General features: G+C 48.7%; 4 protein-coding genes across 5 annotated transcripts; 2 read left to right on the forward strand and 2 right to left on the reverse strand.

The window, feature by feature from the left end:
* The first annotated feature begins 35531 nt into the window (after window positions 1-35531).
* BMP8B (bone morphogenetic protein 8b) lies at window positions 35532-64852 on the forward strand. The gene is made up of 7 exons (XM_030868247.2): window positions 35532-35868; window positions 50856-51045; window positions 51485-51633; window positions 59015-59209; window positions 59996-60075; window positions 60633-60743; window positions 62579-64852. The coding sequence occupies exons 1-7, from the start codon at window positions 35532-35534 to the stop codon at window positions 62726-62728; spliced, it is 1212 nt and encodes a 403-aa protein (XP_030724107.1). The 3' UTR covers window positions 62729-64852.
* On the forward strand, window positions 53291-55231 carry OXCT2 (3-oxoacid CoA-transferase 2). The gene is given in 1 exon segment (XM_030882621.2): window positions 53291-55231. A coding segment is annotated over 1 exon segment (1584 nt). The 3' UTR covers window positions 54875-55231.
* Window positions 64853-69123: 4271 nt separating the features above from the next.
* On the reverse strand, window positions 69124-84375 carry PPIE (peptidylprolyl isomerase E). Of its 2 annotated transcripts, none has more exons than XM_030868261.2 (10): window positions 84315-84375; window positions 83171-83269; window positions 81398-81441; window positions 80682-80708; window positions 79150-79231; window positions 78522-78622; window positions 76179-76302; window positions 70870-71055; window positions 69684-69826; window positions 69124-69473 (listed from the first exon to the last, which is right to left on the reverse strand). In XM_030868261.2, the coding sequence occupies exons 1-10, from the start codon at window positions 84343-84345 to the stop codon at window positions 69405-69407; spliced, it is 906 nt and encodes a 301-aa protein (XP_030724121.1). In that variant the 5' UTR covers window positions 84346-84375; the 3' UTR covers window positions 69124-69404. The 2 variants fall into 2 exon arrangements, with proteins under 2 accessions (XP_030724121.1, XP_060163434.1); XM_060307451.2 differs by lacking the exon at window positions 84315-84375 and adding an exon at window positions 84088-84256.
* A 3836-nt stretch (window positions 84376-88211) lies between these two features.
* Window positions 88212-110040, reverse strand: LOC115857898 (polyadenylate-binding protein 4). The gene is given in 4 exon segments (XM_030865351.2): window positions 88212-88301; window positions 88565-88695; window positions 88809-88902; window positions 110011-110040. Coding segments are annotated over 4 exon segments (345 nt in total).
* Window positions 110041-110438: the final 398 nt, after the last annotated feature.

The raw sequence follows: 110438 nt of genomic DNA on the forward strand, positions 1-110438 counted from the left end.
TGTGGTGTCAGTTCCCAGAAGTTATCAGGGCAAGCTCTGACTCAAAACTGACTGGTTTGGTGGTCCACAGGGCTACTGGCTAAAAATGGGGCTACTGGCTAAAAATTGGGCCTCAGGCTTTATCTGTCATCCAACCAGGCTTCAGCTGTTAGTCGTTACTGTTGTTTTTTTTTTGTTTTTTGTTTTTTGTTTTTTTGGCGGTACGCGGGCCTCTCACTGTTGTGGCCTCTCCCGTTGCGGAGCACAGGCTCCGGACGCGCAGGCTCAGCGGCCATGGCTCACGGGCCCAGCCGCTCCGCGGCATGTGGGATCTTCCCGGACCGGCGCACGAACCCGTGTCCCCTGCATCGGCAGGCGGACTCTCAACCACTGTGCCACCAGGGAAGCCCTGTTGTTGTTTTTTAATGCATATGATTTCTTCATGAGTTAGCTCATTTGCTCAAACAGTCTCATTCACCTGAAATGCCCTTTCCCCTACTCTTCACTTAGTGAACTCTTGCGTATCCTTCAAGGCCCAGATCTGATGTCCTCTCCTTAGACAAAGCTTCCTTGGCTCCTTAGGGAGGTTTAGTTTTTCCTTCCTACGTGTTCCCATAGCAGTTTACTACATAATAGTAGCATATGGTACTACATGCCAGGCATGTTCTAAGTAGTTTACATATAATTCATTTAGTCCTTACATCATCATTGTTGTTATTAGCTCTGTTTTTCGGTTGAAGAAACCGAGTAGAAGAGTTAAGTGATTTTCTGGAGGGCAAGCTGAGGTTTGAAACCAGGTGGGTGGCTCCAAAGTCTGTGTTCTTAGCCACCATATTCTTTTCCCTCCTCATTACTCTGCTACAGCACATATCACCTGTAACTATCTCATGCTCTCGTTGGAGAGTAAGTCCTGCCATGACGTGAGTCCTATCTTAAGGCAAATGTGAGGCACACAGTGGGTACCCAATAGATGCTAAGGCTGGTTTAGACAGGACATGACTCCATGTCTAAATGTAAACATGGCTACTCTTCATTGGGTGTTTTGCTGTGTGTCAGGCATTTTGTGTTAAGTACATGCATACCTTATAATGATTTCTTTAAACGGACAAGGAAATTTATTATTCCCATTTTATAAACAGGCATATATATACAGAGAGCTTAATGATGGTTGGCACAGAGTAGACATGCAAATATTTGCTGAGGACTAGAGAGAAAGTCCTGTGAGGACAGGAATTTTTGTCCACTGTTAACTGCTTTATCCCTGGCACCTACAAGGGGCCTGCTGCTTGAAAGGCACTCGGTAAACATTTCTTTCTTTTTTTTTTTTTCCCAATATTTATTTATTTATGTGTTTATCTGTTTAGGCTATGCTGGGTCTCAGTTGCGGCACACGGGATCTTAGTTGGGGCATGCATGCAGGATCTAGTTCCCTGACCAGGGATCGAACCCGGGCCCCCTGCATTGGGAGCACAGAGTCTTACCCACTGGACCACCAGGGAAGTCCCTAAACATTCCTTGAGGGGGGATATGAAGCCAGTTTGGGCTGCCTTAAAACCTGTGCTGTAACCATTAAGCTGTACTTCTCTAAAGGCATTCCTTTAGGGGTTTTCAGATGTACAAATTATTTATATCCCATCTATGTATAAGAAGGAATCAAGACAAGAAAAAGCAAAAAAAGATTCCTGAAGAAGTAACCCTTCTACTAAGATGTTTCTGTTAGGTAAGACCTACGGTTACAAATGAAACAAGCCAGGTTCAAATGACCTTAAGCAAAAAGGTGATCTTATGATAGGGTTATTGAGGTGCCTCATCAGATTCAAGCACAGGAAAGGATCAAGGCCCCAGGTACAACCAGTACCACCTACCCTGGTGCTGTGGAGTCTCCCTCTCTTGTTTCTGTCACTGCAAACAGGCTTTCTCTTTGGTGGGAGACAGGACTGCCCACAGCACCTAAGCTTTACCTCTTCCAGCTTTTACATCTGAGAGAGATTGTGCTGATGCTTTCTCTGGTTCTAAGTTCAAAAGTGCCGGGATATCTCACACCCATTAGGACGGATTCTATTTAAAAACAAAAAAACCCAAGTGTTGATGAGGATATGGAGAGATTGGACCCTTGTGTTGGTGGGAGTGTAAAATGGTACAGCTGCTATGGATAACAGTCTGGTGGTTCCTAAAAAACTGAAAAATAAAATTGCCATAGGATCCAGTAATTCCATTTCTGGATATATACCCAAAAGAACTGAAAGCAGGGTCTTGAAGAGATTTTTGTACACCCACTTTCATAGCATTATTCACAGTAGTCCAGAAGGTTGAAATAACCTCCAAGTGTCCATCGACAGGTGAATGGATAAACAAAATGTGGTAGATACATACAGTGGAACATTATTCAGCCTTAAGAAGGAAATTGTGACACATGCTGCAACATGGATAGACCTTGAGGATACTATGTTAGATGAAATAAACCATTCAAAAAAAGAGCAAATATTGGGGCTTCCCTGGTGGCGCAGTGGTTAAGAATCCGCCTGCCAATGCAGGGGACACGGGTTTGAGCCCTGGTCCGGGAAGATCCCACATGCCGCGGAGTAACTAAGCCCGTGCGCCACAACTACTGAACCTGCATTCTAGAGCCCGTGAGCCACAACAAGAGAAGCCACCGCGATGAGAAGCCCGCACACCGCAACGAAGAGTTGCCCCCGCAACTAGAGAAAGCCCGCGCGCAGCAACAAAGACCCAGTGCAGCCAAAAATAAATGTTTTAAAAAATAAAAACAACAACAACAACAACAACAAATACTGTATGTTTCCACTTATATGAAGTATCTAAAGTAGTCAAATTCATAGAGACAGAATGTGGAATGGAGGTTGCCAGGCCTGGAGCAAGGAAATGGGGAGTTGTTTAATGGGTATAGAGTTTCAGTTTTGCAAGATGGAAAAGCTCTAGAGGTTGGTTGCACAACAATATGAAGTGCTTAACACTACTGAACTGTTCACTTAAAAATGGTTAAGATCGTATATTTTACGTTACATGTATTTTACCACAATTGAAAAAAAAAAAAAAAAAAAGAGTCCCAGGAAAGGGATTCATTAGCTTAGCTTGGGTCTGGCGCTTCCCCTGAGGCCCATCAACCAGACTGGGATGGAGTCTTGAAAGGATAGGGCAGTTCCCATGGAAACCAAGTGGATGGAATGGAAGTGGAGTGATTTCCAGAGGTAGGGTGTGTGGGTTGCTGGGAGGGAGGGTAACTGGACAGACAAGCAGTGGGTATCCACTGTGGAGTAACTGCCTTCTGGTCAGCAAGACACTTGTTTTTTTTTTTTGTTTTTTTTGCGGTACGCGGGCCTCTCACTGCTGTGGCCTCTCCTATTGCGGAGCACAGGCTCCAGACGCGCAGGCCCAGTGGCCACGGCTCACGGGCCCAGCCGCTCCACAGCATGTGGGATCCTCCCGGACCTGGGCACGAACCCATGTTCCCTGCATCGGCAGGCGGACTCTCAACCACTGCGCCACCAGGGAAGCCCAAGACACTTGCTCTTGTAGCAGCAGGGGTGGTCTTATGCTATGTCCAAACCACTGGGCTAGCACTTGCATTTATCTTCAGCATTAGACATCAGTCGTAGTCACTCCTTACATAGTTATAGCTCAGTATGGTTTTAACAGAGTTACATATCTCATTAGTCTTTGCCAAAAATCTTTGAAGTAGTTTCTACAAATGAAGAAACAGACTGATACTATTTAAGTGACTTAATGTAGGGTTGGTATCAGTTGTTAAGGGACTAAAATCCAATTTGAACTAATTTAGGTATAAAGAAGGATTTATTGGCTCATGGAACCTATGGACGAGTTGAACAACCAAGCCCCTCCTGAAGGGCAGGTCAGGTGCCTCTGGGCATCAGGAACAACTGCCACCAGGGACTCGCACCACCAACACTATCTGCCCCTCCTTTCTCTTCTCTGTATGCTGACTTCACTCTTTCCTCCACACCAACCAGTTGATCGCTGGAAGCTTCCACGCCTCATGTCAGAAGTGGACCCGAGTCCAAAATTTAGAAATCCCAAGGAAGGACTCTGAGTAGAGCTGAATTCTGTTGTCCACCCCCTACCCCAGATTAATCAAGAGAACCAGTCACCCGAGAACTTGGCAACTCACTCTAGAACCATAGGATTAGAATGGGGCTGGGGGAAGAAAACAGTTTTCAGAAAGAAGGAGGGGATGGGATTGATGCTGAGTAGAGCAAACCGTACGTGTCCACAACAGTGACACAGAGCAAGTAAGTGGCAGATGAGGAGAGAAGCCCAAGTCTTCTGACTGCAGTCCTCAGTGGCACACACACACTAACTGCTGAGTACTTTTCATGCAAAAGGAAGGCCCCCTCTGTGCAAGGCCCCCAGGACAGTGCATCTCACCTGTGAGGCTGGGGTCAGCCTTTGAGTCACCAGATTTGGAGTGATGAGCCATCTGAAAGCAAGACTTGAACGAGAACCATTTAGGCCTGTATCTTTTCGGTCTGAACTTCCTGGTTATTATCAAGGGGATTGAGGGATAAAGATGATTATATAGATGTTATTTGTGGATTCAAAAATGTCTCTGGGCTTCCCTGGTGGCGCAGTGGTTGAGAGAACGCCTGCCGATGCAGGGGACACGGGTTTGTACTCCGGTCTGGGAAGATCCCACATCCCGCGGAGCGGCTGGGCCCGTGAGCCGTGGCCGCTGAGCCTGTGCGTCTGGAGCCTGTGCTCCACAACGGGAGAGGCCACAACAGTGAGAGGCCCACGTACCGCAAAAAAAAAAAAAAAAAAAAAAGTCTCTGCATCCTACTAGACCTGCATAATGAGGTGAAGTTGCATGACAACCAGTGAGTTCTTAATGGCAGACGGAAGTGCCAGCCCACCTCTTCAGATGCTCACAGAGTCCTCACGTGCTTTTTAGACATTACCTTCTTGATAATGACACTCCTGCCTTTCATTTGTTTTAAATGTCAGCATGTAAAGAGAGCGGGGAATTCAGTGATCATATGGTTCAGTTTTCAAACTTGCTTTCGCTGTGGATCCTTTCTTTTCGTTCTCTAAGGAAAACCTCACCTGAATTCCAATATACAATATAGATAGGAGCAGAGTGGCTTGGGGTCTTGGTGGTCACGGGCCTCTGGACCCTCCGATTCAGTCTCCTCCCCTGTGGAACACACTTTGAAAATCACTGATCTAGAGTAGCCATTTTATTTCGCAGATGGAGAAGTTGAAGCTCAGAGAGGCTAAGTGGTCACCCACAACAGCACAAAGAGCAGCAGAGCTGTGATTGGAGCCCGGGTCTCCTGGCTTAGGAGTTGTGTTCTTTCCACTGTGTGATGCTGCTTCTGGCTATTTTGAATGAGCACTCCAAAAGAGTAGTTGTTTTTTCTTCAGGCTCACGGTAACTTGAACTGGACTGACACGAAGGCACGTCGAGAACTTTGGGAGCCTAATCCAATAAACAGATAAGAGCTTTATGATGAGGAATGTCTGTTTAAATTGTTCGACAGACTTAATACTTGCTCTTCACCATTTTAGGTGCTAGAGGTATATCAGTGAACAAGACAGTTCCTGTCTTCAAAGAAGTTCAAGTCTCTCAGGCTATTTCAGTGGGTGTGATAAATGCTATAATAGAGATGTCCAGGGAATACTCATGATTGTACCTGACCCAGTTCAGAGGAGTCTGGGAAGACTTTCTGAGGAAATGACATCTAAGAAAACACCAGAAAAAGTGACAGGAGTGAGTCAGGTAGGGAAGTGTTAGGAGAAAGTCTGGAGAGGTCTGTAGGAACCAGGTCATAAAGGGCCCTGTAAACCATTAACCCCAAGAGAGCAACCTCAGACGTGTTTACTGGAGAAATCACTCTAATAGGCTGGAGACAGCCTGGAGACAATAGAGGCTGGGGGGGATGGTTCTAGTATTTACCAGGTAGAATTGACAGGATTTGATGATTGTGAGGAGGAGAAGGAGTCAAGAATTGAGCAGTCGATTGATGGTGGGTCCTTTGGCCAAGATGGAGAGCACTGGAGGAAGAGAATGTCTGAGGATTGGCCTGAGGCAATCAGATGAGTTCAGTTGAGGACTTGTTGAGATTGAAGTGTCTGCAGAGAATCCTAATGGGAGGTACAGTAAGGAACTGGATATTCAGGTTGAGCCCGGAGAGAATTCTGGGAGATAGGGATCTCTAAGTCATCAGCACTCGTGGTATTTGAAGCTGTGCGAGATGAGGTCACTGGAGCAGGGGGTGTAGTGAGAAGAGAAAAGGTCCAGAACAGAACTTGAGGAACATCGACAATTGCATAAGAGGAGCTTGCGCCGGAAACTGAGGAGTAGTGAGAGGGGAGAAACCAGGAGGCTGGGGTCACTGAAAGAGTTTGAGAAGGGAGTGGGCAGCAGGGGAGAACGTGTAGAGAGGCCACATACGATAAGGAATGAGAAAAATTTCAGTGGATTTTAGTGACAACATCAGTGATAACCTTGGCAAGGGAAGTTTCATTGGGTGGTTAGAAAGTGGAAGCCATATCTCAGAAGTTTGAGGAATAAACAGGAGGAGAGAGAGTGGCCATAGTGAGTGTGGTCTGATCTTTAAGTTACCAAAGGAGAGAGAGAGCCAGTGGGAGGCTTGGAGTTGATGGTGTTTTCCTTTATTTCCGAGACACTGTCACATGTTTAAATGCTGCTTGGAAGGGCTAGTAGTTCTAAGTACTAGAAAATGGTTTCCTCCTTTTGTGAAAGATTTGGAGGAGCGTCGGTACCAATGTGACAGAGCACCTCCTTGACGCCGTCTACAGCTGGAGGTAGAGTGGCCAACTCGTCCTGTTTAGTCTGGGACTTCCCTGGTGTTGGCACGAAAAAATGACATGTCCTGGGAAACCCCTCGGTCCGGGCAGACTAGGATGGTTGGTTACCCTGGATACAGACTTCCCTCCGTAAGGCTAAGTAAGAAATATTCTGCAGCTGCAAAGAGGGTGGTTTATCACTTCTCTGAAGATTCAGAGGAGCTGCCTACCTCAGAAAAAGACCTGTCGCAAGGAACAGAAGAAAATGTAGGCAATGCCTGATGGATGTTTCAATAGGCTTCAGAAAGATGTACATAAGTAATGCAGAGCTAGCAATCCAACAAATGAATCATTTGTTGGAAGGAGAAGGAAGGATTAGGGGGGAGATTAAAAATGTGGCTGTTGAATTAAAAACTGCATAGAAGCAGTGACGGCCAGGTTGAACACCGTCGGTTGATTTAGTACGGAAAACCAACTTCAGATGGTCTCCCAGAACCCAGAGGACGCCCGATAAAGCTATGAAAAGAAGATAAAATTGGAGATATGGAGGGCGGAACAATGAAAGGTGAATTTTAAGAATTCAAAAATGAATGGACTAGTGATTAATAATGAATAGTAAGTGAAAACACGTTGAGGCCTTACTCTGTGGCAAGCACTTTGTAAACCCTTTTTTACATGTGTGAACTCATTCAGTCCTCAAACGATACCATGGGAGCGGTACTGTTATCCTCCCCATTTTACATATGATAAGTCCAGCAACTTGTGCAAGTTTACACAGGAAGCGCGGGGGCGGGGGTGGGGGGATGGGGTGGGGTGGGGGTGGGGGACTGGTGAGCCAGGCGGCCAGCTCCAAAGCCTTAGCTGCGGAGTGCCGTGCCTGGTGGTCCCACACTGAAACCAAGTTACTCAGGCCTTCCTTCCGTGTTATGTGGTGTCTCCTATGTACCAGACTCAGTTCTGCTGCTGGGAAAATATCTAGGTCCCTGCTCGAATAGAGCTTTACATTCTAATGCGGAGAGAAAGAAAATATACTAGTAAACAAACAAGGGAAGTTCAACAGGTATTAAGTCCTATGAAGAAAAAACTAAAAAACAGGTTAGAGGGTAACTGGAGTTATGTGTGTTGAGGTAGGTGTTACTAGTTTAGATGGGACAGTTGGGGAAGAGCCTCTGAAGTGGTGGTGTCACCTGAGTCTGGAATGATACGGAGTCAGCTGTGCGAAAATGGGGAGGGAGGAGCAAATGCAAAGGCCCTAAGATGGGAATGAATTTGGCTTATTCGAGGACAAGCAAGGTCAGAGGTGTTACAGCAGAGTGAAGGAGGGGGAGATTTATAAGAGATAAAGTCAGGGAGGTAACGGGGTGGAGGGGAGGTGCTAAATTAAAATTAGAGTGATGATAAGTAAGGATGTTATCCTAATTGCCACTGGAAGGAGTTGGAGAGGGTTTTTTTTTGGTTTGTTTTGTCTGTTTGATTTTAGCAGTGGAAGAATATAGTCTGATCTGCATGTTAAAAGATAAATCTAGGGCTTCCCTGGTGGCACAGTGGTTGAGAGTCCGCCTGCCAATGCAGGGGACACGGGTTCGTGCCTCGGTCCGGGAAGATCCCACATGCCGCGGAGCGGCTGGGCCCGTGAGCCATGGCCGCTGAGCCTGCGCGTCCGGAGCCTGTGCGTCCGGAGCCTGTGCTCTGCAACGGGAGAGGCCACAACAGTGAGGCCCGCGTACCGAAAAAAAAAAAAAAAAAAGATAAATCTAGCTGCTATGTGGAGAATGGACTGTAAGGATTTGGAATGTGGAAGCAGGAAAAAGATGTTCTGGCCGGAAGCAGGGCCTGGAGTTCAGAAGTTCTAGGTGGGTTAATGGTTAATGTTAGCTGTCTCTCTGCTTTGGGACATCCCCTCCCCAGTTTATCTAATCACATCTACTAATTTACATGGAGGTCTTCCTGTGGAAAAAGGAATCAGAGATTTCCAACCCACTTGGAGATAAGAAATACCCTGCCCCGCTGGGTTCTAGCTGATTAGAGCAGTGCAGGACCCGAGGCTGAGCCAATCAGACCCCTCCTCCCGAGAATTTCAAATCACGACTCAGTCTTTGCTGGGTACACTTGAATGCAGAAATGTAATGTTTGGGCATATACGTAAAATAAATATTTGTTGTGTGAATGGGTGCATGGCAAAAAGATCTGCAGAGAAGGAGAGAAGGAGCAGATGTGCAAAGGAGTCCCAGATGAGGAGGAGAGAGAGGTTCCTACTGGCTTCCCAGTTCCTGGTTTCTGACCCCGCCCAGGCCCCAGGTGCTTCCTTGGGTTTCTGGATACCTCCGCTTCCTTATTAAAACCCCAGTTTTGCTTAAATGGATTTCTTTTCTGTGCAACTTAAGGACCCCTGTTCCAGGGTATGCACGCTATTATAGCTGCTGTCCAGATGGCCACGCTGCTCTCACCTGTGGCTGGTGGTGCCCTTGTTTCCCACAGCCTCACCAACTTGGGGCTTCGTTACCTATCTTTGTTTTTTTCTAGTTTTATGGGCCTATAATGTTGTCTTAAGGCAACTGGATTTGCAGTTATTTTATTCACCGGTAAGACCATCATTTTCCTGAGATCACTTTATATTCATCTTGTTTATAGTTTAAGCCCTTTCGGAGTAGAATCCAGTGTCACACCTACATGCTTAATTCAATTATTTGGAAAATAAATGTACATTTGGTTTTTGTGGTGGTGTTTTTATCGGTACACATGTTTCCCCACATACTCTTTCTTTCCTTTTTATATTCTACAGAAGATAAAATACAAATGAATCCAGTCATCGAGCATCTGTTGACTTCCCACTGGATGTCAGCCCTGGGGATATAAGCTGAGGATGTCAGGGTTCCCCCCCACCGTCTTCTTTTGCCCACCCTCTGGAAGTTGGGTTCCCTGGCCCTCTTCTCCTCTTGGGCCACAAGCCCTCCCTGAATGATCTCAATGATCTCATCTGCTCTCAGGCCTCAGCTCCCACTTGTTTTGCAGGATGAGCAGGCTTTGGTTTTCTGTTTATTTTGTTTTTTTAACCATATGTGACTTTCACCCTATGCACTTTGTATTCAGAGTCTGAATGTTCAGTTTGACCCATGGGAAACTCCACTGAGATGTTTTTGTCCCTGTCAGAGACACCTTGGTGCTGTCCCCAGGTACACCTGAGGTAAACTGGCTCATGCACTACACTGCGTCTTCCAGTGAGCCAGTGGGATCCCATAGAGCTCACCCAGAGGTGGCTCAACAGAGCTCATCTACTTGGACCTTTGCCCTGTGGGTGAAGGTCACACCCCCTGCAAGGCCCTGGCAGGTGTGAGGCTTCTGTGCCACCAAAGGTGATACTGGGCACCTCTTTGGAAGAGTCAAGTTTGTTTGCCATCTGGACTAAGTCTGCCACCCAGTCCAAAGAGGGGTATGAGGAGGGTGCTAGGACGGGACCTTAGGTGCTCAACGGCTGCATTTAGGAGAGCATTTTGACCCCATATCACAGGGTATGAGCTAGAAAAGGAAACCCATGTCTCTGGCCACAGGGGTCTCCCAACAGTTTCAGACCAGAACCTGTGCACACAGGTGTCCAAGCTCTGTCATAGGCTCCAGACCTTCCTCCTGGACACTTCACCTGGGCACTTCAATCTTGATATGTGCAAGAGTGAACATCCCACCCTCCCACTGGTCCCCAAACTGCCCCTTTCTCACTATTCTCAATCCTGATTATAGTGATCTCACTACCAGCCTCATCACCCAAGCCCAAATCCTGGCCATCATCCTCAACCCTTTCTGTGTCCCCCTCCCTTTCCTTCTTGCACAACTACATGGTCATCGGGTCTTAACCATGTGTATTTGTTTCCTATTGCTTATATAACAGATAACTACAAATTTAAGGGCTCAAAACAACACAACTTTACTATCTGGCAGGAGTGGAGGTCAGAAATGAGTATTACGGGGGTAGAATCAAGGTGTAGCAGGGCTGGTTCCCTCTGGAGCCTCCAGGGGAAAGTCTGTTCTTGTCTCAGCTTCTAGAGGCTGCCTACATTCCTTGGCTTATAGCTGCATCACTTCAGTCTCTGCCTTCCTTTCCCATTGCCTTCCTCCTACTACTCTGATCTCCTGTCTTCCTCTTTTAAGCACCCTTGTGATTTACATAGGGCCCACCCACATGACCCAAGATAATCTACCCATCTGGGGGTCCGTAAGTTGATCACATTTGTAAAGTCCTTTTTGTCATACAAGGTGACATCCACAGGTTCCTGTCATTAGGCTGTGGCTCTTTCACACCATTCTACCCACTTAACATTCCTGTTCCATCTGTTCTGTCTCTGCTCTTCAGGTCATGTCATCTCTCATGTAGACTCATAATACCACTTCCTAATTGGTCTCTGCCTCTGGTCCTGCCCCCTCCGATCCATTATCGTTGAAATTGCATCTTGTATGCCCCTCTCTCTTGGCTAAGTTTTTATGGACCCCTCTTTACTCTCAGGATAAAGTCTGAGCTCCTAAGATGCTGTACAAGGTCTTCTGTGGTCTCTCCCCTCAGTCCTTCAGCCGAATCTCCCTCCCGCCTTCACAAAGCCACTTTCGATGCCTCCATATACAGAATAGTGTGTGTTATAGAGCTTCTGTGGCCAAGTGTCTCAGGCTTGAATCCCAGCTCTACCACTTGCCATATATGAGTTTTGGGGCCAATAACTTAACCACTCTGTGCCTTAGTTTCATCTTTTAAAAAATCTGGTTGTTGTGATGATTAAATTAATATTTTAAATGTACTTCTTATTAAAACAGTACTTGGCACATAGTAGTCTTTCCTTCCATCATTCTACGTTCTTTCAGACCCACTGATGCTGTCTGCAATGCTCTCCCGACACTCCTGTGTCCCTGGAAATTCTTACTCATCCTTTCAAGGCTCAGCTCAGTATCATCTCCTCTGCACAGGCCTCCCTGCTGTCTCTTCCCACCACATGCCAGCACTCTGGAAACTCTGCAGACCTGAACTAGAGACCCTATCATATTGTTTTTACAATTATTTGATGATGTGTGTAGGAGGAAAACATCTTGAAATATAAATCTTTGTGCTTTTCTTTTCTACACGTCCTTGTATGTGACCTTCCGCCTAGTCCCTCAGAGTCATTCACATTGCCTTCAAGAAGCAGTATTTTTAGCAAAAAAAAAAAAAAAAAAAGAGCAGTATTTTTATAGCAAGAGTACAATACAAAGAGAAAGGGGAGAAAATACCTATGCTTAGGTTTTCAACTTCCAAACTAGGCTTCAATGTGGACAGTGTGAGTAATACTGAAAGCCAAGTGGTGGGCTTTATGGAAACCCAAATAGGGGGTCCTAAAGGAAACACGGTGTAAAGTTTATACCTTTATAACCCACCCGCTCTTCAGTCCCCAGTGGTGGACGGGTAAGAGCATAGAAGGATGCCTAGGGAAGGCTGGTTAGGGGTCACTCAGGTGGAGAATGGGGACAGGAGTTGATCTTGGAGATCAGGGTGGTCTGAGATGGAAGCAAAGATGTGGAGAGGAGCAGAGTCAGTGTCGAGACTGCCCGGCAGCTGGGCGAGGTTGTGCTATGACAGCCAAGCCAACATCAGTAACCATTCAGAGCCCCCTGCATCAGCTCTGCCACCACCTGTGCTGAGGAGCCACGATCACTTGCCGGTGAAGTCCTTCTCTTGTCAGCTCCCTGCTGTTGCCCTTGAATCACCCAGCAGGAGTGATGCCCACCCATGCCATGCCCCAAGTGAGCCATTTCCTGTGGACACCCACTTTCCACAACAGCTCAGGGACATTATAAGCCTCATAAAACAAAAGGTGGGATCCTGACGCTGAGTATCAGTGGTGTGGGAAAGTCTGCAGCACCTGAACTTGGGCAGAACTGGACATTGAAGCTGACCTGTTTCACACGATGACACCCCACGCCACACTGAGGAAGGAGCCCCTGGGAAGGAGCAAGCACTGAGTTGGATTCATCTCTGTATCCCTAACGTATGGGTGGTGCTTGGTAGACATTTATGTTGAAAGAACGAATGAAAATCACAGCCTAGTGAGGAAGACAGATACACAAACACATAATTATAATACAACCCAAGTTCCGAGATAAAGGACCGTGGAAGAGGAAGAGGGTCCAGAGACGTAGAGATTTCCCGAGGCAACACCAGGATTAGTGCACAAGTTTTTTGAACTCTACTCCAGAGCACCCCTGGGGCAGGTAGATGCTCTGGGGAACAGCTGTCCAGCCCGTGCTGCTGTCTCCGGGCACTAGGACTGGGTGCCTGGCTGCGCCCTCAGCCACAGCTGATGGGCTCTTCGTGCAGAGCCCAGGGAGGGTTCTCCCTCCCCTGATTTTGCTGTTGGGATTCAGAGATGCCAGTCCATTTCTGCTGCTCACCTGCCCTGAGAACCAAGAGCGGGTCACATTGGGCCGTGTGTTTAGGACAGTAAGGCCCAGGGAGGGAGAGAAGCCTGCTGTCTGCTCCATGGTTTTAATCAGAATCCTCATTCCCTTGAGGTCTGATTGCCCCCTACCCTTGGGTTCCGTGTGACACCGCAGAAGACTTGTATTAAATTCCTCTTTTACTCAACTTGCTGGAGCGGTTTTTGTTTTGTGCAATCGAGAGTCTTGGCTAACGTTAACCTCACTGATGTCACCATCACACTCTCAGCAAACACTTCCACAACTCCTACCCTGCCCCAGACTTCGTTCTGAGAGCTTTACATGTAATAGCTTGTTAAATCCTCAACATTCCCCCGAGGTAGGTACAACTATCATCCCTCATTTTCAGATGAGGAAACTGAGGTACAGAGAGAGTAAGTAACTTGCCGTTGTCACACAGCTACGAGGTGATGGAGCTGGGATTCACATCTAGACAGATCCCATGCCCGACGTTGCAGTTTTATCATATTTTCTTGAGCCGAAGTTTGTACTTTTATACGTCTTTAACCCATTCTCCCGGAAGAAAGTAGTTCTCAATGCCAGACACCACGAGGAGCCCTGAGTGAGTCCTGACAGGAGGCTGGGGGGCCCGCTCTGTCCGCCCTCCCCCAACCCCGGGTCCTGCCTCTTGCTTTGCCGGGACTGGCAGAGGAAGCGCGGGAAGGAGCTGCTGGGCCGGGCGCAGAGCTTGGCGGCAAAGCTGCTTGTGCGCGGGGGGCCAGAGCCGCGCCCTGGCACCTGGCAGGCAGCCCGGCCCCGCCGTTGAGAAAATACCTGGAACAAAGGAGTCCTCCCGCCTCCACTGGCCGCCTCTCCTGTGCCTGCAGCGCCTCAGCTGAGGAATCTGACCTCCGGGCCAGGCCAGGTCGGGTCCTTACACGGCCTCAGGAGGCCACGGGGAGGCCTGGATGCACAGCCTGGAACGCCTGCCTGACTGGGATGGGCGTCCCAGAGGGAGGCCTTCATCTCACCGCATTCCCAGTCAGGGGCTCTGCTGGGCTGCTGGATCTCCTGTTACTGCCATCCCCCGCCCCCCTCAAGGGTCTTCACAGGGCAGGTGGCTTCACGGCTCTAGGGCCTGGCATTCCTCCCAGCCAGGAGGTCCGTCTCAACAGCCATGGCTGCTCAGACCGGACAGACGTGAGTCTGTGGTAAAGAACCAATGGCCCTGCAGAGGAATTTGGACATGCCACCAGGCATCTGGGAGAGTAAGTCTGGACTAGGGGCCCAGGAGAGTGAAAAGTGGAAAAGACTCTGGACCCCCGAGGGCAGTGGTATGGTTCGTGTTAGACATATCTTTTTTTTTTTTTTTTTGCGGTACGCGGGCCTCTCACTGTTGTGGCCTCTCCCGTTGCGGAGCACAGGCTCCAGACGCGCAGGCTCAGCGGCCATGGCTCACGGGCCCAGCAGCTCCGCAGCATGTGGGATCTTCCCGGATCAGGGCACGAACCCGTGTCCCCTGCATCGGCAGGCGGACTCTCAACCACTGCGCCACCAGGGAAGCCCCTGTGTTAGACATATCTTGAGCAACGCACTAGAAGCTCCTCAAAGGGGAGGTGCAGCCTCCTGAGGGGGTGGCCAGCCTGTTCCTTCTCCTTCCTTCCTTCCTTCTTGTGAGCAAAACTTCGGGAGCACAAATCTGGGCAAGAGACCACCACACTGCAGCTCTTTCATTCAAACAGGGCCCAGCCCAGAGCCCCAGGCCCAGCTCCCAGCCCTGGCCGACATCAAGGCGTACCCCACCACCGTGCTCTAGTGACCCCTGACATCAGGGCCACTGCCAGCCTGTGTGGTGCTTAATGATGATTCAGAAAAGGAAATTCTTTACTCCAGGTGGACACAGCCTTCCTCCAGGGCCCCCAGCTGTGCTAAGCGGAGCAGGGCATGGAGCTGGCCTTCAACCCCCGTTTGCTTCTCATTTATGTGAGCGTGCGCAAATCCAAGCTGTGTTGTCTTATGCAGGGGCAACAATGCCTGGGAGGATAATCCCCGAACCATGACCCTGGGCCCCTGATTCCCAGGCCAAACCCTGTTCCCCTGACCTGGATATTCCCTGGGCTGGACAAAAGGAGGCCATTTCAGAGGTGGTCCCTCTTCACTGGCCCAAACCAACTCCAGACAGCAGGGCAAGGACTCAGGAGGGGTCTCTTAGAAAAAGCTCCCAACACCGTTGGGAGGAGACTTCTTCCCAGGCAGCACTCCCTGGCCCCAGAGTAGCCCCTGAATGAGGAGCTCCCAGCTCTGTTGGTAGCCTCGAGGCTCTTCTGGGGGCAGAACACTATGCAGGAGATGCTCTGACCTGCAATGTGTCAGTCTGTGTGGAAGATCAGGCACGGGTGGCATGGAGCCGGCACACTCAGGCCTGGCTTTCTGGCCCCGGGGCTCACTGCTCAGTGCCCAGACCAGGGAACCCGTAGGCTCGGGGCCTGCAAGCGTGTTTCTGCTCATTTCAGTCCCCATCATTCACCACAGGGCCCAGGGCATGGCACCCTGTACCCACGACAGGGCCAGCTCGGGGTGAGTCCTGCACAAATGAATGAGTGAAAGAATCATCCAGAGGAACAGGCCCCTCCTGGGGCAGGTGTGGCTGCCCGGGCCCGGGGTGCCAGGACCCCGCCCCTTGCTGCCGCGGGACTCCCTGAGCCTCAACTCCTTTTCTGCAGAACGGGCCTAAATGATGCCCGTCTCCCTTGGCTGCTGGACAGCTTCCTATTAATAATAAAAACAGCAACAGCAACAATAATATAGCCACCACTTCTCGAGAACTTCCTCTGTGTTAGTGCTTTGCATGAATCCTCACACCAGTTCTGTGAGCGAGGCGCTCTTCCCGTTTTACAAAGAGCTGGGTAATGACTTAGTGAGGATGAGCCTTGTTCAGGAGATGCAGCTGGATCCCTTCTGTGTGTAGGGCAGTGTGGGTTGTGCATGGGGCCACGGGTGTCTGTGGAGTTCACAGCTAGGGGAGGAGCCCCGATCACAGTCCAGAATCCATGCCCACAACGTCTCCCCTCCAGGGGCTGAGTGTCACTTGAGTCTAGGGACAAGGTCATAGCTGCTGGGAGGCTGGAGTCCTGGGCTCTGGTCCCACTTCTGCTTCTGATCGGCTGTGCCACCTGGGTCGGTCACTATACCTCCCTGGCCTTGGTTTATCCTATTGTAAAGTGAGAAACAGAGGTCAGATCCCTGATCACCAAGATCTCTCACCACAAAGAAAGGCCAAGAGGAAGTTCAGGCAAACTTGGAGCGTGAGTCTGAATGCCTGGCTTCTCTCTGCTCCCTGGTGGACATTAGCAGCCTAGCACCCGGGGGAAGTGGCCGCCAGAAAACAATAACTCCCAAGGACTTGGGCACTAGCTATGTGTCCTCCACCAAGGATCCTATCCCTTGGAGCCCCAGTCCCCATCTGTTAAATGGGGATAATAATAGTACCAACATCATCAGGATGTTGTGAGGATTAAGTATAACAGTGAATATAAAACACTTGCTACTGGGTCACACACAGGATGTGCCCAATACCTGCCCATCGTTATCATTACCCCTTCCTCTCCTCCACCTCCACGTCCTACCAGTCACCAAGGCCTGCTGGTTCTGGTTCCTCTTGTATCCCCTGTACATCTTAGACCAGGCCTCATGATCTGGATTTCTCCAAAAGCCTCAACTCCGCTCCATCTGCCAATGCCCCATCTTGGACGGCTGTCCAAGTCGCTCAGCCAAGCCCTCTGGGACCCCGCCTGCCTCTGCAGCCTCAGTCACCCTGTACCTTTCTGCTCCCCGTATTCTGACCACACCCGGCTCCCAGCATCCCTTCACTTAGGTGAGTTCACTGAAAGGTTACTTCAACTGTCTTTGCTTCCCCCTTCCCCACCTCTGCTGTAGCCCCGAACCCTCTCTAGGTCTCAGTTTCCTTATCTGCCAAACTGAACTGTTGTGAGGATGCAAAGAGGTAGTATACAGAAGTACGTGGCCCACAGTGGCCACCAGACAGAAGCCAGGTGCCTACAGTTGGGAAGGAGGGTTCCAACATCAGTGCAGTGGGGAGTCACATTTGTGGGCAGGGAGGGGACAGAGGCATGCGATGCGGTGAGAGCTCCAAGACCCCACCACGGCCCTCAACCCCAGCAGGGGCACCATCTGAGCAGGTGAGCACAGACTCGGCTTCTAGGTAAAGCACAGAGCTTGGTTGGCCCCTCAGTGTGATCCTGCTGGCCCCATCCCACTGGAGGACCAAATGGAGAACTGTCCCTCTGGCTCAGTGGCCCCAGGCAGCAGCACTGGGACTGAAGCGCTGACACCCCTGAGCCTGACTTAAGAGGAGGGAGGCACCTGGCACGAGGCAGATCCCTTCCGACCCTCCATCAGGCCTGGGGCCAGAGCAGTAGACCAGAGTCCTAGAGCCTGTACGCAAAGTTAGGGGCACCAGTGATGGGAAGGCCCTCAGTGGTCCTCCAGGCCACGTGGGGAAACTGAGGTTTCGATTAGGGAAAAGAAGTTCCTTAGGGTCATATGGAACATTCATTAATTCAACACATTTTTATTCTATTTAATATTTTGGTTAAGTAATATAGTCACAACATCCAAGAAACCACATATAGAACGATATACTTTACTAGGGCTTTCTGCTACCTCTATCTGCGTTCATTCACTTACCTCAGCCATGCCCTAAAAGTAATCCACTTTATTAGTTTCTTATGTATCCTTTTCAGGTGAATAAATACAACCAAGTAGGAATATGCATTCTTATTCATTCACACCCCTGTTTTACTCAAAGGAGGGCATACCATGCTCTGTATCTTACCTTTTTCACTTGAAAAGGTGCTTTGTAGTTTAATTAGTCCATAGAGAGCTTTCTTCTATGAGCTTTCTAGTACATGATGGGATGTAGCAGAGTTGATTAGCTAGCTCCTTCCTTAATTACACTTGGGTTGTTTCCAGACTTTTGCTATCACAAACAATACTGCAGTGAATAAACTTGCCTACCCAGGGCTGATAATTAAGCAAGAGTATCATGGGAAGGCTGTACCAGTTGTTAAAATATTGAAATACTCTTGTAGTGTTTGGTAAATAGTACAATTGTAGCTGTAACAATCAATAACTTAATACAATTCTTCTATAACTCTTTAGTTCAAGCTATGGTTGTAGGATGTCAGGACTTGCCCAATGGGCCTTCTGGACGATGAGAAATGTCAGGACTGGGATTTCCCTGGTGGCACAGTGGTTAAGAATCTGCCTGTCAATCCCTGGTCCGGGAAGATCCCACATGCCGTGGAGCACCTAAGCCTGTGTGCCGCAACTCCTGAGCCTGTGCTCTAGAGCCCGTGAGCCACAACTACTGAGCCGACATGCCACAACTACTGAAACCTGCACGCCTAGAGCCTGTGCTCTGCAACAAGAGAAGACACCTCAATGAGAAGCACACGCACAGCAACATAGAGTAGCCCCTGCTCACCACAACTAGAGAAAGCCCGCACACAGCAATGAAGACCTAACGCAGCCAAAAATAAATTAATTAATAAAAATTAAAAAAAAAAAAAGAAATGCCAGGACCAGTTAGGACTATAGCCCATGCTGCAGGGTGACTGTGTTGATGTATTGAGAAGTCTTTACAGAACACTCTGTATTTTAGAACCATCACCGGTTTATCATTCTCTTCTAATTATCTAGCTGCTACTGCTTGTAAATATTTTAGTTTTCACTGAGCTTCTACTGGTTCATTTTCATTCTTGTTCAGTAGGATGAATGCACTGCTTTGATATTTGTAAATTTAAGATTTATAGTAAAACTTTAAAAGCAAACACCAAAATGAAGAGACAAGAAATGTTGGATGTTTCTTAACATTTCTTTTAAATATTTTATTTTTTTAATTAATTAATTTATTTTTTGATTGCATTGGGTCTTCATTGCTGCGTACAGGCTTTCTCTAGTTGTGTCAAGCAGGGGCTAGTCTTAGTCGCGGTGCACGGGCTTCTCACTGTGGTGGCTTCTCTTGTTGTGGAGCACGGGCTCTAGATGCACGGGCTTCAGTACTTGTGGCATGCGGGCTTCAGTAGTTGCAGCACGCAGGCTCAGTAGTTGTGGCACACGGGCTTATTACTCCACAGCATGTAGGATCTTCCCGGACCAGGAACTTGTGTCTCCTGCATTGGCAGGTGGATTCTTAACCACTGCGTCACCAGGAAAGTCCCTCTTTTAAATATTTTAAATGTGAATCTTCCTTTCCGGGGAGAAAGAAGAGAGAAGAAATAGCAATAATAATCCACCACAGCCTGGGATATCGTTTATTGCTGTGTCCAAATCTGAAGAGCCTAGAATATTTATTAACATGCAAGAATCAGTACAAAATAAGACTAATAATTTGCATTTCTAGAATAAAAAGCAAATTGATAGTCTTGTGCTTCAGGTTATTATGGACGGGGTAATTCTGATCAATCCTCTTTTTGAGGAATAGAAAAGTTGGACAAAAGTTGGACAAAGTAGAATCATTTAAAAATCATTCTATTTAACAAGTGAATGGGTTTAAAATGTGTCCAATTATTGATGACATGCCTCTTTTCAAGAGGTAGAGCCCAATTTCCCCTCCTTTGAGTGCGGATTGGACTTTGTGGCTTGTTTCTAATGAATAAAATAGAGTGTAAGTGACCGTGAACAGCTGGGCCATTAAAGAGATTGCAGTCTCCTCCTGTTCTCACTCTGGGAGAAGTCAACTGCCATGTTATGAGGACACTCAAGCATCCCTAGGGAGAGGTGTACGAGGTGAAGAAACTGAGGCTTCCTGCCAACAACCAGCACCATCTCACCAGGTGTGAGTGCACCATTTGGAAGTGGGTCCTCCAGCCCCAGTCAAGCTTTCAGATGACTGCAGCCCTGGCTACCAGCTTTACTGCAATCTCATGAGAAACCCTGAGCCAGAACCACTCAGCTAAGCCAATCCTGGATCCTGACTCTCAGAACCTGTGTAAGATAATAAATGTTTATTATTTTAAGCTGCTAAGTTTAGCAATTATTTGTTATTTGGCAATCAATAACTAGCACAAAGGCAGTGGAGTGGTAATAAGTTAGTGAAGAGTTACCAAGACTGGGCCAAGACTCTTGGGAATGTAGAGGTTCAGGGAGGTGAGCTTACGTTTGGGGCTGCTTTTCCCCTGAGGGGGGGTGCTTAGAAGCTGAGTAGTACTTCCACAAATTTGCAGGGTAAGAGGGACAGGATTTGGAGTCAAGGACCATCAAGGAGGGCTCCTTGGTGAACACCTGTCCCTTTGAGTTAGGACACTAAAAGGCTAACCTCTGGGAGTATGTAAGGACAAATGGGAAGTAGATAGATCTTAATAAAGAATGCACCTCAGGGACTTCCCGGGCGGTCCAGTGGGTAAGACTCCATGTTCCCAATGCAGGGGGCCCGGGTTCGATTCCTGGTCAGAGAACTAAGATCCCGCATGTCACAGGGCGCAGCCAAAAAAAAAAAAAAAAATTCACCTCCACTCCGTACCATCACAATCCCTGAAATTGTACTAAGGCGATCCCGGATTGCAAATTTCTCCAGCTGCTGGGCAAAAACAAAAAAGTAAGGCCTCTCTGGATTTACTCTCTGGAGGAAGCTAACACTACCCTCAGCCTGAAATTCCTACAAGGAATTTTCCAAACACAGTGACTGTCCAGCACATGCATGAGTGCACACACAAACACACAACAAGCACATGAGGAGTTAACTTTCTACATTCAAAGATATAAAAGGCAAGCTTGAATTTCAGCAGAGAACCGGAAACTAGAAAGAATGATAAGGAAAGTGTTATGGGTTGCATTGTGTCCCCCCCAAAAGATGTGTTGAAGTCCTAACCCCCAATACCTCAGAATGTGACCTGATTTGGAAATAGGGTCAGTGTAGATGTAATTAGAAGTTTAGATGAGGTCGTACTGGAGTAGGGCGGGTCCCTAATCCAAGATGACTGGTGTCCTTACAAAAAGATGATGTGAAAACACACAGGGAGAGAATCCATGTGATGATGGAGGCAGAGATTGGAGCGATGCAGCCACAAGCCAAGGAACACCAAGGAGAGCCGGCAATGACCCGAATGGAGGTGTGGACCAGATTCTCCCCCAGAGCCTCCAGAAGGAACCAACCCTGCTGACACCTTGATTTCAGACTTTTAGCCTCTAGAACTATGAGCAAATTCGTTGCTGTTGTTTTAAGCCACCCAGTTTGTGGACATCTGTTCCTGCAGCCCTAAGAAATGAATACAGAGAATCAAGTAGAAAGATACAATGACTCAAAGTAAAAACTCAGTGGATGACAGTTAGTGAGCTAGAAGACTGGTCAGAAAAAAGTAGCCAGAATCAGGCACAGAGAGACAAAGGGATGGGAAATACAAAACAGAGAGTAAAAGACCGTCAGGGAAGAACTCTAACCTCATAGTGGATGGCAGGTAACAACGCTGCCACAACTCCACAGAGGCTGAGCAAGGCGAGCTATTACTCATAGCACAGCAATGGCAGGACTATCAGTATAATGGTGCCCGTTCCCTTGCCTCCAAGTCCCACACGGGTGACGTGATGCGCCCGGATAGAGGCTGCACACGAAATATGGGTTGTGCCACAGCTACACCGGAGGAAACCAGAGCCAAGGGCCCAGGCTTTTTTTTTTTTTTTTTTTGCGGTACACGGGCCTCTCACTGTTGTGGCCTCCCCCGTTGCGGAGCACAGGCTCTGGACGCGCAGGCTCAGCGGCCATGGCTCACGGGCCCAGCTGCTCCGCGGCATGTGGGATCTTCCCGGACCGGGGCACGAACCCGTGTCCCCTGCATCTGCAGGCAGACGTTCAACCACTGCGCCACCAGGGAAGCCCCCTTTTTTTTTTTTTTTAAGATTTTTTTGATGTGGACCATTTCTAAAGTCTTTATTGAATTTGTTACAATATTGCTTCTGTTTTATGTTTTGTTGTTTTGGCCACAAGGCATGTGGGATCCTAGCTCCCTGACCAGTGGTTGAACCAGCAGCCCCTGCACTGGAAGGTGAAGTCTTAACCACCGGACTGCCAGGGAAGTCACTCGAGCCTTTTTTTTTTTTTTTTAATTGAAGTGAAGTTGCTGTACAATATTATATAAGTTACAGGTGTACAATATAGTGATTCTCAATTTTTAAAGTTATGCTCCATTTATAGTTATTATAAGACATTGGCTATATTCCCCATTTTGTACAATATATCCTTGTAGCTTATTTTATACCTAATAGTTATATACTTTAATCCCCAATCCCTATCTTGCCCCTCTCCTCACCCCTCTCCTGACTGGTAATCACTAGTTTGTTCTCTGTATCTGTGAGTCTGCATCTTTTTTGTTATATTCACTAGTTTGTTGTATTTTTTAGAGTCCACATATAAGTGATAACATACAGTATTTGTCTCTTTTTTTTTTGGCCACGCCATGTAGATCTTACTTCTCTGACCAGGCATCGAACCCATGCCCCCTGCAATGGAAGCACGGAGCCCTAACCACTGGACTGCCAGGGAAGTCCCCCAGTATTTGTCTTCCTCTGTCTGACTTATTTCACTTAGCATAATGTCCTCCAAGTCCATCCATGTTGCTATAAATGGCAAAATTTTGTTCTTTTTAATGGCTGAGTAGTATTCCATTGTATATATGTACCACATCTTCTTTATCCATTGCTCTGTTGATGGACACTTAGGTTGTTTCCATATCTAGGCAATTGTAAATAATGCTGCTATAACATTGGGGTGCATGTATCTTTTCGAATTCGTGTTTTTGTTTATCTTCAGATATATACCCAGGATTGAATTGCTGGGTCATATGGTAGTTCTATTTTTAGTTTTTTGAGACGACTCCATACTGTTTTCCACAGTGCCTGCAAGGGCCCAGAACATTTTGAAGCGAGAAACAAACCAGTCTCATCCTCCTGAGAGTGAATGGGTACATCAGTCTCCTGTGGTCTCCTTGACCTGTCCCACCATCTTTGTGAAAAGCTGCAGAGACTGCTCAGTGTCAGGTAGTTTGGTTTAGCCCAGCAAGGATAGACAGGGGCTCTCAGGGCCCATGGTGGCTGCCTTTCTCAACAATCCAACCCCTCAGCCCTACACATTTTTAAGTGAGTTCAAATCTTCGCATGACTAGGCCATCCTATCAGAAACTTGGATTAGACACCATCAGCAGAATCCCAATCAGCAGTGTGAGGCCAGGCTGCAGTAGTGACCTCATTCGTGCAGCCCAGCATCCCTGACTCAGCCAAATGAGTAAGTCCCAGAGGATCGGTAGGGGTTGTTTCAGATAATCTTTGAGCTTCCTTTCTTGTGCTGTAGGTGCTTGTGCTGCTTAAACTATGGCATTAATTCAAATCTAACAGGAGGTGTGGACAACCATACATGCATACAATCATACCCACTGCAACCACACAAGAGAGCTTAGACTGATCTGTTGACCTGGGACTTGTGTCATCTCTGTGGATTGATGGCTAAAGTAAAAGGTGGGTCTTTGATTTTTTTTTGGCCACACCATGCGGCTTGTGGGATCCTAGCCCCCCTGCAGTGGAAGTGTGGAGTCCTAACCACTGGACTGCCAGGGAATTCCCGGTGGGTCTTTGATTATGGTCTTTGGAGCATGGTTTCTGTTGACAAGGTACAAGACTCATACTGCTTATATAGAACCAGGAGTCAGTGTATGTTCCCGGTTCCTAGAACTATCCTCTTTATCAGGGACCCAACAAAAGGAATGTGACCCAAGGGGAGGGCAATTGTCAATAACTACAGAGGATGATAGGGAAGCCAGAAAGCAGACCCATCCTTAATGGAAAGACTTTAATGGCTCACTCTCCCCCACGTACAAACATACGCCTCCAAGACCTTTGTGGTGATACAGTGGAGCCAGTTTGGAACGTATACAGGCAGTGGGTTGCAGCATAGCTGAGGAACTCAGGGCCAAGGGCCCAGCACGTTTCATTGTAGCAAGCCAAAGTGGTTATTTGAACAAAAGTAAAATATACAATGAACTTTAAATTCTCCTAACTTCTGAATCCTGAAACTTGGTCAAAGGATGCTTGCAAAGTTATGTGAGTTGAAGGTAAAAAAAAGATCAACAACCTTAAGCCAACTATTTAAATATGACATTCAAATTAATGACCTTCATGATTTGATTGGTAATAGAGATATTGTATGATACATACAAATCTCACATATCTGAACTGGAGAATATCAGTAGTAAAACTTCTAAAGGGATGCTCTGCTTCATTCACTGTATATATATTTTTCTAAACAATTTCAATGATTTGATATACAAATGTAAGACTTCTCATGTTACCGATTCCAGTAAACAACCCTGAAATATTTTTTTAAAATCTCACACAGTATTATAATTGTTAGAAGGACTTTGAATATAATCGCTGTTACTTCAGAAGAACTAAGAGCAATTATAACAGAAGAAAAGCTTCAGCCCTATGAATAATATGACTGCTTTTAAGAATAAATTCTCTATTGATTGAGAGGACACGTCACCTACAGATGATCAATTTAGCGGAGAAAGCGTTAGAAGAGTTTAATGTCAAATCATGGCTCAGACAAGAATATCACTTAGCTAGTGACAGCTGCATTATACGAACAATATGCCCGCAACTTCTAAAAACCAATATATGATTTGGAAATCATTAGAAGAATTTTATGGATAGGTTAGCACCTACAATTTGTATCACTTGTTAGACAGTCATATAAGATATAGTTTAGATAAATGAGACAATAAGAGGGACTATTTTTAAATTATTGTTATACATATATATAGACACATATATGTATACATTTTAATGATCATATCCACTTATTAAATATATTGAATATCACCTTTTTACATATGTCATTTCTCAGTGCAGAGATATGTCTATAAAATAAATTCTCAGAAGAGGGATTGCTGGGTCTAAGTGTAAATGTCTTTGAAATTTTGAAGGATACTGTCAAATTGCCCTCTGTAGAGATCGTACTATTTTTGTACTCCCATCAGGAATTTACGAGTACCTATGTCCTCACAGCCTCATCATGTCTGTGTTGATAAACTTTTTGATTTTTTTGTTCTTTCGATAGGTGAGAAATTTTAGCTCAATGTAATTTAAATTTGTACTTTTCTTATTATGCGTGAAGTTGGCATATTTCAATATATTTAAAAGTTGCCTGCATCTCTTTTCTTGTGAACTATGTATCGATGAGAGCCATGTCAAGCATTTTTTTTAAATCCTGAGAGCAATAGGAAGGTGCTGTAGGGTTACCTGTTGGGAATGAACATACCCAGGTTTGCATTTTATAAAGTATTTTTTTAATTAATTTATTTATTTTTGGCTGTGTTGGGTCGTCGTTTCCTTGCGAGGGCTTTCTCTAGTTGCGGCAAGCGGGAACCACTCTTCATCGCGGTGCACAGGCCTCTCACTATCGCGGCCTCTCTTTTTGCGGAGCACAGGCTCCAGACGCACAGGCTCAGTAGTTGTGGCTCACGGGCCCAGTTGCTCCATGGCATGTGGGATCTTCCCAGATCAGGGCTCGAGCCCATGTCCCCTGCATTGGCAGGCAGATTCTCAACCGCTGAGCCACCAGGGAAGCCCCAGATTTGCATTTTAAAACAAGCACCTCTGCAGCTCTCTCCTAATTCTTCTCCCTCCACACTATATCACTTCCCTCCAAAGAATAGTGCAAAGTTCCCAGGAATCTGGAGGGATGGAATTCTGTGCACAAAAGGAGTCCTTGGATAGGAGGGAAGGAAGGGAGGAGAAGGCAGCTGTGTGATAGCTTCTATTTTCTCTGTCAAGTAGAACATTAGGTCATCTGCTGAGCATGAGCAGGGTAGAAGGGAAGACAGAAGTCTGAGAACAGTGTATCTAAACAACAAAACATAATAGAAGTGTTTAGCAGCCTTGAGGCTGGTGACAATGAATTTACAGTGTCACTTATATGGCCGGTTGTTTGTGTTCTTCAGCAGTGCTGAGCAGCCTGGATGCAGGCACAAAGGAGATGGGCAGTTAGGTTCATCTAGAGTTTGGAGTTTTGTTAGGTAAGTGCTGAGGGCAATTGTGCTCAGGATGTTTGCAGGAAGTGATTAAAACAATAGAACATGATTCCAAAAAAAACAATGGAACGTGAAACTTAAGTTGGGTAAAGAGCAAAATAAAAGGCAGATAAGAGTTGATGGATAGGGAGAAATTGGAAGGTTCAGTGGACTGGATATCTTTTTTTTTTTAAATTTTTTGGGGGTTGCTTTTTTGTTTAAAGTTTGTTTATTTATTTATTTATTTTTGGCTGGGTTGGGTCTTCATTGCTGCACACAGGCTTTCTCTAGTTGCGGCGACCGGGAGCTACTCTTCGTTGCGGTGCGCAGGCTTCTCATCACTGTGGCTTCTCTTGTTGCGAAGCACGGGCTAGGTGCACAGGCTTCAGTAGTTGTGGTGCATGGGCTTCAGTAGTTGTGGCACACGGCCTCAGTAGTTGTGGCTTGTGGGCTCTAGAGCACAGGCTCAGTAGTTGTGGTGCACGGGTTTAGTTGTTCTGCGGCATATGGGATCTTCCTGGACCAGGGCTCGAACCTGTATCCCCTGCATTGGTAAACAGATTCCCAACCACTGTGCCACCAAGGAAGTCCCAAAAGATACCATTTAAACCATTTTTAGGTGTACGGTTCAGTGGCATTAAGTGTATTCATAATGTTTTCCAACCATCACTGCCAACCATCTCCAGAACTTTTTCAGCATCCCACAGTGAAACTCCATACCCATTAAAAAAATAACTCCTGGGACTTCCCTGGTGGCACAGTGGTTAAGAATCCGCCTGCCAATGCAGGGGACACGGGTTCGAGCCCTGGCCCAGGAAGACCCCACATGCCGCGGAGAAACTAAACCCATGTACCACAACGACTGAGCCTGTGCTCTAGAGCCCACGAGCCACAACTACTGAGCCTGCGAGCCACAACTACTGAAGCCCACGCACCTAGAGCCCGTGCTCAGCAACAAGAGAAGCCACCGTGATGAGAAGCCCACACACTGCAACAAAGAGTAGCCCCTGCTCGCTGCAACTAGAGAAAGACTGTGTGCAGCAACAAAGACCCAAGGCAGCCAAAAATAAATAAATAAATTAGTTAATTAACTTAAAAAAAACAGAAAAACTCCCCTCTCCCCCACCTCCTGGAAACCACTATTTTACTTTCTGTCTCTATGAGTTTGACTACTCTAGATATCTCATATAAGTGGAATCATAATATCTGTCCTTTTGTGCCTAGCTTTAATTAAGCATAAGGTCTTCAAGGTTTGTCCATGTTGTAGCATGTGTCAGAATTTCCTTCCCACACAAGAGGGAAGAGATATGGGAATGTATGTATATGTATAACTGATTCACTTTGTTATAAAGCAGAAACTAACACACCATTGTAAAGCAATTATAATCCAATAAAGATGTAAAAAAATAATGTAAACATTACTATTAAAAATAATAATGTTTACATTATCGTTATTATAATGTAATATAATACATTACACTATAATAATACTGTCTCTGTCTCAACAGAGACACCCTGACAAGATTCAAAGTTTTCAAACATCATACAACTTAAACACGTGTATCTCATTGCCAGACCACACCATCTATAGTATACTGTCAGTTAATGTATTTATCTTACTATATTTTCACCTTTTCCTTTTATAATTTTGAGACTAAACTATAGAAATGCTATAAACTGACCATTAAATTATTTTTGTTATACTTAAAAAAAAAAAAAGAATTTCCTTCCCTTTAAAGGCTGAATAATAGTCTATTGTATGTATACTCCACAGTTTGTCTATTCATCTGTTGATGGGCATTTGAATTGTTTCCACATTTTGGTTACTGTGAATAACGTGAACATTGGTGTACAAATATTTATTCAACTCACGACTTTCGATTTTTGGGATATATATCCAGTAGTGAAACTCCTGGATCATATGGTATTTCTATGTTTAGTTTTTTGAGAAACTTCCTTACTGTCTTCTGCATTGGCTGCACCATTTAACATTCTTGCTGGCGATACACAAGGGTTCCAATTTCTCCACATCCTCACCAACAGTTGTTATTTTCTGTTTTTTTGATAATAGCCATTCTAATGGACGTAAGGTGGTATCTCATTGTGGTTTTGATTTTCATTTCCCTAATGATTAGTAATGTCGAACATCTTCTCATGTGCTTATTGGCCATCTATACATCTTCTTTGGAAAAATGTCTATTTAAGTCCCTTGCCCATTTCTAAATTGGTTGTTTGTTTTATTGTTGCTGAGTTTTAGGAGTTCTTTATTATTCTGGATATTAATTCCTTGTCAGATATATGATTTGCAAATATTTTTTTACATTCTGTGGGTTGCCTTTTATCCCTTTACTCTATTGATAGTGTCCTTTGATGCACAAAAGTTTTAAATTTTGTTAATGTCCAAAAGTCCAATTGATCTATTTTTTCTTTTGTTGTCTGTGGGTTTGTTGTCATCTTGATAACTTGCTGCACAGCTTGCGGGATCTTAGTTCCCCAAGCAGGGATGGAACCCGGGCCACTGCAGTGAAAGCTCCGAGTCCTATCCACTGGACCGCCAGGGAATTCCCATCATCTTGATAACTTTTAACTGCATTTCTAACCATTCTAACCTCCAATATGGAGGTCCCTCTCTATATAGGGTTCAATCAATATTCCCCTTCAGTTGGGCTATTCATAAAAAAGAGATCCCCTGAATTGGGAAGGTTTGTGTGCTTTTCTCAGGCAGCCCAAGTTGATGGAGGTCCTGCTGTTTTCAGGCCAGTTTATGGACACTTTGCTGGCCGTGGTCAACTGGTTGTACAAGGTGGAGCCGAAGCTGGCTTGAGGACCAGCCTGTGCACGGGGATCTCAACCTCATCATGAACCTCACAGATGCCCATAAGGTGAGGGATGAGATCTGGGCTGCGTGGAGGGCAAAGCTGTTGGGTCCTCCCCCTGTATGTGCCTTCGGCTCAGGGTACCCTCCTAGGGGAGAAAGGAAGTCTCAAAATGTCTGTATCTCTGCTTGTCAGAGAGGCAGCTCCCTGCTCTGTGTGTTTAAACAAACTGTTGCCAGGGTTCTGCATCAGCCACAAAGAATTTACCGAAATTGGTTTGATTCAGATTTGGCGATATGTAAACGTCACTTCGAGAGGTTTCCCCCACCTCCACCCCCATCCCCAATCCAATCATCCATTGGTGTCATTTGGGTCACAAAATGGATTTAATTTCAGGTGGAAAGACACCCATTTCCACTGACTCCCAAAATAAACGTGAGGACTTTTTAACCACTTTGGAACCACACTCATCAATATTTAGTGTAGCCTGAGCCTGTCATGTTCAGGTGCATAATACCCTCCTGTTTCATTAGGATGGATTCTGATGAAGTGACACTTTTATCATTATTTCTGCTAACATTCTTTATCTTGAAGTCTAGTGTCTACTTGATATTAACACAGTCCCTCTAGCCTTCTTACTTTTTTATTTGCATGATATATTTCTTCCATCCACTTACTTCCAACCCGTGTTTTGTATTTACAGTGCATCTTTCATAGACAGATTATCATCCGTTCTTGCTTTTTTTTTCTCCCTTAACTCATCTGACAATCTCTGACTTTTAATTGAAGCATTTAGTCCATTAACGGGAGGTGACCTTACCCACTGGCTGGAGATTCCCCATGAAGACAAGACTGTCTCCTTATGTCTATATGTTTATTCTTGCCATGTAATCACACCTTCGGAGCATGATGGACTGGATTTTCCCAGCATCCTGGATGCAGTCAGGAAGGTGAGTGACGCACCTCTGAAGCCTCTCATTGGCCATTTAATGAGGCATTATAGTGCGCCTACACCAAGGCGGCCTGTGGGTCTGACATGATCACGAGATAGGAGCTCAGGACAGGATCCTGTGATCGTATTCGTATCTGTGATAGGTCCTCAGATCACAAAGTGCAAAGATTACATGTATTGGTGGTAACATCGGATAATCTCCACTCCTGTAGTATCTCTTATGGGAAACTTGTCCCTGCTCTTTTATTATTTATTTATTTAGGTTGCCTGGTGCAGCTTGCGGGATCTCAGTTCTCTGACCAGGGATTGAACCCAGGCCATGGCAGTGAAAGCCAGGAATCCTAATCACTAGGCCACCAAGCTACTCCCTGTGCTTTTTTTTTTTTTTAATTTAATTAATTAATTTATTTTTGGCTCCGTCGGGTCTTCGTTGCTGTGCGCCGGCTTTCTCTAGTTGCGGCGAGCAGGGGCTACTCTTCATTGGGCTGCGTGGGCTTCTCATCGCGGTGGTTTCTCTTGTTGCGAGTGCGGGCTCTAGGTGCACGGGCTTCTGTAGTTGTGACACGTGGGCTCAGTAGTTGTGGCTCACGGGCTCTAGAGCACAGGCTCAGTAGTTGCGGCGCCCGGGCTTAGTTGCTCCGTGGCATGTGGGATCTTCTTGGGCCAGGGCTCGAACCCGTGTCCCCTGCATTGGCAGGCGATTCTTAACCACTGCGCCACCAGGAAAGCCCCTCCATCTGCTCTTTTAAATTGCTGTCTCTTTTTCATATTCTATATAGAGTAGGTCTTGGCGATCATGAATTTAACCTTGTGGTTTCAGTAATGAAAGTTCATGGATTTGCATTTGTGGTTGGCGTGCAAGAAAGCCAGGCACACAGCAAGAGAGGAAGGCTTACTGGACACCGACACCCACATTCCAACACAGCTTTGTTCTGTTCATTGCTCCCACGCAATAGTGAGCAAGTCTTAGTGGAAGGATTCATGAAGGTTGGAGGCTACTCTTTTGTCAGAGACTAGTAAATTCACAGATATTTATTGAAATCTTAAATATGAGCCTGGGACTTCCCTGGTGGCGCAGTGGTTAAGAATCCGCCTGCCAGTGCAGGAGACACTGGTTCGAGCCCTGGTCCCGGAGGATCCCACATGCCACGGAGCAACTAATCCCGTGCGCCACAACTACTGAGCCCGCGCTCTAGAGCCCACGAGCCACAACTACTGAGCCCGTGTGCCACATCTACTGAGCCTGCACTCTAGAGCCCACAAGCCACAGCTACTGAGCCCACGTGCCACAACCACTGAAGCCCGCACACCCAGAGCCCGTGCTCTGCAACAAGAGAAGCCACTGCAATGAGAAGCCCGCGCACCGCAATGAACAGTAGACCCCGCTCACCACAACTAGAGAAAGCCCCTGTGCAGCAACGAAGACCCAATGCAGCCAAAAATAAAATAAATAAATAAGTTTGAAAAAAAGAAGAAGTAGGTAGGACGGAGTAGTCGGGAGAAAGGGGAGAGGCAGGAGAGCGGGGGTCCTGGAAGCCGAGGGAGGAGAGTGTTTCAAGAAGAAAACAGTCAGTAATTCCCCTATGTGCAAATGACAGCGGTAGAGAGGTGTTTTTACCTGCCAAATTGGCAGAGACTTATTTATTTACATATTTAACAATAACACCTAGTGTCGCCAAGGGTGAAAGAAAATGGGCACCCTCGTACTATTTGGGCAGCAGATAATACGTAGCAAAAACCTTAAAAACTGTGTATGCTCTTTGACCCAAATATTCCATTTCTAGAAATTTATCCTAAAGAAATCACCATGGGTGAGCACAGATTATTTAAGATTGTAACAGCAATGTGCATAATATTAAAAAAACATATTATTCAATCATGTATACTTGGTTAAATGTTATGAGTCATATGATGAAAAAATACCATGAAGCCAAAAAAAAAAACACATGAGAAATAATCAACGGCAGGGTGAAATATTGCAATATATTGTAAGTCAGTAGAGCAAGTGTGATCCTGTTTTTTTTTTTTTGCATTAAAAATGTACAGATGGGGCTTCCCTGGTGGCGCAGTGGTTGAGAGTCCGCCTGCCGATGCAGGGGACACGGGTTCGTGCCCCGGTCCGGGAAGATCCCACATGCCGCGGAGCGGCTGGCCCCGTGAGCCATGGCCGCTAAGCCTGCATGTCCGGAGCCTGTGCTCTGCCACAGGAGAGGTCACAACGGTGAGAGGCCCGCGTACCGCAAAACAAACAGACAAACAAACAAACAAAATGTACAGATGTGTTTAAGAAAAATACACCAAATATTACCAGTGATTATCTCTTGAACATGGGTTTGGTGATTTTTGTTATTTTTTTAATCTTTCTGTATTTTCAAAAGTTTCTGCAATAAGCAACCTGTTTTTGTAATCAGGAAAAAAAGTTTTTTTAGTGCTTTGAATAGTGTAATAATAATACGTTAATAATAGTGGCAATAACAATAGCTAACATGTATTGAGTGCTTCCCGTGTGCCAGTCACTGTGCTAAGTGCTCTGTGTACATTCTCATGTAATTCCCATCACAGTCCTACAATCATGAGCCTCGCCGGTAGGTGAGAGACAACCTGAGAGAGGTTCAGTAACTTGCCCAAGGTCACAGAGTTGCCAGGTGGCTGGGGAAGCCCTTGTTTGACACTACTTTCTCCAAGAAACCTTCCTCATTTCAGTTCCCCTCCAGTTCAGGAGTTCCAGGATCACCTGTCCCCACTTCCTCTGTCTTTCCAGGCACTTTGCCGGCCCCTCTGTCAGAGCACATTCTGCTTTTGGAAAAGATTGTATGTTCACCTGATGGCCACCCCTGTTAGAGTGGGGGCCTCTTGGGGGCGGGGAGCTGATCCGCTTCATCTCTGGCTTGGAGCACAGCACAGAGCGCCCCCTGTGGCTGTTGCTAAACTGAATTGTGGGGTGATGCCCTTTGGACTGGCTATAACCTGCTGTTTAGGTTTATGGGAATGTGAGCCTATTGTTTAAAGATCACAGTTATTTCCACTCATCTGAAATTGAGATAAATGATCTCAGCTATTACAAGAATACTGGTACTGGGCTGCTTGCAGTCTTGCTGGGAGGCCAGCATTGTACAGTACACAACCAGAGAATTACAGGCTCGATCTGAGACCCCCCAGTGATGTGGTGTGGACTCAAAGGGGAATGCAGAGGGATGCCCAGGGACATAGACAGGGACAGTGAAAGGGGCAGGAGATTCAGAGACCCTGACAAAGTGTGACAAGGGGACACCCCTTTGACTCAGTCCCCTGCCTCTGCATGCAGTCACCAAGCCCTGTGGATTCAGCCTCCTAAACAGCCTTCTCCTCTGCCTTCCACCCATTGCTACTGTCTTCCTTCCTGCCCTCCTATTACTGTACCTGCCCTGGGTCCTGACTCCAGTCTCCCTCCTTCCTACCTGGAGTCCCTTCTGCATCCAGGCTCTGGTCTTGGGCACTTTCAATGGCTTATCTCCATTATCCTTATGATAAAGTTCAGCATTCTTATCTCGCCTTACACGTGGTGTGTGTGGAAATCTATCTGTTGGGTAAGACAGACTAGGCGTTGTTGCTAAGGCAACAGCAGATGATTATTTAAGGATTTATTTGATACTTAAATTTATAAGTGATCTTGGAAAAACGTGAATTTTATTGGACATAATTTTAAAGTTTAATCTTGAATTTACATTAGGGCACCATTATGGTCAGGGGCCAAGAGCCCGCTTCTAGCCTTCCAAGGCCCTTTGTAGTCGGTCCCTTTTCAGTGCCTCCAGCCTCACCCTCACCTGGCCATTTGCCCCCCAGGCTCTCCAGCCTCCACTGAACAGCTCACCTGCATGTGCCCACCTGCTGCAGCCCAGTTCCAGTGTTGTGTGACCTGAGGAAAGTCCCTTAACCCTTGTGTGCCTCAGCCTCCTCATCTGTTAAATGAGGTGGGGGAGGGGCGGCTAGGTATCTACCCTATGACAACGTGTGAGCATGAAGAAATGGTACAGAACACGGATGGCACATGGACAGTGCTCACTGTCACCTGCCACTGTTATGCTCCTTGGAGTCTCGGCCTTCGCACAAGCTATTTCCTCTGCCTGGAGCATTCTCCTCCCACTGACCTTTCCTTCAACCCAACCAATTCCTTCCGGCCTTCAGAGCTCAGTCTAAGTGTCTCTTCCAATCAGCGCGGCGCCTTAACCATCAACGAATAAATGCGGTGAGAAGGTGCCTAGGGAAGAGCAGGGTGTGCAGAACGGGACTAGTCAATGGAGGAGTTTCCGTGAGGAGCCTTCTCTCGCAAGCCGCTGAGGGCCGTGACAATTCAGATGCGCAAAGGCTCAGGAAGGGCACCAGAGCTCCTTGACCGGCGGGAGGCGGGAAGCGGGTGCGCGTATCCCGCGCGCGGCTGGACCGGCACCGGGGTCCGAAGGGCGCCCAGCCAGACCTAGTGGTGGCAGTACGGCTGCTGGAGCTGCCGGGGCGGCCCGCCGGAGGCGCCAGCCGGGAGCGCGCGGAAGCCAGGCGGGTGGGCGCTCCAGGAGCAGTGACGGAGCCGGCGTCAGGTGTCCAGGAAAGAGCTCCCAAAGGCGCACGCAAGGGGACTGCGGAGAAGGCACCAAGAGGCCGGCGAGGAGCTGCGGTGGCTGGGAACCCGGGCCCGGCTGCTGGCAGAGGGATGCGCCCCACTCTCGGGCCTGTCACCCACCTGAGGCGTTTCGGGTCCTCGGGCGGCACTCCGCGCACCAGGTGAGGCTGCAAGGTCACTCTGCGGGCCGGACGGAGAGTTGGGATCCAGCTCTGGAAGGGCGATCAAGGACACGCCCCGCTGGAGCGCAGGGTCTGGTCTCCCCGAACCGCACCGCTACCCTGGATCCCCCGGCTGAGTCCCCGCGGCCGCCCGACAGCGTGGCCAGCGGCGGGAAGGGAGCCCAGGACGACCGCGAGGCCCCCGACGGCGGAACTGCGGACTCCTCGCCAGTCCCGCCCGCCACCCACAAGTGGGTAGTATCTCGGGGGCATCAGCGCCCGCCCCCCAGCGCCCCTTCCTGGGGCTTATGTTCCCCGGCCTTGGCCCCGCCCCTGTACCCCATTGGTCGGGTCCGGAGGGGGCGGGACCCGACGGCTGCAAGTTGGACTGAGAGAGGCCACCTCGGCCCGAGGCTCGCAGCACAGACTAAGGGTCCGCGCCTCCCGGAACCCGGCGGGAGCTCGCCCTCCGCCTCCGAGCTGAGCTGCCTCGGCAGCAGCCGGACTGTCTGGCGCGGCGGCACAGACAGACTAGCCGACGGTCCCCGGTCCCTGGAGGAGCCCTTGCCCGAGGAGGTGCTGCCGCATCCGACTACTCGGAGCCGCGACAGGCGCCACGGGCCGGGCGCTCTAGGGACCGCGTTGCGTTCGCGGGCGACGCCCGCCCCGTCCCGCCGGCCCCAAGCCCGGCCCGCCGCTCGCCGTCGGGGCGGCCCCAGCCCCGGGCCCGGCCGGGAGCGGATGCGCGCGCGGTGAGGCCGCCCGGGTCCCGCCATGGCCGCGCGCCCCGGGCCGCTCTGGCTGCTGGGCCTGGCGCTGTGCGCGCTGAGCGGCGGCGGCGCCTCTGGCCCGCGCCCCTCGCCCGGCTGCCCGCAACGGCGCCTGGGCCCGCGCGAGCGCCGCTACCTGCAGCGCGAGATCCTGGCGGTGCTCGGGCTGCCCGGGCGGCCCCGGCCCCGCGCGCCGCCCGCCGCCGCCCGGCTGCCCGCGTCCGCGCCGCTCTTCATGCTGGACATGTATCGCGCCATGGCCAGCGACGACGACGAGGACGGCGGGACCCCCGAGCGGCGCCTGGGCCGCGCCGACCTGGTCATGAGCTTCGTCAACATGGGTGAGAGCGGGCCCGGGGTGGGTGGCGGCGACCCCGCGAGAAGGCGCGTGGGGGACGGCGGGCCGAGGGGCCCCTCAGGGGCTGAGCGCGGGCTGCAGGGGCGTGTGCGCCACCTCGGGCAGGGCGAGTGCCCTGCTGGGAGCGGGGAATCCCCTTGTCGTGGACAAGGAAAGGCGGGAGGGAAAACCGCCCGAGTCAGGGCAGCGAAGTCTCAGGGGGTTGGGGGTCGGTGAGCTGCCGATCCGTCAGGGACAGATGAGGGATGTGAGTCCCAGAGGCGTACATTCACCCGCAGCCAAACACATCTGATGGTAAGATTCATGTAGTGTCGAGTGGACGCGGGCAGTGCCAGGAAGACAGTCTGGTCCTGGGAAGGGAGGCAGATGAGTAAACAGAGGCTGTGATGCTGTCACGTTGATAAGGGCGGTACTGAAGAGAGGGACAAAGTTCAGCGTGGAAAACCCTGGTCACATCATCAAAGCACCAGAGTAGAGATGAGGACCCAGCTGTTCTGAGTCCCTGGGCCACGTGGGGGTGGGGTGCTGCTGCGGGGTGGGACGGTGGAGAAGGAGTAGACTCTGAGCTCAGCGGGGCAGGGACTGTGGTCTTGTCACCCTGGGCTCACACCCGGGACTTGGCTTGTCATGGAATGAGTGTCCAGGCCATTGAATGACCTGATGGGCAGCTTGGACCCTCTTTGTTCTCCCACGTAAAGCCCAGCTTTTCCTCTCTGCAGAAATTATACTCCAAATCATGGAGCCATTTACCCTTAAAGTTCTCAAAGATAAGTTTTCCATTACTAAACTCTCTTTAATCTACATTCATGAACATATGTCCCCCACCTGCTTTGCCTCCTGTCTGTGGCCAGTGAGGGGCAGGAGTCTGAGCTGAGGCAGACACTAGGCTGGACCTGGGGACCCAAGGACTACAGCTCAGCCCCAGGTGGGGAGAGCTGTGGGACCCAGAGCAGGGAGAGGATCCTTGCCATGGTCACCAGCCTCCCTTCACCTACAGCACCGCTCTTAACCCTCCCAACAACCCTGTTAGCGACATGATATTCATCCCCATCTCCCAGATGAGGACAGTGAGGTTCAGAGAGGCAGTGTCTTGCTCAGGACAATGTGGTCTCTATGTGGCCAAGCCAGGACAGGCCCAGGTTGTTTGGCCCTCCATCCAGTGCTCAAGGAGGTGACGTTTCTGTGTCAGGAGGGCAGGCTTTCAAGGTGGAGAGAGTTTTCAGAAGGATTTCGGCAGAGGAACCCAGGGGTCAGAGTGACAGTAAGTTTTGTGGGTCTTCAGCCATTTGCCTCAAGGAGGCCCGTCCCCCCCAAACCAGAGCTTGTGATGGGCTCAGGTGGGGGAGCGAGCAGCAGGAGGCAGCCGTTAACCTCTGCGGAGAGCCCAGTGCCAGGCACAGGACTTGGGCTGGCGGGTTCTAGATGCCACCTTCCTGGTTAGAGGGCAGGGGTGGGGACTTGGGACAGAGGCGACCACATGTGGAACTGAGGCTGGAGCGCCGTGCTGGGGGCAAGCTGACCCCGGGCTCAGGACCAAGAAGAGCTGTGGATGCAGTCACCCTGAGAATGCCTCCAGGGGAGCCGTCCATCTGAGTGAGTTACCGCCTAGCCCATGTCCCTCTTCCCCCAGCATCCCCTGGGGCAAGGGGTGCACAGCCCTGGTGGGAGCTGCTGCTGTGAGTCGAGCAGCACCCTGAGCTCAGGAGGAGCTGGTTGCCCTCCAGCTTCTGCTCTGTGATCTTAGGGAAGTCCCTTGCCCTCTCTGAGCCTCAGATCTCTGCTTGTAAAATGGGGCTCCTCAGAGTTGTTGTGTGATAGGTTGATAGAGGGGAAGGGGCAGAAAGTCAGCCCCCTTTTTAGGGTGAACCTGGCCCTGGTCAGTGCTGATACCAGACCCTCCCAGCTGCCGCTCAGCCTTGGTGTGGATGTGATAGAAATGTCCCCACATGTCTTATAGACATGTGAAACCCAGAAACAGATTTTTAAAGTCAGCCAAAGGTGTTTCTATCTGTTTTTGAATAAAAACTAGCATTTGAAGTTCCATAGTCCTATAAATACTCATTTCACCCATGCAGCAACTTGGGAAGCTGTTTTACCAGCCTCATTTCATGGGCTCAGAGAGGTTAAATAACCAACCCAGGGTCACACAGCACATCCATGGCATCATCCAGGCTGTGGATTCCAAATCCCAGTTTCTTCCCACACCACCTCTGTGTGTTTCATGAAGATCTAAAGCCTCTGACACTGTGGATTAACAAGCAGATCTTTGTTCAGTGGAAGCCTGGCCTGTGGGCAGTCCAGCCAGCTGTCTGAGGGCCTTCTTTATTCTCGTGTACTAATCGCACTAGTAAAACTCCTTCAGTTCGAGTAGTTTTAACTGGTAATTACCTAGGCTGATGTGGGGGATGGAACCTACCAGGATTGTTTCCTCCTTTGGAGGCCCCGGCTCCAGGCCCCTGAAGGTCAGCGGCCCCTGAACCACCATGGAGTCTAACAGCAGTCGCTGTGGCGTCAGCGCCCACGCCGAGGCTCCCACACCTGTTGGCTCCAGCTCCACCTCTGCTATTGGCCTCATCAGCTCCTGAGAAGCCAGCCGGGCCTGGTGCTTGCCGGGCCCCTGACCGTCAGTGGCACCTGTAGGACCCAGAGGCCTGGGCCTGCCGTCCAGGGGTCAGGCCTCTGCTTTTGAGCAGATGCTTTAGGAGCCGTGTCGTGACTGACAGGGCCTGTGTTGGGGGCCAGGGCTGCGGTCAGAGCTGGGCCCTGCCTGGCCTGCCTGTCGATCTCTGCCTGTGGACTCTTGGCTCCCCTTGGCCAGGACACAGTGATGGGGCCAGTGCCCTCGAGGAGCAGACGGAGCCTGTCCCTGGTGCCGCCTGAGCTCAGGGGAGGAGGCCCTGATCTGGGAGGCAGCGCCCAGGTTCTTGTCCCTCCTGGGCCTGCCGTGGACTCCTGCACGTCCCGAGCCACATCCCTTCCCTTCTCTGGGCCTCTGCTTTCCTGTCCAGTCCACAGCGATGGTGTCAGAAAAAAGAGGTGCCTCCCAGCCCCGGCCCTGTGGCTCCTCGGAGGCAGCTTCTCACACCACCACCCATCCCGCCGCCCAGCTCGGTGTGACTGGCTGGACCCCCGAGGGCCTCAGCCGGCCCAGCCAGCCCTGAGGGAGGAATGAGGCAGCAGAGACCACCTCTGCATGTTCTTGCTGAGCCCTTCTCCGCCTCCTCTCCTTGGAGCACCAGGTGCCCATGCTCTAGAGTGAGAAACTGAGGCACAAACAGCACTGCAGGCAGAAGTGTAGCCAGAACTGGATGGGCCGTCTTCACTTTGGTCCTGACCCTTCCCTGGACTGGACTGATTCACTCCCGTGATCCTGGGTGGCTGAGGACAGGGGTGGGGATGAGCTGAGGCTGTTGGATTCGGGAGACGCAGGGCTCAGTGCGAGCGAGGGACCTGGCCCGGGTCCTGCTCAGCCCCCTGACCTTCCCCTCCGTGAGCCCCAGGGTCACTTTCTTTGGTTCTTTAGTAGGCAATTCTTGCATATTTTCCTGAATTCACTCCACAAATTGTCATGTAGTACCTGCTCTGTGCCAGGCTCCCTTCTAGTTCCTGGAATATAACAGGGAATGAAACTAAGTCTCCCCTTGTGGAGCTGACCTTCCAGTGAGAGAGAGAGACAGATAACTGTACATCAGCCACAAGGTGATTTTCACGTGGTCTTGACAGTGACGCCTCTCTCTGGAAACCGGGAGCGGATGGACAGTGGGAGGGCAGGCAGGACTGGGCTGGGGGTTCTGGGCTGCGACTCAATAGAATTTGCATCTTGACTCCACCCACTACTCTCAGTGTGATCTGGATTTTCAGTCCACCTCTAGGAACCTCAGTCTTCTCCTCTGTAAAATGGAGATACTCATGGTACCCACCCTAGGGGCTGTTCAGGGATTGTGTGAGATGACACCCAGTGATGACCACATGCCCAGAACCTCCATGTCTGTCCTTTCATTTCATCTCACATTTACTGTCACATCTTTCTTTAAAAAGAGGACAGTGAGGGGGCTTCCCTGGTGGCACAGTGATTGAGAGTCCGCCTGCCGATGCAGGGGACGCCGGTTCGTGCCCCGGTCTGGGAATATCCCACATGCCGCAGAGCTGCTGGGCCCGTGAGCCATGGCCGCTGGGCCTGCGCGTCCGGAGCCTGTGCTCTGCAACGGGAGAGGCCACAGCAGTGAGAGGCCCGCGTACCGCAAAAAAAAATAAAAATAAAAAGAGGACAGTGAGGTTCAGGGTAGTTTGGTGGTTTTCCCAAGGCACACAGCAGGTTGTCTCCCTGCCTGCACATCCTTTGCTCTTGTCCTACACAGAAGCTGCCTCTCCCCCTGGCCCAGGGCCCATCATTAGGTGCAGTACGTGCTGCTGAATTGGACTGTATTAAATGTGAGCATGTGTTGTAAACTAGGAACGTGATTATCTTTGTTTTGGGATTTATAGAACTGATGCATATTCATTGTAGAAAATTCATACCGTATAGATTCATTATAGAATTTCATGATAGAAAATTCAGACCATATGTCTAGAAACATATAATATGGAAGCTCCTAGTAATCCTCTGTCTACCTCAGGGAGAACCAATGTTTAGTCCTTTAGCTTAGCCCTTCCCCAGCAACCAGCCCTGATATTTTATCAATTTGTGTTATTCTTTTTTACAAAGTGGAATCTAAATGCCCACTGTTTTGCCATTTTGTCTTTCACTTAACAATAAATCCTTTATCCGTCTTGAAAGTGACTATTAAGTGACCACATTATTTTTCTTTTTATCTATCTACCTTTTATTCATTTATTTTTATTTCAACTTTATTGAAGTATAATTGACATATAAAATTGTAAGTTATTTAAAGTGTACATCAGGATGATTTACTATACATATACATATAACATTCCCCCCATCTAGTTAATTAACACATTCATCACTTCACATATGTATTCTTTTTTGTGTGTGAGAACATTTAATTTCTACTCTTTTAGCAAATTTCAAAATGATATAATAGTGTTATCAACTATAGTCGCCACGTTTTACATTAGCTCCTCAGACCTTATTCAACTTACGGCTGAAAGTTTGTACCCTGTTACCAACCTCTCCCTATTTCCCCCACCCCCAGCTCCTGGCAACCACTTTTCTACTCTTCTGACTTTTTAACTTTTTAAAATCCACATATAAGTGATATCATGAAGTATTTGTCTTTCTCTGGCTTACTTCACTTAGCGTAATACCTTCAGGTTTCATCCACGTTGTCGTAAATGGAAGGATTTCCTTCTTTCTCATAGTTGAATAGCATTCCCTTGTGTGTGTGTGTGTGTGTGTGTGTGTGCACGCGCGCGCACGCGCCTTATCTTCTTTATATATTCATCTGTAGATGGACACTGAGGTTATTTCCACGTCTCAGCTGTTGTGAATAATGCTGCAATGAACATGGGAGTGCAGATATCTTTTTTTAAATTAACATATAATTGACATATAATATTATATCAGTTTCAGGTGTGCAACGTAATGATTCAATACTTGTACATATTGCAAAGTGACCACTACCATACTTACACTTTTTTCTCTTTGATATCCTGTTTTTATTTCCTTTGGATATATATCCAGAAGTGGGATTGCCGGATCATATGGTGGTTCTATTTTTAATTTTTTGAGGAACCTCCGTATTATTTTCCATAGTGGCTGCACCAATTTACATTTCCACTAACAGTGCACAAGAGTTCCCGTTTTCCCACATTCTCACAAATACTTGTTATCACTTGTCTTTTTTTTTTTTTTTTTTTTTTCAGTACGCGGGCCTCTCACTGTTGTGGCCTCTCCCGTTACGGAGCACAGGCTCCGGACGCGCAGGCTCAACGGCCATGGCTCACAGGCCCAGCCGCTCTGCGGCATGTGGGATCTTCCCGGACCGGGGCACGAACCCATGTCCCCTGCATCGGCAGGCGGACTCTCAACCACTGCGCCACCAGGGAAGCCCCGCTTGTCTTTTTGATAATAGCCATTCTAACAAGTGTGAGGTGATAGCTCATTGTGGTTTTGGCTTGCATTTCCCTGATGATTAGTGATGTTGAGCACCTTTTTATGTACCTGTTGGACATTTGTATGTCTTCTTCGGAAAAATGTCTATTCAGTTCCTCTGCTCATTTAAAAAATTGGATTGTTTGTTTTTTTGCTGTTGAGTTGTGTGTGTTCTTTATATATTTTGGATATTAACCCCTTATCAGAAATGTGGTTTGCAAATATTTTCTCCCATTCAGTAGGTTGCCTTTTCATTTTGTTGATGGTTTCCAAAGGTATTTCTCTGTCCAAGAGTTGAAGGTGGGTCTCTTTTCTCCAAAACTCTGTTTGGCCACCAGAATGGTGTGCCCTGTGAATCCCTGATGCCTGGCTACTCCTCCCTGCCCCCATCTTCTCAGTCTTTTCTCACCCTTCTGAGATAAATGACTACTATTGCCCCTAGGTGACAGGGGAGAAGTCTAGTCTCAAAGAGTATAAGTGACTGGCCCAAGGTCCTGGGTGCCCAGATCCAAAGGAGCAGATATGAAAACTGGGTCACAGCAGTGAGGAAGGTTGGCCTTGGAGGTGGGAGAGCACAGTGGGGGAAGACCAGGTTTTAATTCAGGGTCTGCTACTTGAGATCTGTGAGATTTTGAACAGGTTACTTGAAGTCTCAGCATCTCAGTTTCCTCATCTTTAAAATCAGGATAATAGTACCTGTACCATAGTGCAATGGTTATACAGGTTAAAGCATTGAAAAACTTAGCAAGTGCCTGGCACCGCTCAGTAAACAGTAGGCAGAATTATGCGGAAGAGCCTGCTGTGTTTGTCTCCCCTCCCACCCCCATCATTTACTTGGGGACCTGGAGCCGAGTGGTAAGAACACGGTTCCAGGATCAGATCCCCATTCTGCCACTCGTTTTTAGTGGATGCTGCGGTGCTCCCCAGGTATTCTCTTTGGGACTGCGTCACTTGTTGCACCAGCTGCTTGGAGGGTGGGCTGCTGACGGCTGGGTCCTTCTCTCGACATCAGTCCACCAGCTTCTTGCTCAAGGTTGGGCACCCTCCTTGAGGGCACCCCACATCCTGGCTTATTGGGGTATAAATGCCCAGCCCCCTTGCCTCAAGGAGGGACAACTGTGAAGGGCCATCAGCCCAGAGCTCCCCGTGCAGATGGGCTGGGCTGGCCCTTTTGTGATCGCGTCAGCTGTTCAACTGTGCCCACTCCTGCTTGTTCCCTGCAAGAACACTCTCCACTAAACCTACCCACTCAGCCTGTTGCCCAGGAAGTCTGACCTAAGATATATTTATATGACTTTTGTGTAAGTTATTTACTGCTGTGTGCCTCAGGTTCCTCATCTGTAAAATGGGAGCGATAATAGTTCCTGCCTCCTAGGATGGCTATGAGCATTAAATGACTTACTCTATGTAAAGGGCTGAAACAGTGCCTGGTAAATGCTCAGTAAATGTTAGCCTGGTTTGATTGTTTGTTTGTTTTTAGCCCAAGTCCAGCTGGTCAGTGACAAGACCAGAAGTAAAACCCAGTTATTTCCTTTAACTGCTGGCTCTGCCCCCTGAGCCGCAGCCGTTCCTTCAGAACAGTCTAGGGCTCTGAATACAGGAAGGGTTCTGGGGAAGCCAAAGGCTGCAAGACCCAGGTATGGAGAAGGTTGGATCCTTCAGTCTGAGGTCATTGCTTCACAAACACTCCTGGGAACCTACTGTGTGCTGTTGCCCTCCCTGGTTATCTTGGTGCCCACTCCAAAGCACGAGCCCCAGCCCAAGATCCGCTCATTACAGTGGGAAAGATAGGCCCACAGACAACTCGATGTAAATGATTGCAAAGTGGGAGAAATGGCCATTCCCCCACTCAGATACGAGCATGAAGGTTCAGTGCTGCAGAAGACAGACCAGGTCCCGCTCTCATTTGTGGGGGATGAACAAGGCCAGAAGAGGGGGAGGAATGAATGGCCTCCTGGCTGGGGGACAGAGAAGGCTTTGAAGGAGGTGGCATTGTGCTGGACCTTGAAAGAAGGGTAGAGCTTAGTCAGAAGCGGGTGAAAGGAGAAGGCGTCCAGGCAGAGGGGAGGCATGGAGGTGAAAAAGCTCTCAGCCTGTTCTTGGAACTCCAGTTCCTCAAGTGAAAATCCACTCATGGCTTCTCCTGATTGGGCTCCTTCTGCGTGTTCCTTCTTGCCAGCCTGGCACTCGGCGTTTGACATTCTAGTCCAGCAGGACCCTGCGGTGTTCCCTTGACATGTCCCCAATCTGATGAGGCTGTGGATGGGGAGAAAGAATGTAGACTTTGGAGACAGACACACCTAGACTCTCATCCCACCTTGGGGGCTTCTGGGTGTGGTCTTGTGCAAATCAGTTAACTTCCTTGGTCTTCGGTGTTCTCAGCTATAAAATGGGGTGAAGAATGCCTCTTTCACAGGGTTGCTGTGGTTGCCAGCCTCCAGTATGGTTCTCAATGATCCCTGCCTCCTGGTTTTCACACCCTTATGTCCTCCCACACTGGGCCAGCGCTGGTCTATGTGACCAATAGGATGTGACAATAGGGATGCTGTGTCACTTCCAAGATTAGGTTATAAAAACACTGCAGCTTCCGTCTTGGGTTCTACCTGCCACCCCCAAGATGACTCATTCTGAGGAAAGGTCATGTCGTAAGAGGTCCACATGAGGAGTCATCTACCCTCAGCCACAAGTGTGAGCTTAGAAGTGGGTCTGTTCATCCCAGTCAAGTCTCCAGAGACCACAGCCCCACCTGACAGCTTGACTGTCACCTCATGAGAGACCCTGAGACAGAGCCACCCAGCTAAGCACCTGGATTCCTGACCCTCAGAAACCATGTGAAATAGTAAGTGTTGGTTGTTTTCAGCTGCTATATTTGGGGTAATTTGTTACCCAGCAATAGATAACTAACACAGTTAGGTAAACATTAACAAAAATGGCCTGTGTGACGTGCCCAGGGTGGTGCCTGGCATACAGTTCAGTGCTCAAAAAATGGGAGCTGACACATTATTTCCCACCTCCGTGCTTTGCCTCGGTTACTTTACTCCATTTCTGCTTGTCAGAATTCTTCCACCACTCTCAACTATGTTTCCTAGAAAAGTGTTCTCTGACCACTCCTCCCCAAGGCACCTCCACGAGCGCCCTCCACCTCGATCATCTGTATTTCTCTTAGGAATGGAGTTGCTTTCTGCCTGTCTGATTCGGGGGCGCATCTAGTCCGTTTTTCTCCTACCCACCCCCCGGCCCTACTAAGAAACTATGAACAACCTCAGAACAGCGACCAAATCTGACTCTGGGCCTGGACGGGTGGCACATAAGCAGGGCCAGCCTCCCATCTTTTTTTTTTATTATTGCTTTTTTTTTTATAATTTGGCCATGCCACACGGCATGTGGGATCTTAGTTCCCTGACCAGGGATGGAACCGACGCCCTCTGCATTGGAAGCACAGAGTCTTAACCACTGGGCCGCCAGGGAGGTCCCTCCAGCCTCCCCATCTTTGCAGATCACCCTGTCCCTCCCCTGGGACCCGAGTCCCTGCAGGGCCCTGCCTGGAGAACGGTGGCCTCAGCAGGCCACCTCTCAGGCGCCTGTTGATGGAAGAATCTTGTGGAGAGGTGATTCCCCCATACCAGTATCGCCACCCAGAAAGTCCAGGGCCACTCATTTTATATGGGCTCCAAGTCTGCAAGTCCACGTGAAGGGCCCCTAACCTGACACGTGACCCCAGCAAGTCTCTGCCCCTCTGGGCCTCAGTTTCCCATCTATGCAGGGTTGCCACGAAGGCCTTTCCAGCTCCCACAAAAGAATGTGTCCCCCACCCTCCCTGCCCACTGATGGGGCTCCTCCAGGGCTGAGGCACAGGGCGGGAGGACACCCGCCACTCCTCACGGGCACCCATTCCCCACGGGAGAAAGGGGATGTGTCACCATGACCACGTCTTTCTGGAAAGCCCCACAGTTCAGGTCTTTCCTGGGTTTGAACTGGAGGAACCGCATCCTTCTTGCTCACATCTCCTTGGATCTATGTTTGGCCTTGGCGGGCTTGATGTGGTGCAGTGGGCAGGTTGTTCCCTTTTAATTTGGGCTCTGAAGCCGGCCGAGGCCTGGACCAGTAATTATAAGCACAGAGCCATTTATGGAAACAGCTCTTGAAAAAGTCAGTAATGAGAACTGACTAAAAATACCCCCAGAAGTGAAGCGGGGGGCCTGCTCTGGGCAGCGCTGAGATTCCTGGGCGGGAGGAAGCCCTGAAGGGGCAGAACCGGGGGGTGATGGATTCTGCAGCTCACTCGGGACCCGCACGGGCCGCGGAGACCCGGGTGTTTCCTTAGGTCTGAGGGGCCCCTCGGCCTTGTTACCGGCAGGACCAGCCAGACGGGCCCAGCCCATCCGCCTCCAGGGCCCCGAGGGAGCCTGTCCTCCACCTCGGGGGCCGGGCCGTGAACGGAGGCGAGTCCCACAGTAAAGTGAGAACATGGGTGGCTTGGGTTGGAAACCCTCGGTGACGTGGAAGCCACTCCCAGACCAGCAGGACGCCCCAGCCCAGGGGCTGCGCTGCTGGACGCTGAGCTGCTGTCCTGGGGACCAGGAGCCCTTGGGATGAGGAGCCAGGCCTCCCCTCTCTGGGCCCCCGGGACACGAGGGGCTGGACGAGCAGACTGCTGAGGCCTCCCGTTTCCACCCCACGTTGTTCAGTCTGTGTCCTCAAAGTGGTCACCGTCCAGAGGGCAGATGAACCAGGGACGGGGACCCCCGGGACAGGGACAGGGAGAGCCCGGCAGGCTGATGTGTGTGGGCTCAGAGGCGGGCAAGGGGGCTTTCACAGCTGGACCGAGAAGAAAATAGCCTTTATCCTTGGTGGGATGGGGCAACCCCGGAGAGAGCGGCTTCGGGGAGGGACTCCAGGGGGAGGGTGTTTGCACCAGAAGGTCCAGGAGGCCGTGAGGATGGGCAGGGCCAGCCTGTGTGGGTGAGGGGCGGAGGCTGGACAGCAGAGCCAAGCGTAAGACCCTCCCATGGGCCCTGAGGGGCTGGGGAAGGGTTTGAGGGCAGGAAGGACTGTCAGGTCAGAAGATGCCATTCTCTTAATAGCCACACTGGACTGGAGGAAGGGGGTGTCTTTTGAAGTCTTACTTTCTGGTCAGGAACAAGACAGATTTAGGTTGTCCGGGTGACTCTGCATTTTGTCGAGGCACAAAAATAGCCAAAGCCGATGAGGGTGTTGGGCGGGTGGCATCTGGAGCCTGAGCTGTGGGTGCAGGGCCTCAGACATGGTGGTGGAGGCCGCCTCCTCCTGTGGGCCCTCCCCTCATCCGCGGGGTCTGGAGCTGGTTTATCGGGCTGGAGGCGAAGGCCGAGGGTCCAGTGAGCACTCCCTGGTGAATCGTGACTGTGTATTGTTCTGGGGGCTGCATTAAGGCGATCCAGAAAGTAAATTAATTTGCTGCTGCTTCTCCAGACAGAAAAGCTGGTTCAGTGATTGAACACTTTGGGCAGCTTTTTATAATTTTGTGGAAAATAAACATGGCAAGGTGCCTATGGAGCCAGACATACCTTTGTCTGCTCCCTGTGCCCAATGAAGTGCATTGTGCCTGTCTTTTCATATCTTTGCCAGTGTGTCTTTGGGAATCTTGGGTCAAAGGATAAATTCATAGGTAATTTTGCCAGGGTATTGCAAAAGGATGTTGCCAAATTCCTCTCCATGGTATCCCTACCAGCACCATGTGAGAATACGCACATCTGCGCTTACCTATTTCCTTCTCGCAGGCCATACTGAGCACCCAAGGACAAGCCCCCCTACCCCTTCCAGTCCTCTTGAAACCATAATGCTCTGTATTTTACTTACAATAGAAATGGCATCCCCTATTTTATTTGTCTTGTTTGTTTCTCTTCTGTCTCCCCCGTTAGACTGTAAACACTGTGAATGCGCTGTCTTGTTCTGTCTGTTCACTGCTGTGCTCCCAGTCAGAACAGACGCTTACATACCGTAAGAACCTGATAAATTCGTTTATAAATTGAACTTGATAAATTAATGAATGAATAAATGAATGATGAGTACACTCATTTAGAAAACAATCACTCAAAATCTCCCCTTCCCCTCCACCCCATGGCCTTGCAGTTGCTGACATGGCCTTCGAGGGTATCTCATCTTGGCTCAAAGTTGGGAGATTGCAAGTCAGGCTCATCCCAAACTCCTGTTGAACAGCCATCCCTCCCAGTCCATTGCCTGACTATTTACAAAGTCCTTTCGTGGACTTGTGAGGAAAGCTGGGTGTCTCCTCATTCCCAGTTCACACAGCAGAAGACCAGGCCCAGAGGGGATTTCCATACCTGGTTAGTTCAGGGACAGGCCTGCAGTGAGGCCCTGACCACTGGCCAGAACCCTCCAGGATGCCCTAAGCTGCCTCTCTGGCTAAAACAGGCTCGGTCTGCACAGTTAACAAGGGGGAAATAGAGGTGCCAGAAAATGCTTTCCCAGAACACCAGCTTTTGGGAACTCTCTCTCCTAACTCAAAGCCACAGGCACTGAAAAACCTGCAACTCCACAGGGGGCCTCGCCCTCCCCTCCCCACTGACTGTCAGATAAAGGAGTCACTCTCTTTACTCAGTTCCACACTCAGCATATTTCGCCAATTTCTGATGAAAATCATTTTCCTAAAACTGTCCCGCCTCTAGTGCTTGCCTGGACCTGCTGGGGTGGGCAGTTTCCTGTGCTGGATCTGTTGCGGGGGTGAGGGGGTGGTGGGCTTCGATTTCACAAACCCACCGGATGGAAGTTTGGAACTGGGGTCAACCCAGGTGAACAGGGCTCTCTTGACCCAGCACACGCGGGCCCCCAGCTCAGCAAGGGAGGGAGGCTACAGAGTCTGGTGCCCGCGGGAGCTGGCAGGTTTGTGGTTGTTCCCTCAGTCCTGGATCCAACATGAATGAGTCAGTGTCAGGCCTGCAGACAGAGGTTCCCAGTGACCCACCAAGGGTCACCCACTGTGCCTTAGGGGCAGATATATAAGAATGCTTTGAGAGGGGTCAGGTTCAGGGCATGGCTGAGTGACCCCTCCTTATTCTCAGGGCCAACAGCCTGGACCTATTTCATCCTGCAGATCAGGGATGCTTACACAGTCACGTAACCGAGGTGGTCTCTGCAGTTACCGAATCCACAGAAATTGTCCCCAAAGCTCTGTGTCGGAGTGTGTAGGGAGGAGGGGACTCGTGCGGTGATATTCATGGCGAGCATCACTCGGCAAAGGTCCAGAACCCTGCCCTCCGTGCCCTGCCTGTATGGGAGGACCCGGATCCTCCTATGACACGCTGCCCCTGGAACAGCCTGGCTCGTGGCTGGGCATTTACTGCGGGCCCAGCACCCTGTCAGACAATGGAGGTTCTATTTCCTCTCCTCCCTGGTCAGGGGATGAAACGCCCATCTCCTGCCCAAACATGTGTCCACTGGCCCCGCCCAGCACAGCTGTTTGCCCATCCATCACCGGGCCAGGTCTCCACCGCAAGGACAGGAAGTGCTCCCACATCCGCCTCTGCCACCAGCCTGGTGACTTGTGGTCTCTGAGTCCAGTAGCCAGAGAGAGAATTTTTAAAAAGACTCACAGACATGTAATTAAAATCTCAGTGTTGGTTTTGGGGGAAGGCTCTGGGAGGCTCCCGCCCCTGCTTTGCGGAAACACAGATTTTTAGTGTTTGAAAGTGACAGGAGGCTAGAGGGAGACGCTCTAAATATACTGTCCTGGGCATTTCCGGGCAGCTGGGGAAATACGGGTTTATTCTGCCCCTGCGGTCTCTTGCCCAGACTGTTAGAGCAGCCCTGCCGCTGGCCTGCCTCGGGTCCCCTCCAGCCTGGGCTTTACCCTCGCCTCCACACATAGCTTCCACTCTACCCTTAAACCACACTCCCTTGCTGCCCAGAGCCCTGAGGCCCCATTGGCCAGAGCACAGCCCACGCTCCGAGGCCAGAATTCCAGCTCTCCGCAGTCAGGCCACAGCCAGACTTACGCCCTGAGCCGCACATTGCGGGATGGTGGGCGGCCCCAGCACCTCACACCTGTGCAGGACCTCTGCCTGGAATGTCTTCTCCCCCACCTTATCCACCTACCAAGAGTCAGTCCCATCCTTCAAGGCCAGTTCAGGTGTCACCTCCTCCGGGAAGCCTGCTCAGATCATGCCATGGGACCCTCCAGCTTCCCCAGCACTTGACCCAGCATCTCCAGGAGCTGTCATCCTACCTCGCCTCTTCCTGGTTCTTTCCGTGTCTCCCTCCGGCCCCGCTTCCTGCTTCCCCTTGATCCAAAGAGGGTCCTGCCGTCCTTCCACCCTTTGCTGGGCTTTATGGCTGTTGTTTTCCCTGCCGGTGCTGTCGTTCCGCGGCTCTAGGCCTTTGCTCAGGCTGGACCCTGCCTCTGCAGCGTCCTTCTCCCTTGACATCGTGGCAAATTCACTCTCACCCCTCAAGGCCCAGCTCCAAAGCCCTCTGTCCCCTCAACTCCCATCCACATGCCGGCCGACTCCGGGAGCCCCGTCCTGCCCAAGTGCACTCAGCTATGTCCCTGCTGCCACCGTGGCCCTTTTCTGCCTTGGGTCTGATGTCCATCTCCCCAGAGGAGGGACCTGCCCTGTGCCCATCTGTGGGTCCCAGAGCCAGCAGGGTGCTGAGCGGGGCAGGCTGGGTTTGGGGCTTGCGGACCAGACATGGACACTGCCCTTGTGGCACCGCCGTGTGCCAGGTGCCGTGCCAGGCGCCTCACGACACAGCTCCCCGAGCCCTCTCGGCACCCAGGAGGCAGAGCTGGGACAAGCCTGTTCTCGAGCAGGGAGCGGTCCCACCCAGACTGCCCAGGCCCCCAGATCCCACCCGGCCCTGCCCACCCCGGAGCCCGAGCTGGAACCACAAGTGACCGCCAGTCCCACTTTGTCTTGCAGTGGAGCGGGACCGCACCCTGGGCCACCAGGAGCCCCAGTGGAAGGAGTTCCGCTTTGACCTGACCCAGATCCCGGCGGGGGAGGCCGTCACGGCCGCGGAGTTCCGGATTTACAAGCTGCCCAGTACCCACCTGCTCAATTGGACTCTCCACGTCAGCATGTTCGAGGTGGTCCTGGAGCAGTCCAACAGGTGCCTGCCCTGCGCCCCGCGGGCCCGCTCAAGCCTCTGTCGGAGGGTCCAGCCCAACCCTGGGTGCCGGGGGGAACATTTCCCAAAGGACAGAAGGGGAGCTTCCTGGGCAGCCCACCCTCAAAGGACAAAGATGGTTGGCCCGAGGCCTCGTGTCACCGTGGGGAGAGGCCCAGCATCAGTCCTGGATTCAAGTCCCCATCCTACTGTCCTAGCTGTGGGACATGGGCAGGTCACTGAGCACCTGAGCCTCAGTTTCCGCATCTGTACCTGGGCACAGTAACACCTTTGTACGGTAGACGCAGTGAGAAAAGGCATGTAAGGCACCCAGGTCAGAGCCAGGCGGGGTAGATGCCCCACTAACGGTCCCCCAGGAGGGCACTGGAAACACAAAGGCAGCTGTGCCGGCCCTCGGTTAATTGTTCTTTCGTGTCCACAGGGAGTCTGACTTGTTCTTTTTGGATCTTCAGACGCTCCGATCTGGGGACGAGGGCTGGCTGGTGTTGGACGTGACAGCAGCCAGTGACCGCTGGCTCTTGAACCGTAACAAGGACCTGGGACTCCGCCTCTATGTGGAAACAGATGATGGTAAGACGCGGGTCAGCAGCGAACCTTCCCCTGGGGGCTCCTCCGAGGAAGCTGCTGGCGGCAGGCGCAGCTGGAGCCCCTCATGTGGCCCTGGAGGCCTGGAGAGGTATCCACCCCTCCGCGGGGGCTCAGTGGGTAGAGAGTGAGGTTCCCGCAGTGCAGGACAGCAGGAGACCCCTACCCGCCGAGAGTCCCTCCTCTCCTTCTGCAGGACCAACAGCTGTGTTGCTCAGAGTGAGTCCACGTTTTCCCTCCCCAAGAAATGGGAGATTCTTTCTACTCTACGGAGCTGCCTTCTGCACCAGGAGTTTCCGTCCTGGGCTGGGCGAGGGGAAGCGCTCACACCCTCAGGCTCCGAGGCAGAGGCCTGGGTGTGAATCTCGGCTCTGCAGCCTTCTAACTCGGTGACCTTGGCAGGTTACTTACCTTCCTAAGCCTCGGTTTCCTCATCTGTAGAATGAGGATTCACACCTTCATTCATTTCGCAGGTGTTTGGGGGAGAGCCTCCTGGTGGGCCTAGGGTTGGTGTGTCTGCGGTACAGCGGGGACCACCATGGCTGGAGCACAGGGGACTGGGCAACGGCTGTGAAGAGGCTGAGAGAAGTGGGCAAAACAGTAACTCTGAAATAGATGTCATCTTATTTAATAGCAGTGGAGGGGGACAGGATCTGATTCAGCGTTCTATAAAACAACCCTCTGAGACACTCCCCCTCGAGGGGGTGTAGCGTCTCTCCCCTCCTTCAGTGTGGGCTGCACTCACACACTTGCTTCCCAAAGTATGCCGGGGGCTGGGGCAGTACCTCTGCAGGGGCAACCTGAGCGGCACCCCTCAGCCGGGTGCTCAGGCTCCCATGAACACGTCATGTAGCTCCCAGACACCCTTGATCTGACGGAGTGGGAACAGCACTTCACCTCCATGGTCTTCGTCCCCAAAACCCAGAACCCCAGTCTCACCATGAGAAAAACATCAGACAACCTGAAACTGAAGGACATTCTACAGAACACCTGCCTGACCAGTACTTCTCAAAACTGTCAAGGTCATCAGAAAACACGGGAGGTCTGAGAAATTGTAACAGCCCAGAGGTGCCTAAGGAGTTGTGATGACTATATGCCAATGTGGGACCCTGGGTGGGATCCTGGAAAAAAGACGCTGGAGAAAACTAATGAAATCTGAGTAGATCGTGATGTTTAGTAAATAATAAGATACCAGTATTGGTTGATTAGTTGTGACAAATGTGGTTCCAGGACAGTACGTGCTGGGGACACAGGTGTGGGAACCGCTGACGTGCAGGTGGATCTGGGGGCGGGGGGACGGGAGTAGCGCGCTGGGGAGGAAGGGTGACGATGGAGAGGAAGGAGACGGCGCCCAGGCTTCCCCGGAGGGACGTCGCCTCGGGGCCTCCGTGCGCCAGTCCCCGGATCCCTCCAGTCCCGCCTGACGGTCCGGACCGGTCCCGCCTCCCGCCTTCGCGGCCCGGGAAGCTCGGCGCCTCGGGCCCTCGGAGCGCGGAGACGGAGCGGGGCGGCGGGGAGCCAGCCGGGCGGCCGCATCACCGCCGGGGGCCCCCTGCCCTGTGACGCGCGGGCGGGGCGCGCACGGCCGCCGCCTGTCCCCGCTGGGCCCGGGGCCGGAGCCCCAGCCGGAGCGGAGCGGACGATGGCAGCCCTGCGGCTCCTGGAGTCTGCGCTCGGGCGCCGGGTCCCCGCCGGCCGCTCGGTGCCCGCGCTGGCGACGGGCGGTGTGTGCGGCTTCGCCAGCAGCGCCCGCGCGCGTGCCAAGTCCTACGCGGACCCCGTGGAGGCCGTGAGAGACATCCCGGACGGCGCGAGGATCATGGTCCGGGTCTTCGGCCTCTGCGCGATCCCGGAGAACCTGATAGGGGCGCTGCTCAAGACCCGCGTGAAGGACTTGACCGTGGTCGGCAGCAATGTGGGGGAGGAGAACTTCGGGCTCGGCCTTTTCCTGGGAACCCACATCGTCTGCTCGTACTTGGTGGAGAACTCGCTCTGCGAGCACCGGTACCTGGCGGGCGAGCTGGAGCTGGAGATCACACCCCAGGGCACCCTGGCCGAGCGCATCCGCGCGGGGGGCGCCGGCGTGCCCGCCTTCCACACCCCCACGGCCTGCGGGACCCTGGCCCAGGAGGGAGGCGCACCCAGCAAGTACTTAGAGGCCGGCCACATCGCCATCCTGAGTCCGCCCAGGGAGGTGAGGGAGTTCCACGGACAGCACTACCTTCTGGAGCACGACGTCACGGCCGATTTTGCTTTGGTGAAAGGGTGGAAGGCCGACCGGGCAGGAAACGTCATCTTCAGGGCCAGTGCCAGGAACTTCAACGAGCCCATGTGCAAAGCTGCGAGAACCTCAGTGGTGGAGATTGAAGAAATTGTGGACCTGGTGTCGTTTGCCCCAGAGGACATCCATGTTCCTAACATTTACTTAGAGGACATCCATGTTCCTAACATTTACTTAGATCGAGGAATACAGGGGGGAAAATATGAGAAAAGAAATGAGCGTTTAACGATGCGGAAAGAGGATGATGAAATATGCAAGTCTGCAGATAGTATAAGGACACGGATCCTCAAGCAGGCAGCTCTTGACTTTGAGGACGGCCTGTGTGCCAGTTTGGGCATAGGAATCCCTCTTCTGGCCACCAGCTACATCAGCCCCAGTATAACCGTTCATCTTCACAGTGAAAATGGAATCTTGGGCTTGGGTCCGTTCCCACTGAAAGAGGAGGTGGACGCAGATCTCAACAACGCGGGCAAGCACACAGTGATCCTTCTTCCTGGGGGCTGTTTTTTCTCCAGCGATGACTCATTTGCCATGATTTGAGGGGGACACATCGACCTAACCTTGCTGGGAGCCATGCAGGTTTCCAAATATGGTGACCTGGCTAACTGGATGATACCCGGCAAGAAGGTGAAAGGAATGGGGGGTGCGATGGATCTGGTGTCCAGTACCGAGACCAGAGTGATGGTCACCACGGAGCACTCCACCAAGGCCAGTGAACCCAAAATTTTGGAGAAATGTACCATGCCGCTGAATGGAAAGCGGTGTGTGGACTGAATCATCACCGAGAAGGCCGTGTTTGACATGCCTGGAGGACTGGGCTTCCCTGGTGGCGCAGTGGTTGAGAATGCACCTGCCAATGCAGGGGACACGGGTTTGAGCCCTGGTCCGGGAAGGTCCCACTTGCAACAGAGCAACGCAGCACGTCTAAACCTAGCTGGAAAGTGAACCTTGGTCCCAGAGCGTGTGTTTCTCCCTTTAACCTCCTGGATTGCATCCTGAGAAAGCCTCAGTCACATTTCTGCATTTCACCAGCATCTGGCCGGCTTTCTCCTGCCATCCCAGACCGGCTGCCACTGGATAGGCTTTGTTCTCTCAAGAGGGACATGCCTTTAATTAAAAACGAAAGGAAAACAGAGGCACTGACCTTATATGTCCTGTGAGTTCTGAGAAAGCTCTGCTCCAATCACCCTGCTCCCTGTCTGTGATATTTACATTAAATTCTATACAGCTTGAGATGATCCCATGGGAAAGGTTTCACTGAAGTTCTTGCTCTTGTGAATGAATCATGAAACGTAGGGAAAAGTGATGGGGGAGGAACAACTCCACCCAGAGTCTGTGGAAGGCACCGTTTTAGTGTACTGGAACTATGAAAACATACACACATAAATGTGAATTCGTAACCAGGAGAAACGCTGTCTAAATGAAAGATTTTTTCCTCTGGCCCTATTGACTTTCCTTCTGGGGACTTTCATTTTGTCACTAAGTTTTGTTTCCTTGTAGCCTCACCTCCTCTGCCTCTCACATTTCTCCTCCTCGTAGCTAAATAGATGTCTCTAGAAGGGAAGCAAGACCGTCTAGGCGGCCAGTAAACTGGTAATAGGGGCAACTGAAGGGGGAGAGACTGTTTGGTGCCGACATTCCACCAGGAAGTCTCCTCTGTGAATAAACGGCTCGCCTGTGTGTGGCCAAAGGCTGCGGCTTAGGATGGGAGGAGTTCTACAAACCCGGGCGGTGGACTTAGATGGGTTTTCTCTTCTTAAATCATAGTGTTCCTGTGTCGTCCAGATCAGACACTTAGACCCTTCTTCTCTGTTACGGAGCCTAAACCAGCCTCTTGTTCATACTCCCTTGAAACCCATGAGGGGCAGTGACGTACTTCATCCTGAATCCACAGTCTCACACACTAGACAGAAAAAAATGAGTTTCCGTTTGCGTGCGTGCGTGCGTGCGTGTGTGGGGTTCAAACCCAGGCCTGCCATGGAGGCTGCGCTTTCTCAGTGCGGCTCTAGGGCTGCACAAAATGGATGGGAGCCCGTGGGTAAGAACAGGAAGCTCCAGCTGGTCAAGGAAGGCCTTTCAGAGAGGCTCCCTGCGGCCTCACCCTGACGGGAGGCCCGGATCCTGGAGTGGAGAGACAGTGCCCCTGAGGGGACAGCCACAGAGTGTCAGGGGACCGTGACCAGGCGGGCAGTGGATGGACGTCACTGAGTGGACTGTGCAGCACCTTCTGGGGAGGAGGACTGATCTGCCCTGCGTGGTGGGAGACGTCTTCCAGCATCAGCCTGGGACAGGCAGAGGTTCTAGGAGCAGAAGAGTTACAGGTCTGTTAAACAGTAGCAAGAAGGAAAAGCATTGAGTTCCTAGTTCTCATGCGGTGAGGAAATAAATAACCTGTGGGACAAAAGCACACCTGGTCACAGCTGGATCCCCTCCAAGGGTTTCAGCCAGGCGTCCTGATTGTCCTTCAACGTGGCACTAGGGTCACATCCATGACCGCAGGCTGAGGCGGGGCAGGGGCTGCAGGGAAGGGGCAGGTGGCACCCAGAGGAGAAAGAGGCCTTGGGGAGAGATGGGAGCAATCTTGGCCTGGCCCAGGGGAGGGGGCATGAATCCCCAGGGCTGTGATAGGGCAGGGGAGCTGCCAAGACATCCGGGCCCTAACGGGGTAGACTCAGAAATGGGGGGAGGCTGGAGGTGTCAGGGGCCTTCCTGGCCCAGAGGAGCAGCATCTTCATCTGGGTCTGCGTGCTGGGGGAGGCCACAGTGTGGCCCCCATCTCGAGGTGTGGCCACACATCCCACATCTCTCACAAAGGGGACAGCATGCCTACCAGCACCCTCACAGTTCAGGTCTAGAGGCAGGGACCCTGGGCCTCAGAGGTTCCTGAAGTTCCTGCCTCTGCTTTCTGGAAAGGGTCCCGCCAGAGCCAGGCAGCCTGGGGGCCACCACCTGGACAGCCGGGGCCTGCCCTGTGACCCAATCTCTCTGCGCCCAGGAGACCCCAATACGATCCTTGACCAGACAGTCGCACAAGAAAAGCCTACAGTGAGCACAGCCTCGGGAGCACCGAAGGTCTCCCTGGCCTCTCAGTGGACAGGGCTCTCCAGGGACTCACAGGACAGGGCGGCTGCACACACAGGCCTGGAGGGCTGCCGGGCCAAGGCCGCCGCATGTGTCCACCAGGTGTGGAGCTCCGCTCCAGTGCCGCGTGGACGACAGCCGCCCGCCTGCCCCCGTCGCTCCACGGCCGCCTCCTGGTGCCCTCACGGGCCTTCCCTCTGTGGAAAGGCTGCTGTGTGTCTTGTGGCTCTGCATCCTCACGGGCCTGCTGTTCTTCCTCGTGACCCTAACCTGCCATGACCCAAACTCCCCGAATGGCTTCTCCCTGGGCCCCTTCCAGTGTCAGCTCCTGTCTCAGCAGGGTCATCCCTGAGTGGCACCTCTGATGGGCCCAGTGCATGTTTGTGGCAGGTGATGTCATAGGTCAAAGGTTAGTCTCTGGTCGATTAGTTGTTTAGTCAACTCTGGCCCATGGACTCAGGGCTAAAGCACAGCTGTGTAAGGGCCGGTGATGTCCCTGACCTGTAATGTGCAGTGGAGGATCATGAGACCCACTAAAAGAACACACATGTTTATGTATGTGCACATGTGTACACTAGCTGTATAAATGCACACGTGTGTGTACACATACATATATGGGCTTGTGTGTCTATGCCTGTGCATCACTGCTGCAACACTGGGGTGAAATGTACCTGGAAGTGGGATGTTCGGCCCTGGGTTTTAAGAAACATTAACAGTGAGCTTGTAGTCATGCCCTGTTGTTTAGTGTGAGAAAATTCCACAGGGAAAGGACATGAAGAGGTTCTATCACATTCTCATCTTTATGATGAAAACCAGGAAATAACTTAAATGTCTAAAGATGAACTAATATCTAAATATTCAAATGTATCTACTCAAAGGAATTTTATACATTTGAAATGTTCATAGTTGAGACTTAACAACCAAGAAAATGTTTACGTGGAAAAATTGGGAAAAATACAGACTTCTTTCTTACGCTCACAATTTAAATTAACATATGAAAATATCCCAGAAAAATGAAAATGATGCGTTGTAGCAGGGGAGGGGTTTATGGGAGATATTTTTTCTAAGGTTCTTTACAGTTGTTGTTATAATCACTTTGACAATTAAAACACAAGAGGTCATTGGAACTGCAAAGAGGTACAGGAAGATAGCTTTACTGGTGGAGGTGGCTTTTCCGGGGATGAGCAGTGTGTTTCTCCGGCCTCCTCAGGCTTTAGCAGCTGCGGGTAAAACCCCAGCTTTACCAGCATCACTGCTCCTAGGCTGAGGCCCCATCATGTCTCTGCCCACAGCCTTTTCTCTCTTTCTTCCTTTTCAAAGCACAAACCCACTGGTTGAGAACTTAAATGGATAAAAAGGGCTCTGGAATTAGATGCACGTGTCTGAACGTGGACTTGGGATAAATGTCTCTGCCCGCGGAGCCTGGGGTCTCGTTTGGGGGCGTCGGTGAGTGGCCTGCTCTTGGGCGGTGCTCAGCAGAGCAAGCACTGAGTCCTGGCAGCCGCTCCCGCCAGCCGGGTGTTGTGAATCCTACACTGATCCCCAGAAAGGATGGGGTGGAAGGTAGAACTCGGGCCTCGGGGCCCCGAGATGGATGGGAACCCTGGTTCTGAGAGTCCCCGGTAGTGGTGCTCTGAGCCGTCACCGAGGGGCTCTGATGCTTCTCAGGGAAATGATGGGTCTGGCGTCACCATGAAGACTGGCTGAGATCATCACGTGAACTGACTGAAAGCTGTAAAGCGCTGTCACAACTGGCGGTGCCCTGGACCATCACTAATCCCGAGCCTGTGCTCCCAAGGACCCTCCCCCGCTCCTGCAGACCTGCCCGCTGGGGGCTGGGGCTGGACTTGGGACTCGGGTCTTCAGAGGAGGAAACCGAGGCCCAGTGGGTCCCCTGCAGCCTCAGGCTCCATGCTCCTGGCCCGCCCACAGAGAGGTTCCTGCTGTGTCCCCTTGCAGGGCCCCACCCTCGAGTGACCGTCCTCTCTGCTCTCTCCGTCTCAGGGCGCAGCGTGGATCCTGGCCTGGCCGGTCTGCTGGGGCAACAGGCACCGCGCTCCCAACAGCCTTTCGTGGTCACCTTTTTCAGGGCGAGCCCCGGCCCCGTCCGAGCCCCTCGGGCGGTGAGGCCCCTGAGGAGGAGGCTGCCGAAAAGAACCAACGAGCTGCCGCCCCCAAACAAACTGCCGGGGATCTTCGGTGAGGTTGGGGACCAGGTGGTGGGGACAGAACCCTCCTGGCTTCAGTGGGGTCAGGCTCATGGTCAGTCACCCAGCCACCTTTCCTGACACCACTTTGCCCCTGCACCCTGGGGACCAGCCACTGCACGGTCTCCAGGGCTCTGAGCATCTGCCCTCACCGCCCCTGCTGCCCTGAAGTCCCTTCCTGCCCTCCCTGGCTCACCAGGCCCCCCCCACCCCCCCGTCAAAATCAGGTGCCCCTGGTGGCCCTCGGTGCTGCCCCGGGCGCCCTGCAGGATCCAAGCGTTTCTGTGAAGGTGTCCCTACCGGGCCAAGCCCCTTGGGATCAGAGCCCCCTGGTGCCCTCCTTTCCTTCACGGGGAGCCAGGCTTTGCTTGGCCTCAGTGGGAGCCACTTGTCCTGTGGAATGGGCGTGGCTGGAGAGGCGGATGAGGTCAGGGGTGTCTCCGGAGGAAAGGAGGAGGGGCTGCTGGGCGGCAGAGGGTCCCCGGACTGCTGAGTGGACCATGGGGAGTCACAGGCAGAAAGTCAGGGGAGGCTGGGCTGAGCGTGGGGTGACTGTAACCACGGGGAATCATCTGGAGCCGTCGAAGGTTCTTGACCAGGGTCACGGCGCCAGCAGAGCTGCAGAGATGGGCTTTATGAGACCAAATGGGTTAGTTTCCCATCGTTCATTTACTCAACAAATGAGCCCATCAGGGCATCCCCCACCTCAGGAGCTCCCCGTGGTAGGTGCACAAAGCAGGAACCTCAGCAAAGACCTCGCCCCTTCTGTCCCCCGCAGACGACGTCCACGGCTCCCACGGCCGACAGGTGTGCCGTCGGCATGAGCTCTATGTCAGCTTCCAGGACCTTGGCTGGCTGGTAATTCCTGACTCTCCTTCTTTCCTAAATGACAGTCCCCACCTTGAAGATGGCAAGTGTATGTCCAAGAGGAGGTAGAAACATGGGGGATTTGCATTTTCTTGTTTTATTTTCCTCTGTGTTTTTCCAAGTTCTCTAAAGGGAGAATGTGTTGCTTCTGTAGTGAAAAGTGCTTTTTTTGTGAAAACCATGAAAATGGAGACTGTCTGAATCCTTAGCCATAAAATGTCAGAGCTGCAGCAGGAAAACTGAGGCCAGGGTGGGCAGTGCCACTGGCCTTTGCTGTGACTGGGGGTGGGCTGGGAGGACGAAGCAGAGCGCTGATGGCGCATGAAGGGGACGGAGATCGTGCCCAGCCCTGTCTGCTGAGGGTCTTCTGGTGGATGTCAGACCTCTGGGGGAAACTGCCCTGGGAGGGGCCCGAGGGTGGGCTGGTGGGCCCTGAGGCTGAGGGAGGGTAAGGGGCAGCCCTGAGTTGTGCTGTGACAGGTGCTGGACTGGGGGGCTCGGGAGGGGCACATGGATGGGACTCACCTTCTCCCATTACCTGCCCCCAGGACTGGGTCATCGCCCCCCAAGGCTACTCAGCCTATTACTGTGAAGGGGAGTGCTCCTTCCCACTGGACTCCTGCATGAATGCCACCAACCACGCCATCCTGCAGTCCCTGGTCAGTACCGTGTCCCTCTGCCTGGACGCCCAGGGGAGGGGTTTGCGGAGGAGAGGGGCGCGTGCAGCCAGCAGGTGATGGCAGCACTGCTGTGTCAGGGAGCTTTCTCTACATGGAAACCTTTCTGCGTGCACGTGCAGTGAAATCCCACAGCCGTGCAGAAACTGGTCCCCGTGTGGGCCACCCCCAACCCATGCACCTGAAGACACGTGCACGTGGGGGACTTGCATGTCCATGCGGTGGGTACCAGACTTACAAAGGCCCGCCTGCTGGTGGTCAGAGGCACAGCCCGTGCATGATAGGCGGGCATCCCACACGGCTACTTGTGCCGTCGGAACACACACGTGCACCATGTTCACTGGCACGTTCGGCCTCCTGTGTGTCACACACGCCCTCAGGGTCGGGGTGGGTGACACACGTGTGGGTTCTGCCCCCTCTTCCTGTGCAGGAGTCCCCAGGTACCCTGTGCCCTTCTGGTTTCCCCTCCTGTTCCTTTCCCGTTGGCTTTTTTTTCTGGGTCCCTCTGGGCTCTTTGTGTCTCTACAGGCTTTTGATGCCCCGGTGTCTGGGGAAACTAAATGCTGAAAAAGTTTCTAATAGGAACACTGTTGCTGCTGCTTATTGCTAAGTGTTTTAAATGCTTTTTAGTGCTGAGGCTTCTTTCTAGAACATTGACCTGGACACTGCAGTTACAGGTTGTTCAAGGTGATGCCCTAGAGCAAATGAGTTAAGGCAGCATGGACCCCAGGATAATGCCTCCTTTCCCAATGGTCACATGGGATTTGCTGGACCCCTGGGGAGCTGCCTTCCTTGAAGAAGGTCAGGGGTGATGGAGCCTGTCCTGGCAGCAGGCTGCTCAGAGCTGGGGCTTCTGGGGTAAGGCTGGGCTCTGGGGACCGGGGTCCAGGCTGCCGGACAGGGCCCCCCATGAGACGGCTTCACCCAGGTCCTGCTCAGCAGCCTCCGTGTGGCCTGGGAGTTCCCGGTGGATGGAAGCAGGCTCCCTTTTCTCTCCAGCCCCTGACAGGCTGGACAGGCCCTTCCATGTGGGGCCCCGATGAAGAGTCCAGGGTGAACGGCAGCTCATCCTGCCGAGTCTCCAGATAAATATTTTTGTGGAGGCTGCAAGAGCTCACTCAGTCGGGCTGTCTTTAGGGGTAGAGCTGTTTGGAGGAGGGTAACGGAATCCCCGTGCCAGGTTCCAGTCGTGCCACGGCCTTGGCTTCAGCCATGGAACTGGGCAGGTGACTCGGTCCCTGTGCCCTCAGTGGTCATCTGCCCAGAACAATCCCTGCCTAGAAATTGTTAGGAGGGGTGGAGGTGCTTTGAGAAACAACAGTGTCGGACACCCCAAGGGTGAGCCTAGAAGTCTGGCCGCTAGCACGTGTAACACGGACCTTCACCGGCTCCCAGTCTGGAGGGGGAGACGGACCAGAAACAGCTCATGCGGACAAGACACGATCAGGGACGTTGCAGAAGCGCAGGGGGAAGAGAGGAGCAGAGGGGACCCCGGGGGCGGCGCTGCAGGGGCGCAGGCAGGACCTGGGACACGTGCGGGGGGCCAGCAGGGTCAGGGTCGTCCTGTCTGACGGGAGGAGCTGTGACAGAAGCCACAGGTGCCCTGGCTGGGTCTGAGGGCAGCGGCGGGGCGGGGGGAGGGGTGGGGGTGGCCAGGGGGGCGGGGCCGGGGCAGAGTTCGCGCCAGCACCTGCCGGGCTGCGGGGCGAGATGGCGCCGGGGAGAGGCGAGCGGCTGCAGCCGAGCGGCAGGAGCTGGGGGCTGGGACGGGGTCCCCGCGGTTCTCACGCCTCTGCCTGCCGCCCCCTCCCCGCCAGGTGCACCTGATGAAGCCTGACGCGGTGCCCAAGGCGTGCTGCGCGCCCACCAAGCTGAGCGCCACCTCCGTGCTCTACTACGACAGCAGCAACAACGTCATCCTGCGCAAGCACCGCAACATGGTGGTCCGCGCCTGCGGCTGCCACTGAGGCCCCACCCCGCCTGCTGCGCCGCCCCTACCGGGTCAGGTCAGCCCACTGCAGGGGGCACCCCCTAATGCCTTCACAGCTCAGGCAGGGCGGCAGCGAGGGCGCCCCTCCGCTGCCCACATCCTGCCAGGGGCTGGTCCTTCCCTGGCCCCTCTGCCCCGCCCCCGCCCGGCGCCTGAGGCGGTGGTGGAACTCCGGCCTGGCGGTCTGCGTCCGCAGCAGGGTCCTACCCCAGCCCCCTCCCCAGAAGCACGGGCTGACCGTTCTTTGGGGCTGGCAGAGAGTCCTGTCTGAGGACCTGCCCTTGTCCACTGCTGGCCTAGCTGTGGGCGGATGTGGGACGAACTCAGAGGCACCTGCAGCCCAGGATGGCCACCTCAGGCCCTTCACCGTCCACGACAGGGTCTGGGGATGTGTAGACAGGTCCTGGTCCATCTCCAGTTGCCTGCCCTTCCCAGGTGCAAAACTGGGCATTTCTGGGCACTTCTGTTAGAGTGTGGAGTTGCCCTCGGTGGGCTATATTTGTGGATCTGAATTACCAAACCGCTGGCCACAAGGAGGCATGTGGGTCGCCTCCAGAAAGAGCTAAATGGACAGCATGATTTAGGGCCAAGGCCGATGGCATTCATCTTCCCTGTCTTCCTCCCTTGACCTGCCTCTGCTGTCTGGGGAAGACGTGCAGGGCATGGACACTTCAGGGAAACAAAAAATCCTGGGGGCTTTATTGACCCCGTCTGTCTGTCACCATGTTGAACCATCAGGAGTTCAGGTCTGTGGAAGTTATCTTTTTGCTGAGCCAAGTATGGTGGATACATCGGGTGGCCCAGGGTGACAATGCCCAGCACGGGTGACATAGTTTCCCTTAACCTTCTGCACGGCAGTCATCGATAATCAACCTTGATATTTTTTCTTTCAAATCTGGATAGAATTTCAAAATGACCAGCACAGAACTCCAGGTGGCCACCACCAACAGGTTAGAGTTGGCATGTGGAGTGGAAACTCTCTGCCATCTCCTGCCTCCAGTGCTCTGGGACACGGGGCAGCCTGGGGCCAGGCGTGGAGCGAGGGCAAGGCTTGTTAGCACCTGCCCGTGTCCAGAAGCTGTCAGAACAGACTGTTCAACCAAGTCTGCGTCACCCTGTGTGCCCAGGAGCCCTGTCCTGTCTCTCGGGGCCTGTGAGCCAGAGAAAAGGCCCCGGTCCCAGGGGAGTGACAGGCGGCAATTAAGCTGAGCTGGGTGGGGCGGTTCCCGGAAACCTCTGCTCTCCTTGTAGCCGGCAGCTGGAGTGTTTATTTGATTTCTGACTTGGTAAGCCTGTAATTTACCTGGTGGAGCGGACTGCGTCCAGCTGCCCGAACCCTGAAATACTGTGTCATTAAAAGCACAGCCTGGGCCCGCCCCAACCCACGGGCACAGCCCAGGACGTGCAGTCCTGGAATTCACTCTGCGCCCCAAGGAAGGGCTCCGGGAGCGCAGGTCTGGCAGCAGGGGTGAAGGCTGGGGCCTTGCTGCAGGACAGCAGCCCCTCCGCCTGGACCTGGGAGGGCCTCTGGGAGCCAGTGCACAGGAAGAGACCCTCCCCATGGACACAGGAGACTGGAAAATGGTGAGCTCCCCATCAGTGTAGGGATCTAAGCTCTGGCCTACATGTTAGGGAACATGACTTGGTGGCTTCCTCCTCTGGGCCTATTTCCCATCTGTAACATGAAACATGGACTTTTTGATCTGAAAAGGGCCTTCAGCCAGGGAATCTGTCTGCCAACCCTGTCTCACACTGAGCCCAGAGGCAGCCTGGTAACCCTGAACACGGAGCTCAGGTGGCCATCACGAATCAGAGCTGGCACGTAACATGGAACCTGTTTGTTATTCTAGTACTTACCTAACAGTTCTCTCTTCCCAACATGGAGGATTGTCTCTTAGGTAAATATAAATCTTAAATTAGCAGATTATTTTGAGAACTAACTTTTTTCACTTGAAAATTTTTACTTGTAATTTTCTGAATTTCAAATTGTTTTTTATTGCGGAAGTGGGAAAATCAAAACATGTTAGCTCACCAGCTACAAATTACTGAAAAAAATGGTAGTCTTAATGGTAGTTTCATCAATGACTACCATTAAAATGGAATTGACAACTAATTTTTTATTTTTTTTGACAATTTTTTTTTTTTTTTTTTGGCGGTACGCGGGCCTCTCACTGTTGTGGCCTCTCCCGTTGCGGAGCACAGGCTCCGGACACGCAGGCTCAGCGGCCATGGCTCACGGGCCCAGCCGCTCCGCGGCATGTAGGATCTTCCCGGACCGGGGCGCGAACCCGCGTCCCCTGCATCGGCAGGCGGACTCTCAACCACTGCGCCACCAGGGAAGCCCCGACAATCTTTTAATTTGGTATTTTTAGGCCCAGCCAGTGATTAGCTTGGTTGGGTACACCAAGAATGTCTGTCATATTATCCAAAGGTTGGTAGATGTGGAGTACACCTCATCTACCAATCAAGCTGTGCACAGCAGGAGTGGAGTTACAACCCTTTTTCAAGCAGAACAACTGAAAAACAGTAAGTTATTGCTTATGTACCTGGCCGTCAGACTTTCAAAAACTTTTGCCATCCAGTTACCAAATGAAACCAAATAGGAAAAGCCCCGAGGAGTGGAACAGTTGTGAATGGACACGAAGCCCATGTATGTTATGCCGAGAGTTATCTGTTTGCGTAGCCAAGCATTGCAGCTGCAGTACCCTTGCTCAGGGCCTGGCTTGTTTACCTGGCCAGACTAGAATAAATAAGGGTGGTCAATTCAGACCCACTGACAGCAGTAAGAAATCAGTGACAGTTGATAGGCAGGGAGGACACGTAGGAAAAAAGCCTAAGGTGAAATGCACAACAGTTTTGGTGTTTGCAGTGCAATCCCGGCCTCAAGACCAAGTCATCATAATGTGAGGTTCACTGTCTTCAAACTAAGATAGGTAGTAACATGTTCTGGAAAAATCCCTAAGAAATAGGAAAAGAGGCAGCACAGCAAGAGTACAGATTTTTGGAGCCAAATGGATTTGAATCCTCGTTCTTCTTCCTCTGTAGAGCAGGATACTGGCTTTCCTTCCAAGCTATTTAAAAAAAGATCATATGTGGACACAAACATTTAGGACAACATCTGGCATGTAAATGCTTAACAACTGGTACCTGTTGATATTATTACAAATGAATTTGCTAGTTTTGAGCCCCTTCCGTGCTTGTCCACTAAACCTCTCCTCCTCCCGGAATGTATCCTGTGGTGTTTTATTTCAGAGCTGTGCTTTTCCCACCGCAATCCTTTGAGGGCAGGACTTGTGTTCTCACCTGCTTTAAAGGCCTGGGACAAGTGCCCAGTTATGCAGGCCAGGGCTGTGACACTGTGCTCTGTGTTCCCAGAGACAAGGGGATCCCAGTGGCCTGCTGAGGGCACTCAGCACCACCAGGTGCCCTTTTGGCAGTTTAAACAGGGGTTGTCCATCCCAAGTGTTATTCCTTATGAGGAGGCCTTTTGTGAGCATTTGACCCACTTTTTTAGAAAATGTGCTTTTCATTTATTACAAAAGTAATGCAGTTTTGGAGAAAAGTTTGGAAAAAACAAAAAATAAAACAATTCAAATCACTATAATCCTCTAAGTCAGATAAACATGCTAGAAAAATTTTGAATTTATTTCTAGGCTTTTTTCTTAGAATACATATAAAATATAGATGTTTACATATTACAGATAGGTATTTGTACAAAATTGGGATCATACTGTATTATATAAACTGCTTTAGATGTGCTTTTCCCGTTTTATTATATGGTGTAATTTTCCCTGTTAATAAATATATTTTGAAAATATGGCTGTCTAGTTTTCTATCACCTAACTCCATGAGACTCAGTTTTCACCACTAAAAAGTAGGTCCCACAACCTCTTTCTTGTGCTGGCAGCATCTGGAGCAGACACGCTGTGAGAAAGTCCAGCAGTCACAGGACTGGTCCCAGGGCTACACCCCCAGGTCTGTTCCTCCATGCAGCCGTCACAGGGCCTGCACAGATGGGGCCCGGCCCTGGAGGAGCTAGTGAGGAGATGCATGAGCAAAGCCAAGCCCCGTGTTCTCAGTCCTGGTGCTGGAGCAACAGGGCAATGGAAACGTGGACGGGGAGGCCAGGCAGTCCCAGGAAGGCAGCTTTGACCTTCAGCCTGCAGCAAAGGCCCACAGCGCCCCGGGTCCACTTCCCACAAGCCAGAGCCCTCCTGATCAACAGAGGGTCAGTGCTGTGCTGTGACTGGTTGAGCGAGGTGGCTGGGCCACTGCTCCCCAGACTCTGGGCTCCCTGTCCTGCCTGGCAGAGTAGGGCCCAGACCAACCATGGAGACCATGACTCTGTCTTCCCACAGGCCTGGGGTTGCCCTGCTGTAGACTGAGGCTAGAGCTCAGGAAACACCCCAGGACTCCATTATGACTGATGGGGAGATGGCCACGCTTCCGACCCCAGCTCTGCCATGTCATCCTGGGGGACCTGGACAGTCGTGTCACCTGAGCCTTGGTTGACCTCTGCACAGGGTTCTGGTGTGGAAACAGTGAGTTAACACCTGTGGACACCCAGAGGGGCACTGGGAAGGCCACTGTAGCTCCAAACCCACTGAGCTTCGCAACCTGCTGGCTGGTCTCAACCTCGCTAGGCTATCAGGAGTCGGTCCTCTCTTGGGGGGCTGGCTGTACTAAGCTCTTCATACATACCCTTTCTTGGCTCTTATAAAAGCCCTGAAGTTGCTGCCATCACCCTGCTTCACTAAAGCCTGCCCTAACGCTATGGGCAGTCAGGTAGACTGACCTGTGACGGCCACAGTCTGCACTCAGAGGGGGCACCTGGGCCTTGAGGTGGGGGGTCTATTTTGGCAGCTCCATAAGGATCAGGGGTAACTGTGGTACATCTGAGGCCCGAGGAGACAGAAACCTGGTCAGCTGCAGCCAAGGGGGCTCAGCCGAGGGCCAGGAGTCCATTCGGCACATGGGAGCCACAGGTAGAGCCAGAGTGCCATCATCCCTCGACAGGAGCTCTCCTGGGGCCACCAGGGCCAGGGGACAACAGGCCCCACCCCTGCCTCGTCCAGATTTCTACTCAACATGTAAAAGCCCAGCCGGGTAGACTCTGAATGGTCTGAGTAACCCCACGCCACAGGGAGGTATCTAGTGGCTACAGGGCTCAGTCTCTGCTCAGTGCCTTCAGCAGGTCAGGGTTCCTTTAAAGCCACTTGGCTGACCAGTCCATGGAGGGGGAGCAGAGAGAAGCCAGCCTGACTTGAGCTCCAGGAAGTGGCTGCACACAGGGACCAGACTGTGAGCTCGGCATGGGTGAGACCACTTGCCTCATCAGTGGTCAGCAAACTTTCTGCAAAGGTTCAGATAGTAAATATTTTAGGCTTTGGGACGGCGTTGGTTAATTTTGTGTCTATAGCTAAGCCATGGTATCAACTTTTTAGCCAAACACCAGTCTGGATGTTTCTGTGAAGGTATTTTTCAGATGTGATTGACATTTACATCAGTAGACTTGGAGTAAAGCAGATGACCCCTCCATAACGGGGGTGGTCCTCATCCAATGAATTGAAGGCCTTAAGACAGAAAGACTGGAATCACCTGAGGAGGAATTCTGCCTCCAGACGGCCTTTGGACTCAAGCTTCAACATCAACTATTTCCTGGGGCTCCAGCCTGCTGGCCTGCCCTGCAGCTATCAGACTTCTCAGCCCACACGACTGCAGAGCCAATTCCGTGAAATAAATCTCTTTCTCTATGAACATATACGCACACCCTACTGGTTCTGTTTCTCTGGGAACTCTAATACAGGGACCATACAGTATCTGTCACCAATTACTCAACTCTGCCACTGCAGTGAGCAAGCAGCCACAGACAATATGTAAACAAATGGGTGTGGCTGTGTTCCAATAAAACTTTATTCACAAAAACAGGCAGTGGGCTGGATTAGACCCAACGGGTTTGCTGACCTCTTGTCTCCTGACAAATAGGTACAGTACCTGGCATGGAGAAGGCATTTTGAGTAATAAAATATCATTTAAAAAGCCTGTAGAATGAAAGTGAGCAAATGAGCAAATGAATCACGGAGACTGAGCAGTACACCCACTGGCTACAAGACTGGCAGCATGATTGGGGAGTGGAGGCACTGTAGGTAGGAACTTTTTCACTGTCTTTGATTCCCATGGTCTTGACAATGGTCTGACAAGGGTATCTGGCTTGAAGATACAGCACCCGACATCTCAGGGAATTGCCCGAGGGAAGAAAGAAAAGCTGTGGGGAAGACGCTATTTCCTATTCCTTCACCAACCTGTCTCGGGGGGCAGTTTAGCTTTAGATGCAACCTCTGACAACTCCCAGGAACTAGCTGGAGGCAGCAGTACAAAAAATAGAATTTATTTTACCAGAAGAAAACGTCTAGGATCCACACAGGTGGGCCCAGGAGAGGCCCTGGCCTGGAAAGGGCACGCACAGCCGTCCATGGTGGGGAGGGCAGCACCCTGGCCCACGGCCCCACTTGGGGAAGAGCCAGAGGCGGCCCAGGCCGTGCCTGCAGAGGAGCTGCCCCACGCTGACCCCAAGGAAGGGCCAGGACACAAAGCCCTGCTTGCTGCAAACGGGACACCTTGGCTGCCGGTTCCCCGGGCTGACAGCTGCCCTCTCACACGTACTCCCCACAGTCGGAGATGATGACCTTCTGCTTGGGTTTCCCGTCCTTGCTGCCCTGGGCCTTTGCAGGCAAAACAGAAGAGGAGGAATCAGAGGGAGGGAGGGAGGGTGGAGAGGAAAGGGCAGCTCAGGATACCTGCCCCACCCCCCCCCCGCCCCCTGCCCCCACCCCCTCCAGCAGCAGCAGCCGTGGCCTCTCTCTCCAGGCCCCGGAGGCCCCGCTCCTGCCCTCCCACACGGCTGTGCACCGGGGGCCCGGGCGGCCGCCCACCTCAATCTGCCGCAAGACATCCAGGCCTTCCGTGATCTCCCCAAATACCACGTGCTTGCCGTCCAGCCAATCCGTCTTGTCACATGTCAGGAAGAACTGGGAACCGTTGGTGTTTGGGCCAGAGTTGGCCATGGAGAGCAGGCCTGGGGGAGAGAACGACCACATCGACCCCCTCCACCCTGCTCCCGGCCCTCAGGACGTCTGGTAGTAGAGGGAGGAGCGTAAATGCTGCTGGGAGGGGGAATGGAATGAAGACCAGGAACTGACTATTGGCAAGATGGAGGCTGCTAGCATCTTTGAGAAGAGTGGTTTCAGTGGACAGGTGGCACTAGAAGTCTGTCTAGAGGGTGACAGAGAGAATGGAAGGCAGGGAGTCTACATAACCTTTTCAAGAAGTTTTGCTTACAATGGGGACCAGAGGCATGGGTGATAGCTGAGGGGGTACATGAGTCAAAGATTTTTTTGAAAGATTGACGCGGCGCACTTTTGCTCTGATGGACTGATCTAGCAGAGCAGGGGAAATGCATTACACAAGGCTGCAGGGGCACATCCACAGAAGCCAGGTTCCGAAGTAGGGGAGAGGAGTAGGGGTCCAGGCCATGAGCAGAGGGAAGACAGCTCAGCCCCTGTACTTGGAGGGAAGTCAGAGCGGGCATGTGTGGACAGATGCAGGAGGCCAAGCATCAGCTGAGGCAGACGGTGACGTGGAGGCTTTGGGAATGAAGGAAGGGATGGAATTGTTATCTCTGACCAGGACTGAGTGTTAACTAGGGAGCTCTATCTAGTACGGCTGCCCAGGGCCTCCTGCAGAGCTTCGGTCATAAATTTCAGTACAGTTCTGTGTTTTTTCTAGCTGCTGGGGGACCAAGCACTGAAATTTTTTACTGAATGAGTCTGACAGAGCGAGGTGGGTAGTGGGGGTGAGGGAAGACAAGGGCTTACACTGGCCGACCACAGAATGTAAGCTAGGCCGACAGGGAGTGCGGACGTGGTGGGGGGACGGGCAGTACATGAATGGAAACAAGCTCACTCTGCTTAGCCAGGCCCAATGCCTCTCCTCTGTTCACTGGGTGGGTCCCCTCCAGACCCCCAACCTGTCAGCCAGAACCACAGCCCATCACTCCCCCCACACAGTCATCCTGCCCCAGCCCAGCCCACCGATCACCAGCCACTGATCGGGTCCCACCTGTTCCCGTGTGTTTGAGAATAAAGTTTTCATCGTCAAACTTCTTCCCGTAGATGGACTTGCCCCCAGTGCCATTGTGGTTGGTGAAATCGCCGCCCTGGCACATGAACTGGGGGATGATGCGGTGGAAGCTGCTGCCCTTGAAGCCAAAACCCTTCTCATGGGTGCACAGGCAGCGGAAATTCTCTAGCGCCGAGAAAGGAAAAGGTACCCGGGTTAAAAAACAAGCCAATGAAACCTCTAACTAGGCTCTGAAAAACTGTTGTATTTGTTTAATGTTCATATTTTCATTTCAAAATATGACATGCTCATTATAAACCTTTGAGATACTGACATCTTGAAGGACTAGAGGGGATTCTAGTTAAAGAAGGAGTGAACACATACATTCTAGCTCTGTTCCACACTAAACTGGCAGTAAAGCAATTTTTTAAAAGAAAAACCAAACAGGATCTTAGGAAAAAAACACAGGGGCAACTCTTTGTGACTCTGGATTTGGCAATGGTTTCTTAATTGTGATACCGAAAGTGTAGGTAACAAAAGAAAAAATAGGCAGATTAGACTTCATCAAAATGAAAACCTCTGTGCAACAAAGGACACTCTCAACAAAGTAAAAAGGCAACTCAGGGAAAGGGAGAAAATATTTGCAAATCATTATCTCTTAAGCATTTAACATCCAGAATATATAATGAACTCCTACAACTCAACAACAAAAAGACAAACAACCCAGTAAATAAATAGGCAAAAGACTTGAATAGACATTCCTCCAAAGAAGATACACAAACGGCTCCTTCCCCTAAGCACATGAAAAAATGCTCCACATCATTAGTCATTAAGGAAATGCAAATCAAAATCACAATGAGATCCTACTTCACATCTAGTAGGATGGCTATAATAAACAGAAAACAAGTTTTGGTGAGGATGTGGAGAAATGAGAACCCTAATACGTTGCTGGTGGGAATGTAAAATGGTGCAGCCACTGTAGAAAACAGTTTGGCAGTTCCTCAAAAAGTCAAACTAGAATTACCATATGACACAGCATTTCCACTCTTAGGTAGGCACCCAAAACAATTGAAAACAGGGATTTAAACACATATTTGGGGACTTCCCTGGTGGCGCAGTGGTTAAGAATGCACCTGCCAATGCAGGGCACACGGGTTCGAGCCTTGATCCGGGAAGATCCCACATGCCGCAGAACAACTAAACCCGTGCGCCACAACTACTGAGCCTGTGCTCTAGAGCCCACGAGCCACAACTACTGAGCCCACGTGCCACAACTACTGAGCCCACATGCCACAACTACTGAAGCGCACAGCCTAGAGCCCATGCTCTGCAACAGGAGAAGCTACTGCAATGAGAAGCCCACGCGCCGCAATGAAGAGCAGCCCCCACTCGCTGCAACTAGAAAAAGCCCGCACACAGCAACGAAGACCCAATGCAGCCAAAATAAATAAATAAATAAATTTATATTTAGAAAACACACACACATATTTGTACACAAACGTTCACAGCAGCATTATTCACAATAACCAGAAAGTGGAAACAACACTCAAGTGTCCATCAACACATGAATGGATAAACAAAATGTGGACTATCCAGACAATGGAATATTATTCAGTCACAAAAATGAACAAAACATGGATACACAGATGACCCTTGAAAACACGATGCTAAGTGAAATAAGCCAGACACAAAAGGACAACTACTGTAGGATTCCATTTATATGAAATGTCTAGAATAGCAAATTCTGAGAGACAGAAAATAGAATAAATGTTCCAGGGTGGAGGGGAGAGGAGAATGGGGAGTTGTTTAATGGGTACTGAGTTTCCCTTTGGAGTGGTGAGAAAGTTTTGAAAATAGATAGTGGTGATAGTTGTACAACATTGTGAATGCAATTAATGCCAGTAAATTATACACTTAAAAAATGGATAAAATGACCAAAAAAAAAAAAATAGGAGCAAGAGAAAAGACAACAGCAACAAAAATCTTTGAAACCTAGAAGACAAATAGATGAGCCATAACTGATATAGCAGACCTAACAAACCTGAAGCTTAAGCTGGTAAAGCCGAGAGCAATTCGATTTATGCTGTAGAAATGCCAAAAGCTCAGAGCCAAGAATGAAGATGGCTCTAAAAACAGTAAGTGTGGTTGAAAGCCTGTTTAAAAAAGTAGCTAGCCCCCAGATCCTCTCCCTTCCCTGGCCCTGGCTGCCGGCTGGAGGTCTACCCTCTGGTATGTCAAAGCAGAGGGTCTATGCTCTGGGATGCACTACACATAGCTGAGGGTTGAGGTACCATAATGATAAACGGAGATCAAGTGAAGTTTATATACTGTTCCCAGCCCCCCCAACCATGATGGCAAAGAGCTGTAAACAGGACCACTAGCAAGAGACTAGAGTCTTCTCTGTGGACTCCGCTTTGTCCAAGAGACTACAACTCAGGAATACTGACCATCCAGGGTCCGAGAGAGAGAGAACCACCTTGCAGTGGAAGCCTCAGTCAGCAAGCCTTACCAATATCCAGGGAGTTTCCAAGCAGATTTTTAGGGCCCTAGTCTTAAAGGCATCTAATGTGAAAAGTAAAGACCAAAACAAGCAAACAGACCAATAACAAACAAAGCAAAACAAAATTTAAAAACTCAGAAAAAAGTAACCTGAAACATAAGCTGTATAGGAAAAAGAAGCTTTAGTAATCTCCCAAGATGAAATGGCAGTACATGCATGAAATAAGCACAGGATGTTATGAAAAAGGACATTTAGGAAGGTTCCAGAATGAGAGAAGAGAGAAATCAGAAAGGACAAATGCGAAGAAATAATCCAAGGAAATTTTCCCAAACCAAAAGATAGGACTGTCCTGATTGATTGGTGTGGTATGCGGAATAATGGCTCCCCAAAGATATCTATGTCCCAATCCCTGGAACATGAGACTATGTTATGCTGTACACAGCAAAAGTTACTTTGCAGATGTGATTAAGATTATGGATGTTGAGATGGGGAGAGTAGCCTAGATTATCCACGTGGGCCTAATACAATCACAACCTTTCCCATCTATAGTCAGAAAGAGAGTTAGAAGTGGATGGAAGAGGAGGCAGGAGAGAATAGAAACATGAGAGGGACTGGATCTACCACTGTTGGCTGCGATGATAGAAGAAGGGGACCACAAGCCTCTAGAAGCTGGGAACAGCCCTCAGCTGGCAGCCCACACGGAAATGGGTACCTCAGTCTACAGATACAGGAAATTGAATTCTGCCAACAACCTCACTGTCTCTGGAAACAGATCCATCCACCCCTAGAGCTTCCTGTAAGGAACGCAGCAACCCAGCCATCATCTTCATTTTAGCCTGCTGAGACCTGTGTTGGCCTTCTGGCCTTCATAACAGTTAAGATAATAAATTTATGTTCTTGTAAGCTGCTAAGTCTGTGATAATTTGTTACAGCAGGAAGAGAAAACTAACATAATAGGGCCCACTGAATATCCAGCATAACGAATGGAAGGAGATCTACTCCAAAGGCACACTGTTTCAGAACACAGGACAAAGAGACACTCCAAGCCTCCAGACCAGTGTTATCTAACAGCTATTAAGCATTTGGACAGTGTAACTGAGGAAGTGAATTTTAATTTTATTTAACTTGAATTAATTTAAACTTAAATAGTCACATGTGGCTAGTGGCTACCATACTGAACAGCTGAGCTCTAGGCAGAAAATTTTAAAAAGGTTTTGTATAAAGGACCAAGAATCAGAATATTAGACTTCTCTACAATTTTACAACCAAACCATCAAGTGGGAAAGTAGATATTTTCACACATCAGTCTCAAAAAACTTACCCTCCAAGCTCTTTTCTCCAGAAGCTACAGAAGTATGTCTTCTACCGAAACAAGAGAATAGACCAAAAAAGACAACAGAGGTTCCAACATAAGCGAAAATAGGAGATCCCATGACAATAGCTATGCAGTGGTGTCTGGAAAGCAACTGGTCCAGGCCAGAGGAGGTCAGAAGGCTCCAAGGAGGAACAGTGAAATTGACAGAATATCTGATGTATTTGAACATGATGAGAGATTTATAGAATCAGGAGAATTTCGGAGAGACTCAGGAATATATGCACAGAAGACTAAGCAAATGTGAAAACAAGACAATTATGAATTCCAGGGAAAACAAAGTGCTATGTATGAAAGGAAGTTATCACAGTATGATGCTTACATAGTTAGAATAATCTATGACCTAAACAAAATTATGGTAACAATGTAAGGAGGATGAAGGATCAGGGAAGGTGATTTAGAAAGCTAATTCCTTATCTTCTGAAGTGGGAAGCCAATAGATGTCTAAAATGAAAAAAAACCAGAAAGTAGCAACATAAATCTGTTATCTACCAACATGGAGGTAAAAACCAAAAGAATCAGCTAAGAGGGGAAATTGCCTGCCTCTGAGAAGCAGCAAAGTGGGGGATGGGGCAGGATGGGAGGACAACATGGGGGCACTGCTGTTTTTCAAAACAAGCTTTGTGGAATTAACATTCTAAACTCTATGTCTATATAATAAAATTTAAATTAAAAGAAGAATAAATAGAAGTCAATATTTAGCAAATGAAAAATACTCAAGAAACTGTTAGTTAACAGTAGTTACTTCTGGAGAGTAGGACTAGATGTGGAGAAGAAAGAAAGACTTAGGTTTTCAATTCATTGCCTTCAGTATTGTTGGAATATACTTATGTGTGTATACTTTTTTTTTTAAAACCATGAATACACATTTACTTATATTAAATAAAAAACTATTATTAAAAAGTAGTAAACCAGGGACTTCCCTGGTGGCACAGTGGTTAAGAATCCACCTGCCAACGCAGGGGACATGGTTTCGAGCCCTGGTCTGGGAAGATCTCACATGCTGTGCAGCAACTAAGCCCGTGAGCCACAACTACCGAGCCCACGTGCCACAACTACTGAAGCCCACGTGCCTAGAGCCCGTGCTCCGCAATAAGAGAAGCCACTGCAATGAGAAGCCCAGGCACCGCAATGAAGAGTAGCCCCCGCTCACCGCAACTACAGAAAGCCCGTGTGCAGGAATGAAGACCCAATGCAGCCAAAAATAAATAAATTAAATAAATTTATATTAAAAAAAAGCAGTAAACCAGAACTTCTAAAGCTTCAAAAATGCCTGCTCTGACTCATCTGTTAATAGATCCCAGGATCTGAGATGCCGCAAATCAACTCAGGTCAGAAACAACGTCAAGGACACAAGAACTAAGGCACTGAGAACCTTGGAAAGGCTCACTGCTCAGCTCCCAGCTTCCCGGCCACCCTGACCGGAGTCCTGCTCACCTGCTGTCATGGGAACGATGTCTGAACGTAGGAGCATCTGGATGCGGCCGGCTGGCTTGTTCCCAATCTTGATGTCCATGTACACCTGAGGGTTTGACCGGGCCTTTTTTACAGCGGGCTCTCCCTAGACGCAGGAGAAATGGCCAGGTTAGAGAGAACAGCCTGACTCCCCGACTAGGAGAGCGAGTGTTCTTCTGAAGACACCCCAGAACCCACTGCAGCGAGCGGGCTGAGCAAGGCACCGACAGGAAAGGCCTTGGGCCCTGATGGGGCTGCAGAAGGCGGAGGCCGTGGCCATGGCCCCCAGCCGGACACCCAGTGACAGGAGACCTCAGCACTGTCTACCCGGAGCCCCACCCCTCAGGCATTTTATCTCATCTCACTCCCTCAGACACGTCAGCTCGCTTCGCCTTCACTCTCCCCTGCAGTCACAGAACATTGCTTTTCTGGCCCAAAACACACAACTCTCAACAACTTCAACTTCCAGTTCAAGCCCACCCACCTTAGTCAGTTAAACGGACCCACTTCTGTAACACCACCCCCTTCCTCTATGCTTAGCCCTGCATATCCACAGGCTGGCTGCAGTGGAAGCAAGGAGGGCCTAAGGGACCTTGCTTTATACTCCAAGTAGACAAGGCTGGACAGAGGAGATATTTATTACAGCTGTCACATTTGCTCCAAAGAGAAAACTCAAGTGTTCTTGTTTGTGCTTCAGTTTAACAAACTCGCTGAGGTATCACGCTGGGCACTGAGGACACTGTGACTATTATTTGCTGTTAACAACAGCAGTAGCATAGTTGTAACAGCAAATACTCACATAGCACTTGCCATGTACAGGGTACTATTCTGAACGTTTTAGGTAATCAGCTCATTTAATCTTTACAACCACCTGTGAGATCAGTGCTACCATCATTCCCATTTCATAGATGGGGAAACTGAGGTACAATGAAGTTCAGTAACTTGCCCAAGGTCACAGAGGTGCTCAGTGGTGAGGTTGGAATTCACACCTAAGCCCCCCCACCCCCCAACCAAGTCCATGTTCTTAATCACATTACCCCACCTCACATTCCACATTTTTATTAACAAGGCCTTTATTAATACGAGGCCCCTATCCTCACAGAATTTACTGACTAGAAAGGGAAAGGCAATAAGCACTTGCGTAGTCTTTACAAAAGCAAAGACATACAGGGAAATACAAAGACTGGTTTTACCAAGAGTGTAAAGTGGGGACTACAAGGTGAGAGGTGGGCAGGGTCAAGGCTGGGAGAGTTCCCCCGTGACTTTATCTCACGGGACAGGTGATGGGCAGCCACTGAAAAGGTCTCAGCAGGAGAGTCAGATGATCCATGGTATGCTTTAAAAAGATCATTCTAGCTGCCTTTATAAAAGACGGGAGGAGAGCAAGACTGCAGCCAGAAGGCTAGTTAGGAAGCTATTGCAATTATCCAAATGAGACGAGAAGTTACACTGGGACGATGGAGTAATCAGGGGAGGATGGATTCAAGGAAGATTTAAGAGAAAAACTTGGCAGAATACGATGTTCTGGCTCTATTTTAAAGAGGCGTCTAGGGTGACCTAGGGTTACTCCACTGACTGAGGGCCATTTATGTGCTCTGCTTTGCATCTGGATTTCTGGCTTGGGTCAATGTGGATGGATGGTGGCAAGGTGGTGAGTTTGAGAACACAGGAAGAACGGGATTAGAGGAGGGAGGGCGAGACTTGCAGCAGAAACGTCTGAAGCTCAGGACTAGAAACAGAGGCCAGGAAAGTCAACAGCACAGGAGAGGCTGTGCAAAATCAGAGTGACTGCCACTGTTCTGGCAGAGAGGGGAGAGGGCTGCTGTGAGTCAAGAAATTCAGAAGAACAACGTTTAGAAGAAGGGGAGAGGCAGCCTGAGAGGCAATGGTTAGAGAGGCACGCCGAGAATCAGGAGGAAGTGCCAAGGCAGGTTGTCTGGAAGGGAGAACCTCAAACCTGTGCCCAGGCTGCCGGGAAGGTACCCCCACCCAGCCCTGCCTCCCCTGCGTCAGGACAGGAAGCTCCAGTGGCGGGGGGGACTGATGAGGAGGGCTGCAGTGGTGCGCTCACCACCCCTCCCCACCTCAGGCTTCCTCCTCGTCGGCGGCAATCACAGAACAGAACCCAGGCAGAGTGAGAAGCTCCTCACGCAAAGCACGAGGACAAGAGGCCTAAAGCTTCCCTTTAGTTCACTCATTAGCACCTCCACCAAAACACTAAAAGCTCATTTTTCATTCTCTCTGCTTCTGTATATATGTTTGCAAATTTCCATAAAAACCTAAGAAACGAAGTCTCCTGTGGGAAGTGCCAGCCTTCAGTCTCACCTCCTGGGCTTCCACTTTGGGAGGCTCTGACCCTTCTTCCTCTTTATTTTCCTCAAGAGTCTTCCCAGAAAACTTCTTCAACCAGTCGTCATCGGACCAAACTGAAAGGGAAGAGGCAGGCAAATGAGAACAAATTCCAGCTATCAGCCAGCTGCTAAGTAGCTGCTCTGGTCAGCAAAGCAGAACACGCTCTGTGGCCCTCTCGGCCAGAGGACTCTACTTTGGGAACTCCCACGGTAAGGAAAGTTCCCACCTTTCAGGGACTGACAGCCCTGAAGCCCGGCTCTTAGCAGGACTAAGTGAAAAAGCTATGCCCCAGGGAAAGGTGCAGGCTTTGCCAGTCCCAGCCCTTGACGGAACCCGCCAGGAGTGTTCAGAAAACGGGGACAGGTAAGAGATCAGGCTGCGTTTCTCTCATAAAGCAAACAATTACCCTGGCTTGGCTGAGAAGCTCAAACTCTTTCTATTTCCCCACAAAGGTGGCGCATGTCCTTCGCCAATGTAAACTATGCTCTACTCCTGTCCACCAGAGTAGCATTCAGCTCCCACTTCCAAGAAAATCGGGACAGAAAGGCAACCAAGGCCAAACTGGAGGATGTGATGGGGAATCTGTATTGCTCCCACTCACCTGGTCTGGAAGAGCCTTCCTTAATCCTCATGGGTTTTGCCAAATTGACACGAATTGTCCGTCCAAAGAGCTCAGACTCATTCTGAAAAGATTGAAAATCCAGCTGCTTAAACTCTGTTAGGTTAAAACAAAGTCAGACAGCTTTCCATTTCCTTCTGAAAAATCTGAGACAAGCTCATGACTTGTTCTCCCTTAACCCCTGAGCCCCTAGCACCCAAGCTATGCACCTACTGCAAAGCAGCCTGTAGGTTGCAGGGAATTTCCTCCCTGGAGCCATCACATACCTCCTTTCTTTTCTTTCTTTTTTTTTTTTAAAGTTGAAGCATAGTTGATTTACAATGTTTCAGGTGTACAGCAAAGTGATTCAGTTATACTTTACATATATGTGTGTGTGTATATATATACACACACACACATATATATATACATGTATATATATTCTTTTTCAGACTTCTTTTCCATTGTAGGTTATTATAAGATATTGAATATGGTTCCTTGTGTTATATAGTAGGTCCTTGTTGTACATCTATTTTATATATAGTAGCATGTATCTGACCTTTCTTTCTATACCACTAACGACCTGTGCTTCCAAAGCTGACTCTGGGTTCAGAGCACTCTGAAATTACAAGGATAAATGCAGTTTCCAAGTACCCGAGTTCACCTTCAAAAGTCAAGATCAGCTTTAAGTGGTGAGAAATGATCTCTCTCTCTCTCTGAGAGCTGAGGAATATGTTTGGTGAATGGGAAACAGAGAACAGGAATAAAGGAAAACCTTATTATCCTAAGATAACTGGTACCAGGAAAGGTCACTTAATGTGAATTCACTTAAGGCAGTGAAGAAAATTTCATGGTAAAAAGTGAAGGGAAAAAAGATTGATTGGGAATTTACTGTGATGAAACTAAAAATAATGAAAATAAATTTTTTATAGTTAAAATCCAGGTTTAATTCAATTTATGTGCTAATTTATAGGACAAAGATGTAATGGATGCTGATTAATCTGTAGTATTTTTCCAACAAAATACTATCAAAATATCAGTATGATATTTTTGCATTTCTTATCTGCTGTGAAAATCATAAGCATCTTGAAGAGGGAATACCTACTCAAGAGCTACATCATTTTCCCCAAGGAGCTCTCCAGGCTATTCCAATCATTTGCATCAGTAGCATAACCTATCTTTATCCTTGTCGAATTTCTCTTCTCAATTGTTAACTGGTCTAACACTTCATGAAATCCTGCCTCTTTTGTAAAATATGCAATTTCACTGTGCAATCAATTTGCATTGTGTTTGCAATTTCCTATCCTAGACTCGGGCAGCCAGTGAGAGACTGGTCAACAAGGATGGTTAGCATTTACATTATTATCAAATTGATCAAAAGCGATCAATTCACAGTGAATATTTTCATATGATGATAATCTGTACTTCCCCATGCAACCTTGTAACTTTGGAGGTTCAGCAAACTCATGTATGAATAAGTGCCCTCTGTACCACCAAAAAGCAACTTCTGTAAGAAGGAGGATTCCTAGCCATACCATGTTGTCGATAGCTGCTGCAGCATCCTGCCAAGGAAAGACAAGGGACAAGTTTAGGCTTGCAATATATGTGGAACCTAGAAAATGGTACAGATGAACCGGTTTGCAGGGCAGAAATTGAGACACAGAAGTAGAGAAAAAATGTACGGACACCAAGGGGGGAAAGCGGCGGGGTGGTAGTGGTGGTGGTGGGATGAATTGGGAGATTGGGATGGACATGTATACACTGATGTGTATAAAATGGATGACTAATAAGAACCTGCTCTATAGAAAATAATAATAATAATTTATTAAAAAAAAAAGTTTAGGCTTGCAGTCAAATGCTTCTTGTGGTGTCTAAACATACTCAGTAGCCAAAAAAAAAAAACCCAACCTCACAGGAAAAGGTCTATTTACACTCCTTGCCCAGGTTGTATGTGTCTAACAAAGTGCACTTCCTGGGTGACTTCAGCTATTGGCTATTTAGTGGAAGACAAAGAAATAATCACCAGTGCCACAAGAGCTCTGCAGAGCAAGAGGCGCAGGACCTGTCTGCGATGTTAACCACAGCCTGCAGTTTGATTAAGTGAGGGAAACTTTCCTTCAAATAGCACTTCTTATCTCTCTGGAAGCATCAGCACCCCAAAACCCAACCAAATGGAGAACAGCTCCCTTTGTAATCAGTAACAATAATAACACAAGCCAAAGACTTAACATAGGTAACAGAATTTTCTCACCTCTGCCAACTCAAATTCAACAAAAGCAAATCCTCGGTGCTTTTCTGAAAAAAGGCAAACAAAGCCAAGCAATTATCATGTGGGGCAATGGGAGGAAGCAGGTGGTCACAAGGAAAGTGAAGTCAGTTGCATGCCTTATCCATTCATTCGAAATTCTACACAATCACTATTTAGGAAGAAGGAATCTTACTCTTTGATTCTTTCTAGTTTAAATAACATTTCAAGCAATATTAAACTGTTCTGTAGTGAACATAGCTGAATAATCAACTATAGTTTTAATCTCTAAAAGCAGCATTCAATTCTTTTACCAAAGCCAAATTAAAACCTTAACCTTTGCGTGCAGGAGCTAGAAAAATGAAGTCATTTAACCTATCAATTATTCATTCCAAGCATACATTTTGAACATCAACTGTGCATAAAGCATGAATCCTAAAACCTGGGTAAGGACACTGTCTTTATCCTCAGCAAAACACTAATCTAAGTAGAAAGGCCAAGTGCACAACAGCACTAGTTTAATTAACCAATTAACCTTAGAGAGTCAATATAACCTTATCATTTTTATAACATATAAAGATCCCAGGGAGGTTAAAATTATATGCAAGGTTGATGACAGAGCTGAAACACACAACTCGACTCGGGACTCAGTAGAGCATAGGTTGCTAAAACCTCAAAACACGTCTTAGGACTTAATGAAGCTCACGTTCTTTTGTCTTGGCCCAGGAAGAATTCAGTGAGAAGCAAAGTGACAGGCAAGAAGTGACTTATTAGTATAGGACACTTGTGAGAGATACAAGGGGGCAGGAAAGGACAGTGCCCCACAGAGAACTCAGTGGGCTACATACAGTTTTATAATTAAAGGAAAAGTGGGGAGGGGGAGAAGACCACCTTCTTCCTCATTCTTCGAGTCTTCCATAATTAACTCCTCCTACAGGTTGGGCAAGGGAGTTTTTGACCCTATCTGGTCCAACCTGGACTGTCATGGCGCTATGGAAATGAGCAAAAAGGCGGTAATATACACTAAAATATGGTAAATCACCTCAGGTTTCAGCATAATGTCACCTTTCCCCTATGTTTTTGTTTTTAGTGTGTGCAGAGAAGCATGTCCTAGGGATCATTAACTTACTGACCTCAACCAGCAGGATGCAGGCATCACTGACTTGATGTATAGTTTTGTTGTTAAGCAAGTCTTCTTTCTTGAGTGATCCTTAACTTACAGGAGTCTGCCAAAGTTCCCTCTCTATCTATGATCCCCTAGTGGGATTTCTAAACTAGCTGTGTACTCTATCCCTATCAGAGCTGGGCCTAAAACTCCAATCTTAAAAATGACAACAAAGGTTAAAATAGAAAGCTGAACTACAAATGTGATACTAATTGATGGAAAGGTTACCCCCAGGTACACAGAGGCTAAGGCCCCACTGTTGAAGCTGGGCTTTCCTGCTACCCTGTTTAATAGCACAGCCGCCAAGAAAGGAGCAGGTGCGCTAGAGTGCCTGGCAGGTAGTTCAAAACAACAGATCTCCACGTAGCTCAAAACCTATCTTCCTACTGGCTAACTGAAAAGTTTGTCTTTGCTCAAATGCAACAGATGGGACTCTCTGCAGAGCATGTTACAGCTCACAATCACAAGCCTCGGAACAGTCCTTCTGCACCAAGACCACTGTCATGCTGCCCAATGCATATTTAGAATGCACTGTGATGTGACTTAAAAAAATTTTTTTAAGTTCTTTTCCTTGCAGGAGGATTCTGAGCAGGCGAGACACTAAAAAGACTTACCTGTTTCATAATCCAGAGGAATCTGGATATCTGTGATGTCTCCAAAAGGGATAAAAGCAGCATGAAGAACTTTGTCATCCACCTCCTCTGCAAGTCCACCTGCAAAGAAGCCAAGGGCCTTCTGAGACACTGTCCTCTATTCTCTCAAGACCCCGCCCATCTTGAGAAGTCCCTGCTGTAAAGTTAGCATGCTACCACCAAGGAGAGGGGTCTTTCCATCCAGTCCTTTGGGTTCATAAACATCCCTCTCATATGCTCCCTCACACCTACTTATGATGCACACCCCTCCCTTCACCCTTCTTTCAGACCCTCATCTAGCCCCAGGATTACTGCAATAGCTTCATAACTGACCTTCCTCTCCTCCACAAAGCCAACTAGAAAGATCCCGGGAATGTGCAGATTTTAACCCATCACTTCCCTGGTTAAACTACTTCAAAGGTTTCCCACTGTCCTAAGGATAAAGTATAAACTTAGCAGTATACACAAGGCTCTTCATAAGCCCCTGCCCACCTCTTCAGCCTCTTTCCCTTTGATTCCCCGCAAAATGATACACTTGCCTCCAAGTGACAGGCTATTTCACACCTTTGGGATTTTGCTCCCTTTCAGTAAACACACTTGCTTCTACTTCGGCTACCTGGCTAACTCCGGCTCATCTGCGGCGTCACCGCATCCTCAAAGGTTGCTCTCACCTCTCCAGATGGAGGGGTCACTTCTCCCCGCACCCAGGCCCATATCACCAGTGTCCGTCCCCACCAAAGCATTCATCAAACTGTGCTACTGAGGTTATTCCCATTTTTAGCCGGCTAGTCTGGGAACTCTTGCTTAGGGCAACAGCGGGGGCTGAGCCCTCACTGCTGTGAACATGAAGTGAATGGGCGCGAGGATTCAGAGGTCCCTAATATTCCTCCACCACTGACCCAGGCCCAGGAGGTGAAGAGATTCCTGTCAGAGCTTGGCGGACTTGGAAGAGCTGCAAAGATCGTTACGTCTCAGGCTCACACGCTGAGGCCAAGCAAAACTGCCAAAGATACGGCCTAGACAGCTGCTCGCCGCCCTCCGCGCCCGGAGACCTGTCCAGCTCCACACCACGACCCACTAGCTGCCTGGTTCGCCCAGACTCCACCCAGAGCCCGCGCCTACTCACCCACGTAGAGCACTCGCTTGGTAGTAGCCATCTTGCTCCCGCACTCTTCCGCCGGAAGCCTACGCTCAGCCCGCCCCCTTTTCCAAGGCCCCGCCCCCGGGTACCGCTCTCGCAGACCCCGCCCACTCCCGCTTAGGCCCAGCCCGCCTCCGGCTCCCTTTGAGCGGCGGGCGCTGTACAGGTGTATCTCGGTGGGTGAACGGCGCTGCCCGCGTTCCGTGGTGCTGAAAACAATCCTGTGAGGAGTCAGCCGGTGTCCGCAAGTAATAAACTACCAACAAACTACGGTCCGCGGGCCATCCTGCCCGTCTGTTTTTGGACAACCCAGGAGCTACAAATGATTTTTACATTTTTAAAGAGCTGGGAAAAAAAAGATAAGAAAAAGAAACGAAACAAGAATAATATTTCGTGACATGTGAAAATTATATGTAATTCAATTTTCATTAAAAAAATTCCAAAAAAATTTTTTTGTAATCCAGTCTTGCTCATTCCTTTTAGTATTGATCTGTGGGTGCTTTCAGGATGCAAGGGCAAACCCAGGGCCTACAGAGCTTGAAATATTTACCATCTGGCTCTTTGGGAAAAGCGTTTGCTGACTCTTGGAATAAATCAGCTAATACATAAATCATTGATTGACTTAAGTGGTACAAAGTAATGGGGCCACTTATTTTAGATACAGCAGTTGGTTAAGACCTCCCTGAGGCCACATTTAAGCTGAAACCTGGAGGAAGAGGAGCCAGAGAGAGGATGGAGCAGGGAAAAGGGTTTCAGGGAGAGGAGACAACTTCTGCGGATTAAATGAACTGAAAGGCTAGGTGTGGGAGCTGGGGAGGGGAAGGGCATGAAACATCAGGCAGGAAAGGTGGGCAGGGGCTGCTTGATGCAGGGCCCTGTGAACCACGTGGAGGATTTGGGGGCTTTGAGAAGCTACTGAAGGTTGTGATAGGGAGTTACATTCTCACATTTATGTTTGAAAACAATGCTCTGGGGCACTTCCCTTGTGGTCCAGTGGTTAAGAATTCAACTTCCAATGCAGGGGACACAGCTTCGAACAAAGAGCCTGCGCCGCGACACAGAGCCTGTGTGCCACAACGAAAGATCCCACAAACCACAACTAAGACCCGACGCAGCCAAATAAATAATAAATAAAAAAATAAAACCGTGCTCTGACTACTATGCCCAGAATGATTTCGATGGAAACCTGGAGACCAGGAGGTTAATGCAGTCGAGACTAAGGAAGAGTTGATGGTGACTCTCTCCCTCCAGTCTGCCCTCTGACTTGTTCCCAGGATGATCTTTCATCAAAACAAACCTCAACTCTCTAGAGTTCCCTTCTTTTTTTTTTTTTTTGTTTTTGTTTTTTTGCAGTACGCGGGCATCTCACTGTTGTGGCCTCTCCTGTTGCAGAGCACAGGCTCCAGATGCACAGGCTCAGTGGCCATGGCTCATGGGCCCAGCCGCTCCGTGGCATGTGGGATCTTCCCAGACTGGGGCACGAACCTCTGTCCCCTGCATCAGCAGGCGGACTCTCAACCACTGCACCACCAGGGAAGCCCTAGAGTTCCCTTCTTAATCAGTGCTACTGATGGCAAGGCTCCTAGAGCCCTTCACAAGGGGCCATGGCCACGTCAAGTCAAGCCCTACCAACACACAAGCCCTGGCCCTTACCATGTGCTTGATTCTCTTGACTCTGCCTCTGCCCATTTGGTTCTCTCCTTTCTCCATCTGGAGGCATCCACCTGTCCTTGTTGGAGGTCCTGCTTACCCCTCAGAGAGGTGCCATGGCCTCCAAGTCCAACAGTTGACTGAAACACACCCTGTGACTGTAGTCACGTGTGTGTCTGTCTCCCTTTTTGACAACAAGATCTGTGTCTGCTGTGTTCCCAGAGCTAAGCAGTGGATGCAAACACAGCCAACCTCAGCATCCTTAGGCCAAACCAGAGGGGTACTGCTCATAGAAATGAGGCTGTGAGATCTGATTACAAGATCCCCTTGTGAAACTGTCTCTACTCCAGACCAACAGGTCACTCTTGAGAGGAACCTGACCAGGTGTCCTTTATGTGGATATGGTATAATATATATATATATATTGGATATGGTACAATATATATATATATATTTGGTCTTTGTCCCCAGTACCTAGCACTGAGCCCCTAAAACCCCTGAAATTTCCTGAATGACAGGAGGGCCTTTTTGTTCTTGTTAATAAATTTATTTATTTATTTATTTATTTTTGGCTGTGTTGGGTCTTCATTTCTGCTCACGGACTTTCTCTAGTTGTGGTGAGCGGGGACTACTCTTTGTTGCGGTGCGCGGTCTTCTCATTGCAGTGGCTTCCCTTGCTGTGGAGCACGGGCTCTAGGCACGCGGGCTTCAGTAGTTGTGACACATAGGTTCAGTAGTTGTGGCTCACGGGCTCTGGAGCACAGGCTCAGTAGCTGTGTCGCACGGGTTTAGTTGCTCCGCAGCATGTGGGATCTTCCCGGACCAGGGTTCGAACCCATGTCCCCTGCCTTGGCAGACGGATTCTGAACCACTTCACCACCAGGGAAGCCCTAGGAGGGCCTTTTAAAATTCATAATGAACCCTTTTGACCATACCTGAGTTTACCCTAAGGTGGTGATGCATAGTGGGGTCCTGTATTAGTTAGGGATCTTCAGAGAAATAGAACCAATAGGAGAAATATATATACATCATATAGATACATATGGAGAGATTTATTATGAGAACCAGGGGAGCCAATTGTATAAATCCCAGTTCAAGGGCAGGAAGAGATGAATTGAGATGTCCCAGCTCAGTCATTTAGGCAGATGAAAGGGCTAATTCTCCTCTCCCCCACCTTTGGTTCTGTTCAGGCCGTCCATGGACTGGATGAGACCCACCCACCTTACAGAGGGCAATAGCATTACTGGGTCCAGTTATTCAACTGTTAATCTCATCTAGAAACACCCTCCCTGACACACTCAGAAACAATGTTTAGCCAATATCTGGGCACCTTATGACATAGTCTAGTAGGTATATAAAATTATCCATCACAGGCCCCTAGATAGCTTCCAGATGGGGGCTGGTCAGCACAGGAACAAACCACATGATTAGAGGGTTGGAACTTTTCAGCTCCAACCCCTGACCTTCAGGGAGGGGAAAAGGAATGGAAATTGTGTTCAATCACCAATGGCCAATGATTTAATCAATCATGCCTAGATAGTGAAACCACATGTAAAAATTCTAAATGCGGTTTGTTTGGGGAGCTTCTGGGCTGGCAAACACATGGCTGTGCTGGGAGGGTGGTGTGCCTGGAGAGGGCAAAGAAGCTCCGCATCTCCTTCCTCTGACACCTGGCCCTATTCTTCTCTTCCATTTGACTCTTCCTGAGTTGTGTCCTTTATAATAATCTATAATCATAAGTATACCTCTTTCCTGAGTTCTGTGAGTTATTCTTGCAAATTTTCAAACCTGGGGGGCGTGCGGTTCATGGGAACCCAAATTTGTAGTTGGCTGAGCATAAGTGTGGGTAGCATAGGGACCCCATTTGTGGCTGGTGTCTGAAGTAGGGGCAGTCTTGTGGGACTGAGCCCTTAACCTGTGGGGTCCGTGGTATCAGAACTGAATTGAAATGGTGGGTCTCCGCTGTTGTCAGAGAATTGTAGAATTGATTGGTGTCAGAAGAAAACCACAGTGGAAACTGTTGTTTGCCCTTTATAATTCACAGCTTATCCCCTCCTTTCTCTAACTTCAGATGACAGATAAGGCACAAAGGTAACAGGATAAGTGGGCAGGATAAGCAGTAACAGAAGCAGGGCTCTCTCCGTTCCCTCCTCCTTCTGCCTTTTTAGGATGATGATTGTAAATCAAAACCATCGCAGGAAATGAAATAGCCAAACACACATTTGTCCTTATCTAAGAGGTAGCAGCAGCAACAGCACCCACCTTCTGGGCAGCTTATTTCTTGGCATGATGAGCCTGTAGGACCGCCACAGCTTCATCCACCTGTGAGAAGCTCCAGGTGGTCAGTGACACCTGAGGAGAGCCCCTCCGCCCCTCCCTGGCACCCAGGCCCAGCGGTGGCCTCTCCTGGTGCTGACCGCTTTCCCAGATACCCACGCGCCAGCAGCCCTCAGGTCACAGGCGAGGCACGAGGAGGTCACAGGCGCAGCAGACCCTTCTCTCTGCCGCCCCTGGGTGCCCAAGGCCACCCCGTGTCCTCCTGAGCCGAGTGAGCGGAAGCCGCGGGGGTCTGGGAACCTGCTCACCTTGGAGCGGAGAGACTCGGGGGACTCCAGCATGTGCAGCAGCTCCGAGTTGTCAATCTCCAGCAGCATCCCCGTGATCTTCCCAGCCAGGTTTGAGTGCATCGTCTGGATGAGCGGGAACAAACGTTCACCTGTGGGAAGGTATTCCGTGAAAAACCCAGTGGCATCCCAGTAGAGAAGGGAGCTGGTGTCCAGGTCAGTAGCAGCTCTGGCCCCCTCTTCTGCAAGCACGTGGGTCACTCACCCAGCATCTGTTTCTGTTCCTGCGGGGGTGCTGCGGCCAGCATGGAGGCGGTCAGCGGCTCCTGCCCCTGCACGTGGACCGCAGGCTGGGGTGCCTGGGAACCAGGAGAGGCGGCGGGCTAGCACCAGGGAAAGGACACTTGACAGTGGTCGAGGTTAGGACAGTCCAACCATTCAACACCTGAATGCTACCACTCAGCACGCCAGGAGAGGAGGACGAGAGGTCCCTGTGCAAATTCAGTCCACTGAGAGGGGAGTGGTGGGAATATAAAACCTATATAGATTCCTGTGTACCTATTCAGGTATGTAATACAATGCAGTACGGTCAGAAAGGGGAGGTGAAGTGAACCCATAGAGAACACACCTGCTCTTTGTCAGGCCGAGTGCTAGGCAGATATTTCCTCAGATATTTAGTCCTCATAAACTTTTTCAGGTAGAGATTATCACCCAATTTTACCCATGATGCCCAATGAGGTCAAGTCATTTCCTCACATTAGCAAAATAAAAACTGAGTATTGAATTTGTTTATTGAACATACAAAGTTATAGTAACTATCTTTAGCAGTACAACTTTTTTCTAAAGACCCCGTTATTTCCTTTGGAGGGACTCCCAGAAAGGACTGGGCCCAAGGGCATGCATTTCAGACCAGTTATAATTATTATCTACCATACGCCCTCTCTCATAAAATGCTCTATAGAAACATGAGATGTTTCTAGACATCAATGTCTAGATGCTTCTGTGGGGTCAGTGATGATCTGGGGCATAGAAGCAGGACCTTGCAGGCTATAGAAAGGATTCGTGCATTGCAATGTTTGAGCCCAATTAAAAGAATTCTAATAGTAATTGCTTCACTTGTGAAGAAGAATAAATCCAAAGGAAAGGTGTAAAAAAAAGAAAGGATTCGTATCTTTTCAACAGGGCATTACATTTTGGAACTCCCATATTTAGAGAGCGTTAGGTAGGTGAAGTGAACGAGACAGTGGGCCACATCCGTTTCTCTCCTGCATTTCTGAAGGGAGTAGTTAGACACTGTGCTCACATTTAGCACAAGTTGTATTTAATTTTTTTTTGTATCTACTTTTTAAAATCCCCTTTCTCCTACTACAGAAGGAGCATTTTGAGAGCAGAGTCTATGTCAGTTTGTTTACCACTGTGATGCCATCCCACTCACAATTCCTTGGCATTTAGTGGAGTTTTAATATCTGATGAATGAAGCATGGGATGTGGGCTGCTGACACTGGGTGCATTTCCGTGGAGCAAAAGTCCAAGGAGGAGCACGGGCATGAGTGGTGGCTCGGGTGCAGTGGGAACCCCTAAGGAAAAGAAAAAGCCAACTTAGATCCCACCACTCTTGGCAACCACGCTCTCCAGGAGTCTTCCTTTGAGTCAGTGTTTATATCATGGAGCCTGTTTGAAGGACTAGAAGTTAAAACATTCTCTGTGCTAGCTATGGACTTTTTTCTTCACTGGCAGCAGGAGGGACAGATGTCCAGGTATGCCAGAACCTAGAGCTTGTGGCCACTTTTCCTTCCTTTCAATATCATCTCATAACACTGGATTCAATGCTCATAGCAGCACTATTTACAATAGCCAAGACATGGAAATAACCTAAATGTTCATCAACAGATGTATGGATAAAGAAGATGCAGTATACAGATATATAGAAGTATATATACAATGGAATACTACTCAGCTATAAAAAAGAATGAAATAATGCCATCTGCAGCAACATGGATGGACCTAGAGATTATCATACTAAGTGAGGTAAGTCAGACAAAGACAAATGCCATATAATATCACTTGTTATGTGGAACCTAAAATATGATACAAATGATCTTATTTATGAAACAGAAAGAGACTCACAGATATAGAAAACAAACTTATGGGCTTCCCTGGTGGTGCAGTGGTTGAAGTCCACCTGCCGATGCAGGGGATGAGGGTTCGTGCCCCGGTCCGGAAAGATCCCACATGCTGCGGAGCGGCTAGGCCCGTGAGCCATGGCCGCTGAGCCTGCGCGTCCGGAGCCTGTGCTCCGCAATGGGAGAGGCCACAACAGTGAGAGGCCCGGGTACCGCAAAAAAAAGAAAACAAACTTATGGTTACCAAAGGGGAAAGTGGAGGGGATAAATTAAGAGTTTGGGATTAGCAGATACAAACTACTACATATAAAATAAATGACAAGGCCCTACTGTATAGTACAGGGAATATTATACTGTATATTCAGTATCTGGTAATAACCTATAATGGAAGAGAATAAAATATATATATATATATGAATCACTTTGCTATATACCAGAAACTAATACAACATTGTAAATCAACTATATTTCAATAAAAAATAAACAATTGATAGTGTCCAAAAAAAATTGTCCCTTGGATTTGGCAATCGTTTCTTAGATAAGACACCAAACGTATAAGAAACCGAAGAAAAATAGGTAAATTAGACTTCATCAAAATTAAAAATTATTGTGCATCAAAGGACAATATCAGGAGAGTGAAATGATAACCCACAGAATGGGAGAATATGCTTGCAAATGATATAGGTGATGAGTCTCCTGTCCAGAATGTGAAAAGCACTCTTAAAACCCAACAACAAAAAGGCAAACAACCCTATTAACAAATGGGCAAAGGACTTTTCTCCAAAGAAGAGATACAAATGATCAAAAGTTCATGACAAGATCAATGTCATTATATCACTTACATGTGGAACCTAAAAAAGCTGAACTCGTAGAAACAGAACGTAGATTGGTGGTTTTCAGGGGATGAGGGGGTGGAGGAAATGGGGAGATATTGTTCAAAGGGTATAAACTTCCAGTTATAGGGTGAATAAGTTCTGAAGATTCATTGTTAATAATACTGTATTATATACTTGAAGATTACTAAGAGAGTAGATTTTTACAAAGATTTATTATTTATTTATTTATTTTATTTATTTTTGGCTGTGTCGGATCTTAGTTGCAGCATCTTCATTGAGATATGTGGGATCTCTCATTGCGGAACCGGTCTCTTTGTTGTGGCACACGGGCTTCTCTCTAGCTGTGTCGTGACGGTTTTCTCTCTCTAGTTGAGGCGCGCGAGCTCAGTAGTTGTGCTGCGTGGGCTTAGTTGCCCCGCAGCATGTGGGATCTTAGTTCCCTGACCAGGGATCGAACCAGCGTCCCCTGGATTGTAAGGCAGATTCTTTACCACTGGACCACCAGGGAAGTCCCAAAAGTAGATCTTAAATGTTTTCACAACAGAAAAGAAATGGTAATTATGTGACATGATGGAGGTACTAGTTAACTATGGTGGTAATAATTTTGCAATATATAAGTGTTGTAAATCAAGACGTTGTAGACCTAGGACTTACACAATGTTACAGGTCAGTTATAGTTCAATAAAGCTAAAAAAAATCAATGTCATTATGTCATCAGTCATTAGGGAAATACAAATCAAAACCACAATGAGTTACCACTTCATACCCACTAGGATGGCTATGATTGAAAAAAGAAGTGAAAACAAGTGTCAGCAAATATGTGGAGAAACTGGAAGCCTCATACGTTCTTGGTGGAATGTAAAATGGCGCAGCCACTCTGGAAACAGTTTTGTGCTCCTTCAAAAAGTTAAACATAAAATTACCATATGACCCAGCAATTCAGAAAGAAAAAAAGAGAGAGAGAGGGAAAGAAAAAATATATGAAGAAATAATGGCCAAAAAATGTCCTAATTTTAAGGAAAAACATTCATTTACAGATCCAAAGAACTCCAAGTAGGATAAACATAAAGAAATCCACATTTGGACACATTATCATCAAACTGTTGAAAGCCTAAAACACAGAAAATTTTGAAAGCAGCAAGAGAAAAACAGCACATCGGAACTCACCAAAATAAAACTCGGCCAAAATAAAAAGTAAAAAAGGGGAATTACCTGGTGGTCCAGTGGTTAGGACTTGGTGCTTTCACTGCTGAGGAACTGGGTTCGATCCCTGGAACTGGGTTCGATCCCTGGTCAGGGAATTAAGACCCCGCAAACAGTGCAGCCAAAAAACAAAAAAAGAACTCTTAAGTACAGTTCTGACAAGCCTTTTCTCAACAGAAACAACAGAGGCCAGAAGGCATTTGAATAACATAATCAAGATGCTGAAAGAAAAAAAAAAAAAAAAAACTGTTCACAAAAGTTTCTATGTCTAAAAAAATTATCCTTCACAAATGGATTATTTTTTTAGTTTAAGTAAATTGAATTTAAAAAAATAAATGAAGATGAAATAAAAACTTTCCCAGATAAACAACGACTGAGAGAATTCATTGCTAGCACACCTGACTTACATGAAATATAAATAAAGTCCTTCACAGTGAAAGGAAATAAGACCAGTGGTAACTTGACTCTACAGAAGGAAATGGAGAGCACCAGAAAAGTGACATATGTGGGTAAATATAAAGAACCAGAGACTTCCCTGCTGGCACATTGGTTAAGAATCTGCCTGCCAATGCAGGGGACACGGATTCGAGCCCTGGTCCAGGAAGATCCCACATGCCACAGAGCAATTAAGCCCGTCTGCCACAACTACTGAGCCTGCGCTCTAGAGCCCGCGAGTCCAACTACTGAGCCCACATGCCACAAGTACTGAAGCCCGCGTACCTAGAGCCCGTGCTCCACAACAAGAGAAGCCACTGCAGTGAGAAACCCGTGCTTACCGCAACTAAAGAAAGCCCGCACGCAGCAACGAAGACCCAATGCAGCCAAAAATAAATAAATAAACAAATTTATTTTTTAAAAAAAGAACTGTACAGGGACTTCCCTGGTGGCGCGGTGATTAAGAATCCGCCTGCCAATGCAGACGACGCAGGTTCCATCCCTGGTCTGGGAAGTTCCCACATGCTGCAGAACAACTAAGACCATTTGCCACAACTACTGAGCCCTCATGTCACAACTACTGAAGCGCGTGCACCTAGAGCCCGTGCTCTGCAAAAAGAGAAGCCACCACAATGAGAAGCACGTGCACCGCAACGAAGAGTAGCCCCCCTTGCCGCAACTAGAGAAAGCCCACGTGCAGCGACGAAGACCCAATGCAGCCAAAAATAAATTAATTAATTTTTAAAAAACTGTACAAATATATATTCTCTTTTCTCCTGTTAATTTCTTTAAAAGATATAAGATTTTATGAACCACTAATTATAACACTGTATGTTGGGTTTATAACATATATAGATGTAATACATGTAACAATAATAACACAAAGGAGGGGGTATGAAATGAAGCTATATTGGAGCAAAGTTGCTATATTTAACCGTTTTTAAGCTAATATTAACCTAAAGAAGATTATAGTAAGTCAGGATGAATACTGCAGTCCCCAGAGCAACCACTCTACTTACAAATATAGTTTGAGTGAGTAAAATGGCTGAAGTTCTTGAGTGAATTTGGATGACTCAATAAAATACCATTTTAAAAAAATCAACAAATAAATTTAAATGGTACTCTAAAAAATATTTTAGCACAAAAGTAGGCAGTCAAAGAGGGAAGAGAAACAAAAGAAAACAGGATAAATATAGAAAATAAATAGCAAAATGACAGGCATAAAGCCAGCCATATGAATAACTACACTAAAAGTGAATAGACTAAACAATTCAATCAAAAAGTAGAGATTGTCAGATTGGATTTTTTTAAAAAAAGCAAGATTCAATTATATGCTATCTATTAGAGACACAAATCAGATTCAAAGACACAGCAGGTAGAAAGTAAAGGGATGGAAAGAGACCATGCAAATTGTAACTCTAACAGAGCTGAAGTGGCTGTGTTAATATCAGAAATGTTACTGGCAATGAGAGGAATATTTATAATGATAAAAGAGTCAAGACATCAGGGAGATGTAACGACTATAAATCTATACATACCTAACAAAGAAGTCCCAAAATACATGAAGCAAAAACTGATAGAATTGAAAAGAGAAATAAACAATTATAGTTTTGGCATTTCAATACCTCACTCTCAATGATTGATAAAGGATATATATCCTGAATATATAATGTACTCCTACAACTCAATAATAAGAAAATATATTATCCAATTTAAAAATAGGCAAAAATTTGAGTAGACATTTAACCAAAGAAGATATGAAGGTACAAAGAGCTAACAAGCAAATGAAAAGATGCCCAAGATCATTAATCATTTGGGATACACAAATTAAAACAAAAATAAGATACCACTACACAGTCACTAGAATGGCTATAAAAAAAGATAATAACAAATGTTGGTGAGGGTGTGAAGAAATTGGAGTCCTTATATATTTCTGATGGGAATGTAAAATGGTACAACCACTCTGAAGAGTTTGGCAACTACTAAAATTTAAACTCTATTTATGACCCAGCAATTCCCCTCCTAGGTATCTATCCAAGAGAAGTAAAAACATATGTCTACACAAAGATTTGCACATGAAGTGTTCATGGGACCATTGTTCATAAATAGCTAAAAAGTGGAATCTATTGAATATCAACTGGTCAATGGATAAACAAACGATAGTATAGCCATACAATGGAATGCTATTCAGCTATATAAAAGGATAAAACTTACATGCTACAACATAGGTGAACTTCAAAAACACAATGTAAACACAATCACAAAAGGCTACATATTGTATAATTCATTTTTATAACATGTCCATAAAACAAATTTATAGTCACTGAAAGTAGATCAGCTGTTTGCCTGGGCCTGGGGGTGGAAGAAGGGACTGACTGAAAATGGGTACCAGGGAACTTTTAGGGATGATGGAAATGTGCTAAAACTGGGTTGTGACTTACAGTTGTCAAACTGTAAATATACTAAAAATCATCAAAGTACACACTTACAATGGGCATATTTCATGATATGTATATTACACCTCAATAAAGTTGTTTTAACATTAATCACATTCAACAGGTACAGAAAAATCAGCTTTGGTTTTCTTATCCATAATGGAGGAGTAATAATAATCATTTCTACCTCATACAGTTGTTGCAGCATTAAATAATTCATACAAAATGCCTAGCAAATGGCAACAAGTGAATCACAATCATTGTTAGCCGTTATTGGTCAAGAATAGGCTATGTTCTAAACTGGGAGGTAACAGGGTTAGATTTGTCTTTTAGAAAATCACTCAGGTTGCAGAGTGGTGAATGAATTGTTGAGATGGAGGTGAGGGAATGATGTGTATACAGTTCTGCTCTCTGCCTCTTGCCTGTTTGCAGGCAAGAGACAATGTAACCTGAAGTAAACCAGAGGCTGCAGAGGTGGAGACGAATGAGCCAGGAGGTGGGACAGAAGGGGCTGGGAGGTCACTAGGACGACTCCCCGGCTTTTGCCTTGATGACTAGGTGGCTGGCAGTGCTGTTTCCTGTGGTGAAGGAACAAGTGTGCAGGAGTAGGGATGGATGCTGGTGAAGGGTGTGCTGAGTGTGAGATGGAGGTCGAAATTCGGGAGTCTTTGGAGCTGACATCATGGAAGTGGACAGGTGAGGGCGAGCAGAGGAAGAGGAGAATGAATAGGAGCCTGCGGAGGGCCAGCAGAGGAGGAGGAGGGCTTGGGCAGAGGTGGCAAATCAGATGCTTGGGCAGGATTTTCTGACAGACATCTGTAGTGAGTTTGGTCAATTCTGTGTTTTGTTTTTGTTTCGTTTTGCTTGAAAGGTGCTTAACATGTTCTTTATTGAGACATAATTCATGTACCATAAAATTCACCACTTTAAAGTGCTCAATCAGTGTTTTCTGGTACATTCACAAAGGTGTGCAATCATCATCACTATCTAATTCTAGAACATTTTCATCCCTCCCCCTAAGATGCCCCATACCAATCACTCCCTGTTACCCCTGCCCCCCAGCCCCTGGCAACCACTGATTGACTTCCTGACTCTGTGGATTTGCCTATGCTGGATATTTCATATAAGTGGAATCGTATAGTATGTAGTCTTTTGTGATTGGCTTCTTTCACGTGCATAATTCTTTCAAGGGTCCTCCATGCTGTAGCATGTGTCTGTACTTCATTTCCTTTAACTGCATAATAATCTGTTATATGAATATACCACATTTTATTTATCCACTCATCAGTTGATGGACTGTGGGCTATTATGAATAATACTTTTATGAACATTCTTGTACACGTTTTGTGTGGACATATGTTTTCAATTCTTTGGGGCATATACCTAGGAATAGAATTGCTGGGTCATATGGTAACTCTGCATTCAGCTTTTTGAGGAACTCTAAGTCTGGTTGTTTCACTTACCAGCTGTGTGACCAAGGACAGATTGTTTCACTGTTCTGTGGCTCAGGTTCCTCATCTATAAAAAAGAGACAATAAAGGACATTTTTGCCGTTTCCTAAGCAATTGAACCATTTTACATTCCCACCGTTCATGTATGAGGGGTCCAGTTTCTCACGTCCTCGCCAACACTTGTCATTGTATGTCTTTTTTGTTATAGCCAACCTAGTTGGTGTGAAGTGGTATCTCAGTGTGGCTTTGATTTGTATTTATCTGAATATTAATGATGCTGAGGATGGCCATGGTGTTTTCCTATGTTGAGATTTGCTAGAACATATCATTAGGGTTTTTTTTCCCCGTTAGGTTGTTTTCTTCCTGTTGATCTACAGAGATTTTCCAGATGGAAAGCTGATTTTTCCTATATTATAGTTCTTATGTTATTTATTAACATGGTCCAATGCCCCCATTCTATCATCCTGTAGGATTGATTGTGCCCTTTCTGTCATATATCGTCTCCAGTGTTTTTGGTCTGTATCTGGGCTCTCTACCCCTTTAGAATGATCCTGAATTAATTCTATCCTATTTAATATCTATAGTTTAATAATAAATTTTTATATCTTCTATCTTGTTCTTTTTTCAGAATTACCTTGTATATTCTTGGGTGTTTACTCTTTCGTATGAATTTTATTTTATTTTTTAAATTATTTAATTAATTTATTTTTATGTTTATTTTTGGCTGCGTTGGGTCTTTGCTGCACACACGGGTTTTCTCTAGTTGCGGCGAGGAGGGCTACTCTTCATTGCGGTGCGCAGGCTTCTCATTGCGGTGGCTTCTCTTATTGCAGACAACACACCTAGAGCACACGGGCTCTAGGTGCGTGGGCTTCAGTAGTTGCGGCACACGGGCTCAGTAGTTGTGGTTGCAGACTCTAGAGCACAGGCTCAGTAGTTGCGGCGCAGGGGCTTAGTTGCTTTGCAGCATGTGGAATCCTCCTGGGCCAGGGCTCGAACCCATGTCCCCTGCATTGACAAGCGGATTCTTAACCACTGCGCCAGCAGGGAAGCCCTCATATGAATTTTAGAATCCACCTATCAAGTTACATGAAAAATCCTCATACATTTTTACTGGAATGAATTGAATTTGTAGATTTATTTTAAGGGAGAAGTGACATCTTTATGATAGTATTCCCATGCATAAGCATGTTATATCTCTCCATTTTTAAAATATTCATTTTATAACTCGGAAATACTTTGTATTTTCCTCTGTAACTGTCTAGCATGTTTTTTTTAAAGATATATCCCTAGATACATGATCGTTTTTACTGACATTGTGAATGGTATCTTTTTGCCTATCACATCTTCTAGTTTCTTATTCCTATTACAATCAGTATGGTAATCTGTTGATTTTTGTATGTTGATCTTATGTCTAGTAGCCCTGCCAAACTCTTTTATTAGTTCAAATAGTTTTTCTGTAGATTTCCTAAGTTGACAGTAATATAACCTGAAAATAGAAACAGTGTTGTCTCTTCCTAATTCTTATCCCTTGTATTTATTTCACTTATTACATTGGCTAGGAAGTCGGGATAGTGGTGATTAGTAAGGTGACAGTGAGCAATCTTCCTTTGTTCCTGACTCAATGGAAATGCTTCCAAACTTTCATCTTAAGTATAAAGGTTAGGTTTGGGGTAGATACCTTTTAAAAGTTCCCTTCTATTCTCAATTTGCTAAGCATTTTTATAAGGAATCTCTGTTTCATTTTTTTGAGAAGTATTTTTGAGTTTTTGAAAGGATCATCTGATTTTCTCCTTTATCAGTTAATTAGCAAATCACAGTGATTGATAGATTTCCTAATGTTAACTTATCTTTCTGTGAGTAAAGTGAAAATTAATATCGGACCTGGGCTGATGCAAGCCTGCCTGACACTGAACTTGGTCTTCCACAATAATGTTTCCTTAGAAACAGTAGAGTTAAGATAAAAGGGGGTAATAGTGTACACCTCCTTTGTTGTGTGCTTAAATTTTGGGGAGTTGTCAATGGGCTTACACATCCAAAATGGTGTAAATTATTGGTGGGAAATAGAGGCTGCAGCTTCTATAAGTCAAGGTGACCCTCACACACCTTGGCTTTCCTGTACATGACCTGTGGGTAAGTGACAAAAGAATCTGTGTACTTGGGTAGCTGCTGGGCCTCCCAGGAAGATGAAAATGGCATCTCATATATCCTGCTTTGTATTCTAGATTAAAATCTATTTGTGGGACTTCCCTGGTGGTCCAGTGGTTAAGACTCCATGCTCCCAATGCAGGGGGCCCGGGTTCCATCCCTGGTCAGGGAATTAGATCCCGCATGCCGCCAACTAAAAATTCCGCATGCTGCAATGAAGATCCCGCACGCGGCAACGAGGGTCCCATGTGCCACAACTAAGACCCAGTGTGGCCAAACAAATAAATAAATATTTTTTAAAAATCTATTTGTGTCTCATGGGTCTGATCACCAACTTGAACCCATAATCACAGTGGGGGTACTGCACCTTCCATTCCGGTGGTCGTGATATATGATTTTTTATAAGTTGCCAGATTCTATTTGTTAGCATTTTATCTTAGGATTTTTGCAAATATATTCATGAGTTTGGGCTAAATTTTCTTTTCTCATACTAGCATCCCAGATTGGTTTGGCATCAGTTATATAAGTCTACAATTCTTATCTGCAATTCCAAAATTCTAAAAGTTCTGAAAACTAGCAACAGGTTTTCTTTGGGGGGAGGGGGTACATTTTCAGCAAACTCACCTGGCCACTAAACTTGATCTGTGAGACTATTTACAGTTTTTATTTGTCCCACTTAGTATGTTTTATGGCAGAGATATGAACATATTTAATTGTAGGGGACTGGTCCCCTCTGTGCTGAGGGTGTTTATACACAAGTTACACACTGCATCATCTTTCTAAACTTCCAAACCCCAAAAAGTTTAAGATGAGGATAGTGGCCCATTTTACCGTAATAAACTGGTCAGATTTTCCAGGTTTTTTTGTGGGGTTTTTTTTGGCGGGGCGTTGGGAAGCAGTGTATTTGAAATAGTTGGCATAAGATAGGGATAATTTGTTTCTTTAAAGTGTGGAAAACTTGTTTGTGAAGCCAGCTGGCTTTCATGGTGTGTGTGTGTGTGTGTGTGTGTGTGTGTGTGTGTGTGTGTGTGTGTGTTATTGGTGGTGGCGGGTAACTTATTTTTCATGGCAATTAATTCTTTGGTGCCATTCTGCCCTGCATTACGCAACTGGGCCAAGCCTTCCTGTTTCTCTTCAAGGAAGTCTGATATTTCAGTTCAAAAATATTGGAGTCACTGAAGACCAGTTGTTATTGGGCAATTTGATTTGCAGAAACTACTGCTTTTTGGCTGGACAATTTGGGAAGAAAGAGGCTTTCAGGGATCTATTTAGCAGGGTTATGGAGACAATGTTTTAATTTTACCTCTAGAGGGCAGTCATAGATCATAAATTGGTAGGGCTGTTCTAAAAACCATTACCTAAAAATAGATTAAACTGAGTGCCCCTTTTGGTATGTATTATTTCCCTCACTTTACAGATGAGGAAACTGAGCCTTAGAAAAACTAGGTAATTTGCTTATTTTACAGCAGTTTTAAGCAGCATAAAGCAGATCTGGGATTTTAACCTCGATCTATTTCCCACTAAAATCCATACTCTTAACCACACTATATTCTCATTCTCTCTCTTTCATTCTCTCTCTCTCTTTCTCTTTCCTTTCCTTCCTCCCTCCCTCCCTCCCTCTCTCTCTCTCTCCCTCTCCCTCTCTCTCTCTCTCTCTCTCTCTCTCTTCCCAATAGAAACAGTATATCAAACTGGTTAAATGTACCAAACTCTTAACAATTCTCAAGTCAGTCTGCTTGACTAGGGAGGCTGGGCCTCAGTGAGTACCTGTGGGGCATAATGGCATCAGGAATTTGAGTCCCATGAAGAGTAAGGCACCTAGCAACCCTACCAACCTCTGGCTCTATTGCCAGCTGTGTGACCAAGGGAAAGTTACTTACTTGCTCTGTGGCTCAGGTTCCTTATCAGTAAAAATGAGGGGATAAAAGGAAATTTTTGCTGAGTCTTGAGCATATGCGGTATACTGCATGACTCGAGCCTGTATTGCTAATAAAATGCAAGAAAACAATCAGTCAGGGTCCCAAAAGAAGGAACCAAAGTGCATCCCTCTTGGAGAACTGATCAGAATCAGCAGAAAACAAATCAACAACAAACACAAAAGCCAGCCTGGGGCTTCCCTGGTGGCGCAGTGGTTGAGAGTCCGCCTGCCGATGCGTGGGACACGGGTTCGTGCCCCGGTCCGGGAGGTCCCACATGCCGCGGAGCGGCTGGGCTCGTGAACCATGGCCGCTCAGCCTGCGCGTCGGGAGCCTGTGCTCCGCAACAGGAGAGGCCACAACAGTGAGAGGCCCGCGTACCGCAAAAAAAAAAAAAAAAAAAAAAGCCAGCCTGATGATGAACTTGTTATGTTTGTGATCTGTGTCTCAGATGTACTACTTGGACTCAACCTACTGGACCTACTGGGTCAATAAAGTCCTTGAAAGCCACAAATGGAATTGGGGCTCTGCTTCATTACAAGCCAAACAGTCCTGTGCCGACAAGCTAAAGATTTATTTAACCAGCCAGTCACCTCTCCTTATATTTTACAGTGACTTTTGCTCTTAGAAGCCCATCCTTGTCTTTGGACTGGGAGTCAGTCTTCATGCGCCCTGTTTTTCCTTGTAGATTCCCTACCTGAGAGTAAACCCTCTATGCTTTAGCTAATCATCCTGAGTTGTTTGCTAACATTTCATCTGAAGACCCAATCTTACATGGTCTAACTTCTGTACTAGATCAAGTTTCCCTGCCTTACCCAGCAGTACTGTCAGTTTAATCACTGACCACATATCAGTATTCATTTTTTTATTAGGAATTAGAGTCCCTATCTCATGAGATTATTTTGATGATGAAATGATACATGTAGGGCACTTCGAACAAAGCCTGAGGTGGTAAGATCTCACTAAGTGCTATTGCCTTTAGTTCAACAAATTTTTTTTTTTTTTTTTTTTCGGTACGCGGGCCTCTCACTGTTGTGGCCTCTCCCGTTGTGGAGCACAGGCTCCGGACGCGCAGGCTCAGCGGCCATGGCTCACGGGCCCAGCCGCTCCGCGGCATGTGGGATCTTCCCGGACCAGGGCACGAACCCGGGCACGAACCCGTGTCCCCTGCATCGGCAGGCAGACTCTCAACCACTGCGCCACCAGGGAAACGCTGAGCAGAGATTTTAATATAAAGAATTGTTACCTAGGTATAAAGTTATTAACTAGTTAACTGACAATTCAAGAAAAGAACAGTAAGGTATCTTGGAGGCAGCAATTAAGGAAGCATCTACTGCCCCTTAGGCTGGGAGAACAAATGGAAGATATTTAAATTATTAAAACTCAAGCTTAGCGGAGTGGCCCTGCTGAGCTGAAACTCAGATTTCTGAGGAGGGGGGACTGTTCAGCTGTTGCTGGATTTTCTGGGTGAAGCACAATAAGGTTGGTACGCAAGTGTTGGAAATACTGCAAACTAGATTCAGCATCCTGCCCAGGAAGGAAGTGTTGCGGCCAGGGCGAAGAAGCATTGCTGGAGGATGTTCACAAGCTCAGGAAGCCCAAGGGAAGAAACCAGCTCCTTCTTCCTCCTCCAATCTTGTAGCCCCCTCACGTACCGCCTATTCATAATGCCTAAGAGGAACCTGCTTTTGGCAAAGCAGAAATATGGTTACTCTGGTCCCTGCCCCAGCATCACAACGTAGAGTATAGAAGGGTGGGTTGGAGCTAACAGAAAGCAGATTCTTTAATGGCACAATCCGTCCCTTTGGCTATTCAGCATCCCTATGTACCTTCTTCACATATTTGAACTTCCTTAAGAAAATTAAAAACACTCTATTTTTCTTTCTAACAAGGTACAACTGTCCTTCATTCAAACGAAGACATCTAATTCTCTACCCTGAATGAGGAGATGCAAAGTTGCCATAATCATTGTATAATCAAATCATCTTTGAGTGACAGGCATACCATCCATTTCTAAAACATGTTAATTACTCCTCAAATTCAGCCTTAATCCCAACTGATTATTCATTTGAGCTTGTCATTCCCTCTCCGTAGGCACCCTAGGGCATTCAGAAGGATTCATCCCACACCATGGTCCTTGTAGTCCTTACTAGTGCCCTAAGACCAAGCGAAAGAGCCACTCTGTCAAATAGCCCTTTCAATAGGCACTTCATCACAATCAACCACAGGTGAAAATTTGATCCATCATGAAGTCACTGCACACCATGGATTGCTAGGATTTCCCATCGTCAAGGAGGTCAGCACTGAGTTCAACTCCAAGAACACAACCAAAGCATTGTCCAAAAATTCCTCTTCTGGTACCAATTTCTCAATCAGCTAGGGTCCAATGGGGGGACAGAACCCCACCAGTTATTTGAACAGAGAGAACTGATTATAAATCATTGCAAACTAGATATACAGTTGTTAATGAGGTAAGTAAAAGAGCAATAAAAAATACACCAATTTATCATAGACATAGCAATTGGAGGAAGCAGCTACCACCCGCAGGGTCGAAGGAACTAAGAGAAGAAGTGTGAATAATCAAAACGCTTGAGCATAGAGGAGGGGCACTGCAGAGCTGAAACTCACATCCCTAAGGATGCGTCACTGCTTAGATGATGTTGGTGTCTCTGAACCTGGAAGAGGGTCCCACGGGGCTGAGAACCAGACGTCTCGGGGACAGGGCACTGGCCAGCTCATGCTGGTATCTCGGAGAAGAGCACCATGGAGCTGTCTCTGCAAGTGATGGAGATTGTGACTGGATGCAGCTGCTGCTACAGGAAGGAACTGCTGTTATCAGGGATTAGAAGCATCCCTGGGGTGATACTCAGAAAGTGTAAGCCATCAGAGAGCCCATAGGAAACCAAAAGCAAGTTTCTTCTGCTACCACCGTCCTTGCGTGTTCTCTCTCCCTGTGTATTAATCACGTCTTTTAATTTCCTGTTATTTGTTGCTTGGGCATTCTGGGGCCTTACTGACCTTGGAGGGATTGCTTCTTCCAAGGCTAGCTAACATCCCCTTTAGAGATGGCAAACAACTTGCCTTAGAGCGTTCTTTTCATATGCAAACCAACTGATCCAGAGCCCATGATCCCAACCATCTCCTCTGTTGAGCTCTCACACTCTGGGCCACTATCCATCCACCCTAATCACTCCAAGGCCAGGCACCAGACAACTAAGGACAGTCCCTATACCTCAGAGATCACTGAAATTATTCAAACTAGCCAACCCTAAGCCTGCTTACCCTGCCTTGCCTGTTCCTTCCAGTGAAAACCACAATAAAAACTCTTGCCCGTGTTTATTCCTCACCCCTTTTGCCTCCTGACCCACCCTGGTGCTTCGCCATGTGACCCTGAGTGGTGTGCCATGCCTCCTGTTTCTAGGGAACTGAGCAAACTTCTTCCTTCATGATGGTCAATTCCATATCTGTGTGTCACACAGATTAATCAAATCCCAGGTACGCTTAAAACACCCTGTAGCATCCCTTCATGACAGAGCCTAACAGGAAGCCAGTTCACAAAGGAGAAATGTGGGTGTCAAGAGTCCCAGCTCCAGCCTCACAAGGGAGAGTACAGAAAGGAGAGTTTGAAGCAGAGAGATAACAGCGGACGCTCTGGCCAGTGTACAAGTTAAATAAGGTCTGTTTACGAAGCAGCTTCTAGTCTATGACAAAATTGTTTATGACTGGACAGTAACAGTAGAAAATTGCACCTTTGAGACATGCCTCACCTGAGATCACCACATAGGGAAGGCCAGCAGAGAAGGCCTGCGAGAGCTAGGGCCGGAGGAGGGCTTGTAACATAAGATGGGGCTATCAAAGAAGGCTTCCAGGAGTGACACTGAGCAAACTCCAAAGAAAGGGAGGGAATGGGCTATGGGGTTGTCTAGGAGCCATGTGGCTATCTGGGAGCAGATCATTTGGGTAGTGAAAATAGTAAGGGCAAAGGCCCTGAGAAAGGATGACCCTGTCTTCAAGAAAGGACAAAGAGGCCATGTGATGTTCTTTTTTTTTTTTAATTTTAATTAATTTATTTATTTGGTTGCACTGGGTCTTAGTTGCGGCAGGCAGGCTCCTTAGTTGTGGACTCTTAGTTGCGGCATGCATGTGGGATCTAGTTCCCTGACCGGGGATCGAACACAGGCCTCCTGCATTGGGAGCACGGAGTCTTAACCACTGTGCCACCAGGGAAGTCCCGTGATGTTCATTTTATGTGTCAACTTGGCTAAGTCATGGTGCCCAGTTCTTTGGTCAAACGCCAGTCTAGCTGTTGCTATGAAGACATTTTTGGGGACGTGATGAACACTTAAATCAGTCAACTTTGAGTAGAGCAGATGACCCTCTGTAATGTGGGGGGACCTCATTCAACCAGCTGAAGCCCTTAAGAGCAAAAATTGAGTTGCCCCTGAGGAAGGGGGAATTCTGCCCCCAGACTACACAGAACTTCTGCTTGAGTTTTCAGCCCCCAGACTCAAGACTACAACATCAGCTCTTGCCTGAATTTCCAGTCTGCTGGCCTGCCCTGTAGATTATAGACTTGGCCAGCCCCTACAACAGTGTGAGCCAATTCCTTAAAATCCATCTCTCTCACCATAGTTATAATATGCATCCTATTGGTTCTGTTTCTCTGAAGTACTCTGACGAATACAGGCCAGGGTAGCAGAAGAGAGTGAACAGTGGGGTGAGTCCTATGAAATGGGGCCAGAGGTGAGGATAGGAGGGAGGACCCCATGGTGTAGGGCCAACAGGAGGGCTTTGGCCTTTACGTGGGCTGGGAAGTCACTGGAGGGTTCTGAGCAAAAGGGTGACATCATCTGACTTGTGTGTTCAAAGCTTCTCCTGGCTGCTGTGAGGAGAATGGACTGCGGGGCAAGGCCGGAGGCAGGGAGGTCACTGCAGGGATGGACACGTGGTGGGGACGTGGCGGGGTCAGGGGAGAAAGGGAGGTGGCAGTGCAGGTGGTGAGAAGTGGAGAGATGCCTCTGAGACATTTGGCTGTTGGGTTTTCGGATCTGGACTGCAGCGGTCTGGGCTGGAGGTGTAACTCTGGCAGCTTTGAGCCGGCCTCACCCATGACCGCACAGGGAGGCCGCGGAGCTCTGCCCAGCACCAGGGCCTGAGTTCTCCGCTCTGCACCTCAAGTGTGGCCTGTGTCCTAGGGAGGCTGCTGCAGCGCCCCCAGCTCCCCACACGGGGGCTCCCAACAGAAGCACCGACCTCCATGCCCGAGGCGGGGTGGGTAACACCCAGGCCTCCTCCCCACTGTTCACAGGTCATTGCTCTGCAGGCCACGGTTACTCACAGAATATAGGAACAAGCCTGGAAAACCCCAAACCCAGTTTTCTATTAACCCAGTCCTGAGTGAGGACCAAGCAGGCAGGCCTGGTTTTCTCAGCAGAGCTGGTTTCTGTGAGTCCAGGGAAGGCAAACAGGTTTCATCTCACGTGCCAACCTTGATGAGTTAAGCTTGGCTCTGGATAGAGCTGTCTTAAGCAGAGGGAAGGTGTGTGGTCATCCGTCAGGAATCTCTCAGACGTGGGGGGGCGGCAGGAGAAAGGAAGAGCTGCTCTTCAAATACCTGTGACACGAGTGTGACATTTAACACTGTCTTTCCCTCAAAGCAGCCCAGGTGGGGTATCTGAGGATTGGCCTCGGGGTGGTAGAGACAGCTGAAGCAGTGGTGCAAGTAGGGAGAAGCTTGTGTGCAGCCCATTCATTTGTTCAGCAAATAATTTTTACCTGCCTACACGTAGCAGTTACTATGCTAAGTGTAGGGGATGAAAAAGTGGAAACAAGCCTACTCTGTAAGCCTGCTGTTTTAGTCAACTCGGGCTGCCATGACAAAATAGCACAGACTGGGTGGTGTAAGCAGCAGAAATTTATTTATCACAGTTCTGGAGGGTGGAAGTCCAGTTCAGTTCCTGCGGAAGGCTCCCTTCCTGGCTTTTGGACAGCCACCTTCTCTGTGTTCTCTTCTTCTGTGTTCTTGCGTGGACTTTCTTCTGTGTGTACATTTTGTGGTGGAGGGGGGAGATAGAGAGAGATCCCTCTGTTCCTTTTCTTTTCTTTTCTTTGGCCGTGCGACTTGCGGGATATTAGTTCCCCGACCAGGGATTGAACCTGGGCCCTCAGCAGTGAAAGTGCGGAATCCTAACCGCTGGGTCGCCAGGGAATTCCCTCTCTCTTCCTTTTCTAAGGTCACCAGACCTATCAAAGGATTAGAGTCCCACCCTTATGACTTTATTTAATCTTAATTACTTTCTAAAGACCCTGTCTCCAAATACCGTCATATTGGGCATTAGGATTTCAACTTATCAATTTTGTGAGGATAAAATTCAGTCCACGGCACCTGCCCTCATAGAGATTACGGTCTCATGAAGATTGACAACTTAACAATATAAACAAGTAAACAAAAATATAATTACAAGTCCTATTAAAAAGTAAACAGGGTGCTGTGATAGAGAATAGTAGAGAGGGAGAACCTAATTTCTACAGGGCGATAAGTGCTCTCTGAGGATGTGACATTTAGATCTGGACCTGAAGGATTAGAAATAGTCAGCCGTTCAACAAGCAGGTGAAGGATGTTCCAGGAAAAGACACCCACACGTGCAAAGGCCCTGAGGCAGGAAAGAACTTGGTATGTTAGGGGAAGTGAAAGCACAATTTTGGCTTTTAAAAGATCACTCTCGGGCTTCCCTGGTGGCGCAGTGGTTGAGAGTCCGCCTGCCGATGCAGGGGACACGGGTTCGTGCCCCGGTCTGGGAAGATCCCACATGCCGCGTAGCGGCTGGGCCCGTGAACCATGGCCGCTGAGCCTGCGCGTCCGGAGCCTGTGCTCCGCAACGGGAGAGGCCGCAACGGTAAGAGGCCCGCGTACCGCAAAAACAAACAAAAACAAAAACAAAATAAAAGATCAGTCTCATTTCTGTATGGAGGATAGACAATATAGGAACAAGAGTACAGGAAAGCGAACCAATTCCAAGGCTATTGCCCTCATCCACGTAAAAGATGATGCCTGTTGGAACTAGAGCAATAAAAGCAGAGATGGAGAGAAATCAACTGCTTCTAATATACATCAGTTGAAGGTAGACTTGATAGGATTTGTTGACTGATTAGAGTTTGGAGGTATTAGAGGGAAGTGACGAGAATGATTCCTAGGTGGCTGGCCTGAGCCACGAGATAAATAGTGGTGTCATGTATTTATATGGGGACGTCTGGGAGGCGTGGACGTGGCAGGATTAATCAAGAGTTCTAATATGGATGTGTGTGATTTGAGATTCCTATTAGATACCTAACTGAAGAGCCCGCAAACGGGGCCAAGGTGAGGCCAGTGAGTTACAGGAAAGGTGTGTTACAGAAGGCTATGAGGAAAGTTTTTCAAGGAGGAGTTTGTTCGACTACATTGAAAGTTGTTGAAGGGATTAAGAGGGACAAGAATATAAAATTGCTATTGGATTTGGTAGAGTGGAGGGCTTTTGTACCCTGGACTGCCTTTAGATAGGAGACGAACACTTTCCATTTTCATGGGGGCAGAAGAGATGGATCCAGACATGAGTGGTTTGTAAACTTGGTGATAGAAAGACAATGGAATTCCTCTTTTTTCCTAACAAAATGCCAATATAATGAGCTGTGACCATTAGTCAAAAAAGGCATATGTGATCATTAAAATGCCATCAAACACATTTTAAGTAATACAAGCTACAAGACCAACCTGTGACTATAAACAGGGCTTACGTAACAGTTGTGATGGTGAGAAAAACCACCATGGATGTTCCCAACACCAGATCTCACCGGCTGAACATCTCCAGTCATTCAGAACTTCAATAAATGATCGGAGATGGTTATTAGTTAGGGTGAGTAACGTTAGCTGCTGGAACAAACATCTCCAGATGTAAATGGCTGAATTTAATAGAAAGATATTTCTCATTCATGTCACCATCCGATGTAGGATGGTAAGGTCTTTGCTCTGTACGGTCATTCAGAGACCCAGACTTCTCCCATCTTAGGGTTCTGCCTTCTTCTAGGTCCTTGAAATCCTCTCCATTCATCTGATAGATGGAGAGGAGAAAGGATCATGCCTGGGAGGTCTGTATGAGGAAGCGAGGCATATCACTTCCAGTTCTCAGTCACATGTCCACCCCCAGCAGCCCCAGCTGAGGTCCCCATCAACACCAGCATCAAGTACCCAACATGAGTGTGAAGATGTCTCCAGATGACTTTCGGCTGTCAAAATTTCCCAACTGAGGCCCCAGACACCGAGGAACAGAGATACACTTTCCCCCACTCCGCCCTGAACGAATCCCAACAATTGAATAAATTCTAATTCCTTTTCCTATATTGGCCATCGTGTTTCCATTTGTATGATCCAACCATGATCAATATCAACTCTGGATTTGAACTGAACATAATTGCCGTTTCTGAATGGTGCAAGTGCCACACTAGTTGGTTCTGGATCTTTCAAGAAAACAAAACCCTGCTGACTTACTACTTATACCAGTGTTAGAACACAGCCACAATAAAACCAAAGTAAAGGGTCAACTATGTAGAATCACTAACAAGTGAGTAATTTGAGGATAAAGATAAACGGATGATTCCTCTAAAGCACAGAGCAGAGTTCTTCCTAAAGAATGAGCAATGCGGCGTGTGCTGTGGACGGGGACGTGAGCGAAGCAGCAGAGTGCCATTGGTGTTCCTCAGAAGTGGCTATTTAAGAGGCCCGTTTATCAATGGTCATGACGGTATCCAATGAACGGATGAGCTTATATTATAACATATTTATAAATAATTAATTGTACTATTTATTGCAGTTGCTGCTTGCCATTTGCCAACTGATATCTTAGTATTTCAATATTTCATCCACTGTCACAGGCTTCACAGTGCATACCTGTCCCGCAGCCCCATTAGTGCTCACCATCGTTGGGGGCGGATGGCAGGGCGAACTGGTGATTTAGTTGGAGGTCTTCCCACCTGCAAATTCTCCTTTCAGAATTCAAATTGTAGAAGCATTTCATTTGTTCTTTTTAAATGGGAAAAACACTTCCTGGACGCAGGCAAACCCTGTGTCCTCACCCCATGCACAGCTGGTTTATTCTGGGGCCCTTTCTTTCCCATCCAATGCTCCTCACCCAAAGGCACCAACCACCCTGCTTTTATTTCTCCTCGTTTGGCCTCCAGTTTCCCTGAACTGAAAATAACTAAGATGGACAAGTCAGCAATTCTCAAATTTTAGATACACAAATGCAGATTCCCAGGAGTCACCCCTGAGTTTCCAATTTTGAGACAGTAAGACTTTCTCCAGGTCACTTTGAGCCC

Source organism: Globicephala melas, chromosome 1 (assembly GCF_963455315.2).
Source record: "Globicephala melas chromosome 1, mGloMel1.2, whole genome shotgun sequence".
Classification (NCBI taxonomy): domain Eukaryota; kingdom Metazoa; phylum Chordata; class Mammalia; order Artiodactyla; family Delphinidae; genus Globicephala; species Globicephala melas.

Coding starts and splice junctions, on each gene's coding strand:
- PPIE (XM_030868261.2), bottom strand. CDS start 84,345: ATGGCTACTACCAAGCGAGTGCTCTACGTGG. Junction 71,056..76,178: donor CATCGTTCCCATGACAGCAG/GTGAGCAGGACT, acceptor TCTCGGCGCTAG/AGAATTTCCGCTGCCTGTGC. Junction 69,474..69,683: donor ATGTCTTGCGGCAGATTGAG/GTGGGCGGCCGC, acceptor TTGCCTGCAAAG/GCCCAGGGCAGCAAGGACGG.
- BMP8B (XM_030868247.2), top strand. CDS start 35,532: ATGGCCGCGCGCCCCGGGCCGCTCTGGCTGCTGGGCCTGGCGCTGTGC. Junction 51,634..59,014: donor CTATGTGGAAACAGATGATG/GTAAGACGCGGG, acceptor TCTCCGTCTCAG/GGCGCAGCGTGGATCCTGGC. Junction 60,076..60,632: donor TCCAGGACCTTGGCTGGCTG/GTAATTCCTGAC, acceptor ACCTGCCCCCAG/GACTGGGTCATCGCCCCCCA.